Raw genomic sequence first — 122,588 nt, forward strand, 5'->3', positions numbered from 1 at the left:
CGTAAAAGGGGGGGTACTGTCAGGATGGTATTTTTGCAGAGCATTATGCACCCCTCGGCTCATGCTGTGCGGCCGAGAAGGCGCTGAAATTCTTGTATTCTGTTTGTGGTTTTGTTTACAGTGTGTGAACACTGGTTTATATGCTCACTTTTGTTGGGAGACACACCCGAATTCACCTGCTTAATTCTGTCTGGCCATGTCATGGTTAATCTGTGTTTTGTTTCTGCTGTGACTGACAATGTGCTGCCCTATTGTTGTGACCCGGACTGTCGACTATTCTTCATTGTGTCTTGTCTTTGTGTCCCACCTAGCCAGTGCAGGGACTGCCGCCCAGTTTCTCGCCGCCATCTTAGGGCGGATTGTGGCAAGTAGGTAGAGGACAGTGGGCAGGGCTGAGCTTAGGGCTCACTGACTTGTCTTGTCCTGCTGTCTGGTTCCTAACAATATTAACCTAAAAGGGTGAGAGGAAAAAGAAAAGAAAAAAAAACTATACTTACCTAAAAGAGAGAGAGGAAAAAGAAAAAAACTATACTCACCTAAAAGGGAGAGAGGAAAAAGAAAAAAAAAGCTATACTCACCTAAAAGGGTCAGAGGAAAGAGAAAAAAAACTATACTCACCTAAAAGGGTGAGAGGAAAAAGAAAAAAAGCTATACTCACCTAAACGGGAGAGAGGTAAAAGAAAAAAATATATACTCACTTAAAAGGGAGAGAGGAAAAAGAAAAAAATATATACTCACCTAAAAGGGAGAGAGGAAAAAGAAAAAAAAAAAACTATACCCACGTAAAAGGGAGACAGGAAAAAGAAACCTCACCTGCCACCTATCCTACTGTTGCCAATTTGATGGTGCTGTTCCCCAATGGTATACGCTTCCTCCTCTCCTTGCCCACTCCGCCAATCACTGGCCATAGTGGTGACTCACCTCATATCCTATGAACAGAGAAGACAAGAAGAAGTGCTCAACACTGGGACTGGTCCCATCAGAATAGCATTGATAGGGGATCAGGCCAGGTGGGTAAAAAAAAAAATTCCTCTCACCCTGATTCCTTTAAAGGTGATGCTCAGGAATACCCCTTCTAACCATATGGTTTATGGTGTGAGGGGGTATTTCTTTCATATGGAAACCACATGGAAGAAAGCCACCATCTTGCCTGAATGGCTGAGCAGGCCTGACATGTCCCGTCACAGGTCCCCACTCTAGAAGCGACTGTGAACTGGAGTGGAGGACAGCGTACCCCATCGCTGGAGTCGGGAGGGTAAATGCATGTTCGTTTGTTCGCCCACTTCCTCCCAAGGTGTTTTGAACAACAATAAGTATGTGCCAGGACTTCTCCTTTAATGGCTGTGTGTTGAGTTATTTTGAGGGCAAGAGAAACCAGCATCAAACCGATAAATCAATTCCTTTTCACCCTGTTTCTCTATGTATTCCATAGTATAGACGTATATTATCTTCACAATAATAAATACAAATTTACAATTAGAATATAAAAATTTCAAAATATCTCAAAATAATATCCTGTAATCCCCCAGGAAAGAAACACCAAAAAAGAGATATGGGGAACCCCAATGAGAAAAATCAGACCAAACTGATAATTACAAATACCAAAATTCATTTTATTAAATAGTATACAGAAAAAAACACATGCAACATTAAAAACAAGACCTGGGGAGGCGGGGGACCAGATTTCTGGGACTAATTGTAACAGTAACCCTCCATCCACATACATACTAATGTAGGGCATATGTAAACATTCATACAGCATAAAGTGCAAAAGGTAAAGTGCTAGTGCTATGTTGCTACAGTATGCTGCTTAGAATAAAACACATGTGTAAACCCAAACACGGATGCTGGTTACCAATACCAGTAGGTACTATATGTCCCAGTCCACTGGTCACCCACCTCACACTCCAACGCCGTTTCGCACCGCTTCGTCAGGGAGTAATGAGGTGGGGGTCCAGGGATCTTAAATATCTATCCCCATGTGGTGATTGGCTGAATGTAAATTAACACCTGGAACTGTTTAGTACCTGGCGGTGCAGGAGCGCCATGACGCGCGGTGCGGCAAACAGCGCCGTCGGCGCCGGACGTGACGTCAGGCGTGATGACGCCATCCGCCACGCAAGCGCCGCCAGAGCCGGCCGCCGCCCCGCGCATGCGCACCCCACCGCTCACATTCCGGCGGCCATTTTACCTAAGGGAACAGTTAAGGGCACATGTGGTGCAGCCATGCAATGAAATACAGAATAGGACCAAGGCTCAAAAAGGGAATAATAAGTAATACTCTATAATACAATGTCATGTAGTCATATACCATCCTAATCATAATGATTTAGATTGTAGTAACGAATATGCATATTGAAACTAATCGAATTCATAACCATACTAAACCAAACCAAACAAATATACAATCGTGATAGTGCAAAATTGATACAAGCGCATGCAGTGTTGATGTGAATAAAAAAGTGCCAGTGCTCAAGTGCAAACGTAAAGTGCCAGTGCTGGAAAGTAAAATAATGATTAAACATAAAATTATATAATTGTGTATGAATAAAAATTAAATTTAAACCAAAGTATCATGATAAGTGTGATTGTGTGTATATATAATAAAATGTGTAGTGAGTGTTAAGATGCAATAGTGTGAGTGTATACCCAGATATCATAATAAGTGTGAGTGTATGTGTAAATGATGAGATATGTAGTGAGTGTGAAGTGCATAGAATGTGGTAGTGCTAATAATATATACATCCACAACATTAGATGTAAAGTGTAAATGATGAAATTAGTACATAATATGTGAAGATAATAAATGACCCGTGGATATGTCCCATGACAACCTAATATATCTGTTGCCATATATGATCCCAATCTGATAATAATTGAGAATGTGAACCGTCCCACTAAAAATCATCACTGTGCTATAAATACAGGCTGATACCACCACATATGTTTGGCCTTGACTAGGGTCTGTAGTCCTACACCCCTGGAGCCCCCGTATAACAGGTCAAAGATTCACAAACATTTATCTTATATACGTTAAAACCATAAAAATTAGAGGCCGCAACATCATCATATAACAATTTTGCAATTATGAATTTAGCAACTATACTGGAGGTATGTGGTCTAATGTAAGTAAAAAGCATGGGGAGAATGATGCAGTTATAGAAAACATGAAAAGGAATATCTTTCATTAAGACCCCGTGGTTGCACCGTTTTAAGCATGGTCATCCATTTACTCTCTATTTGTAATAGGCGTTTGATGACATCGCCTCCTCTGATGCCCATGTTGACACGGTCGATGCCCATCACTTTCAGGCCTCTGTGATCACTGGCATGTTCTTTTAAAAAGTGTCTTGGGATGGATTTTAGCTTTTCAATTTCCCAATTATCAGTCAATTCCATGGTTGCAGTTCTTTTAATGTCTCTGACATGTTCCAAAATCCTCACTTTGAGTTGGCGAGATGTCATTCCTACATATAGTAATCCGCATGGGCAGGATGCCAGATATATTACTTGATCCGTTGTACATGATATATGGTGAACCACCTTGTATTCCCTTTGCCCTGTAGAGTCAAAAAAACAGTTGCCAGTGCGAATATATGAGCATGCCGTGCAATTGTTACAAGTATGGCATCCCCATTTTGGGCCCCTGGACTGGAAGATATAGTTAGACCGGGGCATTACATAGTGGCTTTTCACTAATATATCACCCAAATTCTTGGATCTTCTAGCTGTCACCAATGGGTTTTCTGGGATAAATTGAGCTATGTCCCTGTCTTGCTTCAATACAGACCAATGTTTTCTGAAAACATCGGTCATTTCCTGCCATCTGGAGTGAAAATTGGTTATAATCCGAATATCGCCTGAACTTTTCTGTCGTGGTTTGGGAGTTAGCAGATCTCTTCTCTGACATGATTTGGCAAACTGATAGCCCCTCTCTATATCAACCTGTTTATAGCCTCTATTCCGGAATCTATCCTTCATATCTTGGGCCTGGATTTCAAATTCATGATCATTATCACAAATCCTCCTGGTCCGAATAAATTGCCCCTTGGGTATTCCACGTATAGTATGGGCGGGGTGTGCTGATGAGGCATGGAGCAAAGAGTTCACACTTGTTGCTTTTCTGAAGAGAGTGGTTTCCAATCTACCCCCATTGCCTACCTTAATCTTGATATCCAAAAATTCCACCTCTTGTTGGGATATGTGCCAGGTCAGGCGAATATTCCTGTCATTGGTGTTTAGTTGATGCAGGAAGCATTCCAATGATTCCCTAGTTCCCTGCCAAATAAAAAAAATGTCATCGATGAATCTCATCCAGGAGACGACCAAGCCCTCCCCTGGATGAGATCCACCATAATCTATCTCCCTCTCCCAATGGCCAAGAAATAGATTTGCATATGAGGGCGCACATGTGGCCCCCATAGCTACGCCACGGGTTTGGAGGTAGAACCGGTCCTTAAAAGTGAAGTAGTTGTGTGTCAACACAAACAAAATCAGATCACAAATCAAAGAACGTAGATCAGGTTCCATACCTTCAATCTCCAGAAAATGCTGTATCGCCTCCATGCCATGATGGTGATTAATGCACGTGTATAAGGACTCCACGTCACAACAGACCAGATACATATCTTGCTCAAGAATAATGTCTTCTATACGCTGCAACACCTCCGTGGAATCTCTGATAAAGGAAGGCAATGATGAGACAATGGATTTTAAATAAAAATCAATAAAGCGACATGTATTCTCACATAGCCCTCCTCGACCCGAAACAATGGGCCTACCCGGAGGGTTCTTTTGATCCTTGTGAACTTTGGGTAGTAAGTAGAATGTAGGAATGACTGGATTGGTTGTCCTCATCCCATCATAGACTGTTTTGGTAATGATACCTTCTCCCAATGCTTGATCCAAAATGCTGGTTAGTTGCTTCTGAAACAGGACAGTAGGATTAGTATCCAATTTCCGATAGCAATTATGATCTCCTAATTGTCTGAAGACTTCCTTTTCATAAGCCTCCACGGGCCAAATTACCACGTTTCCACCCTTATCGGCTGGTTTTATAACTACATTTTTTAAAGATCCCAATTCACGCAAAGCCTTACGTTGATCTAGGGAGAGATTGTCGTACCTGCGACGCTCCGTTATTCGTTCCAAATCCTCCAATACCAATCGTACGAAGATGTCAACCGCTGGACTTAATGCTAGGGGTGGAAACGTGGTAGATTTTTTCTTTATGGTATCTGGAAATTTGCTTGGGCCTTGTTGTTGTTCAGCCCATAGTTCTTCCAGTGCCCTTAACGCCTCCAATTCCTCTTCTGCTGTAAAGGGAACAAGTTGTTGATTTTTAGAAAAATGTTTTTTCAGGAGTAACTTCCTTGCAAAGAGAAATACATCCTTGGTTACAATGAATCTATCAAAATTGGCTGTTGGGCTAAAAGAGAGGCCCAGTGCCAAAACCGAGGTTTGTTCCTGTGAAAGAGAAATATCAGATAGATTTATTACCTTAAGTTGTTGTTGATGTTGATCATGTCCCTCATTGGGCCGATAATCCTTCCTCTTTGCTCCTCTCCTCATGTTATACTGGCCTCTATGTTCGAATTCATTCCCAGTAGCGCCAGATGCCTGGGAGGAAGTGCTTGTTAGTGAAAGGGAAGATGGCGTTCTCATCAGTGAGCCGCCCTGTCTCCACTTAAAGACTCGTCCATTCGCATGGTCATGTAGATCTCGTTGGTATTTTTTAGATTTTACATTTTGTATGTCCGTTTCCCATTTTTGTAGTTCTTTTTTTAGGGAGGTTTCAAATTTCTCTACAGTATCATTTGTGGTCGATGTCTTCAGTTGTTCTTGGAGCATACCAATTTGTGTCTCCATTCCTTCCACCTTTTTGGTTTCCAGTCCAATCAAGAGTAACATAAATGTTCTTGAACAAAGTACACATGCTTCCTCCCATTTCTTTTTCACGGTTTCGTCATCAATTACAAATGAAGGTAGAACTGGAATACGTAGCCCACGTGGTACCAAATTTTTCGCTACATATTGTTCTAAAGCTGCCCGATTCCACCACGCCCGTGTGCGTTTGTACCAAGCATCACGTAAATTCTTCTGAGTGTCCATAACCTCCTGTGTATCAGTAGAATTGCTGCCTCCATCATTAAAAACCTGTGATAATTGCAGTGTCCATTCACTGTCTTTACTACGTAGATCCATGATGGCTGTTGTTCCTAGAACAAAATATAACAATGAAAACACCTATATCATAGGATCAACCAAGCTATTCAAAATATCATACAAATGTCCCCTCATCTACTATAAACCATGAAACACCAAAAAAGAGATATGGGGAACCCCAATGAGAAAAATCAGACCAAACTGATAATTACAAATACCAAAATTCATTTTATTAAATAGTATACAGAAAAAAACACATGCAACATTAAAAACAAGACCTGGGGAGGCGGGGGACCAGATTTCTGGGACTAATTGTAACAGTAACCCTCCATCCACATACATACTAATGTAGGGCATATGTAAACATTCATACAGCATAAAGTGCAAAAGGTAAAGTGCTAGTGCTATGTTGCTACAGTATGCTGCTTAGAATAAAACACATGTGTAAACCCAAACACGGATGCTGGTTACCAATACCAGTAGGTACTATATGTCCCAGTCCACTGGTCACCCACCTCACACTCCAACGCCGTTTCGCACCGCTTCGTCAGGGAGTAATGAGGTGGGGGTCCAGGGATCTTAAATATCTATCCCCATGTGGTGATTGGCTGAATGTAAATTAACACCTGGAACTGTTTAGTACCTGGCGGTGCAGGAGCGCCATGACGCGCGGTGCGGCAAACAGCGCCGTCGGCGCCGGACGTGACGTCAGGCGTGATGACGCCATCCGCCACGCAAGCGCCGCCAGAGCCGGCCGCCGCCCCGCGCATGCGCACCGCACCGCTCACATTCCGGCGGCCATTTTACCTAAGGGAACAGTTAAGGGCACATGTGGTGCAGCCATGCAATGAAATACAGAATAGGACCAAGGCTCAAAAAGGGAATAATAAGTAATACTCTATAATACAATGTTATGTAGTCATATACCATCCTAATCATAATGATTTAGATTGTAGTAACGAATATGCATATTGAAACTAATCGAATTCATAACCATACTAAACCAAACCAAACAAATATACAATCGTGATAGTGCAAAATTGATACAAGCGCATGCAGTGTTGATGTGAATAAAAAAGTGCCAGTGCTCAAGTGCAAACGTAAAGTGCCAGTGCTGGAAAGTAAAATAATGATTAAACATAAAATTATATAATTGTGTATGAATAAAAATTAAATTTAAACCAAAGTATCATGATAAGTGTGATTGTGTGTATATATAATAAAATGTGTAGTGAGTGTTAAGATGCAATAGTGTGAGTGTATACCCAGATATCATAATAAGCGTCCAAGATGGCGCCGTCCTCGGCTCGGCACTCGTTCGTTTTCGGCTGCACTAGCCGAAAGCAAACGAGTGCCGATCTCATGGATCTCTGCAGCATATCTATGCTGCAGAGATCTCAATGAGAGATCCAAGTGTATATACAAGAAGTCCCCCATGGGGGCTTCTAGTATATGTGTAAAAAAAAAAAATAAAGTGTTGTTAATAGTAAAAAGCCCCCTCCCCTAATAAAAGTCTGAATCACCCCCCTTTTCCCAGGTTTTAAATAAAAGTAAACAAATAAATAAATAAATAAACATGTTTGCTATCGCCGCGTGCGTAATCGCCCGAACTATTAATTAATCACATTCCTGATCTCGTACGGTAAACGGCGCCAGCGCAAAAAAATCCCAAAGTGCAAAATTGCGCATTTTTGGTCGCATCAAATCCAGAAAAAATGTAATAAAAAGCGATCAAAAAGACGTATATGAGCAATCAAGGTACCGATAGAAAGATCACATCATGGCGCAAAAAATGACACCTCGCACAGCCCCATAGACCAAAGGATAAAAGCGCTATAAGCCTGGGAATGGAGCGATTTTAAGGAACGTATATTGGTTAACAACGGTTTGAATTTTTTACAGGCCATCAGATACAATATAAGTTATACATGTTATATATCGTTTTAATCGTAACGACTTGAGGAACATATATAACAAGTCAGTTTTACCCCAGGGTGAATGGCGTAAAAACACATTTCCCCCAAATAAAAGAAATGCGTTTTTTTTTTTCAATTTCACCACACTTCGAATTTTTTTCTGGTTTCGCAGTGTACTTTATGCAAAAATTCAGCCTGTAATTGCAAAGTACAATTAGTGACGCAAAAAATAAGGGGTCATGGGGGTTTCTAGGTGGAAAAATGCAAGTGCTATGACCTTTTAAAAACAAGGAGGAAAAACCGAAAACGTAAAAACGAAAATGGGCCATGTCCTTAAAGGGTTAACCTGTTCTCCATGCCATGGACTCTTCTTCTGATGAATGGGAGTCAGATGGCAATCTTCTAAGTGAAGTTGAGTCCTGTGTGGGTCCTGAGGCCCCTCGTAAAAGGGGGGGTACTGTCAGGATGGTATTTTTGCAGAGCATTATGCACCCCTCGGCTCATGCTGTGCGGCCGAGAAGGCGCTGAAATTCTTGTATTCTGTTTGTGGTTTTGTTTACAGTGTGTGAACACTGGTTTATATGCTCACTTTTGTTGGGAGACACACCCGAATTCACCTGCTTAATTCTGTCTGGCCATGTCATGGTTAATCTGTGTTTTGTTTCTGCTGTGACTGACAATGTGCTGCCCTATTGTTGTGACCCGGACTGTCGACTATTCTTCATTGTGTCTTGTCTTTGTGTCCCACCTAGCCAGTGCAGGGACTGCCGCCCAGTTTCTCGCCGCCATCTTAGGGCGGATTGTGGCAAGTAGGTAGAGGACAGTGGGCAGGGCTGAGCTTAGGGCTCACTGACTTGTCTTGTCCTGCTGTCTGGTTCCTAACAATATTAACCTAAAAGGGTGAGAGGAAAAAGAAAAGAAAAAAAAACTATACTTACCTAAAAGAGAGAGAGGAAAAAGAAAAAAACTATACTCACCTAAAAGGGAGAGAGGAAAAAGAACAAAAGCTATACTCACCTAAAAGGGTCAGAGGAAAGAGAAAAAAAACTATACTCACCTAAAAGGGTGAGAGGAAAAAGAAAAAAAGCTATACTCACCTAAACGGGAGAGAGGTAAAAGAAAAAAATATATACTCACTTAAAAGGGAGAGAGGAAAAAGAAAAAAATATATACTCACCTAAAAGGGAGAGAGGAAAAAGAAAAAAAAAAACTATACCCACGTAAAAGGGAGACAGGAAAAAGAAACCTCACCTGCCACCTATCCTACTGTTGCCAATTTGATGGTGCTGTTCCCCAATGGTATACGCTTCCTCCTCTCCTTGCCCACTCCGCCAATCACTGGCCATAGTGGTGACTCACCTCATATCCTATGAACAGAGAAGACAAGAAGAAGTGCTCAACACTGGGACTGGTCCCATCAGAATAGCATTGATAGGGGATCAGGCCAGGTGGGTAAAAAAAAAAATTCCTCTCACCCTGATTCCTTTAAAGGTGATGCTCAGGAATACCCCTTCTAACCATATGGTTTATGGTGTGAGGGGGTATTTCTTTCATATGGAAACCACATGGAAGAAAGCCACCATCTTGCCTGAATGGCTGAGCGGGCCTGACATGTCCCGTCACAGGTCCCCACTCTAGAAGCGACTGTGAACTGGAGTGGAGGACAGCGTACCCCATCGCTGGAGTCGGGAGGGTAAGTGCATGTTGGTTTGTTCGCCCACTTCCTCCCAAGGTGTTTTGAACAATAATAAGTATTTGCCAGGACTTCTCCTTTAATGGCTGTGTGTTGAGTTATTTTGAGGGCAAGAGAAACCAGCATCAAACCGATAAATCAATTCCTTTTCACCCTGTTTCTCTATGTATTCCATAGTATAGACGTATATTATCTTCACAATAATAAATACAAATTTACAATTAGAATATAAAAATTTCAAAATATCTCAAAATAATAACACAGAACACTGGAAACGATATGTGTAACATATCATTGCTAGGTTTTCATTTCATGACTTTTTCTTAAAGAAATTTCTTCCTAAATTCTGAAAAAAACTTTACAATATCCTGGAAAGTCCAGAACGCGTCTCCTATAAATCTACAGTGTTTTACGGTGATGGCTTCAGGCAGGTCGGCCGGCAGCTAATGAGAAATTAAATATCTTATAGTTGGCCCCTTTAGGTTGGACTGATGTTGACCTCAATCAACGGGCCCGGGGTCTTCCATTTACTAACCCCAAGAAAATGTAAAATTTCAAACTCGTTTCATTTCCCGATGTGTAAAATGTTGAGATTTTTATGATGAAGCTGTACAGGGATCTACCCTCTCCTGTATATATAAGCCAGTTACTTTACCAGACGAGCTGAAATTTTGCAGAAACTGAAATTTCCTGAATGCCTGCATTTCACCCTTGGGATCCTCTCGTTGCTGAAACATGGGACTGGCTTCGATATAACATCTGGGTTTTATAATCATGTCAAAGCCCCAACTCCAGCTGGAGAGTTTCAGGCCAGTCTTAACACACACGCTTCCTGTAAAATTCTTAGGCTCCGGCCAAATGGATGAGGCCGAAATTAGAAACACATTTTCCAATTCGATTATATTTTATATATATATATACGGCGTGTAAACATTTTAAACGAAATAATGAAACGAAGGAAAGCGAAATGTAAAATATAGGCAAAGAGTGGCTCCGGGGGTGTAGGCTTATGTTTTGGTATAAGGAATTTGGGGGGTAACTGTGTTTATGGGTCGCCCGCTGAGGGTTCTGCACTCGGGAGGATGAGATGTTCTAGAACATAAATAGAGCAATTTCCTGTTTAAATTTTTTTGATAAAATTCGAATTACTTTGGTTTTGATTTCTTAAGTTGGGATGATACAGAACAAAGGAACGTTGTACATGTACTGTGTTTAGTCTATTTACTGATAGATGGAAATGGATTAAGACGGTTATAATGGGACACCCAGATTCTATAAGGGACGTCCTGGTGGTCTGGCAGGAATTCTTGAGCATCTGAATTATGTTTCTTAAAGGGCGCGTTCACTTTTGACAACAGCTTGTTTTAAGGGATAGATTAAGGGGCGTATTACAGGGCCCGATTAATCATGTAAATGAGCATTGATCTGCTAGATCAGCACTCGTTTACTGAGCCTTTTACACGGCTCGACCAACGGGCAGCATTGTTAGCGATGTCCATGCAGGCCTTGCCTAGTGTAAGGCCATAAATTACCTAACCACGCTCCGGTATCTTCATGTCTTCTACCTGGTCCCGCAGCCGCTGCGAGAACTGTGGAGCCGGCCTCTGGAGTGAGCCCAGGCCAGTGATTGGCTGAGCAGCCTGTCATTTCAGAGACCGGCTCTGCAGTACTCATGGAAGACAGGTAATGTATGAACTTTATTATTTTTTTACACAGCCATCGGCCACGCATCGCTATTGCACATTGCTATGCGCAGTCGGCAGCCAATGATTTTGAGTCTGCTCCTAAAGACCTGATCAGCCAATGGTCGTCGTCATAGGCTGATCGTTGTATTTACTACACGGAGCGATGATCTGCTGAATTGGCGTGATGTTTGCTCTGTGTAATAGGGCCCTTAAAGCGAATGTCCCATCAGGTACATCACTTTAAGTTTTTATATGAATAGATCAGCACCATTTTTTGAACCGTAGCCAGGTTCCCACGCTGGTCTATTCCCAGGCATCAGTCCCGCATGAAGCACTGGCGGTGGGGAGGGGAGATCCTCGCACTAGTGGGTCAGCAGGCTGGAACCGGCCTGGGATGCCCGCGCCGATCTATTCATATGAAAAACTTGGTACATGATGGTACATTCGCTTTAAGTTTGCGAGCTCCAATGCAATATCTATAGCAGGAGATTCAACTATTCTTGTTTTCTGATATGATGAAGGCACTAGGGCCCAGGGGCAACAATGGCCTCTTGGCCTCCTGTAGATACATACCTCACGGTATTGTATGTATGATTCCCTATTTGTCAGTCATAGCTAAGCTTTCTGTTGCCTGGGGTGAAGGTTTTGTTATTCACCTAATAACTTGGCGGAGGCAGAATGACTTGTTGGCACCCGGACCTGTGCCCCTGATCTGCTAACAAAAAGCAGCATAAGAACCACATACATAAATATACAACCTGAAAGGATGTGTAAACGTTTTCAGACATTTTCATGGCTCCAATGTATCTATAATAAATAATGTAGAAAGAATACAAATAGCTTTGATTAAAGAGTGTATACAGCTCATGTGCAGAGCTATGCATCTCCATGGTAACAGACTACAACGAACACCTATGTAGTCTGATCCTGCAGTCACGCCTTATTCCACACCCTCAGCTCCATCTCTTTTACGGTATAAACCGGTATAGACGGTATAAAATCTTTCCCCAAAGCAGATGATGACTGACTGACTATAGATCAGCAAACCTCTTGGTTTTGGGAGGATTCACTGAGAATCTGCCAATGATTCGGATTCGAAAGCAGTCTCAGATTCAGTCCACATGGACCAATGCAAACCCCCTGGGCCCTGTAAGTATACTATTGCTTACCTCCATCCCAGTATTCAGGAGCAGGGACTCTGGTCAAAAACTAGAGTCCTTGCTCCTGTTAATACTTTCTGGCAAGGTACAGTATATACTGTATACAGTTTACATTCATTGGGCCTGGTTCTCTGCACCTAGCCTGCTGAGAATATGCACAGCATAGGCTGCCAATGAAACTTCATACAGTACCAAATAGTCCTGTCCTTAACAGGCGTCCCTACTCCTGTACCAACTTAGTAGCCAAGTATACACTGTATACAGTTTACATTCATTGGCCCTGGTGTTCTGCACTTATCCCGGCAAATGAAAAGATTATGCATAAGGCATAGCATAGGGTGCCACAGAACATACATTCAGGATCAGGGACTCCAATCTTTGAAAGAGGTCCCTGCTTTCTATGATGTCCTATCCTATCAGCATAGGTCATCATAGAAAGTAAGTAAAGGAGCAAGAACTCCTGTCTTTGAAAGGAGTCCCTGCTCCTGTAGGTACTGGTTGGTGAGGCAAACGCTGTATATGTTGCTGCTAATCCTCTTTGTGTATACTTACCACTGTACGTTAACAGAGTGGTGATCCTCTGACCATGTCACTGCTCATTGATGACATCATCAGTGGGTGATGACATGATACAGGGTCACGACTAGAGCCAGCAAGCAGACACAATGAGCTCTGTTTCTGTAATCTTATATAACTCCTGTATATATATACTGTATATATATATATATATATATATATATATATATATATATATATATATATATATATATATATAAAACAGTGGCTGTACAGTTCAGATTGCTTTTTCATCATTGTACGTCTTTATATTAGGGCACAGTGTGAATACGGCCATTGTCTGGAAAATATGTCAGGAATCTTTCTACCTGGCTGATAGGCATCTTGTCGAGGTGCCAGCTACTGATTTCTCGCTGGAGAACGCCAATACCATTTAATTAAAAAGAAAAATAATCCGTACAATTTCAAGGTCAATATATTTGTATTCGCCTCATTGTTAGGAGCCAAGAAATGAAAGCTGCTCATAGAGGAGAAAGATCCTGTATAGGACTGAGCCATTGGGCTGCAGAGTATTACACCCACCAGGGTATATTACTATCATAGGACTGTGATATCAGGCTGCAGAGTATTACACCCACCAGAGTATATTACTATCATAGGACTGTGGTATCAGGCCGCAGAGTATTACACCCACCAGGGTATATAACTATAATAGGACTGTGGTATCAGGCTGCAGAGTTTTACACCCACCAGGGTATATACTATCATAGGACTGTGGTATCAGGCTGCAGAGTATTACACCCACCAGGGTATATACTATCATAGGACTGTGGTATCAGGCTGCAGAGTATTACACCCACCAGGGTATATACAATCATAGGACTGTGATATAAGGCTGGAGAGTTTTACACCCACCAGGGTATATTACTATCATAGGACTGTGGTATCAGGCTGCAGAGTATTACACCCACCAGGGTATATACTATCATAGGACTGTGGTATCAGGCTGCAGAGTTTTACACCCACCAGGGTATATTACTATCATAGAACTGTGATATCAGGCTTCAGAGTATTACACCCACCAGGGTATATTACTATCATAGGACTGTGGTATCAGGCTGCAGAGTATTACACCCACCAGGGTATATACTATCATAGGACTGTGGTATCAGGCTGCAGAGTATTACACCCACCAGAATATAGTACTATCAGCCTGCATTATACCATCAGGCTGCAGAATATATTACTACCAAGCTGCAGAGTATTACACCCACCAGAGTATATTACTATTAGGCTGCAGAGTATTACATCCACCAGAGAATATTACTATCATAGAACTGTGATATCAGGCTGCAGAGTATTACACCCACCGGAGAATATTACTATCATAGGACTGTGGTATCAGGCTGCAGAGTATTACATCCTCGGAGTATATTCCTATCATAGGACTGTGATATCAGGCTGCAGAGTATTATACCCACTAGAGTATAGTACTGTCACAGTACTGTAATATTAGGCTGCAGAGTATTACATCCCTCAGAGTATATCACTATAAACTTGCAGAGTATTACACCCACCAGGGTATATTACTATCATAGGACTGTGATCTCACGCTGCAGAGTATTACACCTACCAGTGTATATTATTACCATACTGTCGGAGAACATATCCTTCCTGATAGATAATACATTACTAGATGCCCATTACTCACCAACATGGTGCCAAATTATACTCCAATTGAAGCGAATGACATAACTCTTAGGGTGCGTTTACACAGTCTTTCCTTTATGGCCTGTTCTCTGTTTATAGTCTGTTCCTGGCTTTGGCTTCAAAAATCTGCCAGCTAAATCTCTCTGTGTAAAGGCACCCTTAGATGTGTGGTGGAGACGCTACCTCCAAGGCTAAGTCAGGTAAGGACGAGCATGACAATGGACAATGGTGCGGAGATATGGCCGCTCGCTGAAGGCCTGTTATGTAAGAAGCGCTATTGTTATTTGTGCTCTGCCATTATTAGTCAGTCAGTCAGAGCTCGGGGAGGGGAACAGTGAACATGTCAGTCTAGATCCAGTTGACTTCTTTGGAAATAGCCTTCATGGAGCTGCACACGCTGGAGGTCCTGGTTTATATTAGCAGTTGCTTTCTATGGCCATCTAGTGGCCAGTCTTTGTATAGCATGTCCTATGTCATAACATTAGTGCTCCCCAACTTGTGGCTTTAAAAGTGTTGCAAAAACTACAAAAACTCCATCATGCACGGAGAGCCAAAAGCCCTTGCCTACCTTCTGGATTACTACATACACAGTAGATCTGAGCTCATTGGGATGCATGGCACTCGCACCGCCGATTCATTAGCTGTGATTAATGACTGCGTGAGGACTGATTAAAGGTCGATATTGTGATATTCACCGTAGTTCTCGACTCAGGGCTCCTATCATGTGTCTTAGCATATTAACCCCTTCCTGTCTTATGCTGTATATCGGCTCTGCTGCCAGGGCGGCCTAATGTGAACTCCTGGGAATGTACGATGCTGGGATGATACAGCTATAGCATAGACTGACTAGACGCCTTACTGCAGTGGCAGGGATCAGAGTCAGCTCCTATCCTGAATGTTTAACCCTTTAGTCAACGCCAACTGCTTGTGGGGTCCTGGTGTTCGGACTCTCATCAAACTAACAGTAATCATCTAGCCCAGTGCTTCCCAACCTTTTTCACCTCGGGGCACCCCTTGGGGAAAAAAATTACCTCGGGGCACCCCTACTAGATAATGTTCTACAAAATAAGAAAACTGTCATACAGTGACTCACAGGTGACGTCTTCTTTGATCTGAGGCGTCACTTTCCCTTTTTCTCTCTGTATGGCCCAGGCCTCCATGATGATTTCTTCCAGCTGCAATTCTTCTCTTCAGAACCTACGAGACAAACATCTTAGGCTCCGCACATTTCTAGCAACTTCCTTTCCTTTCTCCCTTCTATAGGCTCCTATACAGTAGTAACTGCGGTGTTTGGTGTTATGTGCAGTAAAGCGAGTAGGAATGTGGGTTCCCCCCCTGTATATAGGATCCCTTGCAGTATGCCCCCCTGTATATAGGATCCCCTGCAGTATGCCCCCCTCTATATAGGATCCCCTGCAGTATGCCCCCATACAATAATAATGCCCCCTGCAGTATGCCCCCATACAATAATAATGCCCCCTGCAGTATGCCCCCATACAATAATAATGCCCACTGCAGTATGCCCCCATACAATAATGCCCCCTACAGTATGCCCCCATATAATAATAATTCCCCCTGCAGTATGCCTCCATACAATAATAATGCCCCCTGCAGTATGCCCCTATACAATAATAATGCCCCCTACAGTATGCCTCCATATAATAATAATGCCCCCTGCAGTATGCCCCCATACAATAATAATGCCCCCTGCAGTATGCCCCCATACAATAATAATAACCACTGCAGTATGCCCCCATACAATAATGCCCCCTACAGTATGCCCCCATATAATAATAATTCCCCCTGCAGTATGCCTCCATACAATAATAATGCCCCCTGCAGTATGCCCCCATACAATAATAATGCCCCCTACAGTATGCCTCCATACAATGCCCCCTGCAGTATGCCCCCATACAATAATAATGCCCCCTACATTTTGCCCCCATATAATAATAATGCCCCCTGCAGTATGCCCCCATACAATAATAATGCCCCCTGCAGTATGCCCCCATACAATAATAATGCCCCCTGCAGTATGCCCCCATATAATAATAATGCCCCCTGCAGTATGCCCCCATATAATAATAATGCCCCCTGCAGTATGCCCCCATATAATAATGCCCCCTGCAGTATGCCCCATACAATAATAATGCCCCCTTCAGTATACCAATATGCACCAATAGTTGAAAAAAAAAAAAAAAAAACATCATACTTACCTAATCCGCGCTGTGTGGCTGCAGGGAGCAGCTCTCCTTCCTCTTCGGGCTCCATCTTGCAAGCCGCGGGGATGGAACCTCTGGCAGGCGTGATGACGTCACATCATCACACCTGCCAGAGAGATCACGTCCCGGAGTCCACTAGGCTGCAGGTATGAAGTGCTGCGGCCTATAGGATTGAATGTAAGAGCAGGACGCTGACAGGTCCTGCTCCTACATTCTGCTCAATTGAATGTTCCACCCACTCACACAAACCAATCTTCATGACAGGTTTCACAGCTCTAGAGTCTAAATAGTTCACTCCTAATGAAGGGCTGTGACAGTGCAGCCATCTTTTAAAGGGGTTTTCCTAGATAAGAAAAACTTTTTTGTTTATTCTTCAAAAAATGGCACCATCCTCAGGTTGTGTGTGGCATTATGACTCAATTCATTTCAATGGATTTGAGCTGCAATACCGCACATAAACTGTGGAAAAGAGTGGCACAGCTCTAAAAGAAAGCAGGTATGGTCTTTCTAATTTTTGATAACACCTTAGACCCCTTAAAGGAGTTATCGAGGATTAGATAAAGCACAGCTAATTTCTTGGGTGCGGCAGGGTCGGCGTCAGCACAGGGCTTACCTGGGCAAGTGCTAGGGCCCCAGCGCCTCCAGGGGCCCAGAGAGGAAGAGGGGCCTGGTGTTCTGATGTTCGGCCTAATCACTGTAGTGCAGGGTGAGCCAGCTGTACATCAGAAGACACAGAAGGAGCAGGACCTGTGAGGGTGCTGCAGAGAGGGATGAAGGACCTGATCACATGACCTGTCAGTCCTCATTACTACAGTGTGGAGAGCAGCCTGACAGAGAGGAAGAGGGAGAAGACTGTAACTGTTACTGTACCTGCTGTGTGTATGTGTCAGACAGTAATGCTTGTCAGTAATGTGTGTCAGTCAGTAAGTGTGTGTGTGTGTTTATCAGTAAGTGTGTGTGTCAGTCAGTAATGTTTGTCAGTCAATAAGTGTGTGTCAGTCAGTAATGTCAGTCTGTCAGTAATGTGGGTATATATGTGTCAGTCGGTAATGTGTGTGCCAGTCAGTAACGTCTGTCAGTCAGTAATGTGTCAGTCAGTAGTGTGTGTGTGTGTCATTCAGTTAGTAATGTCTGTCAGTCAGTAATGTGTGTGTCAGTCAGTAATGTGTATGTCAGTGGGTGTGTCAGTAATGTGTGTCAGTCAGTAATGTGTCTGTCAGTCAGTAGTTTGTGTCAGTCAGTAGTGTGTGTTAGTCAGTTATGTCTGTCAGTAATGTGTGTGTCAATCAGTTATGTCAGTCAGTAATGTGTATGTCAGTAAATGTGTGTCAATAATGTGTTTGTGTATGGTAGTAGTGTCTCAAGTGATTATGCATAGTGTGTGGATGGATGAGGGGCCCGCTGAGGCTCTGCTGCACAAGGGCCCGCAAAAACAATTACAATTCAGCTCCATTCACACCCAACCCACACCCAACCTAAGGACAGGAGAGGTGCAGGAGATAAAAAGCCATGTTTTTTTAAGCTTGAACAACCCTTTAACAGCACACAAACCAAATCATCTGAACATTGGATGGTGCATATTTAACCAAAATAAATAAATATCTGGGGACTCCAAAACAGAAGCAAAGCTGAAATGGGAGAAAAAGGAGAGGTGAGTATCAGCGCTTTTTATTTCTTCTTCTTTCAGTCTCTGCCTCTTAACAATTAATAAAATAACCTGAAGGAAAAAAAACAACAACTATAAACAGAAATATCCTGCAATACCACATACAGCCTATAGACAGATGTGGCGCTGTTATAGAGCAAAAGCAAATCCTATTTTATAATCCCATAAGAAAAACCTGTAATATTATGCTAAACCCTTGATAAGACAATGGAGCTGACCTGTGCTCCTATCCCCCTTTTGTCCATCCCCGGATTTATTGTCTGGCTGTCATGTAACTCCTCATTGACCATTCGCCAGCGTCCGTTCTTTGTGCGGCATCCCAGTCCAGATGGAGGCTGATACTGCTGCTGCTGCTCCCCGGTAATTGTCCTTGTTCCAATGCTTATAAATGGCTTAAATTACCCCATCTGTTCGCTCCGCGCGCCAAAGAACCGGCACTATGTGTTACATTTTGTATGTATTTGTCAATGAATTAAAATATAATGGAGAAGACACTTCCAAACAGCTGATGTGAGCGCCATGTAAACAGATCCCCATCAATATTTACTCCACACATTACTATCTTCTCTTACTAGGTAACTCCAGTCCAAGATGCCCGCCACGTACCCCCCTACAAATGACAATGTGCCCTCCTAGGGGTATTTCCCTGTGACATTTACATTGGTATATTGTATGGATATAGTGGAAGTATTTCCAGGAAAGCTGATCTATATGGTCTAGATGAGGGGTAGTGAACCTTGGCTCTCCAGCTGTTGCAAAACTACAACTCCCATCATGCCTGGACAGCCAAAGCCCATCATGCCTGGACAGCCAAAGCTTTAGCTGTTGCAAAACTACAACTCCCATCATGCCTGGACAGCTGAAGCTTTAGCTTTGGCTGTCCAGGCATGATGGGAGTTGTAGTTTTGCAACAGCTGGAGAGCCAAGGTTCACTACCCCTCATCTAGGTGAGATTTTCTAAGGGGAATTGCTTCTGCTCTGGACAGTTCCTGACATGGACAGAGGTGGCAGCAGAGAGCACTGTGCCAGACTGGAAAGAATACACCACTTCCTGCAGGACATACAGCAGCTGATAAGTACTGGAAGACCTGACATTTTTTTTTTTTTTTTTAAAGAAGTAAATAACAAATCTCTGGCACCAGTTGATTGAAAGATTATTATTATTTTTATTTTTTTGTGTGAACAACTGCTTTAACCCTTAGGCTACCCTGGACATACCCGTACGTCCAGGGCCGCCTCCATGTGTTCAGAGCGGGGCCGCGCAGCATCCGCGCTCTGAACCGCCGCGGTCCCGGGTGCCGCTCGTACCCAGGGACCACAGCTAACAGCTGCATCAGATTGCTTAATGCGGCCGTTCCCTGGTGTCTAGTGGGGTGGATCGCTCCTCCGGGACGTTGTCCCGGAGGAGCGATCCACACATCTTACCCCATCCGGGGTCAGCGCCGTAATGGCGCTGATCCCGTCTCGGCACTCGATTTCTTCCGGCTGCAGCAGCCGGAAGCAATTAATGTGCCTATCTCATCGACCTATGCTGCATATCTATGCAGCATAGATCTCAATGAGAGATCAGTGTACTTATACTAGAAGTCCCCCAGGGAGAATAACCCTAACCCCAGGGGGAATAACCCTAACCCCAGGGGGGATGACCCTAACCCCAGGGGGGCTTCTAGTATAAGTGTAAAAGAAAAAATAAAAGTTTGAATCACCCCCCCTTTTTCCATGTTATAAATAAAAAAATAAATAAATAAACATGTTTGGTATCACCGCGTGCGTAATTGCCCAAACTATTAATTAATCACATTCCTGATCTCGCACGGTAAACGGCGTAAGCGCAAAAAAATCCCAAAGTGCAAAATTGCGCATTTTTGGTTGCATCAAATCCAGAAAAAAATGTAATAAAAAGTGATTAAAAAGTCGTTATGCGCAATCAAGGTACCGATAGAAAGAACATGTCATGGCGCAAAACTGACACCTCACACAGCCCCATAGACCAAAGGATAAAAGTGTTATAAGCCTGGGAATGGAGCGATTTTAAAGGAACGTATATTTGTTAACAATGGTTTGAATTTTTTACAGGCCATTAGATACAATGATCGTTGTAATAGTAATGACTTGAGGAACATATATAACAAGTCAGTTTTACCCCAGGGCGAACAGCGTGAACACGAAAAACCTCCAAATGTGAAAATGCGTTGTTGTTTTTTCAATTTCACCACACATTGAATTTTTTTCTGGTTTCGCAGTGTACTTTATGCAAAAATTCAGCCTGTCATTGCAAAGTACAATTAGTGACGCAAAAAATAGGGGCTCATGTGGGTCTCTAGGTGAAAAAATGCAAGTGCTATGGCCTTTTAAACACAAGGAGGGAAAAACGAACACACAAAAATTTAAATTGGCCCGGTCCTCTAAGGGTTAATATTACAACTGGAGATAAAAGAGTGGGAGGAGGGAGATGCAGCTGCAATTTATCACTCAATTTGATGAACAATGTGAGGGTTAAGAGGGAAGGGAGATGAGAAAGGAGACATCTGATTGGCTGAGAGCTCACTATACAGCTCTGACATCACACCAGGAAGCCTGGAGAGGAGAGATGTATATGGAGATTTTATTGTCTTTTCATTTGTAATATCTGAAGTTTTTTCTCCCTTTTTTTTTGCCTGTGAATAAATATTAAATCTGCCGCCTGTGATCTTGTTAGCGTGAAGCGGAGAGAACGGCGTTATCCCTCGCAGTGGCTTCTGTCAGCGTGACTTCATCAGGATGCAGGAGACAGGTGTCGGATTCCATTATTTATGGCCCCCGACATGTTTCAAGCAGCTATTTCAGTTGATGAGTCAGAAAATTATTATTTAACAAAACTCTGAATATTCTATAAAAGCCGGTGAGTCAGCGGGAAGGTTTACGGGTAAAGAAAGCGTCATGAAACAATAAATAGCGTAGTCATGTGATCCCTTAGAGGATGAGCAGATCACAGTCAGTGGGTGGCAGCAAGGCCATTACAGGCTGATCACAGGGGACACTGTACAGGAATGACGGGGTAATATATCAAAGTAAACACTAATGTCTAACATTTAAAGGGGTATTCCACAAAAAAATTCTTTAATAAAGTTACGTAAATTTATTAAAAGAGAAAGTAATTTTTTTAAAAATATTTACCATGTACCATATGATAGATGGGATTGTCGTTCACATGTTCAGAAAGCACAGGACATTAAGGAGGCTTCTATCTTCAGTATAGGGTTCAGCAGGAACATATGTGAGTAAATTACAGAAAGCTGCACTTAGAATGAGCCCCCTACCCTTCCTAATGCAGAAGAACCATAGTAATAGCAAGATAAGAATCAGAGGTGAGTTATAAGGTCCGCCAAAGATTATGGATGGGGAAGCAAAGCAGAAGTCTATGCAACAGGAGAGGAGCTGGCCAGGGGACAGGCATCACTTTAGGTGTTAGGCTCTGGCGCCCTCCAGTGGCCAAAAACTCACAAACACACACACATCTCTGTAGATTTAACCTTTGATTTGTAATAACATTACATATCAGACTGAATGATTCAAGAACAGAGACTTATGTGACAGAACGTCTATTTTTGAGAAACATTTTATTGGGTATACGACCACCACCACAAGGAGTACTTGTAGTATATGTTATATTGTTCCTATGGTTTTCAGGAAGTGCATCAATATGGATCCAGGGAGCTCTCCCTAGTCCTATGGCAGTGTGAAGAGAGGCACTCTGTTAGCAATATCAGGGCACTCTATACTCTGCTTTATTGGAGACACTCTGCAAACACTTCTTATTGGAGGCACTATGTTGGCATTATTATAAGGCGCACTGCTGGCACTGTTACGTCACTCACTCATGGCACTATTCATAGCTCCCTGTGAGCGGTGGTTATGGGTGCATTGCCTGGACTTGTTTTTACATATAGATATAGAGCATGTCTGCAGGGTATCTGACCACTGGGACCCCCATGATATTAATAATGGGGACCCCAAGTCACACAGAATGGAACAGCGAGTTGCCCATACACGCCACTTGTCTATTATTTGTTTATGAGAACACTAGAGATAGCCATGCACGCTGCTTTTCTCCAAGACAATGAATGGATCAAACCCCCCATTCATAAAATAGCATTGGCAGGTATCGCCTGTACAGAGCTGTATACAGGCAGTAGTAGAGTACGACACCTTGCTCCCAGTCCTCGCTCTCTCTATACCAGAGACGGGAAATCTCTGACCTTCAAGCTGTCACAAAACTACAATTCCCATCATGCTTTGGCTTTCCAGGCATAATAGTAATTTTTATGCAGCAGCTGTAGGGCCTAAGGTTCCTCATCCATGTCCTAAACGGGTTTATCAGTGAGCATCAGCTAAGCATATTTATAGAGAATGACAGCACTGGGTACATGCGAGTATGCATTGCAGCTATGTCACGCCCTGCTACTGCCCGTACTCAGCTGAGTATTGGAAGTAGCAGAGAATAACATAGCTTCAAGGCATGCGCAGCCACAACTGTCCACGTACCGACCCAGCTCCAGGGCTGGGACATGCTTCATGCTGCTCCGGTCCCCTGGTGTCCGGCCGCTCACGTCTCAAAGGGAACTTGAGACGTGACATTGGCAGGCCCGCTCAGCCATTCAGCAGTAGAGGCGGGATCATGCTACAGCCGCTGAATGGCTGACCGCACCTGACAAGGTCACATCTCAATTTCCCTTTGAGATGTGAGCGGCCATAGACTGAGGGGCTGGAGCAGCATGAAGCTTGCCCAAGCACAGGAGCCGGGGAGGTAAGTAGATATCATTGTCTTCATCCACCCCCTCCCTGGCAATAGTCAAAAAACGCCTCCTGCCCAGAGTACCCCTTTAATCTTTTGCTTTGTCTTGCATCTTCTGCCTTTAGGCCATATCTTCCTCAAAGTGTGCCAATGTATCCTGAGTGGAAAATGCCGTGCATTCCACCTCGCCACCGCCATTGCTCTCTTTCTGAAAATGGATTACTATGAGATCTTCAATTTCATCTTCAATGTCGGTCAGATTTTTAATCTCCGACAGCTGCACTGTTCTTTGGCAAACACGAGAGAATATCTGAAAATTAATAAACAATTAAACAGAATTAATAATAATAATAATAATAATAATAATAATAATAATAATAATAATAATAATATTTTTTCCTTTAATTTAAGAAATAGCCTTTTTTCACATAAGGTAATAAAAATATGAATTGTTAGAGCATGGATTCATCATAGCCATCATGGTGCAAGATTGAGCAAAACCTTAACCTTCCAGACTGCTAACACAGTCAGGACAAGGAGACACATGATACCTTTCATATATCAGTCTGTGCTTCCAGAATGTAGAAAAATGCTCCTATTCTCCTGTGCAAAGTGTCAAAGAGGTTTTCCCCTGAACGGCTGCAGGCTGTAACACCTCCTCGCTCCTCTTCCCATCGCTTTTTCTGCTTGATTGACAGCTGGAAGCCGAGCTCTAGCAGGAACAGGGGTGGGAGAGGAAGTGAAGAGGTGTTACAGCTCTCAACACTTTAGGAGCTTTGGAACACCCCTTCGACACTTTACACCAAAGAATAGAAGCAGTGGCAGTACATGACTCGACCAACTATCGCTGATGGCTCTAAATCTACCACCATAGTTCCCCATGCTTTAAACTACAGACCGTTTTCTTTAGATCTGCTGCTGTGTATATGCTCCCCCACCTCTAAATCCTGCCAACAAACTTGCCATGTAGTCAGTACATAGACCAGCTCTAGCTTTGGCTGTCCAGGCATGATGGGAGTTGTAGTTGTAAAACAGCTGGAGATGAGGTTCCCTACCCCTGCCATAGATAATTTCCATGACAAAGGATAGAATGAAAATCAGCCATGAAAAGATCATCAATCAGCTGCATGTATAGTATACAGAGACAAGTAAAGCCCCCCCCCCCCCAAAAAAAAAAAAAACTCCATAGGGTCAAAGTGTTACCTGTAGTTTGTTCAGTTTTTTTTCTATTACTGACGCTGTTCCGACTATAGAGCCCCCGATTTTTATTAGCTGCTGGTTTTCCTCTAAGACACGTTGAGCCACTTAAAAAAAGAAAACAAAAACATATAGACAATAATGAAAACCCAAGCCAACACTCCCAAATGACTACACAGTGATTGTGGCGGGAGCAGGGGGGTTACTTCCCCATGAACAACGGTTTATGATCTTTCAATTGACAATACCTAATGCAGTGACATCATTGCTATGTTGTGGTTGTCGGACAGATCCCCCCCATATTTGCACTTTATATGTGTGCGCTGTAATATATTTGCACATTGTGCAGTCTCTCTCTGTCATTGCATGACTTCTGTACTGTGAATGTTGCTGCCACCTAGTGGCTACCTTATGTCAAGACCAGTATAAAGCTATATTCACGCATTCTGTAGTCTTGTCTGTAACTGCGGATACGCAATTACAGACAGATTTCAATTGGGCTGTTCACACTGTCCGTATGTTTACGGATCAGCAAGCAGCAAAAATTGCATCCACAAAAATTACTGTAAAGCTCTTAAACGGATCTTAAATTATATCTTTCATTATAAAAAACCTTTTGAAATGTCATAGAGACATGTCAAAAGTTTTGATCGGTCCATGCTTCAGTGCTCAAACCCGTACTGATCGGGAGATAGAGCAGGGAGAGGACTGCAGCGGGTCCACTCTCCACTCTGAATTAAAAAAAAAAAAAAAAAAAAAAAAAAAAGAGAGAAAAAAGGAAAGTCAGACTTATGATAGGCTTCTATGGAGCGCAACTTTTTTTAAAAAAATGTAACGCTGCAGCTGTGGTCCTCTCCCCTCTCTATCTCCCGATTCGTACGGGTCTAAGCACTCAGACTGGGACCGATCAAAACTTTTGTGTCTCTTTGATATGTCAAAAGTTTTTTTATAATGACACGTATACTTTAATTGCGGCACAGATTGTCCCATAGGTCTCATAGTAAAGACCGTAATTTTTGCGAACCCGAAATGTTTACGAATAAAAAAGGCCAAAATGTCCTCAATGGATAAGGAATAATTTTAAAACATCCCCACTTATTTAAAGCGACTCTGTACCCACAATCTGACCCCCCCCCCCCCAAACTGCTTGTACCTTCGGATAGCTGCTTTTAATCCAAGATCTGTCCTGGGGTCCGTTCGGCAGGTGATGCAGTTATTGTCATAAAAATTTACTTTTAAAATTGCAGCCCCGTGCCCTATGGGCGTATCTGTGCCCTAACTTTGCACCACCCCTCCTCCCCGTCCTCCTCATCATTAGGAATGTTCCAGGCAGATTGCCTATTAATCACCACCTGTGTTACCAAAGCACATGGGCTGGATCATTAAGACACCTGTGCAATGTTCAAACAGCAGTAAATGTTCCAGTGGCATTCCTAATGATGAAGAGGGTGGGGAGGAGGGAAGGAGGGGTGGTGCAAAGTTAAGGCACAGATACGCCCATAGGGCACGGGGCTGCAAGTTTAAAAGTAAATTTTTATGACAATAACTGCATCACCTGCCGAACGGACCCCAGGACAGATCTAGGATTAAAAGCAGCTATTCGAAAGTACAAGTGGTTTGGAGGGGGGTCAGATTGTGGGTACAGCGTCACTTTAACTATAACCTTCCCCTTTTTTGATGATCATCAAAAAATATGGATTATGGATACATTTTTTTGTGGATTGCAAATGAAGGGGAATTAGTGTGAATAAAGTATGGTAATAGAGAGACCACCCTGCCCCAGCAGAGCTCTTGGTTTGCCCAGGAGCAACACGCTTTATCCAAAGGGGTCATCCAAGGGGGTCATATCTTCTACATATTCCTCATAAAGAGTTCCAGTGACCTGCACTATTGTCAAGCTGCAGTAACCTGGGGTTGCTAGATGTTGTGTAGCTAGGGGAAATGTTGTTGTAAAAGAGGCGTTTGTCAAGGTGGCCAGGAGTGGTATGCGCCTATCCCTGGAGCGACAATTACTGAGTCCAGATATCTTAAACAGGAACAGGTTTACAGAAATCCTATTACAGTCTCTTGTTACAGTAGTCAGTACACAGATAAGCTGGTACTACTGGTAGTAGTAGACTACCTTGGGTACTCAGATCCTAGGGTACTCAGTTGGGGGGCCTGTCACTTGAATTCACAGGAATGAACATCCACCTAAGCTATCTTGTGGGCTCGGAGTGACACAGGACCAGGAACGTAGGCCCACATAGTGGGAGAAGCTAGCCGTCGGGCGACCTCTAAGGAAACCTAGCACTTGTAATCCTGGAGTCATCATCAGGAACTTTGAAGAGAATGCCACCCAACATGGATAGAGTTTATCCCGTGCCTTGTCACCACAGCCTCACCACGAGGTGCCCTAGCCAGACATACTGTAGCTAGGGTATCAGGTGGGTTAAAAAGGAATAAAGAATAAAATTCTCCATGCACACTGTGATTCAGGGCAGTGACCCAGCGATGGTTCCTGGCCTCCGGGCCAGGCCCATGACACATCTCCACAGGAAAACACTCACACTAACACAACTCTAGAAGAACTACTGACCCAAACTAGCCTACCTCACACTTTATACTACTAAGTCGGCCCTGTGATAGGTTAGGAATGAGGGAGACCCTGTTAAGCCCATAAGCGTGACTGGCTGTGGCGCTCCAGGGATCAGCCTGCCCACAGAAACCATTTCCCCATTTCTTTTTGGGTAGTAACACCCGAGAGAAAACGGAATTATAGCCAGACCAAACACATACCTCCACTCTCCTTATAAGTGATGCAGGCAGAATTATCGTCCCTGTTGTATTCCACCGACTCTACTTCTCCACCTCCTATGTTAGACTTGTAGAAGGCAAGCTCCAGTTTATCCTTTAGGGTATCCTCAGGGAGGCCAGGAGGGAGGTTAGTAACCTTCACCTTGGTGGTGGAGATGGTCATGTTGATCTATGAAGTAGAAGAGTAAGGAAATTAAGATATATCCCAAGATATATGTCAGCAAGTGATAAAAACAGACATGGGCCTATGTCAACAACCAATGGTATATAAAGACACAATAAATAAATGTCAGGGTCACACTGCTTACTACTTGTAGAACCACTGTACATTATAGCCCTATATATGATGTAAATAACTTCTCAGTAGGGTCACCTGTCGATATATTAACACATACTATCAGGATTCCCTCTGCTGAGACCCACAGCTGCTGTAATCTAAAGACAGTTCAATTCCTTATAGCACCTCCGCAGGTAAAATGAAGTATAGCACATTTTTTCATTGAAATCAATAGGTTGTTCATGTAATACATGGGTCTTCCACAGTGGGGCAGTGTTTGCAGCATCTCGTTTTTTTACTGTAGATTCCCTGCGGACTCTCACAGGGGACTGTGGGGGACTTCCCTTTATTAAAATAAATAAATAAAATAACAAATAGTAGGTTTTCTTAATATTCTTTTGTACCTCAAATTTCAAGATTCCACCAAGTTCTATGTTATATGTTCTCACTTCTTCATGTCTGTTGTTGAAGTCAACATTATGTCTTCCTTTTTTAATAATACGTTGGGCCACTGCGGAAAAAAAGATTTACAAAAAATATATTGAATCCTGATACTTGACAACTTCTATCTGGTGGGGGTCCGACACCCCACCAAGCAGATGTTTGCCACAGCCAATGTGTCCATGTATACGGTGAATGGAACTGGGAGCAGATTTATGCTATATTAGGGTGGGTTCACACTATGGAATTCTCGCAGAAAAACTCTGCGGAATTCCGCAGTATGTCCGCACGCACGGCCGCGTGCCTTTCTGACGGCTCCATAGACACCATTCTATGGGCTGGCGTATTCCTCTATCCGCCGAAAGAAGTGACATGTCACTTCTTTCGGCGGATAGCGGAATACGTGGCCCATAGAATGGTGTCTATGGAGCCGGCAGAAAGGCGCGTGGACAGCCGACGGAATTCCGCTGAGTTTATCCGCGAGAATTACTTAGTGTGAACCCACCCTTACTGCACCTCATATCCCACTGAAAAAATTGGGAGTTGAGCTGCAGTAACCCAGCATGGCCACTACACAGTATATGGAGCTGTCTGCTTCTGGCTGTTTTCACTGCGTGCAGGTTATGACAACCTGCTTTCTGCTGATAGTGCTGGGTGTCAAATCTCCAAGGCTAATATATTTATGGTCTATCTTAACGGCAGGCCATCGATTAACTTCTTCATGATCATCATTGGGCTGTATATGGAGGCAGTTGTGTGGAGAAGTATACAGCAGACTTGGGAATTTAGTCTATTCCCTACAAGGCAGGTACAGCAATCATCTGTGCCTGCCATATTAAAGGGGTTATCCAGCGCTACAAAAACATGGCCACTCTCTTCCAGAGACAGCCCCAGTTTGGGTGCAGGTTTTGCTACTCAGTTCTATTGAAGTGAATGGAGCTTGATTGCAAACCGCACCTGAACTGAAGACAAGAGTGGTGCTGTCTCTGGAAGAAAGTGGCCATGTTTTTGTAGCACTGCATAATCCTTTTACCTCTACTAATACAGTGTACCTCAGACACTGCATTGAACTGTATGAGAAATTAATAGTTGTAAAAAAAATTCTAACAAAAATACCTCCGCTAATAAAATCCCCATATGCAAATGAAAAAATATATATATATAAATTGTGCAAAAAAAAGGTGAGATATTTAGCATCAAAATTCAAACTATTAACATATAATGGTATTGCTTACAGGGAAAACCACACCAAATAAAAATAAATGCAATGTATAACTGGTCCTGAATGAGAAGTCTATGTAACACTGTATATGGAATCACGTAACTAAATCACAACTATGAAAAAATACTTGTTTTCAAAATCTATAAGATTGCAGCTCCCATAAACTAGTGTAAAAAGCTAAACAGCTGCCCAAGCATCTAGTCAGACTGTAAGGGCCCTATTCCATGGGATGATTATCATCAAATCGTTCAGAATGAAGCGATAATCGTTCAGTTGAATAGCAGTTAACGATTAAACGACGAATGAGAAATCGTTGATCGCTTAATGAGACCTGGACCTATTTTTATCGTTGCTCATTCGCAAATCGTTCGCATGGAATAAGACGTCGTTCGGTCATTTGCAGTAGCGACGACCGCAATAGCGACGACAAGACGACCGCAAGAACGATCATAAGTAACAATCATCGCTCCCTGTAATTGGGTGAATGATTTCAGGCCGTTCGCAATAGCGGTCGTTTATTGTTAACAATTAACCGAACGATAATCGCCCCGTGGAATAGGGCTCTAAGGCTCCGGAAAACGGATGAGGAATGCCTGTAACGGAGTCTCCCCTGCCCGGACAGCATCTGTGATAAGATGCTGGGAGCGGGGGAACTGTACTCATATGTAATGACAGCACCGCACGCCCCTGATTCATTACAGCACGGCGCATATGAGTACAGTTCCCCCGCTCCCAGCATCTTATCACAGATGCTGTCCGGGCAGGGGAGACTCCATTACAGGCCTTCCTCGTCACGGAGCAGAGAACATGGGAATACAGCTTAAGGCCATGTTCACGTGCTGTGAGAGACCGGCCGTTCCGTGACCCGCCACGGAATGGCCGGTCTCTGCCCGGATCATTCCTGCCGGCCGGGCCGGGTGATCTTTCCGGCCGCAGTGTTCTGATGCGGGCGCATGAGCGTGCACCCGCATCAGAACCTCCCAAGCCGGAGCCGCTTGCTTCATTGTGTGAACTGACAGGGTTTCCTACGGCCGCAATTCATTGAATTGCGGCCGCAGAAAACTGACATGTCAGTTATTTGCGGCGCCGCACAGGATCCCGGCCGGAGCGTATATGATATGTATACGCTCCAGCCAGGATCCCATTGAAATTAAAGCTATGTCCACACCTCACAAAGAACGGCCGTTGTTGCCGATGGCTACAATGGCTGTACTTTTACGTAGTGTGAACATAGCCTAACTCTACAATGTCCTATTAGACCTCAATGGGTATCTTCTCTACTTTTTACTTTTTGGCTTTATTGGCCATGATCCATGAGGCTTATTAGGTTACCACTAGAGATGGGCGACACTACAGTAAGTTTTAGGGCTGCGTCCATCTTCTCCAACCATCAGGTTTCAAATACTGAGTGTTCAGGTTTGTAAGTTGTAAGTTCGGCCATCTCTAGTTATCCCTCCATTTTTTTTATACATACTGTACCTTTCTCATCTTCAAATGTCACCAGAGCCTGTCCACCGTGTAAGACGTATGGTTGTTGAATCAACATCTGACAGGTGTAAGAGATGTCTGAAGGATGTTCCGCACCTGATTCCCCTGTCGTGTAGTTTATGTTCTTGTGCGGCAATGTGTTGTTGATCTGATGTAGAGACAGAACTAAAAGTAAGGATCTGGTACAGATCAATAATGTTAATGGAATTGGAGAAATTATGTTGAAGAGAAGAATGGATATACTGCAAACGGCTGACACTGTTAGATAGCTGTTAGGGCATGGAGGCACATGGTACTCTTTGCTCTAGCCCATGTACTTGTCTCTAGGTCTTTGGGAAGGGGGGGTATCCTGGTATAATGAAGGCCTATGGGGTCACATACCTGCAGTGGATGTGACCCAGCCCCTTTGATCCCCGGCCCGAAGCATACACTACCTGTTCGGCGCCGCGGCTGTGTGAAGCTCCCGACTCCCCTCAGTCCTCATCAGCCAATCAGTGCTGCCGTGCACTGATTGGCTGATGAGGAGCGAGGGGAGCTTTACACAGCGGCGGCGCCGAGCAGGTAGTGTATGCTTCGGGCCGGGGCTGCGGGCGGACGGGGGTTAAAGGGGCGGGTCACATATCCGCAGCAGAGTGAAAATCCCGCTGCGGGTATGTGACCCCATAGGCATCCGGTACATGTGAAGGCACCCTAAATCACAGAATTCATAGCAAATCCGGTGTAGGAGGAAGCCATGACCCTTCACACCTTGCCATGCATTGGTGCTACTACTACACAAGGACCTGAGCCAACTGATTCCAACCCCGTTCACACTACAGTGCGGGCACCAAACAGCTTTGTGGCAGCCCTATCTATTGTGGTTAGAGATGAGCGATTCGGGTTCGGGTTCGAGTCGATCCGAACCCGAACGTTCGGTATTTGATTAGCTGGGGCTGCTGAACTTGGATAAAGCTCTAAGGTTGTCTGGAAAACATGGATACAGCCAATGACTATATCCATGTTTTCCACATAGCCTTAGGGCTTTATCCAACTTCAGCAGCCACCGCTAATCAAATGCCGAAAGTTCAGGTTCGGATGGACTCGAGCATGCTTGAGATTCGCTCATCTCTAGTTGTGGTTTTGCTTCAAGTATAGGTGTAAGATGGCAAGCATACACTCACCGGCCACTTTATTAGGTACACCTGTCCAACTGCACGTTACCACTTAATTTCTAATCAGCCAATCACATGGCGGCAACTCAGTGCATTTAGGCATGTAGACATGGTAAAGACAATCTCCTGCAGTTCAAACCGAGCATCAGTATGGGGAAGAAAGGTGATTTGAGTGCCTTTGAACGTGGCATGGTTGTTGGTGCCAGAAGGGCTGGTCTGAGTATTTCAGAAACTGCTGATCTACTGGGATTTTCACGCACAACCATCTCTAGGGTTTACAGAGAATGGTCCGAAAAAAAAAAAAAAAACATCCAGTGAGCGGCAGTTCTGTGGGCAGAAATGCCTTGTTGATGCCAGAGGTCAGAGGAGAATGGGCAGACTGGTTTGAGCTGATAGAAAGGCAACAGTGACTCAAATAGCCAAACGTTACAACCAAGGTAGGCAGAAGAGCATCTCTGAACGCACAGTACCTCCAACTTTGAGGCAGATGGGCTACAGCAGCAGAAGACCACACCGGGTGCTACTCCTTTCAGCTAAGAACAGGAAATTGAGGCTACAATTTGCACAAGCTCATCGAAATTGGACAGTAGAAAAATTGGAAAAACGTTGCCTGGTCTGATGAGTCTCGATTTCTGCTGCGACATTCGGATGGTAGGGTCAGAATTTGGTGTCAACAACATGAAAGCATGGATCCATCCTGCCTTGTATCAACGGTTCAGGCTGGTGGTGGTGGTGTCATGGTGTGGGGAATATTTTCTTGGCACTCTTTGGGCCCCTTGGTACCAATTGAGCATTGTTGCAACGCCACAGCCTACCTGAGTATTGTTGCTGACCATGTCCATCCCTTTATGACCACAATGTACCCAACATCTGATGGCTACTTTCAGCAGGATAATGCGCCATGTCATAAAGCTAGAATCATCTCAGACTGGTTTCTTGAACATAACAATGAGTTCACTGTACTCAAATGGCCTCCACAGTCACCAGATCTCAATCCAATAGAGCATCTTTGGGATGTGGTGGAACGGGAGATTCGCATCATGGATGTGCAGCCGACAAATCTGCGGCAACTGTGTGATGCCATCATGTCCATATGGACCAAAATCTCTGAGGAATGCTTCCAGCACCTTGTTGTATCTATGCCACGAAGAATTGAGGCAGTTCTGAAGGCAAAAGGGGGTCCAACCTGTTATTAGCATGGTGTACCTAATAAAGTGGCCGGTGAGTGTATGTTACCATGACACAGCCACACCTTTAAGACCCCCCCTACACATTACAATAAAGTTAGGCGAAATCAACAATTTTGGAACAAAGACTGATGTGCATGAGGGCCTCTTGACATCTTTCGGGAGAGAGGGATAGGGGAAGTTGTGTTTTAACTGCCCAATCATTTTGTTCTGGGAGAGATAAGTGGTGTCTGGCAGTGGCTTACTCCTCCTCTATTTAGAACACATGAACATTTGTCCAAAAATATATGTTTATAGAGGGGATTTGGAGACATACAGTAGCTGTCAGCCAAACAAAGTTTCAGTCAACAGCCATTGTATTTTTATGGGTACAATTTTTAAGAATTTTTAAGAGATGAGTGAATCTCAAGCATGCTCGAGTCCATCCGAACCTGAACTTTCGGCATTTGATTAGCAGTGGCTGCTGAAGTTGGATAAAGCCCTAAGGCTATGTGGAAAACATGGATATAGTCATTGGCTGTATCCATGTTTTCCAGACAACCTTAGAGCTTTATTAAAGTTCAGCAGCCACCGCTAATAAAATGCCGAAAGTTCGGGTTCGGATGAACCCAAACCCGGTTCGCTCATCTCTAAATTTAACCTTATCCGAAAATTCTTTTTTGTATAATTTTTTTTAATGTGTTTTCCACTCTACTTACCTGTAATTTGTTTCTTAACTTGTCGCATGTTTCCATGCACTCCTTCATTCTATAATCAAGCTCAGCGACATCTTTTTCCAGTTCAGCTTTTTCTCTTTGTAGTCTTTGAACCTCACTCTAAAAATGAATAAAAAAAAAAATGCATTGGCCTGAGCAGTATTACCAGATAAAGCCCATAGACAAGAGAGGCGCTATTTTTAAAAAGGACCCTTTATTCTAGTCTCTGTGGATACTTGACCTACAGTGAATGCTATATGGACTCTCTTACTTTGTAAGTACTCTCCTTTTCGACCAGTGTCTCCTTAGTTTCTTCCAGCTTCTTTACCAGTTGATCCAGTTGTTTTTGTGCCTCTTCCTGACGATCATCTGCCTCTAGCTTAGCCATCTGTGTCTCCAAATAACGTCTTTGTTCTTCCTGACATTGTTCCTTAAGAAATGAGAAGATGATCATTCTTATTCCTACGACATCAGCAGCAGCAATAGTCAGGTAAAGAATTAGGGTTGTCCCACAAATCAATAATAATCTACTAGGATAGACCAAGAAAAACACTAGTAAGCTCTCATTTTATTTTATTTTTTTAAAGGAGAAGTCCAGCGAAAATTTTTATCAAAGTATTGTATTGCCCCCCCCCCCCCCCCAAATCACCAATAAACACTTATTATGGGAAATGCACGTAAAGTCCTTTTTTTCCCCCTGCACTTTTTACTGCATCAAGGCTTCACTTCCTGGATAACATGGTGATGTCACTTCCTGGATAACATGGTGATGTCACTTCCTGGATAACATGGTGATGTCACTTCCTGGATAACATGGTGATGTCACGACTCAACTCCCAGAGCTGTGCTGGCTGTGGCTGCTGGAGAGGATGATGGCAGGGGGACACTGAGGGACACAGGGCACTGGACAGACACTGAGCATCCCTCTTTCATCATCCTCTCCAGCAGCCACAGCCCGCACAGCTCTGGGAGTCGGGTCATGACATCCCCATGTTATCCAGGAAGTGACATCACCATGTTATCCAGGAAGTGAAGCCTTGATGCAGTAGTAAGTGCAGAGAAAAAATGCACTATATAAGCATTTCCCATAATAAGCTTATATTGGTGACTCCTATAATTTTTGGGGGGGCAATAGAATACTTTAATAAAATTTTTTGCTGGACTTCTCCTTTAAAATGTCCTTGAACCTAGATATTGCTGTTCCATACTTGATATGGCGCCCCTGCTGTTCTTTTGATTCCCTCTCAGAACGTCCACCTAATCTGGTGGGAAAAGCAGCATCCTATTAGTGGCTGCACAACAGTAGAAATTCTCTTGGCCACCTGTGCACATGAGGATTCGGTGTTGGGACTGGGCTACTGAGCACGTGTGACCACTAGCACTGGACACATTAGGTGGATAAACAGAGAGGGAATCAAAGAACATGAGGAAGCAAGCCCCGTAACAATGTTGTAAGCGCTAGACATCAGACCATTCTATTTCAATTGCATATTGTTCACATTTTGTGTGATCTAATGGACAGATGTAAGATCTACCCATAGGACAAACCCATCAAGCTCGCCAAGTGGGCAAGCAGGGGGCACAGCATGGCACGTCATAAAATTCTATGCTAGCTTAGAGAGGCATGATAATAGATGTGGCATGGGTGAGAGGGGCTGCACTTAAAGGGGTTGTTTTATTAGGTGAAAACCAGTGCATTATATGAGATTAAACATGTTTTCCAGGTAAAAGAATTTCTGATGTTGTCCTGTTGTTCTGATGATGTGAGAGACATAGACTTACTAATCCCCCATCTGCTTGCATTATTTTAATAATAACCTGCTGCCATTGGTTATGACCCACTAAGGGGGTTAGACATGCTCAATTCAACTGCAATCTCCAGAAAGTACTAGCAGTTGGTCTCCACTAAGCCTGCAAACCAAGGAGGATTGTGGGAAGTCTGCACTGATGCATAACAGCAGGGTCCCAGTTCAGAGAGGAAACCAGGGTCTTATAAAATCCGTGTGGGAGAAAAACAGTACAGGGATGTAAGTTACTTTAGTATAAACAGCACTTTTGTGTGTATATATATATATATATATATATATATATATATATATATTTCAGAGCACTAATCATGTAATTCCCCCCTTTGTTTCGTACATTCAGCTAATGCAATAGTGGATTTAAAAACTATGAAAAAATATTACCTTATATATTTCCAGGTCTTTTCTTAACTGCTCAATAGTGTCACTCATGTTTTTTACTGATCTGAAATGAACAAAAACGTTACTTTATTATAATAATGCTATAACATAGGTATATTAGAGATGGGTCTATAGATGTGATCTGCCACATCCAGCTCTGTGTTTTGTTGTGTAGGAACCAAAATAAATTAGATTTGTTTATTTAGTGCAGCAATGACGTGGTCCTTAAAGGGGGAAACTGAAAGTATTACCTGAACTTGGTTACGGCAAGCCTCATGGACATAGACACCATAAACATCTTCAGACCCTATTCTTGTATAGGACACATCTGTGAGCATGTTCTGTGAGCTGATTCCACAAGGGAGGGGCAGGCTGATTTGTGAGCAACAGCTATTGTGTTAACTGTTATCTATATACCTTGTGTTTACCTCCATTATCTATATACTGGCGTCACTTCTCATTGTATTCCTGTCTATGTACATACTGGTATCACCTGCCGGTATTGATAAGGAGGGCACTGCTGGGAAGTGATCTGTACAGAAACAGCTTAAAGTGTACCTGTCATATAAAACTTTTAACACGTCAGAGACATGTCAAAAGTTTTGATCAGTCCGGGTCTGTTCGATCAGGAGAGACCTGCAGCTGCAGCGTGTCCACTCCCCGCTCAGAGTAAAAAAAAAAAATAATAAAAAAAAAAAAAAAAAAAAAAAAAAAAAAAAAATCGAGCTCCATAGGAGCCCATAATAAGTCCAGCTCTTTTTTAAAATTCAGAGCAAGGAGTGGATGTGCTGCAGCGCAGTCCTCTCCCAGCTTTATCTCCTAATCGGTACCGATCAATACTTTTCACATGTCTCTATGACATGTCAAAAGTTTTTTTTTATGATGACAGGCACACTTTAAGGGCTTATGGCTGTATTACACGGTACGATATTGAGGAGGCAGTGAGCGCCGACCTGTGAGTTCAGCCCTTGCTTCCCCCTCATTCCCTGCTCCCTGCCTGTGCTATTACACGCAGACAGCGAGTGGGGAGCAGCAAGAGGAACTGCCCGGACGATCCCTAGATTTCCCGGGCTGCCTATTCTAGTCAGCAACAGCCTTCTGCCGCCACTCCTGTTGCGTGGGGCGACATGTAACAGACAGTCACTGAAATGAAAGCGTTGATATAACCAGCCAACCTTTTGGTTGATTGTGGCCTTTTACCATGTCCTACTACACCAAACAATTATTGGCCAGAACATCCGGTAATCGGCCAAGTATGGCTGATAATTGTTTAGTGCAATAGGGCCTTTATTCTCACGCTCTGTAGATGACAGATGCCACGGAGCGTGAAGTTTCAGGCCGGAATCAGGAACTCCTGGCGTCATGTATCAATATGACGCCAAAAGAGCTTCATAAATCTTAAAAGGGGTTGTCCAGCGAAAATCTTTTTCTTTCAAATCAACTGGTGTCAGAAAGTTATATAGATTTTTAATTTGCTACTTTTAAAAAATCTCAAGTCTTCCCATACTTATTAGCTACTATATGTCATGCAGGAAATGTTATTTTATTTTTAGTCTGACACAGTGCTCTCTGCTGACATCTCTGGCCGAGACAGGAACTGCCCAGAGCAGGAGAGGTTTTCTATGGGGTTTCATAGAAAACCGAGACAGAGTTCCTGTCTCGGCCAGAGATGTCAGCAGAGAGCGCTGTGTCAGACTAAAAAAAGAAAAAAAAAATCCTCTATGACAAATAGTAGCTAATAAGTATGGGAAGACTTGAGATTTTTTAAAAGTAGTAAATCACAAATCTATGTAACTTCAACTTTTCAACACCAGTTTATTTGAAAGAAAAAGATTTTCGCTGGACAAGCCCTTTTAGTCTCGTGAAGATTTAAAAACTTTTAGCTCTGCTAGCACCATGTATCAGCGCGTTTATCAATATGTTGTCAATGCCGGCCCGCAGCTTCACACTCTATGGCATCCAGTATAAGCCGTAAGGCTGTATTATACGGTGCAATTTTCCTGGGGAAGGGTCGGCCGACCTGGTTGCTTCCCTCTTGTTCCCCGCTTGCTACCTGGGCTATTGCACGCGCAGAGAGGAGCAGGAGGGGCTGCCTCAATGACCATTAGATCGATTGGGCTGCCTATTGAAGACAGCAGCCGTCTGTTACACAGGGCGACGAGCAGCGGACAGTCACTGACATAATCGTGATCTTTCAGCATGTTGAAAGACCACGAAGAGCCAACATCATGCATGTCTGCTGATCATTGCCTTTCAAACATGCGCTACACTAAACAATTATCGGTAGAGATGAGCAAGTAACGCCGAGGTTTGGATTCATACCAACCCGAACCATCGGCAATTGAATCCCGCTGTCTGCCTGCTCCATGGGGAACGTGGCCCTAGGTCATAGGCTGGTTGGACTTGGACTGTTTCCATGGACCAGGAAGACAAACCCGGACATTGGCCTGGCTCGCTCATGTCTAATTATTGGCCTGAACGGTCAGTAATCAGCCAAGTAAACTCGATAATCTTTTAGTGCAATAGGCCCTTTAGTTTTAAAGAGAACCTGTCACCAAGACAATGCTATCCAATTGATCGTCATCATGTTATAGAGCAGGAAGAGCTGGGCAAATTGATATATATCTTTGTGGTAAAAGATTCAGTATAACTTGTTGAATGAAATCCCTGCACATTTTGTGTTGAGTCCAGTGGGCGGGGTCACTCAATAGACTGGACTCTTTAGTATGGTAACATCAGAGATTTCAATTGATAAATTGCAAGTTATGCTGAATCTTTTCTCATAAAGATATATATAAATCAATCTGCTCAGCTCCTTCTGCTCTAAAACATGATGCAGATAGCTTGGGTAGCATTTTTATAGTGACGGGTTCCCTTTAGGAATAGTGGCCAAAATAAAAACTTCTTTTCAGGATTATTTTTTAATATAGATTGTAAAATGAAAGAAAAAAAAAATAATATGTTTAACGTAAAAACTTGAATTAAATAATAGATCATGTTCTGATGAGACATTCCCTCCTTTAAAGGGGTTATCCAGCGCTACAAAAACCATGGCCACTTTCTTTCAGAGACAACATGACACAATTCCCATCGCGTCAAGGCATGATGGGAGTTGTAGTTTTGCACCAGCTGGTGAGCCACTATTTGGAGATCACTACACTATACAGCAGGGATGGGGAACCTTTCGTCCTCCAGCTGTAACAAAACTACATTCCCATCATGCCTGGACAGCCAAAGCGAACGCTCCACAACACCCTTAGTGAAGACTATGAGACTATGCAGCACACGACAGAGCAGGAAGTGGCAGACGGGCGGGAACCTGTGGTAACACGGAGGAATACTCAGACTATGGAGACACTGTACACAGAGATAGTTTTATACATATTTTATAGCAATCAAAGGAACTAAGTGAATACATATAGACTCACCGGAGACAGCGAACCGAAGAGAATCCTAAGAAGGAGGACTACGAGACTCGCCCTAGAGCTCAACACATCCGGCAGCAGAAAAGAAACTAAAAGATCACTTCAACCAATCCGTCACTTTCACTTTCACTATATTTTCTGTGTCAAAGGTCAGGGACTGTATTACATAGATCTAATGGGATCAGGAAAACAAGCCCAGAGGCATATGCGTTACATATCCTTTCTAAAGTGTATGTTCACACAGGACTGAAATGCTGTCATTGAGACACATCAGAGGTGATGAACGTTGGGGGTTTGGGGGTTAAAGAGCAGAGAGAAGCGCTTAGCCGAGTGCTGTGTTTCTAGTTATTGAGTTCAAAGAAACTCAAGAAAAAAAAAAAAAAAAAAAGCAGGCTAAGACGTTGTTTATCTAATTCCCATCTTTGTGGAAAAAAAGTACAGTATGGTCTTGTAACATGGCCGCCCACAGGTGGCTATACAACATATGTAACATTAGCATTGAGCAGATCTGTCAAAATGTTTGGGTTTGGCAATGTTACCTAAACCTGAACGCTCTGCGTTTGATCCCCCCCTCTCCCCGGTTGGAGAAGTTGGATGCTGCCCTAGGGAGTACTGAAAAACATTGATACAGCTATAAGCTATGTTCACACACTGTGGAAACAACAACCGTTCGTCATGAGCGGCCGTTCTTTAACGTTACCTACGGACGGAATTCATGATCATTAATTCCGGCTGTAGGTAACGTTAAACAATGGCCGTTCATGCCTAGTGGTCATTGTTTCTACACCTTGTGAACATAGCCTTAGATTGTATCCATGTTTTCCTGGCAGCCCTAGGATGGCATCCACCTCCTACAGCTGCAGGGAATCAAACGCAGAGTGTTCGGGTTCAGGTAACGTTGCTGAACCCGACCATTTTGACAGATCCGCTCAACACTGGTGTGCATAGTAAGCTGTATGCATTAAAAAAAAAAATCATGGAAATACTAGAAAATAGCGCACCTCGGGGGAGATTTATCATACATGGTGTAGAGTGAAACTGGCTCAGTTGCCCCCTAGCAACCAATGAGATTCCACCTTTCATTTTTCAAAGAGTCTGTGAGGAATAAAAAGTGGAATCTGATTGGTTGCTAGGGGCAACTGAGCCAGTTTCACTTTACACCATGTTTGATAAATCTCCCCCCATGTGTACTCCCAGTCTGTTAGAGTTAGCGCCTAATTCACCGTCTGTACATCAAATCAGATCCCGTCACTTCATTATAGTCTATGAAGCAAAAAAATTTGAATGTTCAGTCAGTCAGGGGTGGAGGGCACTGCAGCATACTTCTCCCAGCTGTATCTAAGGCCGCATTCACACGTCCGCACGTAACATGGACCTTGAAGGCCTGTAACGGAGTCCCCCCTCCTGAGCTGCATCTGTGATAAGATGCTAGGAGCGGGGGAACTCTATGAATATACTCCACGCTGCACGGCTGCTTTATTACAGCGCGGCGCATATATATATATATATATATATATATATATATATATATATATACAGTTCCCCCGCTTCAAGTACATCTTATCATAGATGCTGCCAGGGCATCTCCACACCCGTGTTCCATTTGGAACAGGGAATGTGTGAATGAGGCCTAAGACCCCAAAATAATTTCTGACATGTCTGAGGACATACCAGAGAAAAGGACCATGGAGCCCAGTCCAATAGTCGAGTAGAATTGTGGATGCAAGTCAGAGAGCCAGCAAGCTTACATGCCGGCATGAAGATATACATGGGGTAGAGATTAGTTTTAAAGGCAATAGAAAGTCTCTTTCTGTATATGGTTCAAACACAATGGCAGTCCTGTTATTTTCAGTTCAGAAAATACAGCTGAAAAGAAAACTAATTTCACTATCAAACAATAGAAACATAAAGTCCAAGTGGACGAGACAAAACTCACGGCTTAGTGTCAGTTGTGAGTTCACCCACCCGGATGTAGACAGGTGGGATATCACAGCTCAGAAACACTCACCGGCTTCCCAGCTGCAGTTCAAAACAAACTCCAGAGCTGGAATCATTCCCATAGCTCTGCTGATCTCCTGAATTTTCTAGGCCAGGAAAAACCCGGCCTGGAACACATGGGAGCAGTCATCCCACCGGGCTCTTTTAGAAACGCTGATTTGGTCGATAATTTAGCCTGTGTGAAAGGATCAGTGATTAGCCGAGAAGCAGGAAAATGGCTGCTTGTCATCTTTTGTGCGAGCGGTAAAATGTATCGCTATCAGACGCACATCTCCCAGTATGAAACATATTGCCGATATCAATATATATAAATGGCTGCATGAACAATGCAGTGATCATTTGTGCAGCCAGGCCCCGTAAACAAGCTCCAATCTCACTGATCGGTAGTGATGAGCAAACTTCAGAAAAGTGTCCGGGTCCGGCCATGTGGCTCAATCCAAACACTCTGCATTCAGCTCCCGGTGTCTGGAAAAGTTGGTTGCCACCCTAGGCCTGCCGGGAAAATATGGATGCAGGTAATGGCTGTATCCATGTGTGGTGTACAAGAGCTGGGGTTTTCCCTAAGGTTGGGCAGAGAATGGATCCTGTATTGTATTGACATAAATTTATTAATATATTGGTTTTACTTTATTGTATTATAGAAAGGAGCCATGCTGGAGATGGGGCATTATAGCTATACATCTACACACCACATCAGGGAGTTACCATAGCAACACCAACTACCTCTTTAGTGTACAGCTCCGTGCACACGGAGCAAAGCTGGAGGAATTGTCCGTCGCGGAATCCCGCCAGCCTCCCTGTCATAATGACAGTCTATGGGAGGCTCGCGCATCTCCTCTCTCTGCTTCTCTATGTGCTGAAGAATGGACATGTCCATCTTCAGCACGTAGAGAGGAGGCGCGTGAGCCTCTCATAAACTGTCATTTTGCTCCATGTGCACAGAGCCTACTACACAAGCTAGGAGAAAGGTCCAGAAAGAAGGTGGGGCTATTCTAATGAGCTCCCCTTAAAGCGACTCTGTACCCACAATCTGACCCCCCAAACCGCTTGTACCATCAGATAGCTGCTTTTAATCCAAGATCTGTCCTTTGGTCTGTTCGGCAGGTGATGCAGTTATTGTCCTAAAAAACAACTTTTAAACTGGCAGCCCCATGCCCAACGGCCGGGGCTTAGATTGTGTATGCATTACGCTGGCACACCCTCTCTGTCCCTGCTCCCCGCCCTCCTCATCATTAGGAATGCTCCAGGCAGATTGTCTCCTATTCATCAGCTGTGTGAATGCTGAACATGGGCTGGATCGTTAAGGCACCTGTGCAATGTTCAGACAGGAGAAAATGTTCCAGTGGCATTCCTAATGATAAGGATTGTGGGGAGGAGGGACAGAGGGGTGGTGCAAAGTTAGGGCACAGATACCCTAAGCCCCGTCCGTTGGGCACGGGGATGCAAGTTTAAAAGTTGTTTTTTAGGACAATAACTGCATCCCCTGCCGAACGGACCCCAGGACAGATCTTGGATTAAAAGCAGCTATCTGAAGGTACAAGTGGTTTGGGAGGGTCAGATCGTGGGTACAGAGTCACTTTAAGAGGCAGTTGGTGCAGGAATTCCATGGTGAGTTGAGTGCAGCTGCAGAAGGAGTAACATCCTCTGAGAGGACTACAGTCTGTGAGGAGATTTCTTTGAGGAAATTTACTGGAGTCAGCACCACAACTCATGGGCGACTCCACCCATACACACCAATAATTGTAACATCAGTGACCCATCTCGGCCATGTAGAGAGATTATGATCATTTATTTATTTATAGAGCGCCCTTAATTCCAGAGCACTATACAAGCGATAGGGGTAACAAACAGGAACAATACAAGATCAAAAACACATTACATGAAGGCAAATGGCATACTGGTACATGGGGGAGAAGGACCCTGCCCGTGAGGGCTTACAATCTATTTTAAGCCCTTATAGATTGTAAATCCTCGCGGGCAGGGTCCTCTTCCACCATGGGTTCGGTCGAGAAGCCCCGCCCAGGTAGCAAAACAGTGTCAGTGTCACTTTAACCTTTGTGACAGTATTTACCTCAGGAACAGGGAGAAAGTTATTACCACTCGGCCTGTGACAGGATATTTCTTTACTTATTCATCATACAGTAACTCCCTGAGATCCCCTCACTCCAGACTGCTGCACATATTTTCCAGGATTCCAGGAATCGGGAGCTAAATGCTGAGTGTTTGGATTCGGACATGAGGCCAAACCCGGACACTTTTCTGAAGTTCGTTCATCAGTACTAATCCACATTCGCATGCCGTTGTGGGCAGACAAAATTTGTTTGGTGTAAAAGAACCTTTAGACTGCTCCAGTGTAAGACTGGAGGTAAACCAGTCCCTGAGGGAGAGGGGTGGGGAGGAAGAAACACACTCACAATGGTGTAACGGGAAACAATGAGTAAAAACAGTGACATTATGTGAAATACTAAGTGTCCAGTAATGACAGTAATCACACAACAGAAACACTTTTTATGTAATCTTGGCATGAAACTGGTTAAACTGCCAGAATCTGAGGTTTCTCAAGTCCTGACAGCTCATACGGACAGTTGAGCTCCCCCAATCCTGGCATGAGAGACCTGTGGCGGGCTGCCATTGTATAAATGGTGGTGACGTAGCATGAGGCCCCTTAGTCACCACGATAAAAACACATATAGCCGCGGTCACTAAGGGGTTAAGTTGTTTTTTTGTTGTTAGTATAGCTATCACGCACTGGGAGTGGAGTTACAGTACAAGGAAAGTCAAGCACTATTGACGATAACAACAAGCAGAACAAGTTTTTCTATTCAGGATCCTGTCTCTTAAAGGGGTACACCAGAGAAAAAGTTTTTAAATCAACTGGTGCCAGAAAGTTATACAGATTTCCTCCAGTATTTATCAGCTGCTATATGTCCTGCAGGAAGTGGTGTATTCATTCCAGTCTGACACAGTGCTCTCTGCTGCCACCTCTGTCCATGTCAGGAACTGTCCAGAGCAGGAGAGGTTTTCTGTGGGATTTGCTACTGTTCTACTTCTTCCCTCTTCCCCACATCTTTCCTTACTGGACACATTTTCCCCAAAACTTCAAATTCCTCATATCTTCTAGCTTTATTTCTAAGATTTTTTCATTAACTAAAACTGTGAATTTAGCCACAGAGGGGAGTATAGGGGACGCACAGAGGGGCCTATTGCTATATAGGGCTTGTGGAGAGGGGTATAATACAATATGGGAGCTGCAAAGAGGGGCCTTATAGTATATAGGAATGGCACAGAGGGGCCTTATATAATATGAGGGTTGGCAGAAAGGCCTTCGTACTATGGTCTGTAGTAGGTTCTACCTGTTTTTTTTGCAGCACAGATCACAGCCCCATAACACATACAGATAAGTGAATGGAGCCATTTAAAGTAATAGATCCGTAGACCGTCTGCAATTACGGAGAGAAACACAGAACATGTACAAGAGGCCTAAAGTTGTGTTTATCTCTAAAATTTATATTAAAAACGCAATGTGGAACCTTTCAGCACATTGTGGGGAACTTCCCAGCAGCAGTAGCTGCAGCAGCTATTGTGGTGTCCCACCACTGGTGTTTTTGTCTCTCCTATGCACCTGTCAAAAAAAAAGTATTTTTTTCTCTCAGTTTAAAGTGGTGGTGAGGTACTCTAAAGCTTTACCACTAGGTGTCAGTATTTTATATTTATATGGGTTGTGTTTATATGTATTGGGCATGCGCGTTGAGAGATGAGTCCAACACCCATAGAGAATGACAGGAGAGTCCAGCGCTCCATCATTCTCTATGAGCGTTGGACTCATCTCTCAGCGCGCGCGCCGGGCTGCAGCGGCTGAGATCTCCGTCACATGACCACCTCCAGAAGCGGGACCCGGCGGAATTAGGTGAGTATAGGGGGCTCTAACGGGGGGTCGGGAGCCTGTCACCCCGGCACGGGGGGTGACAGGTTCCCTTTAAAGATTTTGTGTACCATGTGTTTTATGCTGACCTATAGGAGATGCTCTTCTCTTTTAGCCTGTGATCTTTCTCCTTTCTCCTGCACACCACTCACAGAGAGACACACTACAAGCCCCTGTAGGAGGAGTTTACACTGGTGGAGGAAGTGCAGAGTAGTGTTAATGTTATCCAGTTTCTCACAGAGGAAGGACACAAAAAACACTGTTCCTGCTGAAGTTAAGCCAGGGCCTAGCTGATGCCAGGACCCCTGTTGGGGACACAAAGTGAGAGACCAGACACAGAAATGTACAGATGCAGTTAGAGACCAACCTGTTTCTTACTACTACTACTTTATATACTATGCAGTGCTAAGCACACTAAAGGGAGGTAACCAAGGAACACCCTGACCCACGCCGAGAACACGTCTACAAAGAGCAGGGCAGTATCCTGACAGACAGAGGAACTACCCTCGATAGGACAAAGCAGCCAGTACGTATCCTATCGCGCAGTGCAGGTAACAGGGACACCTTGGACACCTAGTTAAACCCAGATAACCACGGCTGGGGCTTATACTACCCTACTGGGATGGGTTCGACGATACCAGGGAGCAGAAGGTGGTCAGACCAAAGTCTAAACACAAGTACAAATAACACCACTACAAAGATATCTCCAGGTTCCAGCAGAGTACATTGCTACACTGGGTTGGGGCTCCTCTGGCCAACTCCTCTCCTCTACTCCACTCTAATTTACATGCACCGCTATAACTACCTCTCTTTCTTGCTACTCTCAAGCATCTCCTCTAGCACAAAGGGTCAAGCACTTTGTGTAAAGATTTATCTAATAGTGAAAACGTGTACTGCTGTAATGAGAAGTCTTACAGTTCTATGTTTATACTACTTGGACACTGTCATCCACCAGTACTGATACACACACAACTGCACGCATTGGGGGGGATTTAAGAAGTACGCCGGTCTTATATTAGGCCCCGCCCCCTTTCCCCGGCAGGCGTGCACCCCTTAGTGAATCCGGCCGGCCGGGCGCCGGAACCTGCGCCCGGCGTACTAAATCTACACCTGCTTCCAGCAGGTGTACATTTGGATCATGATTTACACCTGCGAGCAGGCGTAACTCATGATGAATGAGGCATGGGAGGAGGCCATGCCTCCTCCCATTCTTGTCATGCTCCCTCAAGCTCCCCCAGCCCGCCCATTGGGCGAGCAGGGCATACGGGAGGCGTACACCAGGGAGAAGGGGCGAATCTGCACCTTCTCCCTGGGGTATGCCTCGAGCAGATGCTTTGCAAATGTCCCCCCTTGGGTTATTTTTCCCCTTTCTGTGGGTGGCGGCGTACCGACAGTCCAGGTGGGTCAGTTGCCACTCAGAACTGCCCTAACAAGAGCCCAAGGGACCCAGTGCAACCCGGCAGGTTACCAACCATTTGGGGAACACAGCCAGCCATACTATAAAAAAGCAGGTATTGACATCACACCTGTGTGCTGGACTAGCACTGGCGTCACAACACTAACACCTCAGGCTGAGCTGACAGAACACCAACCTCAAGACCTTGCTTTTCAGCAATGCCAATATCTCTATAGGCTTAGGGGGTGCTTTAAGCATTTAATAATCTAAAAGTGAAAGTGTACTCAGGTAAATAGAGGTGGAAAAGTGAAAGTGTTGTCAGGGTAGGGGCGTTTCCTGATGCCTGGAAATTCCCTAGTTACACAATAAACATCACTATCTTACTTCCGTGTGAGTGCAGCATAGGATGGACGGGAGACTGTACTCTTAATATACCACCCCTCTACCAGCTATTCATCACTGTACTAATCCAGGCCACGGTGGGACTGATGGGAGTATCACATTAAGGATGCACTATATGCTGGTTTCCACCTCTCCACCTTGTGAGTACTGAACAAAAAAATTCACACGGAAAATTTCTGTAGTGATCAGTGGATCTGTCAAAATGTTGGGGTTCGGCAACATCATCCGAACACTTAGCGTTTGTTAGTTGTTGTTGTTTTTTTTTTTTTACCAAGTTTTGCACCTTTCTAATGTGTTTTGTACCAGGGAGACAGCTTGCAAGGCTTGTGGTTACCTCCACTGTGGGTTTTTCCCACAGTAGTCTCCTTATCACTTCGGGGTGTCGGATATTGAAGATGTTGTGTAACGATTGGTGTAGGTTGGTGTCATACTGCATCCCACTCACTTTACTTGCGTGAGCAATCTCCTAGCTGGGTAGTCACAGCAGTGACTCTTTGGGTTAGCCCTTCAATGGTGTTGCTCACTATACTTTCAGGGGTGTCACACAATGTACTATTTGGAGTGGAGCAAAGGTGGTGTTAAGCAGGCACCAGACACAAGAGGATAGTCCATACCAGGTGTTTTCTTACAGAACATCTAAAATAGGGAGTTCTTCTCATACGGAGGGCAAACACTAAACAATCTAAAAACATGTTCTTGGTCTGTCTGCTTACACACTTTCCACAACGGCCCTATATAGCACCAGTCAGTCAAACAGCAAGAGAGAGTTTAACCTTAATTTTAATTTCAAAATCTTAATTTTGGAGCACCACACTTACAACAATGAACACACTTCCAATGATTGCTAAGCACTTCCCTCCCCGGCTCATTGTGGGATATGGGATCCATAGACTTGCTATAAAATCTGTGCCAAGCCGAGAGCTTCTCCTGACTCGTTCTAGCAATTGGTGGCATGGCGGAGAGTGGCGCACTTTTAACTCTGTGTTAAAGTTTTTGGGAAGTTTCCTGTTTTATCCTGACAATAACTCCAGAGTACAGTCCATTTCAAGAATGGTCACTTTCTCCATCTTTAACACTTCTTCCCCCTTCTCCTTAGTCATAACCTTTACTGACCTCAGTATAATAACCCACCCAGGATCAGTGCCAAACGGACATGAATGCCCTCAATGTTTCCTACATCTTATCCATTTTTTAGGGATGAAACCAAGTAACTTATGAGGGTTTTATATCAGGAGAAGACGCCATCATGAGTGAAGTAGTAATTTGTGGAACATCTGTGAAGGTGAAAAAGGGCGATATCACTGCTGAAAGAACAGATTTCATAGTCAACTTAAGTAACGCAACACTGGACCAAAACTTTGGTAAGATTTTTTTTCAAACTATCAGGTTTCCTTAAAGAGATTGTCCGGGCCAAATTAACTCCTGTGGATAGGGGAAAAGTAAGAGATCGTGGACCGATCAACCCCCGGCTTCTGTGTAATGAATAGTGCCGCAGGTACAGCATGCAACCTGTGGTTCTAATCATTCCTAAGGAGTGATGAAAAGAACTGAGTACATCGTTCTTACGTTCTTACGGCGTACTCGGCTCTTACCAGTACTTCCATAGGAAGGAATAGAGCCGTGAGTTACGTACCCATGGCCCTAATCATACGACTGCTCTGTATGAAAGAGATAATTCTGTATTTAGTTCTACACTTTGAATTCTTTCCTATAGTGTTTATGGCAGGTTACTTTTTAGTTTTGATGAACAGATGGCCACATCATCTTATGGACAAGGAATCCTGGGGGGGATAGGTCTTTCTAGAAATTCCTGGAAAAAAGTTTGATGCACACCATCACAGTATATTCATATCAATTAGTTGTCTACTGGATTCCCTTTTGTCCTTGTCTCATCTGTCGCTAAGAATACTGTTAAATTTAGAGTCTCCCAACATGTTTTGCTGTGACCGCGGCATCATCAAGGGGGTGAATAAACAATGCCTATAGTACACAGACTATTTAACATTTTTTATAGGGTTCACAGGTCTACTTTTCTGTTACTTTTTCTGAGCGCTAAATCTTTTATTTCCCTTTCACACCGCCATAGAGTAACATTACAAAATAATGTTTTCCTGCGCTCACTGAACAGGGAATTATACAGCTCCTATTGGAATATTAAACCATGTTCACTGAGCTCCCTCCTAGGATTTTGGAAATCTTTTTTTCTTCTAATAAACTGCAGGGGGAAGGGGTTTAGGATGCACCCACACAGCTGAGATCAATTGGTGAGATCCATACAGATCCACGTTTTTATTTCATGGTGGATGGAAATACCAATACTTTATTCTTGCAGGTGTATCTAAATCTATCCTGACTGCAGCAGGACCTACTGTAAAGGACGAATGTGCACGTTTAGGTATGAACATATCTGTCCATCTCTGTATATTTGCACTGACGCCCCATAGTGGTAACTACAGAAGATTACACATTCGTACCTTATTAGGGTTGTTCCATGTAGAGAGTCACTTCTCGAAAATGTGTGCAGCAGTTCCCATTGGTCCTGTTGTCTGGCAAAGCTGTGCTCATCTATTATACACATACTGTACATACATACATATTAATATAATATACAGCCATTTCTCCATTAAGCTATGCTGCCATGCAAATTACATTGGCTACAGCAAAGCTATACGCCATGGCTGCTCCAATCAGAAAGAGTTTGGACAACCTACTGTATGTAATAGACCATATTGTCTACCCTTTCTCATCATGGAACACATAGCATTGGTATGGCCTACAACTTTGGGAGTACTTTATTCCCCCCCTCACCCACCCCCAAATTAACTATATATTGTACAAGCCTGGAGGACAGAAATTGCCTCATGTACCACGTGTAGGTCCCCTGGCCCACATGAGTCCCTACACTAAATCAACACTGTCGGTCAGCGACCGCCAACTCCGCAAAGCAAGCGACAACAGGGGAGGGGGGGCCTCAGAATAGCCTTGCAACCCCACCATCACAGAACCAAACCCCAAGGGCCCCCCCACACCCTGCAGGCACCGCTGATGGATAAGGCGGTCACCAAGCAAGACAAGTGTGAACAAGGTTTTAATACTCACCACTGCACCAACAGGTAGAATGGAAGAAAGAGGAGGTACTTACCATGTGTGCACAGGTGCCCGCCTTCCCTGCTTGCACTTGCTTTGCCGAGTTTGGCGATCGCTGACCGGCACAATGTTGTTTAGCATAGGGACTCATGTGTATCATAGACCTGCACGTGGTACATGAGGCAATATGGTTTCATCAAATTATATACTGTACTAACTTCTGGTGTTGGTTTTTAATGTAGCTGAACAAGCTTTCGTATCAACCATGGGTGCGATGTGCAGCCATTTCTGTCCTCCAGGCTTGTGCATTTTAACTATATATTGTTTTTACATGTCAGTGTTACAACATTGATTTTTTTCTTTTTCTTTTTTTTACTTATTTTTCAGCTAAGTTCCCCCACAATGGCTATGTTATAACATCAGCTGGAAATCTAAAATGCAAACATATAATTCATCTAATTCACGTTAAACCGGAAAGAATTTCTACTTTTGTAATGAAAGTTCTTAAAACCTGTGACCACCACGACATGCGGAGCGTCAGTCTCCCAGCAATGGGGACAGGTACGGTGTGAATGGGTTCAAGCTCATATGAGTTTATTCAACTAAACATGGAAGATGGAATCACTTTGCATTTCCATAACCATCCAGTTCTCCCAGCAAGTCATGTAAACATGATTTATCATTTCTCTTGGTTCTCTGTGGTTTATCAATACGGCTGGGCAGGCAGTCAACCCAGAACATCTAGGAGGGGGAGGAGTAAGGAGGGGCCACAGCCTGCAGTTCCCACACCATCAATAAAGGAGGAAGGGGGGGGGGGGCGCCAGCCTGCAGTACCCACACCATCAATAAAGGAGGAAGGAGGGGCGCCAGCCTGCAGTACCCAGAACATCAATAAAGGAGGAAGGGGGGGGGGGGCGCCAGCCTGCAGTACCCACACCATCAATAAAGGAGGAAGGAGGGGCGCCAGCCTGCAGTACCCAGAACATCAATCAAGTATAGGGGAGGATTAAGGGGGAGGACCAGCCTGCAGTACCCAGAACATCAATCAAGGAGGAAGGGGGGGGGGGGGCGCCAGCCTGCAGTACCCAGAACATCAATCAAGGAGGGGGGAGGAGTAAGGGGCAGCGCCAGCCTGCAGTATTTGCCTTGGTGGTGCTGTTTCTTTAACACTTTGCTATGGACAAAAATGTTATTTTATATATTTTGGAGTGTGTTAGTGTGAAGTGTCTCCTTTCATAGTTTTTTTTTCTTTACATTTAGGGTCAGCTAATCTAGATGCACATAGCTCTTTTATATTCATCATGACAGGAATTGAAGAATACCTAAAGGACCCCACCACAAGGACCAACATCTCTGAGATTGTTATTGTCATATTTGAACCGAGCGTTTATGACATTTATTGCAGTTTTTTCCAGAATTACAAGGTATGTAGTTATGATCACTGTAGTAGATCACTGAGGGCTTGCTGTCCCGCTACCCTCCCTAGCGCAGAGCTTCCCTCTCTAGGAACATGGCAGCAGCGGGCTATACATGGCATGAGGCGTGCTGGTGCATACACTGACCAAGCTGTTCCTGAACTTGTATCTACTATATGCTACAGTCGAAGATTCATGACCATCAGAAAAGTTTTCAAATGTTTTGATGAAGGTCAAACTAAATGGGTCTTTAATTTTAAAAAATTGAGCATACGCTTAGTTGAATTACAGAATAATAGAGCTGATCGCAACTCCTAAATCTGATCTCTCTGTATTCTCTCTTGTATACTCTCTTGAGTACCGGTGGCTGAAGAAGTTGGATTCAGCCCTAGGGAGCCCTGGAAAACATGGATACAGACTATGGCTATATCCATGTTTTGCAGGCAACCATAGGGCTGCATCCAACTTCTTCAGACACAGGTAATCAAATGCGTAACAATAAGATGTAACAATTAGAGCATGATACAATGTAATTGCTTTAGTTTAGCATCATAAAATCCAAAGAATCTGATAATCCAGTACTTGTTTCCAGTACATTTCCAGTGTATTTCCATTGCAAGATGGTATCCTCTATCCACGGGACAGAGGATAACATGCTGATCAGTGGGGCTACTGCTAATCCTGAGAACTGGGACATTTCCCCAAAATGACTGATAAGCAAGCGTGCATGTACAGTAGTATATTCATTCTCTAGAAGGCCACTGTAAAGTTCCAAAGATTTTTGCCTTAGTCTTGGGTTTGGGGGGGCCCAATGGTCAGACCCTCACCGTACAGCATATGGAGAAGGGATAACTTGCTTATATGGGAATTACATTCTTACCATAGAGGCATCCAGTTCTTACCATAGGAAGAAAAGTAGGAAGCCTTGGTGACCCAATGGCCATGCGATGATTAAAGAAGTCCGGGGGAGGGGGGGGGTCGTCAATCATTGCCCACAATGGAGAAACATAATAAAGACAGTATGCTTACCGGCCTCCATGCTGAGCCGCATCCCAGGGCTCCAGTACCCCGCCGGGGTCATCTTCTCTCAGCTTCAGGGTGCCTCACGGCTCAGCTGACATGTCACAAATGAGTGGGATTTAGCCTGCTCAGCCAATCAGTGACAGCAGTGGTGTCCCGCCTCAGTGCCTGACTTGCCGATCAGGGCATCTGTCAGCCGGGTCGTGACATAGCTGCACGGGAGCCAGGGAGGGTAGCTAGGAAGCTAAGAAGACTGTCGGCCGGGTCCAGGAGCAGGACACGGCTCTGCGCGGGCACCGCATCGGGTAGATATAACTTCTAGAGGTGAGCGAACCGGGATCGGGTTCGAGTCGATCCAAACCCCAACGATCGGTATTTGATTAGCGGGGGCTGCTGAACTTGGATAAAGCTCTAAGGTTGTCTGGAAAACATGGATACAGCCAATGACTATATCCATGTTTTCCACATAGCCTTAGGGCTTCATCCAACTTCAGCAGCCACCGCTAATCAAATGCCGAAAGTTCGGGTTCGGATCGACTCGAGCATGCTCCAGGTTCGCTCATCTCTAATAACTTCTTTTTCTATGTTCCCCCACCCCCATTCCAAAAAAATTCCCTCCCTCCTCTGGACTTCTTTTTTAAGAACTCATAAAAATGTGACAGTCTTTATTGAAGTAAGGTTATTGTACTAGATATCATTTATATACATCTTTTGCTCTCTGTTCTCAGGTATATTATCATCACTTCTCAGCTTGTGGGACGAAAATAGAGTTAATCAAAGGAGACATCACTCTCCAGGCCTCAGACTGTGTTGTAAACTTAACAAACAAGACACTTAACCAGCAATTTGGTAAGTATACAGTGGTTAAGAAGAAAATGAGATGCTGTTTTCTTCCTAAAACGGAATATAAATACTGATGTACTTAGAGATGCTTAACCCCAGCAATCTGTATATATATGTTCCTACTGCACATACCCCATGCAGTAGGAATGAATATATACATTCCTGACACTAAAGGGGTTTGATGTGTACGGGGCAGCTGCAGTGAGAGAGGTCCCTCACACATCAGTGTCCCAGGAGCTGAGGATAATGAGAGGAAACTGCGACCCCGCAGCTGCCTCTCATTAACCCCTTAAACGATAGCGATTGCAGTGTTTAAGGTACAAGTTCCTGAGTGATTGCTGCGGGGGTTCTGATCGCGTGTACCGACAGGCGGGGGGTAATCCGTGTAAATGAAAAAAACCCCACCAAGATTGCTGATCTTTTTAAAATTATATAAAAAATTAAAAATGAAATAATAAAAATGAATAAAGAGCGATCAAAATTTTTCTGTTCCACCAATATGATATTAATAAAAAATAGAGAATGAAAGGAGGTGCAGAGAGGAAGGTCAAAGGGGGTGGTAATTTGTTTATTTTTCTGGTTTACTTGTGTATAGGAAGATGCACGTGTATATATGTGTGTATGTACGTGTATATGCCTTTATACGTGTATCTATATAGTTAATTTTTATTTAATGATTTATTTATTTATTTATTTAGTGTTGTGTGGCGGAGTTGGGTCGGTTGTGGGGTCGGCTCCGGCCTGTGGCCTGGCCTTTCAGAGGGGGGATGGGGCAGGACCGCCTATAGGAATATGGTAGTCATTAATGTAATTAGTATAGTAATAGGAGGGGTGGTGAAGGGATGAAGAATTATTTAGATTAGGTAATATTGGCGCCCTGCGAAGTATACTGCATCAGGAAGTTAATTGTGTTGTTTATGGGAGTGTATTTCTGTCTAACAGGGGGGAGGGGGATATATATATATATATATATATATATATATGGTTGTCTTTGTTAATGGTGTTCATTGATTTTAAAGTATTCTATGTGAAAACAATAAAAACATTATTAAATAAAAAAATAAAAAAAATAGAGATCATGGCGCAAAAAATTACACCTCAACCAGCCCTGTAGGTGGAAAAATAAAAGCACTATGGCTCTTAGAAGGCGGGGAGGAACATTGCATTAATTTGACCCGGACATTCATGCATTAATGGGCTCTGTCTTGAAGGGGTTAAAAGGAACCAATCATCACAAAATCAGTGCAGAAACTATTAACATAGTGTAATATAGCCAGAGACAGTGTTCCCCAACATATAAATACTTTATTTCCGTGTTACACATACCCCTAAAAAATCTAGTTTGAAAACTTCCTTCACTGTATGTAAATGACTGGTATCTAGACATGTTGGTGGTCCTCTATGGGCGTGATTCTCTATGTCAGAGCCCCCAGAGTCACAGAGGAGGCCAGTGATAATAATGGCGTACAGGACGCAGGCCCATCTGTTACGCTGGAGGGGGAGGGGTTGTCGAAGGACAGCCTACATGACCAGATAGCAGTCAGGGCACAGCAGCAGAGTGAAGAGATGACTGTCTTTACCGCATGTTCTGGTTCAGGCTGCCGTACATTATATTCTGATAACAGGTATAATTATTCTTCATGTGTTTACAGGGATATCTGGAGCTATACTGGCTGCAGCCGGAGACACTGTTAAGGAGGAATGCAGGAGAATCGGTATGTTTTATTCCCCTAATGTAAGCAATACCGACCCTTCTATTTACTGAGAGTTTGTGTATATTAGTTACGTTACCTCTTAGTCAGAGTTTGCCGGGACATCTGCATTGTTCACCAGCCATGGAGCAAGTTCATGGTCTCACACAGTGCTCTCTGCTGCCACCTCTGTCCATGTCAGGAACTGTCCAGAGCAGGAGAGGTTTTCTATGGGGATTTGCTACTGTTCTGGACACTTCCTGACATGGACAGAGGTGGCAGTAGAGAGCACTGTGTCAGACTGAAGAGAATACACCACTTCCTGCATAACTTTGTGACACCACTTGATCTGAAAATATTTTTTTTTCCTTTGGAGCACCCCTTTTATGGTGTTAAAGGGGTATTCCAGCCCCTAAAACAGGGTCTCATAAGTGTCTATAAAGAAGAAAAAGTCTAGACCCTCAACTTTCCCTGTTGCATGCAGCGATGGGTCAGTACATGCTCCATGTATTGTTTATAGAAGAGCCCCCCCCCCCAAAAAAAAAAAATCAGACACCTATGCTGTATGGTGATCATGGTGCACTGGTTATGCTTCTGATCCAAATCCACAAGTTATGGTATATCCTGATCTATTGATGCCAATAGAGTCCACAACCTGCCTAGATGATACACAATAGTCATGTGATACTTGAACTGAACAAAGTCTATTTTTTAGGGCATTTACAACAAGGACAAGTTGTAATAACAAATGGAGGGGGACTTAAAGGCAAGAAAATCATGCATGTTATTGGACCAACCACTGTGCCGGCTTTTGAAGGCGTAATAAACATAATTTTGGTGGAATGTGCTAAAAATGGTTTTGTGAGTCTTGCGCTGCCACCCATCGGAACAGGTAAGTCAGCCATAGCTAAAAGAGTGTAAGGGTTGTAGTCAGCCAAAGGGTATATAGATTTGTAATGTACTTCTATTTAAAGATCTAAAGCTTTCCAGCACCTATCAATTGCTGTATGCTCTGTAGGAAGTGGTGTATTCTTTCCAGTCTGACACAGTGCTCTCTGCTGCCACCTCTGTCCATGTCAGGAACTGTCCAAAGCAGGAGAGGTTTTCTATGGGGATTTGCTACTGTTCCTACAGTTCCTGACACACACAGAGGTGGCAGCAGACATACAGACATCCTGCAGGACATACAGCAGCGGATAAGTACTGGAAGACTTTAGATTTTTAAATAGGAATAAATTACAAATCTATATAACTGTCTCACACCCATTAATATGAAGGGGAAAAAAAGTTTTCATCAAAGTACCCCTTTAAAGAGGTATTCCCCAAATTAAAATTTTAGTGTCATGTATGGCAAAAGGCAGTCTGACAAGACATGGACAGCGAGCCCTAAGCTGACCCCGCCCACTGTCCCTGCCTATTTGCCCCAAGACAGCCCTAGGCAGCTGTGGACAACCACGAGGACGGTCCCTACGCTGGTAAGGTATGACAAACAAACAATCACAATAAGGCGAGGTAAACAGTCCTGGTCAATAACAGCGGGCAGCTAAGGTACAAAAACGGAAGCAGTTGGGTAGTCAAGGTCAAGCAAAAATGGTCTGGGCAGGCAGTAAAACAGAGAAATCAGAGACCGAGCAAAAGGATCAGGAGAACTACAAGTAACAGCAAGAACACGCTTAGCGTAGCAGGAACACTAATAGCCAGCAACTACTGCTGGCCACAGAGATTATTTATGAGGAACTAGGAGTCTAATCACCCCCCCCCCTTCCCAATTTTAAAACAAAAAGGTATAAAATCAATACTAACAATGTAATGTCAAAACTATTAAAATATAATGTTATTAAAACTGCATGGCGTAAACGGAAAAAAATGTATCCATACATATAGAAGGGGGGAACAAGAGTATTTTTAGTATCTGGAGTCCCCCTTTAGGCTATGTGCACACTACGTATAGAGACCGGCCTTTCTGCCGGGATCATCCCGGCCGGTACTTAAAGGACAAGTGCCATGAAAAACTTTTCCCCAGTAATTGAAGCACATTACAAAGTTATATAACTGTGTAATATGCTTCAATCACCTATCTGCCTCCCTTCCCTGTCTTTTCCCCCCTCCACCCCCCACCAGGAAGTGTCCTGACTCACACAGACCTGATTACTGTCGTCACCGTCACCAGGCAGCTCCTTCTTGTGAGGATGAGTCATCAGCAGGAGGGCTGCTCTAGGTCCTGTTACACCAGCCTCCCCCTCCCCTCCTTGTCAGGTGACTCTGCTTGCTCAGCTTATCTTCTCTAGTGACATGACTCCTTCACTGAGTCCACGGCAGCAGGAGAGAGGGTATGAGGGGAGGGGGGAGCTGTCTATGTGCCCGAGTCAGTCTGAGGGAAGATAAGCAAGTGAGATGTGACAAGTGATGGCTTGCAATTGTTCAGCCAATGGGAGCTGAGCAAGCCTGTCACCTGACAAGGCAGGGGAGGGGGGAGGCTAGTGTAACAGGAGAAGGAGCTGAGAGAAGAGCTTGGTGATGATCAGGTCTGTGTGAGTCAGGACACTTCCTGGTGGGGGGTGTGGGGGGTGTAGGGGGGAAAAGACAGGGAAGGGAGGCAGATAGGTGATTGAAGCATATTACAGAGTTATATAACTTTGTAATGTGCTTCAATTACTGGGAAAAAGTTTTTCATGGCACTTGTCCTTTAAGTACCGTCTGGATTATCTTTCAGCCGCAGGGTTCTGATGCGGGCGCATCAGCGCGCGCCCGCATCAGAACTTCCCATAGCACACAGTGAAGCAAGTGGCCGGAGCCGCTCACTTCACTGAGTGAACTGACAGGGTTTCCTACGGCCGCAATTCATTGAATTATTTGCGGCCCCGTGCAGGATCCCGGCCAGAGCGCGTACGATGTGTATACGCCCCGGCCGGGATCCCATCCAACAATAGGCATTGTTCACCCGTACTTTTACGTAGTGTGAACATAGCCTTAATTAGGATAATACACATGTAGTTGCATTTTGTGTTTCAGGCATGGCTCGCATTGATCCTGAAGAGTCCATCAAGGCGATTTTAAGCAGCATTATAAAGTACTTGTCAGAAACTCCGATTCCGACGCTTCAAACCATCTCTATAATTGTTATACGAGAAAACATGTACTCTAAATATCTTGAGGTCTTTCAAGCCAAAAGCCAAGAGATACAGGTAATGGTTATTGACTAATGCTATGGAGGAATACAATATGTTCAAACAAGACAAACATGTATAGTATTGTTAAACATAATAAATAGTTCTGCTATACTACAAAATACCACACACACAAATACACATCGCAGTACTTGCCCAAAGTAACAAATGAGAGCTCAGCTTTTATATTATGTATTTATGTATGTGATCTGGTCACAGCAAAAACAGTAGAGGGCTTCATAACAGGCTTAGGCAAGTTCTTGGACCAAAATAATATTTATTCATATGTATAGAATCTACCTATCATCCACCCCCCCTTTCTTTCACCCATCTCCTCCTTGGTTCATGGACGTGTGTTTTTTTTCAACCGTACTAACTAGTATGGCAGGTGATGCAATTAAGGTCCTAAAAAACTACTTTTAAACTTGCAGCTCTGTGTCAAGTTGGCGTGGCCTAGAGTACCCATGCCCTAGGATTGCGACACCCCTCCATCCCTCCTGCCCGCCCTCTTCATTATGAGAAACGCCCCTATAACAATTTCTCCTATTCATCACCTGTGTGAACACTGCACATGTGCTGGATTGTTAAGGCACCTGTGCAGTGTTGAGACAGGCGGTCAATAGGAAAAATCCTGCCAAGGAGCACTCCTAATGATGAGGAGGCGTGGAGGAGGGACGGAGAGGCATGCTGAACGGACCCCAGGACAGATCTTGGATAAAAAGCAGCTATCTGAAGGTAAAAGCGGTTGGGCAAAGATGTCAATTGGTGGGCAAAGATGTCACTTTAAGGCCCCCAGGACCTAATGCTTCAAGTTAAAAAAATCCAGCACAGTTCTCTTTTTTCAAAATCATTTGTCTGATTCCCCCTTCAGGTTGGAAGACCCACTCAATCAAAACACATCTCAGATCCCGTTTACTTTGTCCAGCCTTTACAAAATTATACGAGACAGGTAAGTTTAGATGTTTTTTTCTGATGGTGTATCTGTATTGGTTTATACGATTTTTGAATTCCAAAGTAGTTTCACCAATATAATATTTTTTACCAAAGATGAGCGAGTAGTAAAATATTTAAAAGTTCGAAATTCAATTCAAATAGACAGCGAATAGATTCGATTGAATATTGAATCCTATTAAAGTCAATGGGAGAAAAATGCTTGCTTCTTGGAAACTTAAATTCGACCACTAAGGGTCCTATTCCACGGGCCGAGGAGGGCCCGATTAACAATGTAAACGAGCGGCGATCTGCTAGATCGGCACTCGTTTACTGGGCCTATTCCATGGCTCAATGATCGTTGAGTGAGGGCTGCAAGGACATTGTTACCGATGTCCTTGCAGCCCTTGCAGCATCATACATTACCTGTCCAGGCTTCTTCTCTGCGCGATCGTCATCCCCGGGTCCCGCGCGCTCTATCCTCAGAATGGCCGGTCAGCTGACGGAGCTCTCAGCCAATCACACCGGCCGGCCATTCTGAAGATAGAGCGCGCGGGACCCGGGGATGAAGACAGAGCGGAGAAGAAGCCTGGACAGGTAATGTATGATGCTGCTGCTGCTGCTTGTCAAATCGTCGGTCACCCGCCGCGCACTGCTATTCAACCGTAGCGATGCGTGGTGGGGGAACTATGATTTTAGGTCTGGCCCTAAATGAACGATCAGCTGATGACACGATCATCAGCTGATCGTTCTCTCTATTTCACCGAACGATAATCGGCCGAATCGGGCCAAATGAGGCCGATCCGGCCGATTATCGTTACTGTGGAATAGGGCCCTTAGATGTCACCAAGTCCACAAGGACTCCTCAAATATTGATTCAATCACCCCTGGAATGCAACTGGGATAGCAAAAAAAACACACCAGGAAACCTTCTTTCATCTACGTTAGCATGGACATAAAGCCAAATTATAAGTGAAAAAAAACCCCCATTTTGATGCAGCCCTTCAAATCACGTTGCCTATGATAACCACATATAGCATAGGCATGGGGCGAAATCAAACAGAATCTACCGTTATTGTCATTGTGTGTGTGTTATATGGTCAGAAACATCCTCTTTAAAGTCATCTAGCACTTCCAGACGCCCTTCATTACACATAAATGGAGTTAGAGGCCCTTGAGGTGAGAGCTGACTTCAAGGGCCTCAAACTTAACTTTTTGAGGGCTTCATAAATTGAGTTTGAGACCTCCAAAAAATACCCTTGTGCTGAATACCCTGTCATAGAGAACGCTGGCGACACGGCAGGCCAGTATCTCCAAGGCAGCAGGACAGTAGCAGGACAGGACAGTTGTAGCCATGTTTCCAGCTTGGGGACCCAATAATTATAGGGTACAGGGGGATCGTGGAGGACAGGGTGATGATCGGCCAGGTACTCCTTCAACATTGAAGACATTGACGTTAAAGACAGCATCCATGGCAAGCGTGCTGGGCCTATAATTGAATTTTTATTGAAATAATAGAAGAAGCTTATTTTCCACGGTGGCTTATTCCATCATACTTCTGTTGGAAGCAGTGCATGGCTTCTTTTTTGAATATTTTGTGCTTTGCAGCAATAGTGCCAGCTTTGCGCTTATTGTCAGCAATTTTGATTCGAGGTCGCCCAAGAAGCACATAGAAATACAGGACATAAATTCCTGTGTTTGGTTCAGATTGAATTCCCAGATCAATGTGCTCCTGGATACCAAAGCCAAAGTTTCCAATGGCTTGTGCCTGCGCCATCATTTCCTCACCCCCGTCCTCGTCCCTTTGCACTTGCCTTCCGCTTTTCAAAAGTTTTAATGTTACACAAAGTTCCGGGATATATGTCTGTGCGTTGTATTGTAACGCAATAAACTATAGTATGTCACAGAACTTGGACACTTGAAGGGTTAACTAACCAGTTTAACTCACGGAATCTTGACACTTGATGGACACTTTCCAACACCAATCAGATTGTTTGAATTTGTAACACTCCTGCATTTAAAAGGGAATTACGGAAAAAAAATTAAAAGTACATTAAAAGTTAAGTGCTGTGTCGTGTTACAGGTAGAGAATACAGTGTGCTGTGTGGTGTTACAGGTAGAGAATACAGTGTGCTGTGTGGTGTTACAGGTAGAGAATACAGTGTGCTGTGTGGTGTTACAGGTAGAGAATACAGCATGCTGTGTGGTGTTACAGGTAGAGAATACAGTGTGCTGTGTAGTGTTACAGGTAGAGAATACAGCGTGCTGTGTGGTGTTACAGGTAGAGAATACAGCATGCTCTGTGGTGTTACAGGTAGAGAATACAGCATGCTGTGTGGTGTTACAGGTAGAGAATACAGCGTGCTATGTAGTGTTACAGGTAGAGAATACAGCGTGCTGTGTGGTGTTACAGGTAGAGAATACAGCGTGCTGTGTGATGTTACAGGTAGAGAATACAGTGTGCTGTGTGGTGTTACAGGTAGAGAATACAGGGTGCTGTGTGGTGTTACAGGTAGAGAATACAGCGTGCTGTGTGGTGTTACAGGTAGAGAATACAGTGTGCTCTGTGGTGTTACAGGTAGAGAATACAGGGTGCTGTGTGGGGTTACAGGTAGAGAATACAGCGTGCTGTGTGGTGTTACAGGTAGAGAATACAGCGTGCTGTGTGGTGTTACAGGTAGAGAATACAGCGCGCTGTGTGGTGTTAGAGGGAGAGAATACAGTGTGCTGTGTGGTGTTACAGGTAGAGAATACAGCGTGCTGTGTGGTGTTACAGGTAGAGAATACAGCGTGCTGTGTGGTGTTACAGGTAGAGAATACAGTGTGCTGTGTGGTGTTACAGGTAGAGAATACAGCATGCTCTGTGGTGTTACAGGTAGAGAATACAGTGCTGTGTGGTGTTACAGGTAGAGAATACAGCGTGTTCTGTGGTGTTACAGGTAGAGAATACAGTGCTGTGTGGTGTTACAGGTAGAGAATACAGTGTGCTGTGTGGTATTACAGGTAGAGAACACAGCATGCTCTGTGGTGTTACAAGTAGAGAATACAGCGTGCTGTGTGGTGTTACAGGTAGAGAATAGAGCGTGCTGTGTGGTGTTACAGGTAGAGAATACAGTGTGCTGTGTGGTGTTACAGGTAGAGAATAGAGCGTGCTGTGTGGTGTTACAGGTAGAGAATACAGTGCTGTGTGGTGTTACAGGTAGAGAATACAGTGTGCTGTGTCGTGTTACAGGTAGAGAATACAGTGCTGTGTGGTGTTACAGGTAGAGAATACAGCGTGCTGTGTGGTGTTACAGGTAAAGAATACAGTGTGCTGTGTGGTGTTACAGGTAGAGAATACAGCGCTGTGTGGTGTTACAGGTAGAGAATACAGCGTGTTCTGTGGTGTTACAGGTAGAGAATACAGCGTGCTGTGTGGTGTTACAGGTAGAGAATACAGTGTGCTGTGTGGTATTACAGGTAGAGAACACAGCATGCTCTGTGGTGTTACAAGTAGAGAATACAGCGTGCTGTGTGGTGTTACAGGTAGAGAATAGAGCGTGCTGTGTGGTGTTACAGGTAGAGAATACAGTGTGCTGTGTGGTGTTACAGGTAGAGAATAGAGCGTGCTGTGTGGTGTTACAGGTAGAGAATACAGTGCTGTGTGGTGTTACAGGTAGAGAATACAGTGTGCTGTGTCGTGTTACAGGTAGAGAATACAGTGCTGTGTGGTGTTACAGGTAGAGAATACAGCGTGCTGTGTGGTGTTACAGGTAAAGAATACAGTGTGCTGTGTGGCGTTACAGGTAGAGAATACAGTGCTGTGTGGTGTTACAGGTAGAGAATACAGTGTGCAGTGTGGTGTTACAGGTAGAGAATACAGGGTGCTGTGTTGTGTTACAGGTAGAGAATACAGTGTGCAGTGTGGTGTTACAGGTAGAGAATACAGCGTGCTGTGTGGTGTTACAGGTAGAGAATACAGTGTGCTGTGTTGTGTTACAGGTAGAGAATACAGTGTGCTGTGTGGTGTTACAGGTAGAGAATACAGTGCTGTGTGGTGTTACAGGTAGAGAATACAGCGGGCTGCATGGTGTTACAGGTAGAGAATACAGTGTGCAGTGTGGTGTTACACGTAGAGAATACAGCGTGCTGTGTGGTGTTACAGGTAGAGAATACAGTGTGCTGTGTGGTATTACAGGTAGAGAATACAGTGTGCTGTGTGGTGTTACAGGTAGAGAAAACAGCGTGCTGTGTGGTGTTACAGGTAGAGAATACAGTGTGCTGTGTGGTGTTACAGATAGAGAATACAGCGTGCTGTGTGGTGTTACAGGTAGAGAATACAGTGTGCAGTGTGGTATTACAGGTAGAGAATACAGTGTGCTGTGTGGTGTTACAGGTAGAGAATACAGGGTGCTGTGTGGTGTTACAGGTAGAGAATACAGTGTGCTGTGTGGTATTACAGGTAGAGAATACAGTGTGCTGTGTGGTGTTACAGGTAGAGAATACAGTGCTGTGTGGTGTTACAGGTAGAGAAAACAGCGTGCTGTGTGGTGTTACAGGTAGAGAATACAGTGCTGTGTGGTGTTACAGGTAGAGAATACAGCGTGTTCTGTGGTGTTACAGGTAGAGAATACAGTGTGCTGTGTGGTGTTACAGGTAAAGAATACAGCGTGCTGTGTGGTGTTACAGGTAGAGAATACAGTGTGCTATGTGGTGTTACAGGTAGAGAATACAGTGCTGTGTGGTGTTACAGGTAGAGAATACAGTGTGCTGTGTGGTGTTACAGGTAGAGAATACAGCGTGCTGTGTGGTGTTATAGGTATAAAATACAGTGTGCTCTGTGGTGTTACAGGTAGAGAATACAGTGCGCTGTGTGGGTGGGACCACAATTAAATGATAACGTACTGCAGTAACACAATGAAGCTGCAATGTGTGAACACAGTCTAAATGTTCTGCAACAGATTTGGGTGTGGAATGGGCAGGGTGGAGAACCTTGTTGAACAGCTGAAGGAAAGCTTACAACTGCTTAACCAGGAAGTACAGCCAGAGCAGGGGGGGGGGGTGTTGCTGATTCTAGGTGCTGTTCAGCTCGGGTGTTCTGCTATGAGGGGGTGGGTGCTGTGACAGGTGGTGGTCAGAATCAACCAACCGTCACACTGCCCGACAGATTTCAACAACAGCCAGGACGCCCGCAAGATTCCACCTATAGGCAGCCACCTAGCTGTCCGGCCACTGCTCCTACCAATCATCTTTTCCTCCCTCCTCAGCGCTGCCAGTCTCCTCAGGTCACTTGCCCTCCACAAATGCCACTGCTCCGGATCAGGACACAGGCAAGTTTAGTTCTCCAGTCTATTGTCTGTCTGTCTGTCTATCTATCTATCTATCTATCTATCTATCTATCTATCTATCTATCTATCTATCTATCTATCTATCTATCCCCTATCTGTTATTTATCGCCTATCTATCTATCTATCTATCATACATGTTACAGATAGATAGATATTTTTACATATTTTTTAGGCACCTCAACATGAAGTAAACGTGTCATTAGCAACCCACACTCGAGGTATGTACTAATTTACTTTTCTACACTTAAACTATATTTATTATAGGTTATATGCATTCAGAAGTGCTCATTTTTAGTATATATTATATCTAGATAGGAAGGTACATAGTATAGATGAGTTTCCGAACTTCCCAAACCAAGATACATTCCAAAGTTTGCAAACATTTCAATTTGGGAACAAACCAATTTTTCTAAAATTCATCCCAAGGTTTGTCCAAAATGGCATCAGTACATAATTACACTAGTTAGAGACAGATAGGTTGACGCAGATTTAAAGAGGGTTATAAAAGGTTCATTAGGTATCGGGGACAGATGGGGGGATTGCATGAGGGTAATCCTGTAAACTGTGTAGCTGTGAAATGGCTCCTGTCCTGTCAATTTGTGTGACAAAACACCCTGTCCACAGCTCTCCTGGGTGAAGTTAATCCTGTGAGTTGTCTGTCAGGTTACGCACTTGTATACAGCACAGATAATCAGCATCCATTAGAGTACAGAGTACCCTTTTAACTTTTAAGCGTCACTTGACACAGCGTCTATATTACAATTATCCTATAAACCAAAGTCTGGTGACTGCCGTAGTGGTGACGTGATAACATAATCTGTATAGTGTCCTTTAAATTAGAAGTCCCTTTTTATAGCTAGAGGTCCTCTAGCACATAACAAGTAGTCTCCAATAGAGTCTCTGCATAAAATAGTCACCAAACATCATAATTTATAAAAGACGACAGTAGCAATCTTACTGGTAGTAGTGGTAGTAGCAGCGTGCTTTTAAAACACTAAACCCCTATTATATTAGCTGCTTTTCCTCCCACATACATGGTGTAATAAACAGGCACTTTTCCCAAACGTTACATGTGGCCGACATGGCACAACTTTGCCTTACTTGTCATGTATAACACAGACCATAACTGCCCAAAGGGTGCAATCCACATGAATTTGGCCCTACTAGGCCAAAATTTCGAGAAACAGCTGAACCGAACTTTTGAAATCTTTTTCGCTCATCATGTATCAAGCCAAAATGGCGTACTTTTCGGCGGAAAGGGGCGAATTGTGAATATTTTATTCGCAAAACGGCCATTTGCGAATAAAATATTTGCAATTCGCCCCTTTCCGCCGGGTATGCCAGTGGGGCGGGAAGGGGGTGTGTAGGGGCGGAACGGAGGGCACGGACTTAGAGTCCATCCGTTCCGCCTGTAACGCCCGGAGTAGTGGATCCACTGGACCGGCACCAGCGATGGCACAAACCTCACCAGGGAGCGGAGTCTAAGGGGCCGCTGGTTTTCACCAGAGCCCGCCGCAAGGCGGGATGGACTTGCTGCGGCAGGCGACCCCCAGGTCGCTACCCCTGGCTTGGTTGCTGGTGTCGGCAGGCGAGGCGTGGCAGGAGATGACACAGGCAATGGTCTGCAGGTGAGAGCGCACGTGACAGGCTGGACACGGGAACGGGTGGAGTGACAGGGAAACAGGAACCAGGAACAGGGACTAGGGACCAGGTAACGGACAGGACTCAGGAACAGGGACTTGGGACCAGGTAACGGACAGGACACAGGAACAACAGGGAGCTGGGCCAAACGCTATGGGAAGCATGTAGAGGCTCCAACCCAGGGGACAGGGCATGCTGGGATTTATAGGGGAGTGATTAGGTGCAACTACCAATTAGGAGCGCACTGCCCCTTTAAATCTGAGACAGCCGGCGCGCGCGCGCCCTAGGAGGCGGGGACGCGCGCGCCGGCCGGCACAGCGGGAGACAGGAGCGTGGAGAGGTGAGGCGCCCCCCGGGGCCGAGGTGATAGCAGCGCCGGGTCCCCGACTATGGACACCGGCTGCTGCATGGGGCAGGAAGCGGTCGCGGCGGCGGCCCGGAACGCGGGACGCCGCCGCGGCCGTGACAGTACCCCCCCCCTTTGGCCTCCCCCTCTTTCTTGCCTGCAGATGGCACAGGAAGCCACAAAGTCTTTGACATCTTGAAACAGACTAGGCCACCAGTAGTGGCGAGAGATCCGTTGGCCGGTCTTACGGACTCCAGGGTGCCCGGCCTCCAACGAGGAATGACCCCACTTCAAAATACCTCTTCGAAGCGCAGGGTGAACATGAGTCTTTCCGGGGGGTACTCTCTGAGGCGAGGAGGTGACGACTGGTGCTAGGCGATCAGGCGGTAAAACATGGCAAGGGACTGTGGGTCTGTGGACGAGGACCTTCTGTAAGTTCTCCCGGTGGTGAGAGGACACGACCTTAGTCTTGGGTACGGAGAGAGGGTACACCTCGGCAGAGAAGGCATCCGCCGAGTCTTGGTCTTCTGCCGGTAGGTCGGGTAGAGGCTTGGCTGGGACAGGAAACGACATAGTACACTTGGTCTGAGGTGACCTGAGACACTGGTTGGAACAGTCCTGACCCCAACTGAGAATCTCCCCGGTTCTCCAGTCCAGTTGAGGGGCATGTTCTTGCAGCCACGGGAGTCCCAGGAGGACCGCGGGGGAAGAATGGGGCAGGACGTAGAAGGATATCTCTTCTTGATGTAAAGGACCCACCTGGAGGACTAAAGGTGCGGTCTGGTAGTACACACGGTCGGTAAGAATTTCGCCTGTGACCGAGGAGATAGACAGAGGCCTGGCTAGTCGGGTCACTGGTAGCCGCCATCTTTGGACCAATGTTGCCGCAATAAAACTGCCTGCTGACCCAGAATCGAGGAAGGCAGTAGTCTGATGATTTCGTCCTGAGAGAGTCCGGATGGAAACTGGCATAGACAGACTTGGAATGGTGGCATTCACACCTAGGGACACCTGTCCCACCGGACCTAGGTGCGAGCATTTTCCGGATGTTTGGGGACGTAGGGGACATCCCAGCCGGAAGTGATCGGAACCACCGCAATAGAGACAGAGATTCTGCTCCAGGCGCCGGATTCTTTCATCAGGCGTCAGGTGAGCCCGTTCCACCTGCATAGGAATCTCAGGAGAGGGTTGGGACATCGAAAGGTCAGGATTCTGGAAAACCGGCGCCAGCTGGGGATGGCGACGGGAACGGGTTAGTAAATGTTCATGCCGAACCTCCTCCTCCCTCTCCGAAAAACGAGTATCAACTCGGGTGGCCAGTAGAATGAGTTCGTTCAGGGAGGTAGGCAGGTCTCGGGCAGCGAGCACGTCTCTCACACGACTAGACAGGCCCTTCTTGAAGGTGGCCAATAGGGCGGCCTCGTTCCAGTCCAATTCGGCTGCCAGGGTGCGGAACTGGATGGCGTAGTCACCAACAGAGGAGCTGCCTTGAGAGAGGTTGAGGAGAGCAGTCTCGGCTGAAGAAGCACGGGCAGGTTCCTCAAAGACGGAGCGAAACTCGAATAGGAAGGCCCGGAGATTGGCAGCAACTGGATCATCACGGTCCCACAGTGGCGTGGCCCAGGCCAGGGCTCTACCTTCTAATAGGCTGATGATGAAAGCCACTTTAGAGCGCTCGGTGGAAAACTGACTACTCAAAAGTTCAATGTGCATGGTGCACTGAGTCAAGAATCCTCTGCACAACTTAGAGTCCCCAGAGTACTTGCTTGGGAGGGCCAGTCGGAGTGAAGAAGAAGCGTCAGGAGGTGGTGTGCGCTGGGCAGTAGTCTGCTGCTGTAAGGCGGCAGTGAGTTGCTGGATCTGCTGTGACTGCTTCTGGATTTGTTGCGCCTGCTGAGTGACCACTCTGGCGACATCACGGAGATCAGGCACCTCGCCGGGATCCATGGTTGGAGCCTACTGTAACGCCCGGAGTAGTGGATCCACTGGACCGGCACCAGCGATGGCACAAACCTCACCAGGGAGCGGAGTCTAAGGGGCCGCTGGTTTTCACCAGAGCCCGCCGCAAGGCGGGATGGACTTGCTGCGGCAGGCGACCCCCAGGTCGCTACCCCTGGCTTGGTTGCTGGTGTCGGCAGGCGAGGCGTGGCAGGAGATGACACAGGCAATGGTCTGCAGGTGAGAGCGCACGTGACAGGCTGGACACGGGAACGGGTGGAGTGACAGGGAAACAGGAACCAGGAACAGGGACTAGGGACCAGGTAACGGACAGGACTCAGGAACAGGGACTTGGGACCAGGTAACGGACAGGACACAGGAACAACAGGGAGCTGGGCCAAACGCTATGGGAAGCATGTAGAGGCTCCAACCCAGGGGACAGGGCATGCTGGGATTTATAGGGGAGTGATTAGGTGCAACTACCAATTAGGAGCGCACTGCCCCTTTAAATCTGAGACAGCCGGCGCGCGCGCGCCCTAGGAGGCGGGGACGCGCGCGCCGGCCGGCACAGCGGGAGACAGGAGCGTGGAGAGGTGAGGCGCCCCCCGGGGCCGAGGTGATAGCAGCGCCGGGTCCCCGACTATGGACACCGGCTGCTGCATGGGGCAGGAAGCGGTCGCGGCGGCGGCCCGGAACGCGGGACGCCGCCGCGGCCGTGACACCGCCAAAAGATACGCCGAAAACCTACTCCAGTCCTCAGCTGGCGTAGGTTTTTGGCGGTGCACACCGGCGCGCACGGGATTTATGTAGAGGCAGTCCGCCTCTACATAAATCTCCGTAGCGCCAGAGCTGCGGGGGCATTTATAAGTCCGGAGCAGAAAACGCCGGTCCCCCTTTGTTCTCACAAATTCTGCCTCCAGAATAATAACTAGTTCAGCAGCAATTAAAAAAATTCACAAAAATTTCTAACAATTTCCATATGTTTATTTATTTTGCTACAGTGAGAATTCATTTCCCAGGGACCTGGACCGATACTGGAAACAATGAATTTCAGGAAGTGATACTAAGTGAAGATTCAACGGAATACAAAACTGTTAAGAAAGAATTCTTGAAAACTGCCTTGCCCAGTGTATTTGTTGTCCTTGAGGTTATTATGATCGATTACTAACTCGATTATTTTATGGAATCATGCACACAGTAGAACCTTGTGCACTGAATCTTTATAGGTCTCTGCTATAGAGATGTCATTACCTTATTTTTGGTAAAGATAATACAGATAGTATGTGACCCATCTATAATGAGGAAAGGGTAATAATTGATGTAACAAATTCTACGGCTATGTTCACCCACCATAAAATAAAATAAATTTTAGAATAAAGTAAGTGGAAAACTTACCAGCAATGCACTGACACTATAGAATAATGGCCGTAATTGATTATGACCGCCACCTGGTCCATTTCATTATTATTTATTATTATTTTTATAATCTCAGGATACAGATATGTCTATCCCAGGCAGGTTTATATTCAGTTATTGTGGATTTACCAACCACCCGCTGGAAGTTCCAAGCATATACTACTCTTTCATTAATGTAATATTTACTCATGTTGCTTCTGATCTTTTCCTCCTATAACCTCAGGTTATGCCCCTTGTCCTTGATTTTTTTTTTTTTTAAATTAAAAACAATTCCCTCCTGAACCTTATTTAGTCCTTTACATATATAAAGGTTTCTCTACTTTCCTCCAGACTATACAGATTCAAATCCTGAAGTCTTTCCTGATATGGTTTATACCTCACACTCTCCACCATTTTTGTAGCCCGTCTTTGGACCCGTTCTATTTTATCAATATCTTTATGCAGGTGAGGTCTCCAGAACTGGACACAGTATTCCAGATGTGATGTTACTAGAGCTGTATACAGCAGGATCACAATCTCCTTCTTCCTATTGGTTATACCTCTAGCTATAAAGCCCGGCATACCATTATATATATACAGCCCATCATACCATTATATATATATATCTATATACAGCTCAGCATACAGTTATATATACAGCCCAGCATACTATTATATATATACTGTTCAGCATACCGTTATATATATACAGCCCAGCATACCATTATATATACCATATATATATATACACACAGCTCAGCACACCATTATATATATACAGCTCAGCATACCATTATATATACAGCCCAGCATACCATTATAGATATATATATATATATATATATATATATATATAATATATATATATATATATATATATATATATATATATATATATATAGCCCAGCATATGATTAGTTTTCCCCACCAACTAGTTGCACTGGGGACTCATTTTAAGGCTGTCAGATATCACTACCCCTAAATACTTCTCTTCTGAAGTCTTTGCTTATAGAGATCTGCCAATATCATACCCGGATAGAAGATTTCTTTTCCCCAAGTGCATTATTTTACATTTGAAAACCATTGAACTGCAGTTTTTATAGTTTGGACCACTTATCTAGCAAAGCTAAATCATTTTCCATATTACTGACACCTCCAGGAATGTCAACCCTATTGCACACTGTTAAAAAGAGTATAACTTAGAACAGACCCTTGTCACCACCATCTATCCTTCAGCCAACCACTAATCCACTGAACAATCCAGGGATTAAATCCAATTTTCTATAACTTCTCTATCAGCTCCTTATGGGGAACTGTATCCAAGGCTTTGCTGAAGTCCAGATAGGCGATATCCCCGGCACCTTCATCCAGCACTTATGTGACATAAAGAAATCAAATAATGAACATGCACATTATTTACAACCTGTTTTTGCTAAATATAGTTGATTATTCCCATCTGTTCACACATTGCAGATTGTATATAATGAGCATGTCCATTATTTGAGTGGTCTTAATCAATTATGGCCATTATTCTATAGTGTGAGTGCATTGCAGGTCAGATTGCCATTGACTTCAATAAAAGTACATTAAAACACTGAAAATACAGCCGTATTTTTCGTCTATCTTACTGTGTGTGAATGTAGCCATAGGCTAGGTTCACACTACGTAAGCTTCCGGCCGTAGTGCGCTCTGTGAATATGCGGCCGGAAACTTATGTAGTTAGCGTACAATGCAAAGTATACGACACCGGCCACACAGTTCGCACTTCGTACGAATGTATGCCCGGATCGTATACGGTGCCGTAAGAAATGAACCAGACTATTGTTTCCGGCCGGAAGGCTGTAACTTACGCCGGTAGCGTATCGCACGAATCCGTACGTAGTGGTGATTTCTTCATTTTTCCACTCTTCTATGCCGATCCAAAAGGTTCTGTGGGGTGTCCGGGGCTAGGCGAAGATTTCCAAGTAAAAGACCGCTGTCAGATCGCTACGTAGGGCGCTCGGGAAGCGTAAGTAGACTACGGGCGTACGTTCGCATTGCGTACACATTGCGTACGCATCCGGCCGCACATCGAATATTCGCACGCCCGTAGTTTCAGCCGCACATGTACGGCGCCGTACGAAATGCGTACGGATTCGTACGCAGTGTGAACATAGCCTTAAAAGGTAAAATGTATCTTTTCTAGATCAAAAGGATCCAGAATATAAAGTTATGGCAGAGCTTCACAATTAGGAGGAAAACGGTAAGAAGAAAGAATCCAGGGAGGAAAAATGTCCGCCACCTGTATCACGGCACATCATCTGCTGTTCTAAACAACATAAACAGAGGAGGATTCAACCGGATCTATCATGGTAAAAATGGTGAGTTATTGGGCAGCTTGCCTATGCTTATAATATTGTGCTAAAAACGTGGTCATACTTAACTTGTAGCTTAAATAAAAAATGTTACAAATATTAATAATCTTATGCTAAAAAGTTCCATCATGAATATTGCATTAAACCCAATAGGAACAGCATGCGGCTCCGGAACCTACTTCTCCATTGGGTCAAATTACTCTACTGAAGACAGGTATTCTGTTCCTGACAGCGATGGCAAAAAATACGTCTACCAAGCTGCAGTGGTAACCGGAAGGTATTGCCAGGGAGACTCAAGCTACAAAGAACCACCGTATATCAATGATGACCCCAAGGGAGATCGGTATGACTCAGTGGCAAATGCACTGAAGGAGAAAACCTATTTTGTTGTCTTCTATGATGATTGTGCATATCCCGAATATCTGATTACATTTAAGCCTCACAAATCATAGGCCCTTATGGACAGGGCCGTACTAACAGCTGCTGCTGCCCTAGGCACTAAACCTGAAGACGCCCCATCTTCACACACCAGTTAGCAGCATGAAAAAATGGGAGCGTGGTTTCGGCCATATGCATTTCTCTACATGTAGAATTATTGTCTGAATCACATTTTTCATGGTTTTTAACTGCTTAAAACTAACAAATTTCACCACAGGTTTGGTAGATCCGTAGGTGATAGCTCCAGGTGTCATATTTAAAGAGGACCTGTCACCCCCCGTGCCGGGGAGACAGGCTCCCGACCCCCCGTTAGAGCCCCCTATACTTACGTGATCCCGCCAGGTCCCGCTTCCTGAGCCGGTCGGGTCACAGAGATTTCAGCGCCCGAAATGTATCAGCAAATTACCAATTTTTCATGAAATTTCCAAAACTAATTTTTTTAGAGACCTGTTCTTTTTTTAAGTGTGTTTAGGAGGCTTGTATACTTGAAACCCCCATAAATGACCCCATTTTGGAAACTACACACCCTAAGGAATTAATCTAGGGGCATAATGAGCATTTTAACCCTACAGGGGCTGGAGGAAAGTATTCACCATTAGGCCAGAGAAAAATTGAAAATAGAAATTTTCTAATAATATGTTCGTTCAGATTAAAGTATCTCATGTTCACAAGCAACAGGAGAGAAAAAGCACCCCAAAATTTGTAACGCAGGTTCTCCTGAGTACAATGGTACCCCATATGGGGGCGTAAACCACTGTATGAGAACACAGCGGGACTAAAAACCGAAGGAGCGCCAATTAGCATTTTCAGTGCAGATTTTGCTGTACAAGTTTTCAGGCGCCAGGTGCGTTTGCAGCGCCCCTGTAGTGCCAGGGAAGTGAAACCCCCCCAAAAGTCAGCCCATTTTGGAAAGTTAACCCCTCAAAGAATACGTCTTGGTGTGCGGTGAGCATTTTGACCCCACAGGTGTTAGAGGAAAGTATTCAAAATTAGACAGTAAAAATGAAAAACTTGAATTTTTCCAATAATATGTATGTTTAGTTTGAAATTTCTCAGTTTCACAAGGAACAGGAGAGAAAAGGCACCCCAAAATCTGTAACGCAGGTTCTTCGGAGTAGAAAGGTACCACATATGTGGGCGTAAACCACTGCATGGGCACACAGCGGGGCTCAGAAGGAAAGGAGCGCCAATTAGCATATTCAGTGCAGATTTTGCTGTAGAAGTTTCTGAGCGCCAGGTGCATTTGCAGAGCCCATGTAGTGTCAGCAGAATGAAACCCCGCCATAAGTCACCCCATTTTGGAAAGTGCACCCCTCAAAGAATACATCTTGGTGTGCGTTGAGCATTTTAACCCCACAGGTATTAGAGGAAAGTATTTGAAATTAGACAGTAAAAATGAAAAAATAGAATTTTTCCAATAATATGTTCCTTTAGTTTGAAATTTCTCAACTTCACAAGGAAAGGGAGAGAAAAAGCACCCCAAAATCTGTAACGCAGGTTCTCCTGAGTAGAACAGTACCCCATATGTGCGCGTAAACCACTGTATGGGCACACAGCCGGGCTCAGAAGGAAGGAGCGCCAATTAGCATTTTCAGTTCAGATTTTGCTGAACAAGTTTCCGAGCGCCAGGTGCGTTTGCAGAGCCCCTGTAGTGTCCGCAGAAGAGAAACCCCCCAAAAGTCACCACATTTTGGAAAGGGCACCCCTCAAAGAAGTCATCTTAGGGTGCAGTGAGCATTTTGACCCCACAGGTATTAGAAGAAAGTATTCAAAATTAGACAGTAAAAATGAAAAACTAGAATTTTTCCAATAATATGTTTGTTTAGTTTGAAATTTATCAACTTCACGAGGAACGGGAGAGAAAGCGCACCCCAAAATCTGTAACGCAGGTTCTCCTGAGTACAACAGTACCCCATATGTGGGCATTAACCATTGTATGGGCACACAGCAGGGCAGGTTGTTTACTAGCTATATGGGATGGTAACGGACAATCTGGGGGTGTTTACGGGCTATCTGGGGTGGTGACGGGCAATCTGGGGGGGTCACAGGCAAACTGGGGTGTTGATGGGCAATCTGGGCGAGGAGTGACAGGCAATCTGGGGTGGTTACGGGCAATCTGGGGTGGTTACGGGCAATCTGGGGTGGTTATGGGCAATCTGGGGTGGTTACGAGCAATCTGTGACAATCTGTAGTGGTTATGGGTAGCCTGTGGCAATCTGGGGTGGTTACAGGCAATCTGGGGGTGTTTACTGACTATCTGGGGTGGTTACGGGTAATCTGAGCAATTACAGGTAAACTGGAGTGGTTATGAATAATCTGGGGTGGTTACAGGTAATCTGGGGTGGTAACAGGTAATGCGGAGTGGTTACAGGTAATCTGGGGTGGTTACAGGTAATGCGGAGTGGTTACAGGTAATCTGGGGTGGTTACAGGTAATGCGGAGTGGTTACAGGTAATGCGGAGTGGTTACAGGTAATCTGGGGTGGTTACAAGTAATGTGGGGTGGTTGCAGGTAATCTGGGGTGGTTACAGGTAATGCGGAGTGGTTACAGGTAATCTGGGGTGGTTACAGGTAATTCGGAGTGGTTACAGGTAATCTGGGGTGGTTACAGGTAATCTAGGGTGGTTACAGGTAATCCGGGGCACTTGACTTTTTATCCCGTCATCAATGATTTTTGGTGACGGGACAAAAAGTGAAGGAAGCATTTGGAACAAGTGATCAGTGGTATATAGTATATACCGCTGATCACTTGTGCCAGGACACATCGGATAGTCCCTGATTATTGCCCCATGCTCTCCGCCACCTCTGGTGGTGGAGAGAATGAGAGTTTGATCTTTTTTTTTAAGGGTACGAACACACTTGCTGTATCCGCAGCCAGTTTCTGGCTGCGTATTCGCAGCGAGACTCGCTGAGGATTCCGGCCCTGTGTACTCAATGGCAGACAAAGTCGCAGCAGGGATGCACATCCCTGCTGCGAGTTTGTCCGCAGCTCACCCCGTTAACTCCCCGGCCGCCGGAGACTATACGTCACCTGATCCCGGCTACGGGGCTCCATACGTCTTCGCTGCCTGTTCAGCCAATCAGTGCTGCGGTGGGGCAGCGCACTGATTGGCCGAGCGGGACGTGCTGGAAATCAGCGAAGGACCAGGTGATGTATAGTCGGGACCAGGTGATGTATAGTCTCCGGCGGCCGGGGGTTAACGGGTCGGCCTTTGGACAAACTTGCAGCAGGGATGTACATCCCTGCTGCGACTTTGTCTGCCATTGAGTACACAGGGCCGGGATCCTCGCTGCGAATACGCAGTAAGAAGCTCGCTGCCGATGCGGCAAGTGTGTTTGTACCTTAAGGAATTAATCACTGTGAACACTAAGGTTATTCCGGGGGGACGGGGGGGGGGGAGACATTCATCTCCTCTCACTGGGGATTAACGGTGAGAGGAGATGAAAGTGTGCAGTGCCCGTTACCGGTGGCCGCCGTTATACTGGTAATAACGGCGATCGTCGGTGCTGGGACTGGCCGGGACTGAGCCCACACTCTGCCCCAACTTCTCAGCGACCTCCGGTAGCTGAGAGGAGGGGGCTGCGGGCATTACCGGCGCCGCTGCACTATTCTGCACCATCGCCATAAAGAGCTGATGGCAGCAGAATAGAGCCCATTAGTGATCGCCGTAAAAATCCGTAAAGACGGTCACTAATAACATAATACATGTATTCTCTGGGTCGCTACGGTTACGGCGATACCACATTTGTATAGGTTTTTTTTAACTATTACCGCTTTGGCGCAATAGAAACTATCTTCCTAGCAAAAACCCAGAAAAACTGTCACCACATTGCAAGATCCATAGCGTTCTTATCTTTTGCGCGACAGAGCTGGTTTTGGGCTTATTTTATGCGGGAAGATCTGTAGTTTCTATTGATACCAAGTTTTATATCTATATGACTTTTTGATCTCTTTTATGATGTATTTTCTAAAGCAGATTGATAAAATACAGCTATTCTGGTACTGTTTTTTTATTATTTTTTTTACAGCGTGTGTCGTGCGGTATAATTATTGATAACGTTTTATAGATTGGGTCGTTACGGACGTAGCGATACCAAATATGTATAGGATTTGTGTTTTTGATCACTTTTATGTAATGGTGTATTGTATATGGGGAATGTAATGCATTTTTATTATGGGGTAGGGGGGGCTGGGGGGATTGTGTTTGGTGCACTTTTTTTTACTTTTTTACACTAGTATACATTACTGTACACTAGTGTAAGACTTAGATCACTGTATACAATACACTGTACTGCTTCTGCAGTACAGTGTATTGTGTCATGTGACCATCCTGCTGACAGGCAGTAGCACAGCCACCCCTGTCAGCAGGATGGCTTATCCATGGTAAGCCCGGGGGCCTTCATTAGGCCCCCGGAGTTACCATGGAGACGTCGGGGGACCGGACGGCGCCGCGGGACCTCCAATCACGTAAGTGGACCTGCGGCGCCGTCCGGTACACACGGGAACTCGTTAGATGCAGCTGTCATGCTTTGACAGTGGCATTTAATGGGTTAAACTGCCTAGAGCGGAGAATCCTCCGCTACGGACAGTTACAGGGGGGTGTCAGCGGTCACACTGACCGCTGATCTCCCACACTGCCGCCGGGCGGCAGTTTATTCTGATGCGTCAGTCGTTAAAAGGCGTATGCATCGGAATAAAGCCCATTAGTGGCCGCCGTGAAAAGGCAGCATGGCGGTCACTAATGGGTTAAAGGGGAGCTATCAGCAGGAAAGAAACATCTACACCAGACTTGCTGTATTTTGTTAATTATTTTCAAAAAAAAGAAGGAAAAGAAAACAACCAAAGAGTCATACATATGTACCTAAAGATGGTGCCAATAGAAAGTACAACTTGTCCTGCAAAAAACAAGCCCCCGAATAGGTATTTTGACTAAAGCAATGAAAAGGTTATGGCACTTTGAAGGCAACAATGAAAAAACGAAGAAAATTACTCCCCATCCCTAATGTCAGAGCGTGGGTCCTTCCTTCTCTTCATGATCCCATTCACTCCAATGTAAACCCGTCAACCCTAATGCACACCTGTGCTTATTGACTGGTGTATTTATTCGTTTACTTAACTAATTTTGTCATTTTGATATCTGAAACGTGTAAATCAATTGAGTCTTATTTCAGGGTCCCTCTGTGCACCTTGTGAGCTCTGTGGGTTTATTGTCGGACATTTGTGCCTTATGCTAATGTATATGTATGCCTTTTAACCACTTTTTATGGTGTTTTACACTATTTTATATTTCTGTACTGTTTTTGTGATGTTGTTATACCCTGTTCTTGGCCATGAGTAAGAGGAAGCACATGCACTTCACGTAGGCCCATACACTTTACATTGTGAACGTTCCAGTCTGTGGGAGGCGCCTTCTCTTGCCTAGCTTCTGTCTCTTCAGAAAGAGGAGTTCAGTTGTGAGAAGCCTAGCAGAGAGTGAGGAATAGAGAGGAGAGTAAACTTTCCCTCCTTCCAAAGTTAGGCCTTGCTTTGGGCTTAAAGAGGTTTTTCAGGGAAAAGAATATTCCAGCTCTGTTTACAGTGTAGTATGGGCACCAAGAGCTAGTTTTATTTTCTTTTGGAAGTCAGAGCTACATCCTGGTGAAGTTTCTCTTGTCCAGTTCCTGAGTAGGAAGAAAGAGGACATTATGGAGTCAGAGAGAGTGACACATACTGTGCGGAGAAGATGAACCCAGATCCCATAGCAATGCTAGGACCCATACAGGCTTCAAGCCGGGCCTAGAGACTTTGTTGCTGCCATTATATGCAGCATAATGATAGACATCCCACACACTTACCAGGGTGCGATCAAGGTACTTGCCATTTATCATGTTATTTGTGCCGTCCTTCACTGTGCCAGCCCACAGAGCATTGGGGTAACCTTGTGGAAGCCGATATGCCAAAGTGACAAGCATGAAACCACAGGTCCCATCCAGTCCACAGGTTGTACAGTTTGTTATGATTTACAATGTTTACAGTGTCTCCTAGGTTATTGCTTACAAAACTACTATAATGTATTGGTTTACTGTCATCAACACATAAAACTGACCACCCAAGATTAAATGAGTTTCCTTAGGAAGAGCCATCAATGTGTGATGAGGGAGCTCCAACCCATGAGACCCCCCCAAAAAAGTCCAATACAACCTCTTTTCGTAGCGATAACCTGCCTGTTAATGCTCAGGTATATGTGATGTCATATTCCGTACTTTGAAAACCATACATGTTGACACCAGACTGTATGAACTACTCAGAAATCAGGGAAAATATAATAATATTTTTATGATGTAATAAATCAATGTTTATTTTATATGTATGTGTCACTTATGATGATAGGGGAAAAAAGTAAAATTGCATCTGGAATCCAAAATGTGATAAATTATATTTGATAAAGTCTAATGAATGAAACATCTATTGTTGACTGCTCTTTTAACAGTTTCTTCTTCTGCGGTTTTACTAAAGGGGAAGCATTCTGGTTTTCTATTAATATGCATACATCTAGTTACTAGAGATGGGCGCAACTAGAGCACGCTAAAATCCTACTTACGTAGTGCTGCCTTCTGAGGAATCCAGGCTGGAGTGTATACACATACAGTAGTATACACTCCAGCCGGGATCCCTAGCGGCGCAGCGAGAAACTGACATGTCAGTTCACACAATGGACTGTGAGCAGTGGGAAATTCAGAGGCGCTAAAGATCAGTCTGACACCGGCTGTTCCGTGACCCGGCTGGATATGCTTTGTGCTGCTAATGGGACTAAGGGAAAACATATTAACATGCATAATGTTAACTTCCCTAGTATCACTATTAGCAGCACAACAGATGGGGATCTAGGAAGAAACAGCCCCATTGGGATGGCCCTCTGTAGATGCAAATTCAACACAGATTTGTTTCAACAAGGCTGTTTGGCAAAGAGGATCTCTAATCTATAATGTTTTATGAAGGTATGAGGTGTAGTCCAAGTCACAGAATGCAACTTCTTTCCACCTACTGTATGTTGTAACCATGGCTCTGGTGGAATGAGCTGTCGTAAATTCTGCGGCTGAACCCCTGCAGTATTGTAACATATGTTAATACAGTCACAGATCCATCTGGAGATGGAGGGTTTTGAAGCTTTGTTTCCTTTGTTCCTGCCCTGATGTAGAGATTTTCATTTCTTCTGATACACCTGACAACATCCAACATTGATAAGTCTACTGGATCCTCCATAGAGGGGGTGGTAGAAACACTGGATGGAAGATTGATTGAGTAATATTTGCAAATGAGACATATTTTGGGAAAAGCCAAGGTAGTTACTGCCAAAAGGATTGTGGTCTTGAAGGGGAGGTATTTGAAGTTAGCTTCTAATGTTTCGAAAGGATAAAGAATTGGCTAAGGTCTAAGGTTAGGTCCCAACAAGTCTAATGACTGTAGGCCCTAACTTGGAAATCGCCTGAGTGAAAATCTTTAATTTAGTCAGATAAAAAGCTTTCAGATTGTTGCAAAGCTGAGTGCCTTAAAAACACCAGGTTGTATCTGAGGGATAACCTCCAGTACATCCCCTGATTCATTAGCATGAGTTGGGTGAACCAAGACCTTTTTGGCCAGAACGGTATGATGGTTATCACCTTGGCCTAGTCTTGCCTGATCTTTATCAATAACCTGGATATCATGGAAGTCGGTGGAAACACATACAGTATGCTAGATTGAACCTATGAGCACCTGTCATCTAGTACTGTTAGGTTGTCTGCCTTGTATAGGGAGCTGAACATTGTTAGCTTGGTATTGCTCCTTGTAGAAATAAGGTCTATCTTCAGTAGGCCCCACTTGGTAGTTATGATTTAAAATGCCCTTGTTTATTATTATTATGCCTCCTTGTTAGACCAAATTCGGCAGTGATGTAGTTCTGACCAGTCAAAGCATTGGTCAGTCAACATTTTTTGCCCCTCCAGGGACTCTTACACTCTCTAACTTTGCAACGAAAATCGCCAGGTGTACATAGTCTCTCGATGAAAGCTAGTGTGGTGGTTTTTGCAAAAAGTGGTGGTGCCAAATAAAATTATACCACTTCGACTACTAGATCTCTCACTGTCCATTGTGAAATATGGTATTCCTAACTTAGATCTAGACAATTGGCAGGCTGCTGGGACTTTATTCTGTAGGTCACATATGGGAATCTAATCAATTGGTTTCCTTTACAGACTTGATGGCTTGTTATAATATTCCTAAACATGACATGTACAAATGTGTGCAAAAAAGTTAATACTTAGCTAGTATGATTGTGCCTTAATCCTTGCCCAGAATGTTGTGTGAACTTAGAAAAAAAACTAGAAAAGGTACTTTCATGACGTAGCAGGTTATATGTGATTATTTGTTGGACTCTGAGCTTCCATGTGTTATTTAAAAGGTCTGATAAAAGTCCTTTATAGGTGGTACTATACCTCGGTGAGGCTAGATAAAATCTTCCCTACCTGTTCCAGTTTATGTTGGCGTTGTAGGCTAGACATGGGCACATTGATACATATCTTTTGGTCATGCCCCTTATGGGTTATAATAGACTTGCTTCTTACTGAAGTGTTGCAGCATTCTTCGTTTGCAAATCTACTACTGCATTATTGCATATTGGAGTGGATGATCTTGTCCCTGAGGACTGTACAATTACATTCCATGCTTTAGCAGTGACCAAGATTGCTATTGGTAGATATTGGAAATCCCCGTAATACCATCTAAACCAGTACTAGTAGCGTCTATCAACCAAAATTGCCATATGAAATGTGCAGTGGCCTCTGATATTAATCAAGCAAATACACTGGATAAGATATGGTACAAATGAACACAAATGGATGTCGCGAGCACCCGGGCAGCCGCCCCACGGCCCCTCCCGCACTCACCTGCTCGTTGCCGCTGCGTATAATAGCGGCGGCAGTGAGTGGGGAACGAGGAGCAAACGAGTGCTGACAGTTGGCCCGAGGAATAGGGCCTTTAGTATATTGGATAAGGTATGTGTAAATTTTGGACCTATGTATATTAATGCAAATGTACTTTGCAGATGTATCTCATTGTCTGATACTTCTGTGACTAATAAAATATCTTTAGAAAATGCCCTTGTTCAGGGACCAATACCCCAGAACTGTCAGATTGCGATGTGCTAGTGTGGTGTCCCACCATGGGTGTTTCGTATGTCACATCTGTCGCAAAAGCTTCTTGTCAGGTTAAGTGGTGGTGAAGGTATTTATTGGTTTCACTACAAGATGTCAGTATTTTTATATATGAGCTATTATGTATTGCACAACTGAAACCAACAAAGGGTTACTGTTTCTTATATATTATGCACTTCTATTGTCCAATAGAGATGTTCTTTCTTTCTGGCCTATACCTCTTCTTCCTTTCTTTGCACACATTGCTTTCCACCACTCACAGGGGCTCTTACACATCTCTGTAGGAAGTAGTGACTTGGTGGGAGGAAGAGTAGAGTTAGTTCTACCCAGATTCTCGTGGGAAGAGGACACACAGAGCAGACGACCCTGCTGTAGCCAAGCCAGGGCCTGGCTCTGCCAGGACCCTTGTCCGGGACAGTCTAGTTCGGTCAAGTCTAAGACAGACGTGTCTGCAGAAGCAACCAGAGACACTCAGTTTCTCCAGTATTGCTACTATATCAGCTATGCAGTGCTGGACACTTCCAAGGGAGGAAAAGCTGGGGATAATCCTAGCCCACACTGTGAACCAATTTAAAAAGTGCAGGGCAGTATCCTGAAGCAAGAGGAACTAGCCTGGATAGGACAAAGCTACCGTAAAGAAGGTCTACGTGAAACCGGGACACCCTCGGACACTTAGCTTCACCCAGGTAACCAAGGCTGGGGCTTGTATCACCCTATTAGGACAGGTAACTCAACACTGTAGGACAGGTGACTAGCACTGCCGTCACAACATTTACATCTCTGGCTGAGCTGTACTACAAAATCGACCAACCACCACAAAAGTGGCGTCACCATTAACACCTCAGTATGTGACCGGTTGAATACACTACACTAGAATCTTCTGAACTTCCCTGATATGGACTGTGAATGACCTGGTTTTCCTAACTTCTGCCCAGGAAAAAATTTCTCCCCACTTCTCTGAGAAGGGACTGAGATCTGTTACCTCCTTGTTTGTTTATATAAAGGCCCTATTACACAACACAATTATTGTCCGTATTCGGTGGATATTGGCTGTTTTGCCCTGTTTTGTTGAAAACACAACGATCAGTATAGCAGCGATATGCTGCTATCTCTCTGTGGAACAAGAGCGGTGGCAGCAAGCCGCCACTATCTTCTATGGGCTGCCCAGACGATCCAGCGATCACCCGACCAGCCCAGCCTCCCCCACAGCTCCCCGCGCCCCCCTATTACTCGCTCGCTGCCAACATTTGTAATAGCGCTGGCGGCGAGTGGGAAGGTCGATGCTCGCTTGCTCCCTCTCGTTGCCCCGTGTAATAGGGGCTTAACGCGCGCATGTTGCATTGTCCGTTTGGATCTTCACCATCCTGTGGAGAAGCACAGAATTGAACAGAAACAACCTGTTTGAAGGAAGTTTAAGGAATCAGAACCGAGTGTAAACATAGGTGGAATAAATACAGAGGATCAAGACATAGCTTACCAACTCTGTATCTGAGGCCCACCACTGAGAGGCTTGCTATACAGTCTTCATGGAGGTGAACAGCAAGTACCGGACTCCTTACAATAAGGAAGATTCTGAGTCACCAGCTAAGCCGCATAGAGATAGCATTGTAGGCTGTTTGAATATAGCTGCTCTGACCCGAGAATCCACACAAGGAAGTCAGCTCCAATAGTCTGTCCTGCAGACCTCAAGATAACCACTCTCCACATGCTAACATCATCAGGTATGTCTCGCCACCCCTAAGGGTCGGCAGAAACAACACAGTAACAACACAGTAACCAAGCTATAATACAGCCATCCTAGCAGTGAAGAGGCCTTTCTGTGTCCCATACCTGTTCTTAAGCCAGGCAGAGTGCTGCTGTTCTGGCGACTCTGTTTCAATGGCTCCATAGAGAATTGTGACATTACATCCAGTAGGTGTGTACTGGCTACAGTAAGATGGCGGCACCCATAGCTGAGGACACACCATGGAAGATCCCTCTGGTCAGCATTGGAGATTGATCTGAATCAGGTATACTTGGAATTGATCAGGGATACTTGGAATAAGAATATTTCAGTAACAGAATATCTATGCTTGGTTAAGAATGTCCCACCATGCCAGATGATTTCTTGACATATTGTCCAAAATGTAAAGAACCTAGCGCAGATTCATTACACTGTGTTTGGGCTTGTTCTCAAATTCAGACATACTGGCAATTAGTACAAACCTTTATTCAGAATAATTCTAACTCTATTCAGTTATGTTTTTCATGTTGTGGTGGCCAGGGATGGAGATCCCTCTGAAAAACCTATAACCTCAAAATGTATTCATCTTACTCTGTTATTGGCCTTAAAGGCTTACTAAACCACTGGATCTCTGGCACACTTCCCGCTATTTCTGAGCTAACAACCTCGCTTAAAGAAACTCTTCATTGGGAAATGCTGGATGCAGTCCGCAACAAAGATGTTTCCACAAAAAATTTCATTAAAAAATGGAAATTTTTTCTCATAAAGGTTATGTCCCAGGAGAAGAGGGAAGCTGTTATGAAACACTTTTGTAATACTGTTTGGTATCAGACGGCGGAGGCAAGGAGCACCCTAGGAGTACTTATATTAAAGATAGAGATTCTTTATCTACATTTCTTTCTATCCTGTAGAGCATTCATTTTTGTTCTTAAGATTCTATTGTTCTTTATAGCAAAATTGTTTTCAAACTTACTATATTGTATCCTATTTATATCTCCCTTTGATATGTAACTGTATTGTTATTGATAAAATTTGAAAAATCCAATAAAAATATTTGGAAAAAAAAAAAAAAAAGAATGTCCCAGCAGGGAGGGTCTAATCTTCATCTTAATCCGGGGACAACGAAAGCTACGGTGTGGAGTTGGGACAGAAAGTAGGTATATAAGGAGGGTGAGAACATGTGGTGGTTAGTTGGAGCAGTGTGAGAGAAAAGAGTCCCTCCCGCCGTGTATGTTAACAGTGAGGAGTGATATTCGGTGGGTGGTACCGGGCGATGAGGGGGAGGGGTTTGTGTTTCGTTTTAATGTCATGGTGGCCGTGGACGGGTCTTTGAAGGCTGGCTTTTACAGGAGTGATTGGGTAGGGAGGGTTCATACCTTCTCCTATATGTGTCTTTTGTGGAGGAAATGATTTTAGGGCTGGGGCGGTACCCACCCTTAGTTTGGTCCTCGTGGGCAGGGTCCCCGGGGAGGATTTAGGTATAACCTTAACAAGGCCTCTGGGTCTGGTGCCCATGGCTAGAGGTAAGAGGAGATCAAGCTCATAAGTAGTTAATTGGTTAATAAGCAGGAGTTGGAGATGCCTTCAAGGACCCCTTTATAATGTGAGGTATACATGTTTACATGACTTTAAAATGTTTACAATAAAATGTATACAGAGTTATTCATGTTATTTAAGGTTTTGTTTCCATCAACTATGTGTCTGTGTTTACTTGGAGGGATTGGGAAGAGGTTGGGGGTTTAGGCCACTGTAGGCTAGACTATCCCTCACAAGGGGAAGAGATTAATGGGGACACTAGGGAATTTAACTTTAAATAGGCAAATTCCTCTAAAACAACTACAGCCCTCTAGTGTCCATGGTCAGTATTGCTGCCCCTTTAGTACCCCAATAGATGCCACTCTGTAGATACATTCTGAGGATGCAGAAGGTAGTCAACCTGAGCCTTTTGCCAAACTTATTATGTGTTTAAGAAACTTTTTGTGTCTAACTAGATCATGTCTAGAAAAGAGTTGGAAAAATAGGGGTTAACTAGACAAAATAAGAAAAAATGTCTAACACGTCAAGCAAAATGCAGCAAATTTGTCATACAATGTGCTCCACTGAGCTACATTCGGCACATTTTCAGCCTGCCTGGTTTAGTTGCTCTCTATTGTTATGACAGTATGAATAATTCTGCCCCAGTACACTGATTTCCTGTTATTATAAATTGCCAACATATACTGTGTTATCATGCATCATGCAGCAAATCAGAAGATGGATACGGGCTAAGTGTTATTGGAGGAACTTATGTTCTATGTAATTTTTTTTAATTTTAGGTGGAGTTTTCTTTAAGTTGATATCTACTTTTCTTGTTAGTATAATGATTAACCACTGGGAGTGGATTTACAGAAAAATAAAAGTCAAGAAATGCTGACAACAGTGCAAAACAAGACATATTCAGGTCATTTCTTGTAACTCGTGATTAAAAGTGGAAGTCCAGCATCTGCCATTTTTTTAAAAAGAGTACATGAGGGACCCGGTACATGAGGTGTCAGCCCCACTCAGCCAGTCAGTGACCGAGATGGGACATCTCTGCAATCACTGACTGGCTAAGTGGGTAATTCCTTCTGGGTCACGATGACACTAGAATTGGAAGAAAACTGTAGACCGGTCGGAGAGTGAGCTGGTGACACTGTACTGTGGCAGCATCTGAATGGGTAAGTATAACTTCTTTATTATGTTTCAATGACCGCCCCCACCCCACCTCTTGCCCTAGATTTTATATTTTGCTGTAGTTCTCCTTTATAGTTTTACTGTTGTTATAACTTTCAAAATCTAAATCAACAGTAGATGTGTTATAAACCAAGTTTGTAATTCACATTCTTTTTTTTTTTTTCTTTTTTGTAATCATGCTTTAAAACAAAGCTAAACCAGGCCCAGTCTTCCGAAGGCAGATTTTTAGTCTTGTGCTGGTTGAAAAAAAGAGACTAAACAGGTGAAGTCCGGCCAGTAAAAAGAGTCACGGCTCAATGCGTCCATCAATCACATGACTGCCTTCTCTGTGAGCGCTCAGATAGCCTGGGAAACACAGTACTTTTGAAATAAAAACACAGATTTTTTTTTTTTTTGGGGGGGGGGGGGGGGTAGTCAGAACACAGGAAGTGTTGTGTTTCCCATGATAAAAAATAAAATAATGAATGTATATTGCAAACTTGCTTTATTTCACATCTGCTGTTGATTTAGATTTTGAAAGTTATAACAACAGCGACACTTTAAGACTATGCCTAGCTGCAAACTGAAAAAAAACAACAACAAAAAAACTGCTTCTAAAGACGTAAAATATTATAAAATTATATATATATAAAAAATAAAATATATTTTTTTTATGTTGGCTTTAGAAGTACACGTTCTCCAATGTTTTTGTAAAAGATGTCACATATCACAACTGAAATTAGCTAACCCTCTTTATTGTACCATATTTTGTTAAACTTTTGTGTTTCTCTTTATTGTTGAAAAAAAAAGAAGATAAAGAATAAAAGTGATCGGTTCTTTCCTAGTTTTATTAGCTGATGGGAAGACAGAGCGATAGTAATTGCTGATGTCATCGTTACAAAGAAAACATGCATATGACTCACTTATGTAACTGTATGGGAGTGAGAACGCATCATGTGGCAAATTCAGAAGATGGACACGGGGTAAGTGTTATTGAAGGAACTTATGTTCACTGTAATTTTTTCAATTTTAGGTGGAGTTTTCTTTAAGACGATATCTACTTTTCTTATTAGTATAATGATTAACCATTGGGAGTGGATTTACAGAAAAGCGAAAGTCAAGAAATGCTGACAACAGTGCTAAACAAGACATTTCTTGCAACTCATGATTATAGGATAACTCAGGCAAAGTGTAAAGATCCAGGGTGGGTGGATGTGGGAATATAATAAAGAAGTTATACTTACCCATCCCCATGCCCCTGTAGCACATCGTCGCCGCTCATGGTCACCCACTGACCTTCTGTGACTTCCACTTCTGTAACATCACTGGAGACCGGAGGCTGAGAGTGAGCAGGTGACACTACACTGTGGGGGCACCAGGATGGGTAAGTATAACTATGATGTTCCCATGCCATCAGGGAGTGAACTTTATGAAGGGCCTGTGTCTTAGATCTGCAAACCGCTCTCAAAGGCTATCCTGGTTCTGAGATAGATGGAAATGGAAGTTGGAATAGATATCTGGTTTTTTTAGCCATGAGTCCTGCTTTTATCTGGGATGCAGTTATTGTCAGAGATTGGTCTGGGCAACACCATGAAGAGACCTTCACCATGGAATCTCACAGTGGTCCCACTCCAGGGATTATGGTGTGAGGGGGCATGATGAACGGTAGTCAGACTAGTCTACTACTCTAGTCTTCATTGTTCATTTTATAACACATGTAGAAAAAATCTGCAACATGTAGACTATGGCGCACATTCACATTAAAGATAACAGGACACTTTTAAGTGCAGAATTGACACGAATAAAAAGGCCCAAATTTTGCACCTAAAATAGATGCGAGTTAGATAAAAGCTAAAAACTAAAGTAAATACACTTGCTTTATTTGCACTGATGTATGTTCTGTGTGTGGGTATATGCCCTTCTAGCAACTATTCACCTTGTCCACATTCCTCTATTCCTCATGTGGTGTCCCACCATGGGTGTTGCCATTGGTTGCACCCTTCATAAAAGCCTGTATTTTTAAGTGTAGTTGGTAATCTAGTAGTACCACAGTTTTGCCACAAGATATCGTGGTACCCAAAAGGTTATTGTTTTGTTTGTGTACCACATGGATCTGTACACCAATGAGAGTTCTTTACTTTTCTCACCTATCAGCTCTCTCTTTACTTTTGCACATGCACTCCTCACCCACTCACAGTACAGTTTACATATGCTGTAGGAAGGAAGTCAGATGGGTAGAGGAAGTGTAGGGTCTTTTACCTTTAGAGTCTGTAGAGGTAGGGCGTTCTCCACAGTTTCTCTTCAAGAAACCGTATTCCACACTATGCAGTGTTAAGTCACTACTAGAGAGGACAAGTCAGGAATCATCCTAACCCACGCCATGGACCAAGAGGAACACAGTGCAGGACAGTATTCACAAAAAAGTAAAGAAACTGATCCAGATAGAGCAAAGTTGCTAGAAGCCTATGCACTCTATCTCGCAACGCGGGTGTTAGCAGGAAACCCTCAGCATACCGATTAATCCCAGGTAACAAGGTCTGGGGCTTGTGTCACCCCCTAGGACGGGTCACCCGACACTAGTGGGCAATAGGTGGTACAAAGACCAAAGAGTCAAAACACGGGCACAAGTATTCTCTCTAATTTCAAGTACTCTTCTATTTCTACCTCTGAAGTTCTGGCAGAGTACAGTACTACTTGGGTATGGACATTCTCTACATCCTCCTCTCTACTCTTCTGATCCTCTTTTCTACCTCCCATCATTCAACTCAGTCAGTACGGCTGTATCAATCCTTCTACTCTTAGCACAGATCTGAACTCTAAAGTAATAAGTAACTTATCAAGTGTAAAGTATTGTACCAAGGCAAAGCTGTAATATCTACTGCCTATATTAAGAATCTTCACAGTAAACAAGATTATATTTATGTTTAAGAGACTCTGTGATTCTTCACTAAGCACCGATACAGCAGATACATCTTCCTTGGGTCATCTCCCTTTTTTGTGGGTGGCAGTGCCAATAGTCTGGGTGGGTCACTACTCCACTCTGGACCACCATGGTAATTGCCCAAGGGACCCCGCAACAGCCCAGCAGGTTACTGACCAAAGGGTTTTACCCCAAATTCTCTCCAGCTCAGTGTAAATCAACCATAAACACTCTGTTTCTTCATTCAACATGGAACTTTGGTGAGACAGGAGAGGCAACAGTTGTGCAAGGACTCTTCTGTAACAAATAATTCCTTTGTGGGTTTCCAGATGGAGAGGGTGCCTAGTGGTTTCCAAGTCACCCCTGTCTTTGGTATATGCCCTAGGGAATCGTTACTACACCGCACTTAGTCTAATCTGTAGAGGTTCACCACAGCAGAGCCTAACCTAACTGGACTGCAACATTATGATTATATACAAGTCTACCAGCAACACTAAGACTGTATACATCTCTACCAGCAACACTAAGACTGTATACATCTCTACCAGCAACATTAAGGGGGAGATTTATCAAAGGGTGTAAAATTTAGACTGGTGCAAACTACCCACAGCAACCAATCACAGCTGAGCTTTAGGCAGTGCTGAAAGGAAAGCTGAGCTGTGATTGGTGACCGCACTTAGTCTAATCTGTAGAGGTTCACCACAGAAGAGCCTAACCTAACTGGACTGCAACATTATGATTATATACAAGTCTACCAGCAACACTAAGACTGTATACATCTCTACCAGCAACACTAAGACTGTATACATCTCTACCAGCAACATTAAGGGGGAGATTTATCAAAGGGTGTAAAATTTAGACTGGTGCAAACTACCCACAGCAACCAATCACAGCTGAGCTTTAGGCAGTGCTGAAAGGAAAGCTGAGCTGTGATTGGTGCAAACTGCCCACAGCAATTAATCACAGCTCAGCTTTCCTTTCAGCACTGCCTAAAGCTGAGCTGTGATTGGTTGCTGGGGGTAGTTTGCACCAGTCTAAATTTTACACCCTTTGATAAATCTCCCCCTAAGACTGTATACATCTCTACCAGCAACACTAAGACTGTATACATCTCTACCAGCAACACTAAGACTGTATACATCTCTAACAGCAACACTAAGACTAAACACACGTCCAACAACACTAAGTGGGACATTTATGAAGCGTCCACCCGAGGTGTATGCCAGGGAGAAGGTGGAGATTTGCCCTTTCTCCCTGTCGCCTGATGGGCAGGCTGGGGTAGCTTGGGGGGGGGGTGACAAGGCGGGGAGGGTGGCCTCCTCCCGTGCCTCATTTATCATGATTTATGCCTGCTCGCAGGCATAAATCATGACCCAAATCTACACCTGCTTCCAGCAGGTGTAGATTTAGTACACCGGCGCAGGTTCTGACGCCCAGCCAGCTGCATTCACTAAGAGGCGTGCATCTCATAGTGAATCCTGCCGGGGAAAGGGGTCCGGGCCTAATATAAGACCGGCGTATTTGTACACCGGTCTTCATAAATCCCCCTCTAAGACTATATATAACTAATAAAAATTAATAATAGTTTTATTTGTATAGCGAACACAGATTCCGCAGCACTTTACATAGTTTTTGCCAATTATTGCTCCCTGTCCCCATTAGGGCTCACAATCTAAATTCACCTTTCTGTATGTTTTTGGGTGTGGGAGGAAACCCACGCAAACACGGGGAGAACATACAAACTCTTTGCAAAGCCCTTATTGGGATTTGAACCTAGGAGCTCAGCTGCCCCAGCACCGTGCTCTACCAGCAACACTAAGGGGGACATTTATTAAGTCTGACGTTTTCTGCGCCAGGATTAAAAATGTCCCTGCAGCGCCAACAGTACGCTGATTTATGTAGAGGTGCTCTGAGGCAACCATACAATATCCAGAAAGTATTATGTCAAATGGGTTTCTGAACTATAAATCTATGTATACATGTCAGATTATAGGGAGATACATACATTATATTGTGGTGAAGGAACCTCAGTCCATTTATTCTTGGGATTGGTGGAGGTACCATTGGTCAGACTGATCAGGATGTTACGGCATTGAATTCTGTTATAATGTTACAACATAGTAATATACCTTTAAGGACTTTTTATCAGGGACAATGTTATCTCATAACATTGTATATTACCACATTGAACAGTTACACCTATGCTACATGGAGTTACAAAAGTGAAAGAAATAATCTTTAGGGTTGGGTGTTTACTGGAATCTGGAAATTTACTGGAAATTCCCTAGAGCATATCAGACCTTTTCCTTCTTGTATTGTGGGAAGGTGACTGCAATCCTTATAAATACATCCTCTCCATACCAACTATTATTCATTAAAAGACTCTAAGCCACAAAGACACCAATGGAGGTGGAAACAACCTCTGTGAGTATTTGTATCCTTTTTATTCTCTTAAAGATTCTCTGAGCTTCTCAACAATTTTTTTTCCCATTTTGTATTAACAATTGTCAATGGTATAATGAAAATTTAGTAGTTTTCTAACGTATGTTGTGGTTGCGTTCCTCACCACCTGTTTGTAAGAAGACATTGGTATTATAAATGGTACATTGTAGGGGGGATGCCTCGTAGGTTTACCTTTGGGGCTCAGCAGCTTATGGTTACATCTTTGTTAAAAGAAAATTTGGAAACTGTGGAGGAGCCATGTTATGAGATCAAGGCGGATTTTATGCAAGTGTAAACAGGTACATTCATGCATCCCACAACTCTTGGCCCGATCATGGGTCTCATGGCCTGGACAGTTGTCTGTTCAGGTCATGGGATCAAGCATAGCCTTTAGGGTATGTCCATTTCCACATAGTTTTATTTAGCATTTTGAGGCAAACAACAGCAACTTTGCGCCATAATGACGGACATTTAAGACGTTCCATCTATTGTTTATGACAGCCGCAAATAATGTTCATGATCATTATTTGTGGCTGTCATTATCAATAGACGGCTGCTTTTTGGCACTTAAATGATAGCTGCCAACAGGGGCGTTGCTAGGGTCCTAAAACATCCAGGGCATGGGCCCTCTGAGTGCTGTCGTAAGCAGTTAGTGAAGGAGCCCAGTGCAGAAGCTAGTAACCCCAATGACGGCTTTATTAGCCCAGCTCTATTGCTTCCACTCAAAATAACTGCGGCTAAGCAGACACAGGCAGCCACTCGCCCTGGGCTTCTGTCAGGGTCACTGTCATCGGAAGCAGTACACCCCAGTGGTGCACACCACTGCGAGAGCTCCTTCACAGCTCCCCCTGTACACACAGCCTCTGGGAGGTTGGCCCTAGCTCCTATCCACTAGGCCAGTGTCTCCCAACCTTTTTTACCTCGGGGAACTCCTACCAGGTAACATTCTTCAAAATGCAAAAACCTCACACATGACGTCTACTTTGATCTGAGATGTCCCCTTTTCCTCCGGCCCAGGCCTCTATGATGATTTCTTCCAGCTACATTTCATCTCTTCATAACCTGCCAGACAAAGATCTTAGGCTCCGCAATTTTCCTTCAACTTCCTTCCCTTTCCCTCTCCTATAGGGTCCCATACAGTAGCAATTCCACTGTTTGGTATCATGCGCAGTAAAGTGAGTAGGTAAGGGGGTTGCCCCTTGTATGTAGGATCTGTTGTGCCCCCCATATAGAAATAATGTCCACTGCTGTGCCCCCATATAGAAATAATGTCAAGTGCTTTGCCCCCTGTATGTAGGATCCCCTGCTGTGCCCCCTACTAATAATGCCTCCTGCTGTGCCCCATAGTAATACTGCCTCCTGCTGTGCCCCCATAGTAATACTGCCTCCTGCTGTGCCCCCATATAGTAATAATGCCTCCTGCTGTGCCCCCCATATAGTAATAATGCCTCCTGCCGTGTGGCATTTGCTACTGTTCTGGACAGTGGCAGCAGTAGCCCCTTGATAAAATTGGAAATTTAATTTTAAAGTATTTCTTGTAAGATCGGCATATAATACTGTTGTCTTTAATAAATGTCTTGGTTTCCTGTTTCAGCATGACAATGACCACTGTGTAAAAACTAATGTGTAAAAAAAATTATAATGCAACAGACCGTTTCAAGAATATTTACATTTTGTAGCTTAGAGACTTGATGCCGTGCACATTATGCAATGAGTCAATATGGTGAGTGAGCCATGTCATGAGTGCCATATGCTCATAACATTAACATTTTTACATAATTTGTTTACTTTCTAGGTATGAAACCAAGTGACTTAGAATTGTTCTGTATTGGGGGAAGGCGCCATCATGAGTGTGGCAGCTATTTGTGAAACATCTCTGATATTGAAAAATGGGAACATCACTACTGCAAGAACAGATGCCATAGTGAACTTAACTAATGCAACACTAGACCCAGACAATGGTAAGATTTTTTTTTTTAAATTATGCCAAGCAGCTCTCTGATACCAATTTTGAAAGTAGCTCGCCCTTCACGTGAGTGCCTGATGTTTTTAAGAAGCCTTGGCAAATGAATAGGGATTTATTAATCCTGAAACTTCTGAGAAAGGAGCTCTTTAAATTCCAAGTCATGTTCTAAGGTTTCATAAGTAGGTCGGGACTTTAAGGGAAAGCTACCTCAAAAATTAAAGGGGACATCGGAGAGCTGCTTTATATATCCTTCTTCACAGAATTCCCAGTGGAGCATAAATGGCCTATAAGTTTTCATACATCTTTAAGACACTCTCTTGAAGGAAAAATATTACCCCTTTGGTAACGTGATGATAGGTCTTTATGCAGCCAGCCAGTACTCTGCTCTGTACTGATGAGGGGCAACAACATTGAAACAGCGGTCTATAGATGTGTAACTTCTTTTTCTAGGGTGTTTCTTGCTTGACTTTTTAAATCCCAGACATGTTCTAAGTCTTCTTAAGTTAATCAGACACTGTCTTTAAGAAAAAGCTTTGGTCCCACAAAATATGTAGTACTCCTAATGCAAATTCTAGGTAGAAAGGAGCCCCATTTCCTTTGTCATGCAATTTACAAATCTCCCCAATCTTCAGGAGGCCCATTGAAGTATTATATTAATACCCAGAGAGGCGATCAGAAGACCGTCACTATCGGGATCGTTTTGATTGAACATGCTGAAAGACAGCGATCAGCCGACATTGTGCATGTCAGCTGATTGTTGCCTTTTACTATGTCCTATTATACAAATCGATTATCAGCCCGAACGGTCGATAATTGGCCAAGTACGGTCGATAATCATTTGGTGTAATGGGGGCCTTTACGGGGACCGGTTCACTAATTGAACTGGTAAGAAATGGCTTAAGGAAATACCCCCTTAGTCTGCCCTCATGGCCAATTAATATGAAAACCTATATAGATTCTTGTTTCTATTTCTAAATATTAGATTAGTGTAACTTTTTAGTAGGATTCTAGCATAAAGAACTGCTTTATACTTGCAGGTCTATCTAAAGCCACTATAGCAGCTGCAGGACCTACTGTAAAGGAAGAATGTGCACGTCAAGGTATGAACATAACATCTACTTGTCATCTGCCCACACATATTCGCCAAACATTCACGAACAAATAACGAACGTACAGTAAAAGCGGATTTTTCGGTTTACGCACATGTGTACAGATAATGAGGTGCAAAGTGTAAATTGCACTGTTGCGTACGTTTTGGTCTATTCACATGGGTACAGATTATCAGTTGCGTACATTGTGAGATAAACGTTCGCATGTTAGAATATGTTCGAAGATGATCGTTATAAACATTCCAATCATCGGACAAATTGTTTGTGAAAGGCGAACACAAACAATTAGCGTCATGATCATGCAAACGTTAGAACATTTACGAACATGTTCGTTCATCATTAGGAGACACTGAAGCTAAACCTGTGTAAATGTATCTCTACCCTGAGATGATAATATAAACTAATGCTCAAATTTAAAACTTTGCAACATGGTCTCAATATCCATGCCAGCATCATGTCGGCCTATGTGTGCCCTCTGTCAGATAATCTGTTGGTGTAATAGGGCCCTTAGCCTCTAAAAGGTATCGCCTGACTTCTTCTCTAATCTGATTATATCATATAGTCATACAGTTACCAAATACCAGAACCAAGACCAGTATTACCAATAATAATACCACCACAACATAATCACAATATTACCAACATAAATACCTGAATAATACTCCATACTTTTACTGAATAACAATCCCTGTACTAACACCAATAAAACCTACAACACCACTATTTAAAGGTCAAATAATAGTGGCACACCAGGAATACACATTACCATTGCATGATGGCTGACTAATAAAGCCATACTGTTTCTAAATCCACTGTATACAATATGAACATTGACACTATGCAAGGGACAATGATACCAGCAAACCAGAAGTACACATTGCTATCACACAGTGACTGAATAATACCGCCATTCTGTTACCGATTAAAAACCATTGTAAGACCTTTGACTATATACAGTGAAACAGGCAAAAAAAACTAATTTGGTCAGCTCTCCTAGAACACCATTCACACTAGGCAGGAGCACGTTGCCATGGCTGAAATTGCAAACACACAAAAAATGCAACAGCTCACCGCAATGGCAAGACTCTACAGACTCTGTCAAGCATCTTAGGCCCCTTATGATTTGAACACCCATCCCACCTCTTTAAAATAGAATCCCACCATAAGGCTGGTATGTCCCCTTTAGCAGGTAATTAGTTCCCTATTAGGCAGACATGGCCCTCCTGTAGGTAGGTAATCCCCCATTAGGAAGGTGTGTTCCCTCAGTAGACAGCTATATCCTCCATAAATTAGGAATATATCCCCCAGTAAGCAGGAAGTCCATCCATTAGGCTGTTATGTCCTCCAGTAGGTAGGTAACCCCTTCAGTAGCCAGATAATCCCCACCTTCCTCCTCTGCTATAGTGCAGGCTCAGGTCAATGACATGCACCAGGGCAGAGGTCACCACCACTCTACTGCTGCTGTTGTAGGCCGCAGCCTGACACTGCCTGTGGTCAGGGGCGTAACTAGAAATGGCTGGGCCCCATAGCAAACTTTTGATTGCCCTCCCCCCCCCGACTGACCACTAAATGGTCAAGTGAAGTCATAACTACATAACTGCTAGCTCTGGTCAGCAGTGCTTGCAGTTAAAGGGACATTTGCAAAACCCAGGAGACCAGCAGGGCCACCCGGTGCTGCAAATGATGAGGGGCCCCAGTGTATTGCAGGAGCAGTCCATGGGGCCCCCTGATGCGGCGGGACCCCTAGCAGCCGCTATGGCTGCTATAGTGGTAGTTACGCCCTTGCCTGTGGTATACACCTGGAAGATCCCTGGGCTAGGGGAGGATGCAGTACACCATAGGGGGCAATATAATGGGTGATTTTGGGCAGCAGCCTGGGGGGGCACTAGAAGTCCAGGAGATGAAAAGTTCATAATTTACTGAGACTGTCCCAACTGGGCAATCAGTATTAGGCTAGGTTTACACTACGTAAAGAGACCAGCCGTTCTGTGACCCGGTCGGGTCACGGAACGGCCGGTCTCTGCCCAGATCATCCCGGCTGGTATTTAAGTACCGGCCGGATTATCTTTCCGGCCACAGTGTTCTGATGCAGGCGCATCAGTGCGCACCCGCATCAGAACTTCACGTAGCACCTGAGCCGGAGCCGCTCACTTCATTGTGTGAACTGACAGGTCTTTCTGCGGACGCAATTCACATGTCAGCTATTTGGGGGTCCGCATGGGATCCCGGCCGGAGCGTATACTGAATGTTCCTTAGTGTGGAGAGAACAGGGGCTGGACTGGATAGAGAAATGATTGCTGAACAATTGTTCGACCATCAGTTTCTGAAGGTGTATGGCCACCTTTAGAGATATATCACTGTGCCTGGTAGCAGGGTTAGTGCAGCTCGGCATTTCCCCCCACAGCCACTGATGGCAGCAGGGGGCTGTGGTGCCCTTTACTGCCGACTGTCAATGTAAAAATGTAACTTTTTTTTTACTTTTTCTTATAATAAAATATTGACAAAGTTATATAATTTTATGAAATATAAAAAATTTATAATTTATATTTGCTAGAATACCCCTTTAAAACGCTGTAAACATTCCAGAGCCTTCCATCAGACATACATCGGGCGAGTATATGTCTCAGAGGGATCCAACGTACTGTATAGTATGTGTTTGTATAGCCATAGGCCACGTTCACCCACAGTATTTCTGACAGTCTTGCTCAGAATTTTTTTTTTAAGTCAACATCAGGAGTGGAAGTGAAAGGGCAAATTTATAATAGAAAGATTGGCACGGTTTCTGTGTTTTCAAACCAAAGACTGAGTGGTCGCCCCATACGGTGGGAATAGGGCCATTTTTGAGACCCCCCCCCACCGTATGAGGCAACCATACCAGGCATATAAAACGACCCCCTGACTTTAACCCAGATTTTTCAGTGTTAAAAAGTCGTCTTATATGCCGGAAAATACGGTACTAAGTGCGAATATAGCCGAACAGTGGCATATATTGCTTAAACATATGGACCATGAACTGCCTATTGTGACAAGGTCGCCCCAGTTATTGACATATAGGAAAACTACACATAACACAAAAAGATAAAATGCTATATCAAATATACATATCAAAAATAACCTACACTCCAAAAGTAATAATCAATGCAAATTATTTTTTGGGTACATCTCATAAGCAATAAGTAATACAAAACATCTTAAAATCATTTGAAATCATAACACTAGGAGGCACAGTTGTTGTGGATATCAACTGTATCCATATGATTGTCTATCTGTTTCTTTGTAGATAATGGGAAGGGTATGCCTATACTTGTGAAGAATTACTCTAGACAACTTATGTAGCTAGATTAATACTTAAAGGGATATTCACAAATAGGGTAGGAGAAGGATATGGGAAAAAGTAGGAGATGGCAGGGGATCTGACCTCTGTACCCTTACCGATCTCCGTATCAGGCCTTGCCGACTTTGCTATGAATAGAGCAGTGGGTACGGCACGTGTCCTGCACCTCTATTCATTCCTATGGAGGTGCTGGAAAGAGCCGAGTACTCGCCTCTTTCTGTCACTCCATAGCAAAGAATAGAGCTGTGGGACATGTGCCGTACCCACTGCTCTATTCATAACAGCCAGCGGAATTGGGAATGATTTTCCGTCAAAATAGTAACATATAGGGGTTATACTTGGATTTTGCCAAGTAATCTGAAATAATATTAAATGATGTGGTAACATTTGTTTCAGGCATTGCTCGTGTCAATTGTGAAGAGTCCATTAAGGCGATTTTGAGCAGCATTATAAACTACTTATCAAAGACTCAGATTCCGACCCTTCAAACCATCTCTATCATTGTTATTGAGGAAAACATTTACGCTAAATATCTTGAGGTTTTTCAAGCCAAAGGCCTAGAGATACAGGTAATGGTTATTGACTAATGCTATGGAAGAATATACAGTATAGCGGAGGTTTCATCTGGAGTAATGTAGCCAGATTCATTAAAAGGCACTACTTCTCCAGCCCCTCCAGCTAGGTCACTCTATCCATCCATCTATCTATCTATCTATCTATCTATCTATCTATCTATCTATCTCCTATCTATCTATCTCCTATCTATCTATCTATCTATCTATCTATCTATCTATCTATCTATCTATCTCCTATCTATCTATCTATCTATCTCCTATCCATCTATCTATCTATCTCCTATCTATCTATCTATCTATCTATCTAGAAGTAGGAGAAAGCCGCACTTTCAAATTCAGATGGCGGGTGCTGTACTGAGTAAGTCCCTAGGCTCGGGATCCCAACAGAGATCTATCTATCTATCTATCTATCTATCTATCTATCTATCTATCTATCTATCTATCTATCTATTATCTATCTATCTCCTATCTATCTATCTCCTATCTATCTATCTCCTATCTATCTATCTATCTATCTATCTATCTATCTCCTATCCATCTATCTATCTATCTATCTATCTATCTATCTATCTATCTCCTATCTATCTATCTATCTATCTATCTATTTATCTATCTCCTATCTGTCTATCTATCTATCTATCTATCTAGAAGTAGGAGAAAGCCGCACTTTTAAATTCAGATGGCGGGTGCTGTACTGAGTAAGTCCCTAGGCTCGGGATCCCAACAGAGATCTATCTATCTATCTATCTATCTATCTATCTATCATCCATCTCCTATCTATCTATCTATCTATCTATCTATCTATCTATCTATCTATCTATCTATCTATCTCCTATCTATCTATCTCCTATCTATCTATCTATCTATCTATCTATCTATCTATCTATCATCCATCTCCTATCTATCTATCTAAGTTCACAATGGAGTGCACTCTATAAAAACGGCGTATCAGGGTGCCAGCAGCTGAAGACTGGATTCACGTCTCCTGCTTGAGAAAGGTCTCGTGATGAGACAGAAACGTTGCATGTAAATACTATTTTTTTTTTAATAAATACACCTGATTTTTCACTGAAGGAAGTGCTGCGGAATTCTTGATTTATCTATCTATCTATCTATCTATCTATCTATCTATCTATCTATCTGTCTCCTATCTATCTATCTATCTATCTATCTATCGCCTATCTATCTATCAATCTATCTATCTATCTATCTATCTATCTATCTATCTATCAAATCTATCTACTAAATAACATATTAGCATTGCCAAAGCAAACAGGAGATTTTTGGGGGATGGGTGGGGAAGATGGGTAGGGATGGGGGGTAGGGACGGAAGTCTGTGGTATCGTATGTGGGTGGGGGGATACCCGGGGTCAGGTAGTTGGAGTCCATGATGTATCACGCTCCTCTCAGTCTATGGCAGGCAGTGACGTATTGTGCCGCTATAGTTGCTGTGGTCTCTTCTTCCCCCAGCAGGATGGGTAGTTTCTCTTCCTCCTCCATGGTGGAGAAGCCTGGAAGGAGATTGGAGAGTCTCCTATAGTGAGTGTCCCTCACTGCTGAGTATTTGGGGCAGTGTAGCAGGAAGTGGGCCTCATCCTCCACGGCCTTCTGGTCGCACTGCTGGCACAGTCTGCTCTCCCTGGGCTTGTACGTCTGTCGGTGCCGCCCTGTTTCAATGGCCAGGTTGTGGGCGCTCAGTCTGTAGCGGCTCAGGGTTTTCCGCTCTCTGTGGTTGGGTAGTTTCTCCAGATATGGGGCCAGTCTGTAATCCCTCTGTAGCCTCTGGTATATGGTCAGTTTCTGGGATTCTCTGATGTCGTTCCTCCAGACGCTGATGTAATCCTCCTTCTCCTTGTCTATCATCTTACAGATTTGGCTTTTCGTGATGATGTGCTGGTTGGCAGCTTGGTCAGGTTGGGTTTGGGAGACTTGTTCCCGGGAGCTTGGTTTTCCTGGGGTTTCTTGATGCAGCAAGGCCTTGTGGTGGTAGGAGCTGGGACGGCTGCTGTGTAGGTGGGCCCTGAATGATAGCGCCTTCTTGTGGACAGCAAAGTGTAGTGGGAACCTGCCCAGCTCTGCTCGACAGGCGCTGTTTGATGTGCTCCAATGGACCTGGAGAAGGTATTTACAGAATTCTAGGTGGAAGACTTCTGTGGGTCCGGAGTCCCATTTTGACCAGTCTGGGTATATCTCGGGGCCCCAGACTTCACTACCATACAGAAGAATTGGGGCAATGATGGTGTCGAATATTTTCAGCCACACGGTCACTGGTGGTCTAAGATGGTAGAAGCTCCTTCTTATGGCATAGAAGGTTCGGCAGGCTTTGTCCTTCAGGATTTCTGTGGCTTGTTTGAAGCTCCCTGATTGGCTGATTTCCAGGCCCAGGTAAGTGTACCGGTCTGTTTTTGCGAGTGGGCGGTTGTGCAGCAGGAAGGTAGAATGCCCGGCTGGTTTCCGTTTTCTTTTCTGGAACACCATGACGTTGTTTTTCTTTGGGTTGATGGGCAGAGCCCACGTAGTGCTAAATTTCTCCAGGATGAGCAGCTGGTCTTGGAGACCTTTCTCGGTTGGTGAGAGGAGGAGAAGGTCGTCTGCATACAAGAGAAATCTCACCTGGGTGTCGTGGAGGGTGAGGCCTGGTGCCGAGGAGGACTCCAGGGCTGCTGCCAGCTCATTGATGTAAATGTTAAAAAGAGTAGGACTGAGGCTGCAGCCCTGTCTGACTCCTCGGCTCTGTCTTACTTATAGATGAGACAGAAACGTTGCATGTAAATACTTTTTTTTTTATAAATACACCTGATTTTCTATCTATCTCCTATTTATCTATTATCTGTCTCCTTTCTATCTATCATCTATCTATCTATCTATCTATCTATCTAATATACCTGCCTTACTTATAGATGTTAAAGACATATTTTTTTTTTCCAGACACTTCAGCGGGAAGAAATTATATTGTTTGCAATCCATGGTCAAGGTATTTATCATGATGTTTAAAATAGATTAAATATAGTTATACATTAATATTTTAATACGAGCAGGCGTAAATCATGATAAATGAGGCTCGGGAGGAGGCCACGCCTCATCCCCGCCTTGTCACGACCTCCCAAGCTCCGGAGGTTTCGTAAATGTCCCCCATAGTGTCTGCATGGATGGAAAATTGTCTTGAAAGGGAGGGTTTTTTATGTGCTCATTCTCGAGAAATACATAAAAAGCATATACTTACCTTCCTTACTCCCTCCATCTCCACTGTTCTCCTGGAGCCAGTCCCATGGTACAGCATTTTTTGCTGTGGCTGCTTATTGGCTGAACAAGTGAGGAACATGCACATTCTAAGCCTGGATAATTTCTTACATTATTTACTTACTTTACAGTGAGGATTGATTTTCCATTGACATGGACCGATACTGTAAGAAGTGATTTTCAGGAAGTGATACTAAGCAGAGATTCAGCAGAATACAAAACTGTTGAAGATACATTTCTGCAAACTGCATTGCCCAGTGTATTTGTCGTCACTGAGGTTAGTGTTGATTACTAACTACACTAACTAAAATTATTACATGGCATCATGTACACTATGTGGCCTCATATACAGAGCCTGAACGGCAGCACGGAGACTACACATGGCTCTTTGGTTCTGAGATGCAGCCACTCTATTGGCCACCATATGGTTTTCATGGTGACAACTTCTTTACCATTCTGCAGAGTTCATTTTAAATGTCCCTGTCATTATAACTTTCAAAATCTAAATTAACAGTAGATGTGATATAAAGCAAGTTTGCAATATACGTTCATTAATTTTTTTTTTTGTTATCATGCTGTAAAACAAAGCTGTACTTACCAGAAATCCGGGTCCAGTCTCCTGAAGGCAGATTTTCTGACTGTGCTGGTTGTAAAAACAGACTAAACCCAGGAATTCCGGCCAGTACAGAGTGTCACAGCTCAATGTGTCCATCAGTCCACATGGAACTTCCTGTGTTTAGACAAAAAAAAGAAAAGCTCAGGACACAGGAAGTGCCGTGTTTTCCATGATAACTAAAAAAAAAAATATGAATGTATATTGCACACTTGATTTATATCACATCTACTGTTGATTTAGATTTTAAATGTTATAACAGTGACACTTTAAGTTCCCCTTCAAATATTGTAAAATAGACTGATAACTTGTGTAACCTAGAACAAAAAAAAGTGGGAAACATTGATTAACCAAACTCTGATATTAAAGGAAAACTTAAGCCAAAACATATTTTTTAATATGTTATTACTTATGGAAAGTTAGACAAATTCCTAATGTAAATTAATTATGGGAAATGCATTTATAGTGCTATTTTCCTTAGTTTAGTAGATCAGTGAGGCTTCAAATGCTCTCAAAAACCGTGATGTCACGAATCAGGTGTAATTCCTATGGAGTGTCCAGCAGGGGGCGCTCTATATGTAGAAGTCAATGGCACTGTATTCAAGTTTATGTAATGTAATGTGGTGTAATGCTTTATTGATGCAGTACATTTATGGAATAATTTGGGGAGCAAGGACACTTGCTCCCCAAATGGAGGGCACCGAGCAGGGAGGGAGAGAGGTGCTGGTGCCTCTACCTCCCCCTCTCTCCCTGCTCGGTGCAGTGGGACAGATACACACTACTACTCCTCCCATCATTAAAAAAATACTTTGGGCTGGACTCCTCCTTTAATTAGTAAAGGTAAAATGTAAATACATGTTTCTTTTCTAGATCAAAAGGATCCAGAATGTAAAATTATGGCAGATTTTCACAATTAACAAGCAAGCGGTGGAAAAAGGTACCCTGGGAAGAAAAATGTCCGCTGCCTTTATCATGGCACCACATCCGATGTCCTAAACAACATTAATAAAGGAGGATTTAACTGAATTTATCATGGTAGAAATGGTAAGTGATCAGACAGCTGGTCTATGCATATATTCTTTGCTAAAAAAAGATATTAAAGGGATAGTTCACCAAAAAAAAATTCTTGCCTTTAATGAGTAAACATGTAACTTGTAGCTTCTTGGTCCCAGTCTGTAATGGGGCCCCTGCCTGCTGAGTGCCATTCATAACACTAGTGTCTGTGTGGATGAGGGACTTTTGGGTCTCCACAGAAACCCACATCTGGGTGTGACTACTTCCTCTGAAACCCCTATTGTTACAATCCAGAAGATTATTGTGGTCTGGTCTGAGCCACCCTGAAGGATGTCAGGGAAGGCCCTTCAGCTATCATTCAGCTGACCAGCAGGACCTTCTCTAACATCACAGGCATGGTCAGGGATGTAGCTAATGTCTCTTGGGCCCCGGTACAAAAGGTCAACTTGCCCCCCCTTCCTCGACAAAGTGATGCTATTGGTATATATATATATATATATATATATATGCAAAAAAACTTGCAGCATTCTTCATCGTGAACTGGGGCCAGTAGCTACACCAGGATTCAGTGGTGTAAACTTATAAAAATGTTCATAAATGCGCCGCAATTTTTCAGCAACTTCCTTTCTTTTTTCCAACCCCTAAGATCCTATACAGTAAAAATTTCACTTAAGGTGTCATGCGCAGTAAAGTGAGTAGGTAATAATGCCCCCTGTGCTCTACATAGTAATCGTGCCTCCTGTTCCCTGCATATAATAATAATGTCCCCTGTGCCCTGAATATACTAATAATGTCCCCTGCATATAGTAATAATGTCCCCTGTGCCCTGCATATAGTAATAATGTCCCCTGTGCCCTGCATATACTAATAATGTTCCCTGCATATAGTAATAATGCCTCCTGTGCCCTGCATATAGTAATAATGTCCCCTGTGCCCTGCATATACTAATAATGTTCCCTGCATATAGTAATAATGCCTCCTGTGCCCTGCATATAGTAATAATGTCCCCTGTGCCCTGCATATACTAATAATGTCCCCTGCATATAGCAATAATGCCCCCTGTGCTCTACATAGTAATAGTGTCTCCTGTGCCCTGCATATAATAATAATGTCCCCTGTGCCCTGCATATACTAATAATGTCCCTTGCATATAGTAATAATGTCCCCTGTGCCTTGCATATAGTAATAATGCCTCCTGTGCCCTGCATATACTAATAACGTCCCCTGCATATAGTAATAATGTCCCCTGTGCCCTGCATATAGTAATAATGCCTCCTGTGCCCTGCATATAGTAATAATGCCCCCTGTGCCCTACATAGTAAAAGCCCCTCCTGTGCCCTGCATATAGTAATAATGCACCCTGTGCCCTGCATATAGTAATAAAGCCTCCTGTGCCCTACATAGAAATAATGCCTCCTGTGCCCTACATAGTAATAATGTCCCCTGTGCCCTGCATTTAGTAATAATGCCTCCTGTGCCCTGCATATAGTAATAATGCCCCCTGTGCCCTGCATATAGTAATAATGCCCCCTGTGCCCTGCATATAGTAATAATGCCCCTGTGCCCTGTCCCCTTAGTAATAATGCCCCCTGTGCCCTCCATAAAATAATAATTATAAATAAACAAATAAAAAAAAACAAAAAACTTTATTCTCACCTAATGCGAGGAGGGCAGCTGGTCTGGCTAGAGCACGGGGACAGCTCCTTCAGCATGCGTGATGACGGCCTCTGCAACACTGATCGGTGAGGTCGGGGAGGGAGTTCCTCAGGCAGTGATGCAGGCAAGTGGAGGGCGACAGTGAAAGGGAAGGGTAGCGGTATGGCGCCAGAGGGGAACCCTTAGATAGCTCAAGGGAGCCAGCGGCGCAGTGCGCATGGGACGGCATAGCGGAGCGGAGCGCCGCTGCACTCCCTTGAGCTATCTGACGGTTCCCTCAAGGCATTACTGCTACCCACGTGGCGCTAGGTGGGGCCCCTTCTTGAGTTAGGGGGCAAGGGGCAGTAAGGTGACAAGCGGGGGCCCCTGCGGTCCCCCCTTGGTGGCGGACCTGGTCACAGCGACCACTGCGACTGCTATAGCTTTGCCATTGGATCATTTTTCTGGAGCAGTAGTGAAGGAGGCTTGTGTATGTACTGAAATTCCTTAAAGGACAACTCCCGCGGGACCCCAAAAAAAAAAAAAACACAGACACACACAGACACCATACTCACCATCTCTCCGGTGACGATCGCCACTCGATTCGCCCGCCGTCCGCCTCTCCGTCGCCGCCTTCCGCCATCCAGCGATGTCTCCAACTTCCGGGTCCAGGGGGATGGAAAAGGCTGCCAGTGCGCTTGCGCACCGGCAGCCTTTTCATTGGCTGGAGCGCATCACATGGCTTCCAGCAAGCTCAGCCAATCAGGGCGGAGCAAGCTGGAAGCCATGTGATGCGCTCCAGCCAATGAAAAGGCTGCTGGTGCGCATGTGCACCAGCAGCCTTTTCATCCCCATTCACTTTGCATGAAGACGCCGAGGAGGAAGAAGACCCGGACCGCCCCTCGGCTCTGACGTCGTCGTCACCAGATGCCGCCCCGGAGAAGAGGACCGTGACGATCGTAATAGGTAATGTATACATTCCTTAACTTCCGGGGTGGGGGGTCGGGGGTCCGAAAGTGGGGGAAGGGGGCCAGGCCGGGTATTTAACCACATTACAAAGTTATATAACTTTGTAATGTGTGTTAAATGAGCAAAAAAAATTTTTTGTGGGAGTTGTCCTTTAAGCGCGCACCTTTAGGCTATGTTCACACTACGTATGAGACCGGCCGTTCCGTGACTCTGGCCGGGTCACTGAACGGCCGGTCTCAGCCCGGATCATCACGGCCGGTACTTAAGTACCGGCTGGATGATCTTTCCTCCGTGGAGCTCTGATGCGGGCGCATCAGCGCGCCCGCATCAGAGCTTCCCATAGCCCACAGTGAAGCAAGCGGCCGGAGCCGCTCGCTTCACTGTGTGAACTGACAGGTCCTTCTGCGGGCGGAATTCATTGAATTCCGTCCGCAAATAATGGACCTGTCAGTTGTTTGTGGCGCCGTATGGGAACCGGCCGGAGCGTATACAATGTGTGTACTCTCCGGCCGGGATCCCATAGCAAATAATGCTATGTTCCACCCCGCAGATCTACGGCTGTAGTTCTGCGGTGAGAACTACGACCGTAGATTTACGTAGTGTGAACATAGCCTTAAGGTGGGCTTTGTCCAACTCCTGGGGTCTGATACTGAGATCAATATGATACAAGGGTCTATTCTGCATGTGTATGGGGTCTGAGTCTGATGTACATTGGTCAGGAGGTCTGATTCTGAGGTCCATTGTGCAGGAGGTCTGATTCTGAGGTCCACTGTGCAGGAGGTCTGATTCTGAGGTCCATTGTGCAGGAGGTCTGATTCTGAGGTCCATTGTGTGGGAAGTCTGATTCTGAGGTCCATTGTGTGGGAGGTCTGATTCTGAGGTCCATTGTGCGGGAGGTCTGATTCTGAGGTCCATTGTGCGGGAGGTCTGATTCTGAGGTCCATTGTGCGGGAGGTCTGATTCTGAGGTCCATTGTGCTGGGATTATGATTCTGGGGTTTGTATTCATCTGAGGGTATCATTTTGATGTTTCTAGAAAGTACGGTGATAAAAGCATGTCTGCGCCCCAACAATATTGAGCCATTTTACTTTGGGCCCCTACCTACTGTCAAGTTTTACAAGCCTGGTAAATAAAGTTCAATTGTATAATAAAGGTTTGTAACTAATTTAAGTAGAATGTTATCATTATTACTGCATTAAACCCAACAGGAACAGCATGCGGCAAAGGAACCTACTTCTCGGTTAAGTCAAATTACGCTGCTAGAGACAGATATTCTAATCCTGACAGCAACAGAAGCAAATATGTCTACCAAGCTGCAGTGATAACCGGGAGGTATTGCAAGGGAGACTCCAGCTACAAAGAACCACCGTATATCAATGATGACCCGAGTGGAGATCGGTATGACTCCGTGGTGGACAATCCTACCGAGAGAACGTATTTTGTTGTTTTCCATGATGACCACGCATATCCAGAATATCTCATCACTTTTCAACCTCAAACAACATAGGTTCTTATGGAGTAAATGCTAGAGTAGGGACCATGTCTCTGAGGACACCTTAACATGGTGACATGGTACACTCTGTTTCATCAAATAGTTTGCTAAGATCCTCATTTTTTAATATCTGTCGCACGTCTCATTTTTTGTCTGCACTTTAGCCACATGCGGCATGCAACCTACAGTGTGAATAGAGGCATAGGGGTGCTGCCATTTTTTTCCCTTTTTTTTGTCATAGAGACAAGTCAAAAGTCAGAGCGCTATTCTCAGAAGCAGCGAGCATTGGGAGACTGGAAGAGGCCAAACAGGAGCTGTGGGGGTCCTATGGGAAACTGGAGGTAGAATTTTTACCTGGCCCCAGCAATATGAGTATTTTTGCAAAAAAAAAAAAAAAAAAAAAAACAGTCAAATCCTTAATATTTAATCCATAAAAAACCCTCACTTTTTATTTTTAAAACAATGTCCATTATTAACGCATTTTAATTGACCTCAATGAAATGCATGGAAATGAGTCAATGGAATGAGGGCCGCCCAATGCACACGATGTATTAAATAATGGACATTGTCTGCGCGGACGTTAAAATAATGATCATGACAATTATTTGCGGGCTTTTTAGTAAACAATATACATTATTTTTAAGTTGTTCACACAAATTTTTTCTTTTTTCACTGTCTTTTTCTACCATTTTTACTATCAAATTCAATGGACTTTTTAATAAATACACCCCAAAGGCCATCAGTCCACCTGAACTAGAATAACATTCCAGTGGCCGTCATTACACTCAATAAACCTCATGTCAACATAGCCTACGTGCTTATTCCAGAGCATATAAACTGCTCAGAAATCAGGGAAAATGTAAGAATAAAATTCGTATGACATTGAATGTTTTGTTATTTTTTTATGTATGTTTTTCTTGTGATGTTTAAAAAAATTGTATTAAAAGGGTAGTGTGGTGTAAAGCATTTTTTCACTAAACAACACACATAACAGTTATACAACATTGTAATGTGTGTTATTTAAGTGAAGGCCCCCTTCCCCATGTCCCCCCCCCCCCCACGCTAGACCCGGAAGTGTGATTTTGTATACTTACGGAATTACTGTTGACCCCAGCCGCCATCTTGGGATGATCACGTCATCTTCAGGAGGCCGGCCTGACTGCTCCAGCCCTCCCTCATGCCGGCCACCCTCCAGCGCGTCATCAGCTGCTCATCTGCCATTGGATGAGCATAACAGAAGACGTCTGGGGCCTCTGTAAAGAGTTTGTATGTTCTCTCCGTGATTGCGTTGGTTTCCTCCGGGTACTCCGGTTTCCTCATACACCCAAAAACATACAGATAGGTGAATTTAGATTGTGAGCCCTATTGGGGACAGGGAGCAATAATTGGCAAAACTATGTAAAGTACTGCGGAATCTGTGTGTGCTATACAAATAATAAAGCATTATTATTATTGAAACAATGGACGTCTGTGGAGGAAATCTGTTATGTCAAGGCACTAACATGGAAGCTATTATGAATGCTGCATCTTGAATTTAAAGGGAATCTGTCACTAGGTTTTATTCTGCCTTAAATGAGGGCAGCATAAATTAGTGACAGAAATTCTAAACAGATCGGTGTATTACTAAAATGATTCTGTTCTGCCGTTCTCCTAATATGCAGGAGAATAATATTCTTGCCACACCCCTCCCCCACCCTCCAGCTGCTGATTGACAGTTGACTGCCTATACACAGCCTAGATAGATAACTGCCAATCAGCAGCTGATGGACGGAGTTTTCTGCTTCTCGTGAATATCCAGGACTACTGGGCTCATGCACATAATGTAGAGGACTGCTTATTGTCCATGTTATTCAGGAGGAGATCTTTGCATCAGCTGCAAAGAACAATGTAAGTGATACATCATTCTGTTCAGCTTCTCTGTCACTAGTTTATGCTACCCTAAGATAGGACAGCCTAACCCTACTGAGTCTCTTTGAGGTAAATTTTTTAGGTGGGAAGGTAGGTGTGTGACACCTAGAATATTTCGCCGAAAAACACATATTGCAGGATAGAAGATTTCGACCAAACCCACCCAAACTGGACCTGGACCCCCATTACCAACTGCATAACTAAAAACTGTGAAAGATGTAGTAACAGCAAGCATGTATGCCATGTATCTTGTGTGTATGCAGTGTGCATTGTGTGTGCAGCATACAGTATAAACAACAGGCATAATACTATACACAGAGCTGTTGCCTCTATGATCACTGTACAGTGTCTTGTGAAAGTATTCACCCCCCTTGGTATTTTCTGTGTTTTGCACATGCCAACAACTTTAAACATTATGGGGCGCATTTATTAAATGTGCACCTGGCGTACACCACAGATTTTTGTGCAACCCACTTGGTTTTCCAGGGCATATGGCTCACTCACCACTTAAATGGACAGCAAAACGCACTGCAAATCCAGTCTAAGATAGAGATGAAAGTACAAATTAAACAGCAACATTTTTTTTTTTTTTTATACATCTATATTTGAATCTTTCTGCCAATAACACTGCCACTCTAGTCCATAGGCTGCATCTGGTATTGCAGCTGATTCATATTAACTTAATTGTTGTTTTTTTTCTTTTCGCTAAGGCTGTGTAATGGTGGTTTTACACGGAACGATTTATCGTTCGAATTTGCACGATAACAGTCGAATTCGAACGATAATCGTACGTGTAAACTCAGCGAACGATCAAGCGACGAGCGAGAAATTGTTCATTTTGATCTTTCAACAACTTCTCAAATCGTCGTTGATTGTTCGGAAAAAATTCGCAGATTGTTCCATGTAAACATTCTTTCAACAATTTCACCTATGTATGAGATAGGCTTAAGCGCTCGCAAAACGATCGCAAAACGATTTTTCCGTACGATGTATCGTTCCGTGTAAACGCTGATCGTTATGAAAAAAACATTGTTCATTCTAAACCGTTAATCGTGTGATCGGGCGAATTATCGCTCCGTGTAAAAGTACCATAAGTGTTGCTGTTTCTTATGCTGCGCTTACACAGAGCGATAACTCTCCCAATCGATTGTTTAACGATTTTGAAGCAACGATTTGGTATTTATAACGATCAGCGTTTAGACGAATAAATCGTTAGAAAAATAGTTAGAAAATTCGTAAGAATATTTGTTATTGCGATCGTTTTTAAGATCGCTTAAGCCCATCTTTCACATAGGGTGAATCTTTGAAAGACTGTTTACACGAAGCGATCTGCGAATTTTTAGCGAACGATGATTTGAGAACATGTTGAAACATCAAAATGAACGATTTTTCGCTTGTCGCTTGATCGTTTGCTGTGTTTACACAAGCCGATTATCGCTCAAATGTGATCTTTACTGCGAAAATTCTAATGATAATCGTTCCGTGTAAACGCAGCATTAGAATTATGCAACTGATATCTCGTTATGATAAAAAAGCCTTTAAAGGAACATGAAACTGTTTTTTCTCTCAGCTTTTTCTGACTTCTACGAGACTCCATACTTCTTATTTATGTAGTGTTCAGGTACAGGTGTGCTGCTACGTCTTGTACAGTATACTACCTGTGTCCCACTCTGGGATGATGGGTGCCTCGCGCCATCACCACTTGCTGTCTCATTCTCCCCTAACTGTTAAGCACAGCTAAAGGTCTAAAAATTAATTGTTACTTAATTGTTTGACCAATCACTAGTGCAGGTACCTCACACACAACCCACCTATCGCACTTCTTCCCTGTACTTTCTCTAACACTTCCACACCAATAGGAAGTTAGACCTGGTGACCCCTATGAAGGTCAGTTAGTTCCTGGTGGGAGGATCTTTTCTGCAGTGAGGAGTGAGTTGCTGCTCAGGGCCGGCCTTAGGGGTGTGCGAGCAGTGCGGCCGCACAGGGCGCTGTGCACTCCCGGCAGGAAGGGGGCGCCACCTGCATCCCTGAGGCCATATATCCGTCCCCTGCCTCAGCACAGCAGCCGAGGAAGCTCTTCTCCCCGGACATGTGACTGCAGCCTGGCCCCCATCCCCCGCCCCCCACAGCGTCCCCCAGCTCACAGAGGCCCATAACCCCGCCCCCTCCCCCGACGGAGACATCAGCAGTGTGATCCTCGGCTCTACCTGCTTCTCCTCATGGGCAGAGACATCCTCCACTACTGCAGTGTGACTGTGAGTCTATCTATCTATCTCTGTCTGTGTGTGTTAGTGGAGTTTGTGTGTGCTCTGTGTGTGTTAGTGCTCTGTGTGGTAGGACAACAACTCCCAGCATACTCCTATGTGGTAGGACAACATCTCCCAGCATACTCCTATGTGGCTCTGTGTGGTAGGACAACAACTCCCAGCATACTTCTATGTGGCTGTGTGGTAGGACAACAACTCCCAGCATACTCCTATGTGGTAGGACAACATCTCCCAGCATACTCCTATGTGGCTCTGTGTGGTAGGACAACAACTCCCAGCATACTCCTATGTGGCTGTGTGGTAGGACAACAACTCCCAGCATACTCCTATGTGGTAGGACAACATCTCCCAGCATACTCCTATGTGGCTCTGTGTGGTAGGACAACAACTCCCAGCATACTCCTATGTGGCTGTGTGGTAGGACAACAACTCCCAGCATGTTCCTATGTGGCTCTGTGTGGTAGGACAACAACTCCCAGCATACTCCTATGTGGCTGTGTGGTAGGACAACAACTCCCAGCATGTTCCTATGTGGCTCTGTGTGGTAGGACAACAACTCCCAGCATACTCCTATGTGGCTCTGTGTGGTAGGACAACAACTCCCAGCATACTCCTATGTGGCTCTGTGTAGTAGGACAACAACTCCCAGCATACTCCTATGTGGCTCTGTGTGGTAGGACAACAACTCCCAGCATACTCCTATGTGGCTCTGTGTAGTAGGACAACAACTCCCAGCATACTCCTGTGTGGCTCTGTGTGGTAGGACAACAACTCCCAGCATACTCCTATGTGGCTCTGTGTGGTGGGACAACAACTCCCAGCATACTCCTATGTGGCTCTGTGTGGTAGGACAACAACTCCCAGCATGATCCTGTGTGGCTCTGTGTGGTGGGACAACAACTCCCAGCATACTCCTATGTGGCTCTGTGTGGTGGGACAACAACTCCCAGCATACTCCTATGTGGCTCTGTGTAGTAGGACAACAACTCCCAGCATACTCCTATGTGGCTCTGTGTGGTAGGACAACAACTCCCAGCATACTCCTATGTGGCTCTGTGTGGTAGGACAACAACTCCCAGCATACTCCTATGTGGCTCTGTGTAGTAGGACAACAACTCCCAGCATACTCCTGTGTGGCTCTGTGTGGTGGGACAACAACTCCCAGCATACTCCTATGTGGCTCTGAGTGGTAGGACATCTCCCAACATGCCCCTGTGTGGCTCTGTGTGGTGGAACAACAACTCCCAGCATACTCCTATGTGGCTCTGTGTGGTAGGACAACAACTCCCAGCATGCTCCTGTGTGGCTCTGTGTGGTGGGACAACAACTCCCAGCATACTCCTATGTGGCTCTGTGTGGTGGGACAACAACTCCCAGCATACTCCTGTGTGGCTCTGTGTGGTAGGACATCTCCCAGCATGCCCCTGTGTGGTAGGACAACAACTCCCAGCATGCTCCTGTGTGGCTCTGTGTGGTAGGACATCTCCCAGCATGCCCCTGTGTGGTAGGACAACAACTCCCAGCATGCTCCTATGTGGCTCTGTGTGGTGGGACAACAACTCCCAGCATACTCCTGTGTGGCTCTGTGTGGTAGGACATCTCCCAGCATGCCCCTGTGTGGTAGGACAACAACTCCCAGCATGCTCCTGTGTGACTCTGTGTGGTAGAACAACAACTCCCAGCATGCTTCTGTGTGGCTCTGTGTGGTAGGACAACAACAACTCCCAGTGGTGGGTATGTGTGGTGTGTATGTGTATATGTGACTGTATGTGTGTCTGTGTTTGCAGGATATATATACTGTGCGTCTGTGTAAGCAGTATATACACTGTGGGAGAGGTTCATCAAACATGGTGTAAAGTGAAACTGGCTCAGTTGCCCCTAGCAACCAAAGAGTCTGTGAGGAATGAAAGGTGAAATCTGATTGGTTGTTGGGGGCAACTGAGCCAGTTTCACTTTACACCATGTTTGATGAATCTCTCCCGTGTGTCTGTATGTGTATATGTGACTGTATCTGTCTGTGTAAGCAGTATATACAGTGTGTGTCTCCAAGAGATAGGCTTGGGAAGGGGGGGGGGGGGGGGGGGGGGCGCCAAAAGAATATTCTGCACAGGGCGCCATCTACCCTAAGGCCGGCCCTGTTGCTGCTGCAGTCTTCAGCCAGGCTTGGCTTAGGCCAGGGACCTGGGTCTGGGTCTTTGGTCTTCTAGTCAGTAGTTGAGTTGGTGTGAAACAGAGACACAGCTACAGATTTCCAGAGAATAAGATAAAAGCAGAGATGTACTGCTAAGCCCAAGGGCGGGGTAACTGTCACCTGGGTCAATCTTGCCTATGCCTGGGATTCTTCTAAACTGTCAGGGCAATACGAAAAGTAAAGGGATTGATCCTCAGTAGGACAAAGGGTCTAAATCGAAGTATCCTACTGGTGACTGCTTAACTTCCTTGGATAATCTTAAGGAGTTAATTTTGACCAGTTGTTGAAGCCTGGAACTTGTGCTACTAAACCTGATAGTCTCTGGGCTGGTTAGGCGGTCTCCTATCTACTTCTCTCTCTTCTAACCATAAGTATGAGGATCTTCTACAGTTACACTAAGTCACGCTCTACACTATCCTGGCAGAGTACATGTCTACCTAGGCAACGTCTCCAAGACAGCCCCAATACCTCTCCAAAGTCAAGCTACACTTCTCCAGTTATCCTCTTCTCTAAAAAGTCACAAGCACCTCTCAAGCACCAACTGCACCTAGCAAGCAGCTTACAACTTTAACTTGTATTGCACTGAAATTCTTAAGTAAAAGTCACCTTCTGGTTAAATGTTAGACTGGTTAAAGTGCTAATTTTTCCGATGCACCTACACCCAGACATCGTGGTACCCTTACAAGTGCCAGTGGGTGCCAGTGGCCAACGTGACAAGTGTTCCAGTAAAAACACCAGAGCATTATATGGCAACATTCTATACCTGCACGCCTCTTAGTAAAGCTGGTCAGCTCTGTGCCGAGCACAGGCATTGCGCAAAAATCTACACCTGCTCGGCAGTAGGTGTTGATTTCTGCCTGATTTCTGCCTGTTTCCAGGTGTAAACCTTGACACAGGGACACATCTCGAGCAATCTCTCCCAAAATGTAGGCTTAAAATATTGACATAGAATGTAGGCTTAGAATATTGTCATTGAATGTATGCTTAGATGGTAGACATTGGACTGATTAGACTCCAAAGTTGCCAATTCCTGCTCATGGTTCCCGCGCTCTCATGTAGACTACTGTGTGTAATCCTATTTTTAAGGCCCCTGCTCAGCACCCCAGACTTGGACCTGTGATCCTTTTGTCCCATACTTACTAGAGATGAGCGAACCTGGAGCATGCTCGAGTCGATCCGAACCCCGAACGTTTGGCATTTGATTAGCGGTGGCTGGTGAAGTTGGATAAAGCCCTAAGGCTATGTGGAAAACATGGGTATAGTCATTGGCTGTATCCATGTTTTCCAGACAACCTTAGAGCTTTATCCAAGTTCAGCAGCCCCCGCTAATCAAATGCCGAATGTTCAGGTTCGGATGGACTCGAACCCGAACCCGGTTCACTCATCTCTATTCCTTACAGAATCTTCAGTACCTCATGCTCTTTCTCATGCAAAGGTCCTTAAGCTTTCAGTTGCTGATTGGCTTTGCTGAGCTCTAGTGCTCAAGAAAAGGGGCTATGTTCCCACTACGCAAAAGTATGGTCGTTGTTGCCATCGGCAACAACGGCCGTACTTTGTACAAGTGGACTAGGCTCATGTTAATCTGTTGGGTTCCCGGCCGGAGCGCATAAACATAGCATACGCTCCGGCCGGGATCCCATGCGGGGCCACAAAGAACTGACATGACCTGTCAGTTCACACAATGAAGCAAGCGGCTCCGGCCGCTTGCTTCATTGTGTGCTATAAGGAGTTCTTATGCAGGAGCACTGATCAGTGCGCCCGCATCAGAACACTGCGGCCGGAAAGATCATCCGGCCGTTACATAAGTACCGGCTAGGATGATCTTTGCAGAGACTGGCCGTTCTGTGACCTGGCCGGGGTGAAGGGTTAGGGTTCACTTTACAGAGTAAAGTTATGCAGCTGTACTTTGACAATATGAGTTTGATAAAGCACATGAAAATACACTTGATAATACTTGTGGAAGAACACTTGACAATACAGCAACCAGATCTGTGATAAGAAGATAGTGAGGGGAACAGCTGTGCTGACTGAGTAGCGTGCTGAGATATACAAGGAGCAGGGAAGCAGAGAGGAGGATGACATGAGAGTCCCAACCCAAGTAGTACTGTGCTCTGTTGGGATTTTGGAGGATGAGGTAGAAGAATACTTAGAAGAAGAGTAGAGAATACCTGTCCTGTGCCCGTGTATTGACCTTTAAGTCTTCGCACCACCTTATGCTCGCTAGATTTGGGAGACCCATCCTAGAGGGTGAGGCAGGGCCCAGACCTTGTTGCTTGGGATGAGCGGAATGCTGAGGGTTCCCTGCTGACAACTGCGCTGCGAGATAGAGTTCCTAGGCTTATCGCAATTTTGCTCTATCTGGATCAGTTCCTAGCTTACTGCTATCTGTGGATACTGTCCTGCTCTGTGACTCACCTAGTCCACGGCATGGGTTGAGGTTGTCTCTGACTCCTGAAAGGGGTTTAGCACTGCATAGTGTTGTGTAGCGTTACTGAGGAGAAACTATGAGTTTTGTCTTGTCTCCTACCCATACAAGGTTCTGATTAAGACTGACCCGATTAGAGGACCTGGCCGAGGGCCAGGGCCCAGAGAGGACCACTGTAGAGAGCTGTCTAGCCTACATCCTTCCTCTACAATGTCCAACACGAAAGACCTTCACACTTCCTCTACCCATGTGACTTCCTTCCTCAGCGTAACTAACATGCGCTGTGAGTGGGTGAAGAATAGAAGCAATAAAGAGTGAGGTGATAGGACATAAGAAAACAAGATCCCCATAGGTTCACAGATCCATATATGAACAAACAGTAACCCTTTAGACACTTCAGCTGTGAGGCATCTGAATACACACTTCTACAACAGTGACATCTAGTGGTGAAACTCTATCACTACCTTCATCACCACATAAGTACAATAAGTACAGGCTTTTACGAAGGGTGTATACAATAGAAACACCCGTGGTAGGACACCACACCAGCGCCAGGTCCCGGGGGAGGGGTACAGCGTCAGCTAGTTGTTCAGTGTTCAGGAAAGCACAGGCACTCAAGGGTTACCCCAAAGAACCTGTGGGGCTCAACAACAGTCTAGCCTGCTACAAAGAATTGCCCACTGCTATCAGTAGTGTGGCAGTTTTCTGTGTTGGTGGCATAAAAAAACATGATGCTATCTGTAGCATCTGTGATCATAAAGTGGTTCGGGTTTGTGTTTAAACCCAGGTACAACTTCTATATGACAGCACCTGTAATGCCACCACCCGACTGCCTGTAAGAAAGAAACAGGACCCCCACGCCACTTCTTGGCCATACCCACCAACAGCTGCAGCTACTATCGCACAGCCCCCTCTCTGCAAGTCAGGGGTCAGCACATAATAAAGAACATAATAAAAATCCATCCCCACACTCATTCCTCCCCACTATCAACCTATACAATCTATATCTACAATATATCCACCCCAAAAACTTTGATTCTAACCAGGGCCGGCTCCAGGTTTTTGTGGGCCCTTGGGCGACAGAGCCTCAACGGGCCCCTTTGAGGAGCAAATCATAAAGAGACAAGCGAGGAAAGATATGCAGCAGAAGAAACATGCGTCTGCTGCATATCTTTCTCCTACTGTATTTCCTGATCTCTGTGGTAATCAGGACTCTGGAGGAGTCAGACCTAGTGACAGGATGGGGGGTAACTATCACTGCTGAGTAAGGGTAAATTCACAAAGGCGGATCCGCAGTGGATTTAACGCTGCAAATTCGCAGCTAAAACCGATGCGGATCCTTTCCCTGTGACTTCCAATATGATTACATACTCGCAGCAGGATTCTCATCCCGCTGGCAGTATGTAAGTCCCATTAACCCCCGCCACCCCGGGTGATACATTACTGGCACCACTATCCGGCCACATCCCGGCTCCCGGAGTTCCCCCGCAGCCAATCACTGCACGGCCCCGCCACAGTCACTGATTGGCTGCGGGGGACCTCCGATGCGGCCGGATAGTGGTGCCGGTAATGTATCACCGGGGGTGGTGGGGGTTAATGGGGCTGGCACTTACATACTGCCAGCGGGATGAGAATCCCGCTGCGAGTATGTAATCACAGGGGAAGGATCCGCAGCAGTTTTAGCTGCGAATTTGCAGTGTTAAATTCGCTGCGGATCCGCCCTTGTGAATTTACCCTAAGGTCCAGCTTGCACAATGCTAAATATGGCCCTGGAACTAGAAGCACCAGCTGTTCATTTTATATACATATATAACACATGAACATGCTGAGACCTCTAGTTCTCTTTAATACAGGTCCTGCAGTGAGATATATATATATATATATATATATATACACAGTATATATATATATATATATATATATATATATATATATATAAAATCACTGCAGGACCTGTATACCCAAAACAACTAGAAGCCCCAGTACATACAGAACCCTATTTCAGGTCACGGAATGGCCGGTCTCTGCCTGGATCATCGCGGCCGGTACTTAAGTACCGGCCGGATGATCTGTCCGGCCGCAGAGCTCTGATGCGGGCACATCCGCGCGCACCCGCATCAGAGCTTCCCCCTGCACACTATGAAGCAAGCGGCCGGAGCCGCTCGCTTCATAGTGTGAACTGACAGGGTTTCCTACGGCCCCAATTCATTGAATTGCGGCCGCAGAAAACTGACATGTCAGTTATTTCCGGCCCCGTACGGGATCCCGGCCAGAGCGTATACGATATGTATACGCTCCGGCCGGGATCCCATTGAAAGTAAGGCATTGTTCTACCGCGCCAAAAGGCTATGTTCCCACTACGTAAAACTACGCCAGTTGTTGCCGATCGCAACAACGGCCGTAGTTTTTGCGGGGTGGAACAATGCCTTAGTTTCAATTGGATCCCGGCTGGAGCATATACACATCGTATACTCTCCGCCCGGGATCCCGTGCGGCCCCGCAAATAACTGACATGTCAGTTTTCTGCGGACGCAATTCAATGAATTGCGGCCGTAGGAAACCCTGTCAGTTCACACTATGAAGCGAGCGGCTCCAGACGCTCGCTCCATAGTGTGCAGGGGGAAGCTCTGATGCGGGCGCGCGCTGATGATCTGTGCGGACGGTACTTAAGTACCGGCCGCGATGGTCTGGGCAGAGACCGTCCGTTCCGTGACCTGGCCGGGGTCACGGAACGCCCGGTCTCTTACGACATGTGAACATAGCCTAAATGTGAACTCCCTGGGTCATTTGCATTGTTCATAATAAATACATTGTCAATGACGTCATCCCCATGCTTCACGTCATAGAGACTGCATTGGGGAACATAATCACCGTGGGGAGCAGTGCTACAGTCTACCATGTGAACCTGAGCCGAAGAGGGACAAAATGGTGGCGGAGGAGGAGTTAGGGCTCAAAATCTAAATTGACCCACACAAACATGGGTAAAACATACAAACTCTTTGCAAATGTTGCCCTTGCTGGGATTTGAAGCCAGGACCCCAGTGCTGCAAGGATACAGTGCTAACCACAGAGTCAACATCAGCCAAGAAAAGTCCCCATAAAAATATTTGCCCAATATAAGTATTTACATTTGTTTTAAAAAATATCAAGTAATGTTCCCCCTTGACACCCCCGATTATACGATAATCCACTAGGAAATACACATTATCAATTTGCATACTTTTAAAGAACCTTATCTTCAGATTTACTGCCCATAGTGTAAACCAATTAAACCATTTGGAATACGGCATATATTATCCACAGCAGCTCAATGTTTCCACAAAGTGCACTGTGGAACCCATACTCCAAAAACAGTATTATCCAGGCACAAATCCCCATGACCATGTGTCTCAAAGAGGACATTTCCCTTCTTGTTACCATAGCCCTGGGATTTTTAGTCACTGGTACTTGTGACAAGGAATAGTTGCATTAATGTGTCATTCTTACGGACATGCGTGCTGACTGGCTAATAAATGTTCTTTGAGTTTTTACAATATCACCAGGATAGTTGGGTGTCGCACAATGGTTTAACAAATTAAACAACTTATTAAAGTTAACAAAATTAACAATTTATTTTGTGAGGTTTTAGTGGCTCTTGTGGTTTCTTGAGTGGTATTAGGCTATAGAATAGTTCTGTCACGGCGGGCTATATATCACGGAGGATGATTTCCTCTAACTGTGATAGAACAACCTTCTAAAGCTACTACCAGCCAGTGGGGTAGCTACCATGAAGGCCCGAGGAAGGGGGCCCGAGGAAGCCTGCCCTGCCTTCATGGTAGGTACTGACACTGACATCCGACCACTGTACCCCGCTCCCCCAGGGGTCCAGAGAGGAAGAGGGACCCACCACTGCACTGTTCAGCCCCCTCACTGTAGTGCCGGGTGAGTGGGGTGAACATCAAAAGGAGAGGAACAGAGGAGCAGGACCCAGGTCCTGCACGGCACAGAAGGAGAGGGATGAAGGACCTTATGGTCACATGACCCAAAGGTCCTGAATACTTCTATGTGAAGATCAGCCTGGTTCTGCACGGCACAGAAGGAGAGGGATGAAGGACCTTATAGTCACATGACCCAAAGGTCCTGAATACTTCTATGTGAAGATCAGCCCGAACTCAGGAGGAGGAGGGGGGAAGCCTGGGAGCTGTAAGTGCTGTGTGTGTCAGTGAGTGTATGTATGTATCTGTGTATATATGTATATGTCAGTGAGTGTATGTATGTATCTGTGTATATATTTATATATAAGTATGTGTATGTATCTGTGGCTATATGTGTGTGTGTGTATGTCATCAATGTCTGTAGCACTGGTGTATATATGTGTATGTGTGTGTGTGTGTGTGTGTGTGTGTGTGTGTATGTCAGTTGTGTCTCAAGTGATTGATAGGTTTGCTCCCAAAGATGTTCTGCAGCAGCTTCTATTAATGTTGGGCTCTAATAAAAGAACCCACCATTAATATCTGCTGCATTTTCTTTTATTTCTGGTTGAGTATTTCTTATTTCACTGAGATGATTTCCCTGTGTACAGTCTACTGATGGTGTATACATCAGCACTAGTGTAATCACATTACAGTGTATATATATGTGTATGTCAGTGGCGTATCTGTATATATGTTAATGGTGCCTCTGTGTGTGTATATATGTGCATCATTGTCTGTGTTTGGCAGGGGTGGTGGGGGGGGGGGGGGGGGGGTAGACGAGCATACAGGATTCATGGGGCCCTGTACACTTTTTTGCTATGGGGCCCCATGAATCCTAGCTATGCCCCTGTTACCAGCAGCAATTTGTCGCTGAAAGGCAGGTTACCTTGCATGATTTTGTGTACATTCACACTTGAATGGTTGAGAAAGCTAAATAAGTTATTTATATGGGGGATAACACTACTACTGGTGCCTCAATAGATGGGACAGGCCACAGATTTAACCAAATTTGGGGGGTCCACTGGGAATGGAAGGGGTTGAATACTTTATTGTGCACAGGTTTGAAGGAGTTTGATGGGGATTTGAATGTGTTTTTTTTTTAGTATTTTTGTCACGTATGTTTTTCAAGCCGGTTGACTACTGAATAGTCAACCAACTATCCAGTAATTCAACAAAGCACGAACTCCGCTGAGCAGGAGCATTGGGTTAACGTCAAGACTGGTTTGAATGGACACTGAATTCCCAGCACCCACTGACTGATAATAGCAACTGTTTTCACAGCAACCAGAGAATTGGTTTAATGTCATGCCAGTACCCACTAACATGGTATAATGTACATCCAGAGAATTAATATAATGCCACAACAGCACCCACTGACTTAGTATAATGCACACCCAGAGAATTGGCATAATATCATGACAGCACCCACTGACTTAGTATAATGCACACCCAGAGAATTGGCATAATGCACAAAACCAGTAACGAGTAACTTGTGATCATAAACACTGGCTTCTCTGCTGCCACAGAAAACCACCCACATTCTACCCAGAATCTACTCACAATCACCCCTCCTCTCTGTCCCTATCTCTCTGTATTTTCCCCCCGACTCTGCACTAACTGCCTGCTGTGATCCTGCTCTCCACTACACATACAGCCGATTAGCCCCCTTTTATACGGGTGAGGGGGAGGTGCTGGCATCACAGAGGGGCTTGCTGGTGGTTATGGATAATCCCTTGCTCCCGCTGAGTGACTGTACTGTAAGCTAACATGTGATTCTGCCATCTTAGCTGCCATGCTTAGCGAATTTTGTTAACGAATCGCCGTGAATTCGCTTTACCAAACAAAGCCAATTGACAGCGCAATTCACAGTGAATCTTGATTCGCCGGATTCGCTTCGCTCATTTGTAGTCACAAACATAGAAAGAAAAGTAAGAAAGATTGGCACAATGTGAAACTGATATATTACTTTAAAAAAACTTTTCAAACATGTGTTTTTTTGTATTAGATGTTTAAAAAAATAGAACTTCTTTCACTTTTTTAGAAGCTAATAGGAATAGAATCAAAGCAC

The 122,588-nt window shown here is 44.4% G+C and overlaps 3 protein-coding genes across 4 annotated transcripts; 2 read left to right on the top strand and 1 right to left on the bottom strand.

The window, feature by feature from the left end:
• Positions 1-22,315: 22,315 nt before the first annotated feature.
• NMI (N-myc and STAT interactor) lies at positions 22,316-57,680 on the bottom strand. Of its 2 annotated transcripts, none has more exons than XM_069982687.1 (9): positions 57,491-57,680; positions 36,151-36,211; positions 34,233-34,391; positions 33,965-34,081; positions 30,920-31,076; positions 28,182-28,288; positions 27,483-27,669; positions 24,711-24,811; positions 22,316-23,817 (listed from the first exon to the last, which is right to left on the bottom strand). In XM_069982687.1, the coding sequence occupies exons 2-9, from the start codon at positions 36,196-36,198 to the stop codon at positions 23,629-23,631; spliced, it is 1,065 nt and encodes a 354-aa protein (XP_069838788.1). In that variant the 5' UTR covers positions 36,199-36,211; positions 57,491-57,680; the 3' UTR covers positions 22,316-23,628. The 2 variants fall into 2 exon arrangements, with proteins under 2 accessions (XP_069838788.1, XP_069838787.1); XM_069982686.1 differs by lacking the exon at positions 57,491-57,680 and adding an exon at positions 39,576-39,745.
• LOC138800746 (protein mono-ADP-ribosyltransferase PARP15-like) lies at positions 47,329-75,815 on the top strand. The gene is made up of 15 exons (XM_069982685.1): positions 47,329-47,430; positions 48,486-48,651; positions 49,623-49,685; positions 50,765-50,938; positions 51,638-51,801; positions 53,541-53,661; positions 55,308-55,370; positions 56,062-56,238; positions 58,359-58,531; positions 59,385-59,462; positions 64,690-64,752; positions 64,943-64,988; positions 69,697-69,842; positions 72,276-72,450; positions 72,598-75,815. The coding sequence occupies exons 2-15, from the start codon at positions 48,537-48,539 to the stop codon at positions 72,894-72,896; spliced, it is 1,857 nt and encodes a 618-aa protein (XP_069838786.1). The 5' UTR covers positions 47,329-47,430; positions 48,486-48,536; the 3' UTR covers positions 72,897-75,815.
• Positions 75,816-91,836: 16,021 nt separating this feature from the next.
• Positions 91,837-109,237, top strand: LOC138800748 (protein mono-ADP-ribosyltransferase PARP15-like). The gene is given in 9 exon segments (XM_069982688.1): positions 91,837-93,552; positions 93,625-93,790; positions 94,833-94,895; positions 98,635-98,807; positions 101,742-101,787; positions 102,185-102,330; positions 103,537-103,594; positions 103,597-103,710; positions 107,493-109,237. Coding segments are annotated over 8 exon segments (1,014 nt in total). The 5' UTR covers positions 91,837-93,552; positions 93,625-93,675; the 3' UTR covers positions 107,792-109,237.
• The last annotated feature ends 13,351 nt before the right edge of the window (positions 109,238-122,588 follow it).

The sequence above is a fragment of the Dendropsophus ebraccatus genome, chromosome 9 (assembly GCF_027789765.1).
Source record: "Dendropsophus ebraccatus isolate aDenEbr1 chromosome 9, aDenEbr1.pat, whole genome shotgun sequence".
Taxonomy (NCBI): domain Eukaryota; kingdom Metazoa; phylum Chordata; class Amphibia; order Anura; family Hylidae; genus Dendropsophus; species Dendropsophus ebraccatus.

Coding starts and splice junctions, on each gene's coding strand:
- NMI (XM_069982687.1), bottom strand. CDS start 36,198: ATGAGTGACACTATTGAGCAGTTAAGAAAAGACCTGGAAATATATAAG. Junction 34,082..34,232: donor AAAAGGAGAGTACTTACAAA/GTAAGAGAGTCC, acceptor ATTCATTTTTAG/AGTGAGGTTCAAAGACTACA. Junction 24,812..27,482: donor CACTTATAAGGAGAGTGGAG/GTATGTGTTTGG, acceptor TCTTTTTTTAAG/TGGCTCAACGTGTCTTAGAG.
- LOC138800746 (XM_069982685.1), top strand. CDS start 48,537: ATGAGTGAAGTAGTAATTTGTGGAACATCTGTGAAGGTGAAAAAGGGC. Junction 58,532..59,384: donor CCAAAAGCCAAGAGATACAG/GTAATGGTTATT, acceptor TTCCCCCTTCAG/GTTGGAAGACCCACTCAATC. Junction 64,753..64,942: donor TGCTCCGGATCAGGACACAG/GCAAGTTTAGTT, acceptor CATATTTTTTAG/GCACCTCAACATGAAGTAAA.